This window comes from Papaver somniferum, chromosome 4 (genome assembly GCF_003573695.1).
Source record: "Papaver somniferum cultivar HN1 chromosome 4, ASM357369v1, whole genome shotgun sequence".
Taxonomy (NCBI): Eukaryota; Viridiplantae; Streptophyta; class Magnoliopsida; order Ranunculales; family Papaveraceae; genus Papaver; species Papaver somniferum.
Window position 1 is genome coordinate 154,760,514 of NC_039361.1, and position 144,179 is coordinate 154,904,692.

The 144,179-nt window shown below is 35.9% G+C and overlaps 8 protein-coding genes and 1 pseudogene across 12 annotated transcripts; 7 read left to right on the top strand and 2 right to left on the bottom strand.

The window, feature by feature from the left end:
• The first annotated feature begins 5,669 nt into the window (after positions 1-5,669).
• On the top strand, positions 5,670-7,744 carry LOC113271644 (UDP-arabinopyranose mutase 1-like). Of its 2 annotated transcripts, none has more exons than XM_026521538.1 (4): positions 5,670-6,140; positions 6,465-6,715; positions 6,807-6,984; positions 7,072-7,744. In XM_026521538.1, exons 1-4 carry the CDS (start codon positions 5,817-5,819, stop codon positions 7,444-7,446), a joined length of 1,128 nt encoding a protein of 375 aa, XP_026377323.1. In that variant the 5' UTR covers positions 5,670-5,816; the 3' UTR covers positions 7,447-7,744. The 2 variants fall into 2 exon arrangements, with proteins under 2 accessions (XP_026377323.1, XP_026377324.1); XM_026521539.1 differs by having other exon boundaries at positions 5,675-6,140; positions 6,816-6,984.
• A 2,653-nt stretch (positions 7,745-10,397) lies between these two features.
• On the bottom strand, positions 10,398-11,101 carry LOC113271645 (probable transmembrane ascorbate ferrireductase 4). Its single transcript, XM_026521540.1, has 3 exons — positions 10,896-11,101; positions 10,736-10,760; positions 10,398-10,640 (listed from the first exon to the last, which is right to left on the bottom strand). The coding sequence occupies exons 1-3, from the start codon at positions 11,067-11,069 to the stop codon at positions 10,522-10,524; spliced, it is 318 nt and encodes a 105-aa protein (XP_026377325.1). The 5' UTR covers positions 11,070-11,101; the 3' UTR covers positions 10,398-10,521.
• An 11,566-nt stretch (positions 11,102-22,667) lies between these two features.
• Positions 22,668-24,643, top strand: LOC113271646 (cytochrome P450 71B34-like). The gene is made up of 2 exons (XM_026521541.1): positions 22,668-23,714; positions 23,860-24,643. The coding sequence occupies exons 1-2, from the start codon at positions 22,803-22,805 to the stop codon at positions 24,487-24,489; spliced, it is 1,542 nt and encodes a 513-aa protein (XP_026377326.1). The 5' UTR covers positions 22,668-22,802; the 3' UTR covers positions 24,490-24,643.
• Positions 24,644-36,322: 11,679 nt separating this feature from the next.
• On the top strand, positions 36,323-37,545 carry LOC113274385 (probable WRKY transcription factor 75). The gene is made up of 2 exons (XM_026523792.1): positions 36,323-36,896; positions 37,161-37,545. The coding sequence occupies exons 1-2, from the start codon at positions 36,409-36,411 to the stop codon at positions 37,342-37,344; spliced, it is 672 nt and encodes a 223-aa protein (XP_026379577.1). The 5' UTR covers positions 36,323-36,408; the 3' UTR covers positions 37,345-37,545.
• A 32,642-nt stretch (positions 37,546-70,187) lies between these two features.
• Positions 70,188-76,615, top strand: LOC113271647 (3-oxoacyl-[acyl-carrier-protein] reductase FabG-like). 3 transcript variants are annotated; one of them, XM_026521543.1, is made up of 6 exons: positions 70,188-70,537; positions 70,639-70,847; positions 72,999-73,228; positions 73,597-74,702; positions 74,795-74,992; positions 76,333-76,615. In XM_026521543.1, the coding sequence occupies exons 1-4, from the start codon at positions 70,446-70,448 to the stop codon at positions 73,873-73,875; spliced, it is 810 nt and encodes a 269-aa protein (XP_026377328.1). In that variant the 5' UTR covers positions 70,188-70,445; the 3' UTR covers positions 73,876-74,702; positions 74,795-74,992; positions 76,333-76,615. The 3 variants fall into 3 exon arrangements, with proteins under 3 accessions (XP_026377328.1, XP_026377329.1, XP_026377327.1); XM_026521544.1 differs by lacking the exon at positions 76,333-76,615 and having other exon boundaries at positions 73,597-73,782; positions 74,007-74,702; positions 74,795-75,222; XM_026521542.1 differs by lacking the exon at positions 76,333-76,615 and having other exon boundaries at positions 74,795-75,222.
• On the top strand, positions 71,104-71,235 carry LOC113276840 (annotated as a pseudogene).
• Positions 76,616-89,717: 13,102 nt separating the features above from the next.
• On the top strand, positions 89,718-96,301 carry LOC113271649. The gene is made up of 15 exons (XM_026521545.1): positions 89,718-89,902; positions 91,068-91,132; positions 91,364-91,447; positions 92,055-92,133; positions 92,671-92,741; positions 92,858-92,959; positions 93,263-93,352; positions 93,452-93,526; positions 93,634-93,666; positions 93,757-93,834; positions 94,192-94,251; positions 94,885-94,944; positions 95,315-95,395; positions 95,583-95,642; positions 95,793-96,301. Exons 1-15 carry the CDS (start codon positions 89,860-89,862, stop codon positions 95,967-95,969), a joined length of 1,158 nt encoding a protein of 385 aa, XP_026377330.1. The 5' UTR covers positions 89,718-89,859; the 3' UTR covers positions 95,970-96,301.
• A 1,382-nt stretch (positions 96,302-97,683) lies between these two features.
• On the bottom strand, positions 97,684-101,382 carry LOC113271650 (SUMO-activating enzyme subunit 1B-1-like). The gene is made up of 11 exons (XM_026521546.1): positions 101,235-101,382; positions 101,001-101,096; positions 100,777-100,828; positions 100,467-100,662; positions 100,285-100,364; positions 100,048-100,164; positions 99,281-99,331; positions 98,631-98,697; positions 98,344-98,447; positions 98,148-98,252; positions 97,684-98,038 (listed from the first exon to the last, which is right to left on the bottom strand). Exons 2-11 carry the CDS (start codon positions 101,081-101,083, stop codon positions 97,925-97,927), a joined length of 969 nt encoding a protein of 322 aa, XP_026377331.1. The 5' UTR covers positions 101,084-101,096; positions 101,235-101,382; the 3' UTR covers positions 97,684-97,924.
• A 5,423-nt stretch (positions 101,383-106,805) lies between these two features.
• On the top strand, positions 106,806-109,163 carry LOC113271651. 2 transcript variants are annotated; one of them, XM_026521549.1, is made up of 4 exons: positions 106,808-107,125; positions 108,238-108,331; positions 108,441-108,645; positions 108,800-109,163. In XM_026521549.1, exons 1-4 carry the CDS (start codon positions 106,959-106,961, stop codon positions 108,805-108,807), a joined length of 474 nt encoding a protein of 157 aa, XP_026377334.1. In that variant the 5' UTR covers positions 106,808-106,958; the 3' UTR covers positions 108,808-109,163. The 2 variants fall into 2 exon arrangements, with proteins under 2 accessions (XP_026377332.1, XP_026377334.1); XM_026521547.1 differs by having other exon boundaries at positions 106,806-107,125; positions 108,441-109,163.
• The last annotated feature ends 35,016 nt before the right edge of the window (positions 109,164-144,179 follow it).

Here is a 144,179-nt window from a genome sequence, read left to right on the forward strand (position 1 = left end):
AATTTTGGACACCAAGGAATTTCCAAAACCGAAAATATTCTCAAGATATGTAATATATTACAAATTCGGTTTCCATAATTCCTGGAAATGCTCTGTCCAAAATATTGACCGAAAATATCTTTGAGAAATATTTAACTAGTAAATGCACATTACTAATTCTCATTTTCCTAAAATAAAATTAACAACCTTAAATAAAAGATCTTAACTTATTTATCTTTCGATCTTGGGATTTTCTTCCTTTAGCTATTAAGGAATAACTTTGAACAATAAAAGATAAAAATTACAACACATGTTCAAAGTATGTCGACATCCTTACTTTGAAAGTCCTCTTTCATACTTACAACCTTGAAACCGATTTGCCACACTTCCAAAGAAGTTTAGAATTGGTTCATCTGACTTTCAAGAACTACGTGATTGATAAAGAACATTCAATTTCAAATCATGGGTTTAGCTGTTTTACCAAAACAAGTTTCGGTTCTACCTCCATGTGAGTACTGTGCATAGTCTCACTAGCTTCCCAAAATTCGGTTGACTAGGTACTAGGATCGGTTCCCCACATATATATGGTATCTAACTTATATGTGTTGCACACGTGCATAGGGTCGGTTCCCCTTTGTCTAAAAACGTGTTGCACATGTCCATAGGATCGGTTTCCCTTTCTGCTAAAAACTTGCTGCACCTCATACAAGGATCGATTCCCCTTTGTGATGTGTTGCACCTCTTACTAGGATCAGTTACCCGTTACCCAGATTCGGTCATACACAAATCACAAACTCGATTCATACCATCTCAGGTGGTTACTTAAGATCGGTTTCACTAATAAAAGTCATACCAATACATAAGTCAGGCCTTTGTGAATAGTTTTACCAAGAACACAAACAATTCATGAGCGGTTATACTAAATCACACTTATTGTTTGTTCACAAGATATGCAATGAATAACAATACCAATAACGCCTGGCGATTTCCTTTTCGATTCATAAACAAGTTTATGAACTTACTTCCTTAAAACACATGTAAAACATTGTTTCCTAGGATGAAATTCTCACCTCATACCCATACATAATCACAATAGCATTTAAACGATTATGTCGAGGTCTTATCTACAAAGTTTAATGGTTAAGCAATAAACCTCGTATTGTATTCCTTAATACTATGTCTATCTAGAGTGTTCATGCTTCGCAGTTTTTTTTCCAATATGCACGACTTGAAAGATACGTTAGGGAATGAAACAGTTCAAGTCAAATATCACTAACCTCAAGTGGAAGGATGATGTTGTCGTTGTAGCTTCTTACTTCTTTACTTCTTCAAGTCTTCGCAATACTTGTAATGTCGCATATCCTAATACTTTCAAGCTAACCTTTAAGAAGTTGACTCTAGTACATAATCAAGCGACTCTTAAAATGAGTTTTGATTCACTAAAATATGACAACCAAACTTGACATACCAACGCTTGTTGGGTTCTACCGAGCTATGCTCTAACAGAAAAATATATTTTCAAGTACTACAGATTGGGCCTTTCCATGTTTACTTTGTGATAATAATAACAACTTGCGTTCCACAATGGAGTGGAAATACCTGTTATTTTTTTTAAATTTAAATATGAATTTGCCGCTCTAAAAGAGTATCAATACAGAAAGAGACATATTGTGTCTCCTCAACTGAAAATATCTCTCTTCTCACTTATTCAAAGATGGCATAAGCTATATGATTAGAAAATTTAAATAAGTAATACTCCAATCGTTAAAAGAAGATACAAAAAATTTAATCTCTGGTGACTTCTCTATTTTCCCAACTGAAAAATAAGTTATCCATTGTAATCGATAAAATGAGTATAATTTCTCTAGCGAAAACGAAAAACATACCGAGCCAAATATCCCGCAAATCTTCCCAACTCACACATGATGGTGGGACCTATCACCAAAAATGGTGGCGCATGTTAATCTATGTGGCCGACGGGCCCAAAATCCGTTTCACTCGGTAGGTTCTTACGGGATTTTGGTTCGTTGAGTATATCATCCGCTTTCTTTAGTGACTTTCCTATTTTCCGAACTGAAAAATAAATTATTCATTGTGTTTGACTTCACAATAGTTTCCACATCAGCTATTATATGATAGTTTAACCTAACTCAAAGCTTCCAAAATAGCCATGCACTCCCTTGTTTTTAGATCCATTACTTCAGCTGCATAAGATCATTTGACCCCTGTGAAGGCACCTGCATTGTACATAACACCATTCCAGTGTGACAATCATTAGTTAATTGATCAACGTTATGCTGATTTTGCACTCTATTCTCTTTTGTAGTAGAGGTTATTGTGTCATGCCTATCATGTATGAGAGAATTAAAACTTAACAGATGGTAGTTAATTTTAGAGACAATGTTATAAGGGTTCAGATATTTATCCTGGAAAGTACGTTCACATCTTTCTTTCCTTATTATCCAATATCCCACCATAAGAACTGACTCAATGAACCATTTCCTCCATGCATATAGTGTTAACATTAATAAACCAAGAGATAATCTAATCTTTGACATTGTGAAAGTTGTTGGTGACCTGATCTATGTTGATGTTAAGGATCCTCCAAACAACTTTTGGCATGCTTATCATTTAACATTAATGTTTTAGAAATCTACTATTAGCAAAGAAATATAGTCCATAAAAGAGTTATAATTTTTAAGAATCATTATGTGCACCAATTCAATTTGATTAATGGTGAAATCTTGATTTCCAGTTTCTCCCAATATTTTCATCACCTTTTGCATATTTGCTAGTTTAAATCAAAATTAGATCTAATATCAATCTTAATAAGTTTAAGTAAATGATACTTTATTTACCACTTTTACAATCTCATCAGCAGCCGTTGGATAACGAACGACGGACTAACTAATAGCATAACGTCGAGCGACAGTCTCTATATTGCTAGCAATCTACTGATCATCCGTCCATGTAGTAAATAGTAATCACCAAACAATGAAATCCCCATCAAGAATCTGTATCTCACCTGGCTAAGTAGGGTATATACCACTTAGTCTGTCATATTCGCCATTTTGCAATGCCCGATACAGATTCAGAAATGACAAACGCATTGTGCATAGGAACCGGCCTAACAAGACCGTAAACAAAATTTAAAATCTCTTGGTAAATGAATCAAACGGTACAAACATGACCTAGGAACAATTCATTAATGGGAATATGTGATCAAGTTTCTAGTAATTAAAACCTCAAACCGAGTACGGTACAATTGGAATTTATAATACCTGCAAGTTTTAGTTAGGTTTGAAATATTAAACTTGTACTACTACAAGAGTTAAAAGCTTACCTTTGTAATTGACTAACGTATTTAATTTGCCACCATTCCTTCTATCAATGAACATTTACTTAGGTGTTGCATTATTCACTCCTTGTTTAATTACCCTTACTCTATTCTATTGGTATGTCATTTGACTTAATCAAGCCATAATTGCTAGATCTCTCGTTAAAAGACGTTGTTTGGATCCCCATAAGTTTACTCAAACGAGTATGTTACTTGCGATATTGCTCAAACTTTACACCCTTTTCCCCATTCCCACATGATATACGATAGGTTGCATGTGGAAACAAGATATTCTTCTCCTCATTGAATTACAGTAAAAAAAATAATATCCCCTCGAACAATTTTACCATGTACTAAATTGTACGATCGCCAACAGGAGTGGCGTTAAGGGTGTAAGTTGAAAAATCTTGTCGTTGGGGTAAAACACGTGTTACTCTACAGAAACGCAAGAGACTGGCTTGGCTGGCTCATGTTAGAAATGGTAAATACCCGACAATCTTACCCGGGTTTGCGGTTCCTAAAGTTTATTACCCTAAACCGCATGGTTTTGATGTGTTTCCGTCTCGCTCTCGGTGGTCACACGAGAAAATGGAAAGCTAGCTGATTTCACTGTCAAGAAAAAAAGAAAACAGCAATATCATTTCTCGGTCTTTTTTGGTTTTCAACCGACAATTTCTTTTTGGTTGAGTCTAGTACTAACATTTATGTTGGAGTCTTGCAACAATAGAAGAAACGTCAGATGTATCAAGCAATAAATATAAAGAACCGTATCAAACAATTCTGCCACGAACAAATTGATGAGGACAGAATCACAGATTCAATAAGCTGTCCTTAACACATTAGTTCGCGGATATACTCTAAAGTAATGTTAAACCCCAAAGTGCGAAGATGTGTCCAGGATAAGACTGCCCGATATAACTTGTATTAGCACAATACAAGTTACCCACTCTTAAACTCAGCTTAGGGGATGGAAGTAAAACGCCGCACGAAAATAAAAGCAAGAAGATGAAGAAAAGTAGACCTACAGATGGTCGCTGCTTGTGTGTTTTGAAAAGAGATTTTCGAGTTGTATTTATAGAAAAAATAACTTGCAAATCAAGTTAGGTTTAGGTTTTTTCTTATAAAACGAGTTTTGTTTCTTGTAAAACAATTAAACACAAAAAAAGAATTTTTTCCATAAATAAAACTCTTAAATAAATTATTTATCAAGTTAAAAACTTGGAAAAAATAATTTCAAGTAGACACGGACTTGGTGCTTGGTACACGCACATGGGCATGGGTCGAAACATGTATTTCTCGCCCCACCCGTTCCACCCACATTGTTCTACAACATATCCATGAGAACATAGTGGAGCACCTCTTTAGTTTTTCACAATGTGGGACTAAAGGTTCCATTTCATTCACTCAAAAATGAGTGAGTATCCTTAGACCCTTAGGTCATGAGATCAAACCACACCAAGACCAAAAAATCATTTATTAAATAACTCATTTTCTCCAACAATTTATACTATATTGGCATGAAACCAACGTACCATCTGAATTCCATCCACAGAACCGACGGTTAGTCTAGTGCTAATAGAACCACCACCTTGCACCAAAAATTAGGTAGTAAAATGATCATACAACCACCGTTTTGTTCGGCGCTAGATGTTGTTCTTCACTCCAAAAAATTATTACGTGAAAACGTTATGATATTAAGTGCGAAATAATCTGAAGCCATGCTAGAAAAAAATCTTGAATATGAATTTGAAAATTCCAAAAAAAGTTATTACGTGAAAAGGTTGTGATATTAAGTACGAAATAGTCTGGAATCCAAACTGGAAAAAGTTCTTGAATATAAATATAAAAATTCTGAAATTTAATTGATCAGTAACATTGAAAAGAGGAAGTTAGTACAGTTAATATGCTACTCCCTCTGTTCCTTTTTAATAGGCTGGTTTCCATAAATAAATGTTTTAAAAAAATAGGCTGGTTTTCTAATTGGGAAAAGTCAAATGTTACTTTAATTTTCTGGGACCATTTTATTTCTTTTGCTGACAAGTGTCATGAAAACCATTCCACTTCACTTCTTTTACTGACAAGTGTCATGAGGACCACTTTCAATGATTAGTTTACGAATTATGGTTACTAGCACTGTCAAATTATTAATACATCATCAACCCCAAAAATCGTATTTAGACATATTAAATTTACACAAAATACGGTAATAATTTTCAAAATTTAAACTCATACGAAAACTTCCAAATGAAGTAAAGGTAAATACAAAAAGCAACCCATGTGAATGAACCCCATAATCACTCACCCTTCTCTCTCTCTCCATTCACTATTTCCTTGCTCCCAAAAGACGAAACTTACGCTCCCTTCCTTTTAAAACCCTTTCTTTCATTTCATTATAAAAGAGTCACAACCCTCTCATTACTTTGTCACACCAAAAACTCTCAACTCCCTTCTCATATCTTCCGTTTCATTCACAACATACATTGTTCTGATCTCATCAAGAATGGCTCACCCAATAACACCACTATCACCACCGCTGAAAGATGAACTAGACATTGTCATCCCAACAATCAGAAACCTCGATTTCTTAGAGCAGTGGAGACCCTTTTTCCAACCTTATCATTTGATCATCGTTCAAGATGGTGATCCTAACAAAACCATCAAAGTGCCTGAAGGTTTTGATTATGAGCTGTACAACAGGAATGATGTGAACAAGCTGCTTGGTCCTAAAGCTAGTTGTATCTCTTTCAAGGATTCGGCTTGCAGGTGTTTCGGTTTCCTTGTCTCCAAGAAGAAGTATATCTTCACCATTGATGATGATTGCTTTGTAAGTATTCATCTAATCAAATCTACCCTTTTTTTCTGTTTTGATTTTCATTTGTTTTACTGAGATTTTAGTACATTTTTCAGTCTGGTTTTTGGTACAAGTTGTAATTATGGCAGTTTCATGCATCCCAACCTTTTTCAACGGTTGTGGTTTTTGCTATAAATTCATGTCTGTAAGGTCTTAGGTACCGGGTACACAATGTGGGACCTACTTGTAGGACTCGTTCTGGTGTTGTGGGTCCCACAGTAAAGAGTCAAAGTACGTCTTGACTTTTGTCAGTAATTTTCTTGGGTTGATGCTGTGTGGGTGGAATTGCGTTTTCAGGTTGCAAAAGATCCCACTGGACAAGAGATCAACGCTTTGGCACAGCATATTAAGAACTTGTTAACACCATCAACACCATTGTTCTTCAACACTCTGTATGATCCGTTCAGAGAAGGTGCAGATTTCGTGCGAGGATATCCATTCAGCTTCAGAGAAGGTGTTCCGACTGCAATTTCTCATGGTTTATGGCTCAATATCCCTGATTACGACGCCCCAACTCAGCTCGTCAAGCCTCTCGAGCGTAACAATAGGTAATACTAATTCGCTTAGATCACATTGTTAAGTTCATTTAGTCTAGTTTTATTTTGCCTAAAAATTGCTTGTATTAATTTGTATTTTTAGCGCAAACAGGTATGTTGATGCAGTCATGACAATTCCCAAAGGAACATTGTTCCCAATGTGTGGAATGAACCTTGGGTTCGACAGGGAGCTCATCGGCCCTGCCATGTACTTTGGTCTCATGGGTGATGGTCAACCCATTGGTCGTTACGACGACATGTGGGCTGGATGGTGCTGCAAGGTATAATAGAAATTGCAAATGAATTCGTATGGACTTTGCACCATAACTGCAGATTCAAATTTCACTTAACTTGATATGATATAACAGGTGATCTGTGATCATTTGAACCTCGGAGTGAAAACAGGATTGCCATACCTCTGGCATAGCAAGGCAAGTAACCCATTTGTGAACCTGAAGAAAGAATACAAGGGAATCTATTGGCAAGAAGAGATCATTCCATTCTTCCAAAATCTGACTCTACCAAAGGAATGCACAACTGTTCAAAAGTGTTACATTGAATTGTCCAAGCTGGTCAAGGAAAAGCTTGGTCCTATTGACCCTTACTTCCAGACTCTTGGTGATGCAATGGTTACTTGGATCGAAGCATGGGATGAACTCAACCCACCAAAGAAAGCTGAAGGAGCAGCATCACTATCAGCTCCTGCACCAGCCAAGGCGGAGCCAACACCCAAGGCCAAGTAATAAAGAGAATAAATTCACGGACACTAGTTTCAAATAATTCTAGGAATTGGAATATGATCATATTTCTCCTAAGAATTTGCTTTCTGTTCATCTGATTATGTCGCGGTGCTTATTGCATCTATGGTTGTTATATTTTGCTGTACTTCAACTTTCTCTACAATGTATTAGGGTTTCATTTTGGTGTTTTACACATTTTATGGTCATGTGATCACTTGTTGTTTATTCATAAGTGAATCCTTAAGTTTATTAAGGATCAATCACAACTTCAATATAATTTTCATTTTCTTCTTATTGTAAACTTGGGTTGAAGATGCAGATGTTTGCCGAGCACAATATTCACCAAAGAATTCATATCGAGTTGATAAAGTCTTCGTGTACCAAGCTTATTATCAGCTGACCTTCCAAGATCTTCAGTTGTTGCAATATTCAACCCATAATCAATCGAAAGCTTGTGTGCAGCTTCATCGATCCCAGCTCTGACGAAGACAATCAGGGACTTGATTTTTATCGCAACCAAAGAACTGAAATACTAAACAACGACGTGCACAACATAATTGCAATACGTTGACTTGGATATACAATTTTAGTCGGAATGCTTTGATTCCCTGGAGAACCAGCAGTCAGTATTACAATACCACCAACTAAAGCTGATTCTAGTCCTAGACTAGTGACCACTACCGACTCCAGAGAATGTTTCAGAACCTTCTTCTTTGCTTCTAAGAATGTGAGCTTCTCAAGTAGACCTGTCTCAGCCGTCGCAATGGCTAATGCATATATAGAGAGAGAGAGCCCAAAGAACCCATGCCCTGGTAACACCCTTATCCTTGTGGTGCGCTCCTCTCCCTGATGCCAAAAGCTAAAGAACCCCATTAACCACTGCACATCACAAAAAACAGAAGAAAGAAAGATGATCAATTTTTATCATTATTCATGTAGTTCTCAGATTGGCCGTCTTACCAATCACCGGGCCTTAGTACACTAAAACTAAAAGGAACATAGGTATGAGCAGAGCTAAGCTGTGAGAAATTTATAGTAATTACCTGATTAACCTGGAACTCGGTGCGATTAAATCCAGAAACCAATATTTCGCGGAATATTCAATTCAGGTGCCTCCAATATCAATAAATTTAGCAGTGAACAACTGCTGACATCTTGTAAATGACGTACGACATAGCCTGCTAATATAATCCGGAAAAATATGACGAATATGCATTTACCACTTTCCCTCTCATTTTTGCCTTGTAGATCCAATGTCTAATTTTCTGTGGGAGTGTTCGCCTCACCAGCCACCACAAAAAAATTCATCTAAACCCCAAAATGATACCAAATGTCTTTGGGAATACATCATTCTACTATCTGACAACTGAGATCTTTCGTTACATTTCAAGGGGCTAAGAGATTTTAGAACTTGTGAATTTTCTAAGAAGGATCTAGATGATAAGGAGAACAGTCTCACATGAAAATCAACCATTGGAACAAGATGAGAGAAGGGACAAAGGAAGAAGAGATAAGGACAACGAGAGTATACTAATCAAACTAGAAAGTGTTGTTTGGTCCGGAAGCACAGACAATAGCTAGTTTTAATTTATTTAGTATAATATAACAGAAATGAAAGAATTCGATAACCTATCCTCTCGCACACAGTTAGCATATGCTATTACTGGGATGTCTAAAGATTATTCTTAAATCAAATTTCACAAATAAAGGAAAATGATGCTCAAACAACTATAGCTAGTCCTATTTGTGGAATATGGGGCACCTTGTACTATCCAAGATATTTTTGATCTACTGAACTACAAGCTACATATATATGGAGGAGTGCATAGGACAGCAACTCACATTTCCAGCATAAAAATTAAACAACAAAAAAGCAGAAGAATACTTTAACCTGTCAGCTTAAAATCGCATGAGTTACTGATCGTCAATTGAAAAGACATTACTTATCTCCAAAAAGATATGGTTGTGTCAATGTTGAACCAAACTGTTTGAAATCCACAAACCAGCTTGACCAGAACCAGAATCAAGTACCCCATGAGTAAAAAGTGAACCTCGACGTGAGTTCTTTTTTTTTTTTTTGCCTTAATTTTCTCAATGGCTATGTTTTGTTAAAGAATGACCCACATAAGTACGACCAACCCAAAAAATGGAGTTGGTTTACACCCTTCAGTCTAGTTGTTTTCTGTAACTTCAGTATCAAAAATCATACAGTTGTCTAGGATGTGCTACAGAGAACCAAACATAATTATGGAGACGAGCAGGAACCAACATTTTCTATACTTAACACAAAAAGGTGGAAAAACAAAAAGGGAGGATTACTTAAATACCCCTCCTTTTTCTTTTCTTTTCTTTGTAAAAGCGTCAAGACTACAGATTTTACCATTAGTCCAGATTGAACTTCTCAAACGAAAATGTGTTAAACCTGGCTGCAATTGTCGGTGCACATGAAGTTAACCACATAAAAACTAACACTAAATATTGTGCTCAGGCTAATCATATCATGACCAGACATTGAATGAGGTTCAAACTCAGTTAAGCAAACACATCCTATTGTCTCTATTTACTTCATGTACATGATATTTTGTAAAACCAGACAAGTGAACTAAATCCATTCGATAAGAAAAGTTAAATCCACCTCGTTTGTAATCAACCAAACTTGCAAAGTCAGAGAAAAATTAAAATGATGCTGTGACAGCCAATCCGTCGTTTGTAATTCACATCTGCTTTTGCTGTCCCATTAACATTTCTGGTTTATCTTTTCACGTCATGCTATCATTCGATCACGCCATAAAACTTGAAATGCAAGTGGGGATTGCGCCATTAGAGCAACAACACACCCACTCCGATGTAACATTTCATAATCAGGATGACTAAATTCCCCATTATACTTTCAATTAGATACCTAATAAACCAACATTTTTCGGGTGTAATTCAAGAAGAAGAAAAATGCTAAAGAAATAATCTAAAGGGGGCATGTTATGAGTTTTAAGCTGTAATACCACACAAGTGAGCATGCTTACCTGAGCAGCAAACAAGGAGATACAGATCAAACCCATCCAAGAATGTAAACTACAGAAATTAGATAAAGTTTGCCCGAATTCCGAGAGCGCCAGATGCCAAAGCAACTCCTTGCATAGTTAGATGTACCAATTTCTTCAAATTTCTCGACCCTGGACACCATTTATGCACCAATATTGCTGGAGAAAAATAACAATTTCTCATTCAATCATGCCATAAATCATATACTAGAATCAACATTTATAAGAGATATAGTGGGTTTTATATTCTGTACCTTCTCCGCTGATGATTACAAAAACCTATCACCATTACAAGATAATAATGAAGAACCTACAAATTTTTACACAAAATTGCATTATGCATAGCATGTTCGGCCCAAAATTTGAAGAGAAACTCATAATCATAAGCTTTAGAGAGAAAGAGAGAATGATTACAGAGTAGATGTGAGCATTGTGAGTTGATGAGGTGTGAGAAAGGAAGTTTGATCGACAGGAAAGGCCCCAAACAAGAACAAGCACTGCAACTAGAAGACCAGATAATCTAGCAAATACAATCAAATTTGATGATGTTGAAGACGGAGATGCAGTAGCCTTATTCGAGGTCTCCATGACCAAAACACATGAAAGAGGATGAATGAAGAAAGGTGTTGAAAAGGACTGAAATGAACACTATGTGAGAGTCAATGGTTATGTAGGTAGAGAATCGGTTTGAAAGTCGGAGGTGAAAAACGTTTTCAAGTCCGTTTTAACGGTTCTGGGACATTTTTAAGCAATTACGTACGTTTTTTATTCTTTCCACATGGCGATTTTTAATCTAAGACTGGGTCTGCTGGCTCTTCCCAACTGCCTTTCCATATCGTCTTGGGAAGAGCCTAGACCCAGCGATAATTCCCAATTTCAGCATAGAACGATCAACGGTTAACTGTTCTAGAGAAAAATAACGGTCAATCATGGACAATTTTATATCGGATATTCATCGGTTGTTTCTTAAAGAACGAACAACAAGTATTCATTTTGCCTATGTTGACTGGTCGACCACGATTGGAGCGGACAACTATTTTCCGTTTTATAATTTGTTCTCAAAATACACATAAAACTCGAGCAGGGTTTATTCTAAACTACCATTTTCATGGTTTTTGGAAGAAAAACCAAACTTCATCATAAAACTAAGTTCTTCCCACTGATTCATCCCGATTCTTCGATTAGATTTGTTCTTGAACCTTTCAATTGCTAGTTCCAACTGGTTTTAAGGAGTTTTATCAACTCAACAATCAAAGGTAATGCATTATAAACTTAAACCCTAAATTATATTTTGTTGTTCAATTGCTATGATCTTTGTCAATTTTTGTGATGAATAACTTAAATTGAATGAATGTATCTGTTTACGGGAAAAAATGACACGCTGGTTTTCTGGTGAAAAACGGTGGAGGAGGTAAGTGCTCGATGAAGCAAATCGTCTGAACCATTAAACAAATGTAATGCACTGGGGTACTTTGATTTCGAGAGACTAATTTGTAGAACCATAGCCTAAACCAAGATAATGGTAGTTCCAAGGTCAATTCGGTGACAACGAAGGATAAGGGTCAGTCTGTAAGGAGGGAAGTTGATAATGTGTGGAGATCAATGGAGATTGATCGATTGATGATGTAATGTGTTAAACTTCTTGGTTAGTTGATCCCTAGCCGAGTCTCACACTGATTAAGGTACAGTCGCTTTCCTTACGCCTCTAGAACCACGCCGGATTTTGCGCACTTAATTCCCTTAGCTTATCTCACCTACAACCAAGAGTTGCTACGACCCAAAGTCGACGACTTATAAACAAATTTGTCTCCCACAGATAAGTCTATTCTGATAGATAAATATGTCTCCCGTAGAAGTATCTACGAAGTTTTGTTCTGTCTTATGGTAAATCAAGGTGAACATGAACCAATTGATAATCCGGTCTTGTACTCCCGAAGAGCAGCCTAGAAATATCAATCACCTCACAATAACTTAACTATATGGTGGTAGAAGAAGTTACTGCGGAACCATAATGTCTTAGACGAAGAACTTTGTGATTACTTTTTATATCTTACCTATCATAGATAAATCTCGAGCAAATCTTAGAGAAGATAGTACTCAATACTATAGAACAAGTAAGATCAGAATACGCAACAACAGAGAAAATAGTTGGATCTGGCTTCACGAATCCCAAATGAAGTCTTCAAATCGTTAACCTAATATGGTTTTGGAAAAACCTAGGTTAAAGGAGAATCGACTCTAGTATGCAACTAGGACACAAGAAAGTGTCGGGATTAGGTTTTCCAGTTGCTGGAGTTCTCCCTTATATAGTCTTTCAAATCAGGGTTGCTTACAATCAAAGCTAAGATAGCTTAGTAACAAAGCATTCAATATTCACCGTTAGATGAAATCCTGATTTAAGATTCAATATTAGTCTGCTAAAAAATAAAGAAATTAATCTCCACGGTTAGACGGTCTTAGCTTGTTACAAACAAATGAAATATACCTTCATTTAGATATGGGTAACCGTACCTAAACGTGTATATTGAGTTGGCTCAACAACAGTTAACTGAAGTTAGCCATATGAACACTTTTGTCTTAACCATATTCATCTAACACTTCTAGATCAAATATGATGATCAATCAAACATGAAAGATAATCAAATGAATCTAGTTGTGTTTCACATAGAGTTGTTCAATTGTTCACAATCTCATAAAAATATATATGAACAAATTGGATTGATTCATAATCGTACAAAGTACTTATACAAGAATCAATTCATGAACATTAAGCCAAGGTTTGAAAAAATTGCATTCCTTAATTCATAAATATTTTAGTTCATGAGTATGAGAATCATACTTAATCGATTTTAGAACTTAACCACTGTGTTCGCTAACCAGGTACGCAAACAACAGCTCCGGACCTTGGCTTGTCCAGCTATTCGCATACCAGGTACGCCACCAGTCTTCCCGGAGCCAACTCAGGTAGAACCGTTCACATACTAGGTACACAAACAAGGTTTTCGGACCTTTACATTTAAAGCCGTTTTCACACTAGGTACACAAACAAAGTTCCCAGACCTGAATCACTACAAAACAGTTTGCATCCTATGTATGCATACCGTGTTGTATCCATACATGGTTAATTATTCTAAACTCCCATTTCAATCATTGAAATACCCTTAGAAGACGATAATAGCCGTCTCACACAAACTATTAGCTACAAGTAATTTTCAAGTGATCGAATGATCAATACGAAACTTTCCAAGTCGACATCAAATGATTGTCTCACACAAATCATGTAAGATGTTTCAAGGCAATTTCCACATGATCATCTTTTAACTTAATATTTAGTTTCCAACAAATAAATTATTTCCAACTAAACTCTTCAAGAATAATGATGAACATAATTAAAGAAAAAAACTTTCAACTCGCATTTCGAGAAATAGATAAGCGAGATAAACTCAGCTCGAAATATCAAATGTATATAATGTAAAAGTCTATATATCTATACGACTTAGTCTCATTAGAAGATAGAATAGAATATACTTCTGAGTTATAGATAAGTTTTAGTCTCCACATGGCCTCAGTAGATCTTCGTCTTCAGTCGATGAACACCATGAAGTTTAAAGCTCAACTACACATTTTATCCTAATCCGAGGCATAACTATAAGTAGAATAGAAATCAAGAATATAGTTTTGATCAACTAAACTTGACAAACAAGCTTGAGAAAGGAAAGCTTGCGAGTCCGACCGAACAAATGTTCTAATAGTTTCATTTGTTGTTCTACATATTTATGATCATTTGATCACTTGTTATTTTCTTATTCATAAGTGAATCCTCAAGTTTCTCAAGGATCAAATAATTTTCATTTTCCGCTTTAAATGTCTTATCATTTCATTCTTCTTACTGTGACATATCATTAGCAGGGAAAGTCTCGTAGGACTACTCGCTTCATGAAATAGTGTCTTTACAAAAAGAAAAAAGAAAAGAAAAAAAAAACTTGGTTGAACAAGCCTGTCTAGGGAAGCTTGGCACAAGAAAAGAAAAAAGATTTTTGTAAGGCCGCTTTTGGGGCCAGATCTTGCTGCTAGAAAAGGTGTTAACAGAGAGGAGAAAGCAAGCAGCCAAGCAGCATTATATGTAGCTTTAACCGAGAACTGACCAGTGTCATTAACCACTCCAAGCAGGCCAGCTTCCTCCTCATATTTGAGAATAATAAAATTCATTAGTTGAAGTAGACTAGCCATTTTTTCAAACTCAATATCGTACAATCTCCTGTGCATAATTCCCAACTCCCAGTTTAGGCCTGAAGCATGAGAGTGTAGGCCCGCTGCTCGAAATCAATTCTATCAAGAATTTCGCTTATTTTGTGACATGGTTATTATTTTCGGGCCATTATTTTCAACTCATCTTACATCTTATAATGTATGAATCTTCTTCACTAACTAGGTTATTATTTTCGCTTATTGATTATCCATTTATCCTTATATGTGCAATAAAAAAATATATACTAGTCATATTAATTAACCAATAACATTATGAAAGAACTATTTTAGTACGCATTTAATTTAATTTAACTTATTTCTTTCGTTTTTAAAGTTTAATCTGTCAGATGAAGAACAAAAACGTTTCTGTCGAAAACAAATGTATTTTCTAATTTAACTGCATATTTCAAGAATAAAATATTAAAAAATCAAAAAGAGAAAGAAAAACAAATGTACATTACATCCAAGCAGGCCCATCAGTAGAGAAGTTTTTTGTTTTGTAAATGAAGAGTTAAATATATATCATTAAGAGCAACTCTCACGCGATGGACAAACAAGTAGATTCTCTCGTTTTGCACTTACAGTGAGACCGGTAAACCATTAAAACGGATCAACAAACCTCCAAATAAAAAGTTTTGTCCATCGCGTTTCAGATTGAGTCAAACGAACCGTAGATGATCGGTGAGACGAGGTACGGCCCAATTTGAGGCGGTCGTCTCAACGTGATTCGATACCCTATTTTAAAACTAAGATTTTGTTAAATAAAAAGGTCCTTTTTAATATTATGAAAATATTTTTATATAAAAATGAGTCCCACTAGATTTAAAATATTTGTTTATATAAAAACGAAAACAACTGTGCGCACCCGCGAGTGCACATTCATTCCCTCCTCATTTGTCGTGGTAACGGAGATTTCTTCCATTTTAGAAATTCATTTACTTTCCTAATATTGTGTATCAAAAACTTTCTTTTCATAGTTAATATGCTAAAAGTGATCGATAATATTATGATTTGATTAGTGACCTCGATAATGTAGTTTTGATTTGTTTTTCTATTTTAGCCTTTACACAGGGACGAAGGAATATAGAGACAAGTGTGGTCGATAGACCCCATTTCATTTTAAACTTTGACTAGTTTTTTTTTTATCATAAAAGCAAATTCATTACTCAAAAGAAACCTAATTGCACATAGTTGTCCATCTCAAGAATTGAGAGGAGGCATCTTGGTGGGTTTTCAGACCACACTTGATTACACCTAAACTTCTTGGCATATTTGGCTAATCCATCATCCGCTTCATTACCAGTCCTAGGAAAGAAAACACATTTGATATTACTAATAGATTCTACGGTCCTACAAATATCCGAAAGAAGATTATGGTCCTTCCAGCTAGAGTTAAAAATTTTGAAGTCACAGCTTCAATAACAGTCTTACAATCTCCTTCGATGATAAAATTTTTCCAACTTCTACTCTTTATCCATTCCACAACTTCTAGAAGAGCCAAGCCTTTTCCCTGCTCAGCATCTCTAGCCTTTGTAACTTTCACCGTGGCCTCCATAAATCTCCCTGCATAATCTCTTATGATTAGACCAATACCAAAAATATTTTTGTCTTTATTAAAAGCCGCATCAAAATTTAACTTCCACCAATTTTCTGGGGGTTTCTCCCATTTTTTCTTAGTTTTACTAGTTTGGTTTCTGCAAATAGAGTTAGCCTCACAACCTAGAATATTATATTTTATGCAAAATTGTCTAACGCTCATGATGATGTTGTTAGGGTGTCAGATTTTTCCTTCAAAGACTGTCATGCATCTAAATTTCCATATTTTCCACATTATAACTGTTGCTAGAAGATACTTTTCTCTTTTTTTAAAAGAGATGATCCTCTGGTATTGATTCCAGGATTTGTTCCATTCTTGCAGAGAGTTGAAGTGCGGTTGAGAGTGCATGGCTTCTGGTAAGATGGTGAACTAAATAACTTTTTCTAGATCACAGTGTAGAAGGATGTGCATGTCTGTCTCTGGTGTTTTCTTGCATAAAGGGAAGTTATAGTCTTCCAACTGAATGTTCCTTCTTACTCTTGTTCTTGTTTGAAGAATATCTTTTAAGCATCTCCAGAGAAATAAATTGATCTTGTAAGGAAGCTTTAAATGCCATATCTTCAACCAGAATTTCTGTTCTTCTTTGTTGATGCAGTCTCCATCGGTTTCTTGGATTAAAGCTTTATAGGTAGACTGGACAGTGAAGGTACCATTTCTTGTTAAGCTCCAGTTGCAAGTATCTCTGGCATTTCCTGAGATTCTTATTTCCTGAATTTTCTTACTTTCTGTGTTGTTGAAGACTTGATCTATTCTTTGAACACTTCATTGTTTGGTTTCTTGCTGAATTAAACTCTGAACTGTATCATTATTTATTGAATACTGGGTTGCATTTGAAAGTTGTGTGTGATGTGTATTTGCAATCCAATTATGCCTCCAAATTTTTATTCTTGAGCCGTCACCAACACTCCAAACATAGTACTTCTTAACAATCTACAGACCTTTATATATGCTTTTCCATATCCATGATCCATGAGAAGTAACTTCATCACATAAAGGGTCTTTATTATGGAAGTATTTAGCTCTCAGGGTTCTAGCACAGAGAGAGTTGTGATCTGTAATCATTCTCCAAGCCAATTTTGCAAGCAGAGCATCATTGAATTTTTTGGTGTTTTTGAAGCCCATTCCTCCAAGCCTTTTTGGTTTACAAACAACACCCCAAGAAATTGGATTCACTTCTTCATTGCTGTCCTTTCTCCACCAGTATCTTATTTGAACTCTGTCAATGGAATCAGTGGCATACTTTGGCATTTTGAAACAACCCGTCTGGTAATTAGCCATAGTACTCAGCACTGATTGCACTTGAGTTGATCTTCCAGCTTCATCAATTATTTTTCCTTGCTAAGTACTTAACCTGTTCTGAACCTTTTCTTCTATTGGTTTAAAACTTTCTCTTTTATTCTTGCCCAAAAAGAGAGGCAGGCCAAGATATTTTTCATTTAATCCTATAGTCTTCACTTGAAGTAAACCTGTAATATGAGAACATCTCTGAGGCTTCATATGCTTGTTGAAGAACACACTGGATTTGTTGAAGTTTACAACTTGGCCTGAAGCAGTACTGAATTTGTTGATGATGTCCAGAAGATTCCTTATATCTTAATCTTTGCCTTTGCAGAAGAGAAGGCAGTCATCAGCAAATAGTAAGTGATTGATGCTTGGGCTATGCTGACTTGGTTTGATTCCTTGGATTTTCTTTAAACTTTATGCCTTACAAAGCATTCTTGAAAAGCCCTCTATACAAAGAATGAATAGATATGGTGATACTGGATCACCTTGCCTTAGGCCTCCTGATGGAGTGAAAGGTTGGCAAGAAGAATCATTAAGGAGCATAGAAACTGAAGTAGTTCCAATGCATTGGCTAATCATTTGACACCATTTGTTACAGAAACCAAGTTGCTTCATCATATCCAATAAGAACTTTAACTCTATCTTGTCAAATGCTTTTGACATATCAAGTTTGATTCCAACTTCACCAAATTTGTTTCTACTTTTTTTATACGATCTACAATTTCATGAGCTATTATCGTATTGTATGAGATGTTTCTGTTTAGGACATAAGCTGCTTGAAAAGGAGATATTATTTTCTGTTAGATAGGTTTGAGTCTGTTGGAAAGAATTTTTGAGATTATTTTATAATTTATGTTGCAGAGGCTTATGGGTCTGTAATCTGAGGGATTTTGTGGGCATTCAAATTTTGGGATCAGGGTTTGGAAAGTGTAATTAAGCTCCTTGAGAAGATAACCATTTCTGGAAAAAAAAATTGTATCATTAGAGTAACATCATTACTTACTATGTTCCAACATTTTTGATAGAAGCATGCCTGAAAGCCATATGGTCCTGGTGCTGCCCATGGTTTGATTTGGAAGATTGTATTTTTAATTTCTTCTATATCTGGTATTCTTGCTAAGCTAGCACTGTCTTTTGGTGTTATGCATGGGCTGATCAGACTTAGGATTTCTTCATTTTTCTGTGGATATGAAGTATTTGTAATGGATCTGAAATGGCTGTTGAGAAGTTGCTCTATCTCCTTTCTTTATAAGTGCCATAATCCCAAATCATCTTTGAGAGAGTCTATGTGATTTCTTCTTCTGTAGTTGGCTTTTGAGCGGAAGTACTTTGTGTTTCTGCTCTCTTTTTTTCCAGTAAGTTCTCTCTAGAGTTTTGATACTTCATGTCAGAGTCCATATTATACCAAAATCTCAGTTCTTGTAGCATATTATTTAGTTCATTTCCATTGTTGAGCCTCTGATTTGCTTGAGCATCTTGAATCTTCTTCTCCACCTCTTTAATGTGTTGATTCACATTGCCAAATACTTCATAGTTCCACTCTTGAATTTCTTTTTTAGTATGCTTTAATCTTGACATAATTTGGAAAGATGCAGATCCTTGTTGTGGTTGATTCCATGCTCTGGCAATTACTTCTTTGCAGGAGTCTTGCTGAATCCAATTTTCATAAAATATGAATGGTTTCTTGTAGTTCTTCTCAGTTGGGTTTGTATGGAATAAGATTGGTGTGTGATCTGAGCCAAAAGTTCTTAGAATATAAGTTGTAGCTGATTGAAACTTGTCATGCCATTTTGTGTTTGCCAATGCTCTATCCAGCTTTGCCTCCACCAGTTAGTTACTTTGTCTGTGGTTGTTCCAAGTGTATGGGTATCCTGAGAATTTGACCTCCACCAGATCAGTTTGAAGTAGCCACTCTTTTATGCACTTGTTGATGCTTGACTGAGATGATGTTGTGTTTGATATCCTCTCTTAATTGTTGATGGTGATGTTTAGATCTCCAATTATCATCCATGGAATTTGCATGTTCTGACTTATTGAAGTGATTGATTCCCATAGTTCTTTCTTTTCCTTGTAATTTGTGCTACCATATAAACATGTTAGTAACCATTGCAAATTTTTAGGACCAGCTGTGACCATGACTTCTACTTGATTTCTTTATTCATTAATTATTTGTATACTCATTCCATCCTTCCATAGAAGAGCAATCCTCCAGAGAGACCATTAGAAGACTGGGACCAGTAATTAGGATAACCAAAATATCTAATGAAAGAATTAGTTTTTATTATGTGGTTTTTTTTGGTTCCATAGATGAACACTATGTCAGGGTCTTTACTATAAATGCAGTGTTTCAAATTGTCTATAGTATCTTTTTTTCCAATGCCTTGGCAGTTCCAAGATAAAATTTTCATTTTTCCAAAATCTTTATGTAAAAGAATTAAAAGATGTAATGTAAGGACAATAAGAATAAAACTGAGATGAATAGAAATCCTTATAAAAAAGTGAACTTGCAATTTAATGGTAATGTTAAGGAGAAAAATTACCTAGTCTTCTTACCCTTCAGAATGATGGTACTGTGTCACAGCATTGCAGTGTTGGTCCCAATCCCCCCTTTACTCATGGTCAAAATCCTGTATTTCTGGAGCATTCTGGTACACATTGTTATCAGCTTGACTGTCAGCATCCATGTAGATAGGATTATCAAATTTCATTGCTCTTGACACATTTTCTCTGACTCTTTTTCCCTTTCTCTGATTTGAGCCTTCACCCACCTCAGTCTGACTTCCAACTTCTTCAGAGAAGGCAGCAGTTACATGATAGCCATCTGAAGGCCTTTGAAAAGCCACTTTGTTAGCAGTTGCGACCTTCTTCTTGGAGACTTTTTTATTGATAGTAATTGGTGATCCATCTCCATACTTTGGGTTCATTGCCATGACTTCTTGTAGGGACAAATTAGTTTAACCAAACTTGAAGAGTGCTTTGTTAGCAAGAGCTCCAACAAAACTAACTTTCCTTTCACATTCATCTTCATCATGATTCAACACAAAGCAAGTTGGGAAAAGGTTTCCTGGATGCTTTTGGTAGTAAAAAGGTATCCATTGAGTGCAACCAGCTCCATTTTCAGTTAACAGTCCCCTAATTAAGGGAGTTTTCACATTGATTTTGATGTTGCACTAATAGCATTTGAGTCCACAGGGTTTCTATCTTCAGGATCAAGAGCTTTAACTTCCCCTAGTATCTTTGCAAACTTGCACATAGTTTTTTCTTCAAACAGTTCTGGTGGTAAATCTTTGAGGTCCATCCAAAATTCTTGGGTACTGAAATCCATTTGTTGTATCTGCGCAAAAGAATTATATGGCCTGACCATGAAGAGGCAGCCATTCACAGACCAAGGAGCATTTTCAAGAACCTAATTGACTTGATCCTAATTTGCAAATCTGACAATGAAGTAATTTGGTGAAGGGTTTCTAATTTGAATTTTCTTCACTTTCTTCAACCAAAGGTTTTTGAGGTGGAATTCAAAATTGTCTGGTTTCATAGGTGCAGCAGCAAGTAGTTTCCCAACAATGCTAGTTGCCCACTTAGAAATTCCTCTATCGAGATTAACACTGGAATACACAAAAGTTTGTCGGATTTCAAGTGACTCAGAGTTGTTGAGATTTGTTGACATTAGCTGCTCTTCAAGATATTTCATGTCTCCCAAGTTTGGATCCATGGTTTCGACTTCTGAAGAAGGTTTTGGATTAATGTTCAGTAACGAGGTTATAGTGAAGATGATGAAAAATAACTTTGAACTTCTCCATTTTATAGGATGATTGCATGAATTTGATCTGAGACGTGTTGAGATTTTCATAGTTTTATTGACACTTATCTTCCAACAAGAAGAGAATGCAGAGGACTGAGCTTCAACAGGATATCGAGATACAACTTTTAGGTTAGTTTTCTCCGCCATTCACTTTAACAGAAAACTAAAAACCTTGAACACAACAACCTTTGGGGGAATAACCTTTGCAATGACAACTTTGTACCAATACAAGGCAACAAAGACCAGGTATAACCTTAACACCTGCAAGCCATAAACACAAAACCAAGAGGGTAAAAGAGAAACAGAGAGGTTGAAATTTGGTTAAAAAACTGACATGCAAAATCTCGAGAATGAAGAATAGTTAAGACATTATGAAACAAAACCCGAGATTCAGGCAAAAGTAAAGAAAATTAGTGCAAGGGAACAAAAATTGCATTAACTAATTGGATTGGTAGTTGAAGGAATCAAAGATTCATTAATGGCGATGTGAAGATTTAAGTTGACTTTCCTTGACTGATTTTGACTAATCGCCTTTGACCCATAGCATCTCGCAAGACAAGACCTAACTAACTTTTGGAGTTCTTTGTTCAACTTTAACTAGTTATAGTTTAGTATTTTTGTAATTTACATGCCTTGTGGAGGCAAGTATGTGTGATAAAATCGAAAGCGCGCTGATATCTTTTTTTTTTTGAAAGTTAAACCTATACCTAATGAGATTTAAAATTATAAGAATTGATACAAAATAAATAAAAGACATCAAATATACGAATGTAAATATGAAAAATGATATAAACTACTATTTTATAAGTTGATTTTCACTTAAATTATACTAAAAACAATTAAAAATCCAAAAAAATAAATAGAATATCCTTAAAAAAATCAATTAAAAATATAAAGAAAAAAAATATAATCGGATGGCCTCCGGCCGCTGACGCCTGGCATGTGCCGACTTTTTTAAATTTGTTTTTGAAGATTATACTAAAGTTTAAACCTCAAAGAGGTCTACTACCTACAAGCCCATATAGCTTGGAAAAAAAAAAAAGATCCCCCACCCCAATGCTAACGAGAACTCAGGTCGTTGGTATCATCACCCAACGACTTTACCATTGTACTACAGTGACATCTGCCGACTTTTGTTACACCCACTTGAGAAAAAGTCTGGCTACATCACTGTCTTTACTGGTCCTGCAGAGATAGTTGCAAGTATAAAGAAATCCTGAGCCATGACTAGTGCGTGTATATGGATAATACTGAGCAATAGAAGGAAAAAGGAAAAACAGTGTAATGACATCATGAGAAAGCTTATCCCTCCCATACGTGGCATTACCCTTAAGAGAGCATTGCAACACCATCGACAACAAAGGAAATTATAGTCTCACTTCATTTGAGCATGGAGATTCTTCCTTACAACTACTTCTTTCTACTTCTCCCTTTACTTGTCCTTCCTCTATATTTTCTCAAAACCAGAAAATTTGATGATGATCAAAACAAACCCAACCTCCCACCTGGTCCTCCTAAACTTCCAATCGTCGGTAATTTACATCAACTTGGAAAACCACCTCATCAAGCACTCTCAAAACTATCCAAAATATATGGTTCGGTCATGCTTCTACAATTTGGCAGTGTCCCAACCCTCGTAATCTCCTCGGCTGAAGCTGCCAAACAAGTCTTGAAAACACTTGATCTTGAGTTTTGTACAAAACCTCCGCTTACCGGAACAAAACGTCTTTCGTATAATTTCTTAGACATCGGATTTGGACCCTACGGAGAATATTGGAAAGAAGTTCGTAAAATATGCGTGCTTGAACTTTTGAGCGTAAAAAGGGTTCAATCTTTTAAGGCAGACAGGGCAGAGGAGATTGATGTTTTGATTGATTCCCTGACAGTTTCTTCTAACACTTGTCGATCTGTTGATGTTTTTGAAGCGTTGACAAGTTTTACGCATAAAACAATTTGTAGAGTCGCTTTTGGTAGCGCAACTGGTCAAAGCAGGAACCTGTTTAATGGAAGGCTTACGAAAATCCTTTTTGAGGCCATGTCTGTATTGAGCGGTTTCTATGCCAGCGACTTCTTTCCTAAGGTGGGATGGATTGTTGATAGGGTCACTGGAATCCATGGTAGAACTGAGAAAGTCTTTCATGATTTGGATGAATTATTTCAACAAATGATACAGGAACATCTCAACCCGGCGAGACCGAAACCGGAGCATGAAGATCTCATAGATGTTTTGCGTAAACTAGAAAACGATCAAACTAGCAGTACGGTTCGTCTTGCAAATGACAACATCAAAGCAATTCTCATGGTAACTTGTTTTTTCTGTCTCTTTATTTCCAAAATAATACTATTTCCGTTTATGATAGTAACTGTTTTTCCAGAAGGGAGTATGAGTTGCTACTTGAGCATAAACTAATTATACAAATATAATGAGATTTTATGAACCAAATCAGAATATATTTCTTGCTGGAGTAGACTCATCAGCTGTTGCAGCGAATTGGGCAATGGCAGAGCTGGCTAAAAACCCAGAAGCAATGAAGAAAGTTCAAGAAGAGATTAGAAGCCATGTGGGATCAAAAGGAAAGGTAGAAGAATCAGACCTTGATAATTTATTTTACTTAAAAATGGTAGTTAAAGAGACTTTCAGGCTACACCCAGGAAATGCCTTGTTAGTTAGGGAATGCATGAAACACAGTAGGATCGATGGATTCGACGTATACCCAAAAACAACGGTTCTAATAAATGTATGGGCAACCGGGAGAGATCCAAAGTACTGGCAGAATCCGGAAATATTCTTGCCAGAGAGGTTCAAAGATAGCTCCATTGATTTCTCCGGGAGTCAAAATTTTGAGTACTTACCCTTTGGGGGAGGTCGACGGGGTTGCCCTGGAATGAGTATGGCAACTGTGTTGATAGAGCTCGTCCTTGCCAATCTATTGTATGCTTTCGACTGGAAATTACCAAAAGGATTAAACAAGGGAGACCTGAACATGGAGGAATCCCAGGGGCTGACTATTCATAAGAAATATCCACTCGACCTTGTACCTATCAAGTATGCATATGGTTCGGATGAACTTAATTAAGAGAAAACTACATTTTGTGCATATATACATATAGTAATTATATGGGTGGTTGTGTGATACTGATACCTATCTGTATGATTTTATAATTTATGCTTGGTTAGGATTTGGGTACTCCAATTTTTATAACATGTGACAGTGAGTATAAGCTAATTAATTGATGATGTGACAAGAAATTGCCTAGTCTTTAGCTACACTATTTTGAAGTCCAATTTAGCAAATTGAAGCAAGGAAGGGTTAAGGCCGTAAAGGACACAATGGATGAGAGGATATTTGTAACCGGCCCAATATACGTTTATGGCCTGGCAGATTCATTCAACCAAAAAAGCTGTTAAATCTGGATAAAATAAAAACCAACCAGTGTGGATACGTTTTCCCGGGCTATTTAGGATGTTGTTCGGCTTATTATGAAACTTTCATATAAGTTGAACTAGTGTTTAGTAAAAGGGTTGGAATTGAAAATTCTAGGTTCGGTGCATGCAGTAAACAGATTCAGTGAGCGGAACCGTTCATCAATTGGTAGATTCGGCTCATAGATGTGAGCCGAACCATGATCCAAAAAATCATCTACATAACCTTTATAATTCTGAAAATCATCTTAGTCACTAAAAAAAATATTTAATCACTAATCAATATTACTAACACTAATACGTAAAGGGCAGATTTGTCATTAAAAAAAATTTGGATTAAGGGGTAATCTGATTTTGCTATTTCACAACTTTTTTTTGTCTTTATGCAGTATGCCTAATAAGATTTCAGTATGCCCAAAATCAGGGTTCACAAATATTACCAAAGCTAGTGAATATTTTTTCTTTTTTTTCTGGATAATTACAAATCTCAACCAAAACTAGATAAATGAAGGTCCCCAAAAATATATACATTCCCGACTCCAGCTCTTTCTCATCTGCATAGAGCTCTTTTTTCACTTGAGGTCGGAGTGACTTTAAAGGTAACCCACACCTTTTCATCTACAATCTCGCGAGGCATTTTAGCTCAAATTTAATCATCTTACACAAATGTCGAAAATTATTGAGGTAATAAATTTTGCACCGACATCTTTTGGCACCGTATAACAGTAAACAAATCCATCACCGTTGTGGCAGATGAAGATTACTTAGACCCCTTACGGCTTATGCTTGCATCATGCAAGCACTTAAAGCCTTAATTACATTGCACGTAACCATTTAAACCTTGCTCTCAACCAAGCACAACATCTCGTCTTGCTTGATATAAATCCTTGAACGAAAGCAAACATAAAATCTCGCCTCAATTGCGAGCCCAACACCCATTATTGGTCCAAAGTCTCGTACTCAATACAAGAAACAGCTAACCTAACAACAAACGTTGTACCCTTTTATAAGAATGATTTTTTGGGGACCATGGTTTTTTTTGGGAACCATGGTTCTATTTTTAGTAAGACATTTAGAAATAAAGTGAAGCCACCCCTTATCCAAATATTTATATTAATACCAAAATTACCCTTTCTAATTAAGTTTGTGTAATGATTAGTTAGTGTAATCATTGGTTACTGTAATTAAGTTAGGTTAATTAGTGATTAATGTAAGACTAAGTCAATATTATTTTTCTTAAAATTAAGTTATTTAGAGGGAAGAAGAAGGAGAATATAAGAGTTGGAAAAACTCAATTATTTTTTTATTTTTAGGATCCGAACCTTCAAACCACCCAAGCATACTTCAAATTTAGTTTTTTGTTGCTTCAATTGGCCAGAATTTTCTGAAAATAAGAAATTTTATAGCTTGATTTGGGCTAAGTCACACAAGTTCGGTTACAAGATCTGAAGAACAGGTAGCCGAACTTATCTGCTAATGTAGTTCGGCTAATATTCATGAAAGCGCAGGTAGCCGAACTTCGTTTTAATGAAGTTTTTTTCTTTCAGAGAAAAGTTCGGTTAGGAGAAAATTTTTTCGATGTAACCGAACTAAATATACGGGGAATCCGGTTAGGAGAAAAAAAATTGCGACGTTACCGAATTCAATATATAGGATTTGAGAGAAAAGTTCGGTTAGGAAATTAAAAGTTCAGTTAGGAAATTGAAAAATTGCGATGCAACGGCACTCAATATATAGGATTTCAGAGAAAAGTTTGGTTAGGAGGTGTAGATGGTGAAATTTGGATAAAGGGAAAAAGTGTCATTTTGAGACCATAGACAAAACTCAACTCTCACAGGAGATATTAAGACCTTGGTCCTCAAGGCACCAATAACCATGATTTCTTGTATACGTCCCCGCGAGACACTGCTGGTCGTGATGCCGTGATTCCAAGAGCATATATCCTCGACGAGATACTGCTGGTCACGTAGGTTCTGTAGAGCGTAAAACGTCCCCGGCAGACTTATGAACCAGAACAGCCACAATTCCAGCATGTCTTCGCGTGACGTAGCTGATTGTGATGCCATGATTCCTAGTACACATCCTCGACAAGATACTGCTGGTCATGTAGGCTCTGTAGATGCGTAAAGACGTCTCTGGCGAACTTATGACCCATAGCAGAGATACGCATATATCATATAAGCACGACTCACCCTATTTGAGATCAAGGACTGATTACTAGTACATCATCGCGAGACACACTGGTCTTGTCTGCTCTAGGCTCTGACTTGACTTACTGAGGTTTCCGAATAACTCCTAGGACATCATCGCGAGATACGCTGGTTATTCTGCCTCTGGGCCCTTTCAACAGACTCCTATAACATCCTTCCGAGAGACACTGGTCTTGTTGGCCCTTCATATGGACACACAATTGATTCCTAATACATCTCTGCAAGATACACTGGTCAAAGACAAGTGAGCTAAAGCCTCGCAGAGACATTAATTGGGCATACAAAGCCTTTTCTCTCTCTCCAGGACGAGTCTCAGCTGACCATAGAGAGATCCAGATCCATTAAGAAAATCTTTGGAGAGATTTTGATCTGTTTGCAAAATCTCGGAGAGATTCAAATCTCTCTTCAAAATCACGGAGAGATTTTGATCCGCCTGCAAAATATCGGAGAGATTCAAATCTCTCTGCAAAATCACGGAGAGATTTTGCTCCGTCTGCAAAGTTTCGGAGAGATTCAAATCTCTCTGCAAAATCTCGGAGAAATTCAAATCTCTCTGCAAAATCTCGGAGAGATTCACATGATAAGCGCACGCCTTACCTAGGGCTCAAGCCTATTTCTCAGCCTCTCAAACACACTCACAGCTAGTAAATTGAGCCTGAACTATACATGTATATCAAAAAATGTGGATAAGCTCTCTTGAGCTCCGCATGCTCAACAAAGGGACCCACAAGCAATAGTACGGTCTCCACATGACATATGTAACCGACCATGGAGAGAGGGATATCATCCTCAGCTCCTCTCACACTCTACACACGATTCCTGAGGCATTCCATGCCTTTTCACGTGACTCATCCTAGTCATTTTCAAAAATCAGGGAATATGTCTTTATCTTGGTCAACTTAGCTAAAGAGAATATTTCTCTCTCAATATATCATCACAAAGGCTGACTCAGCTTCACACAAATGGGGGGATAAGAATTAGGGTTTTGGTCTGGCGGTCTACGGCACGTGTGAGAAATACTCGGTTTATTTCTCACTGCAGAAGAGAGTAAAGGCGGTGGAATAATGACATAAAATCAACCTAGCTTATCTTTATTCCTGAAGAGACGGGAGAATTGCTCCGCACGGCACGAAAAGCAATCCTTATCTTCACCGACCTGGGATTAGAAAATTCAGCTATAAATAGGTCCTCTATTTTTCCAAGCTATGACGATCTTTCTCATAACCTCTCAGTGCAATAACTTGTTCTCTGATGTCTCTCTTCATCTGTTTCCCTCCCTAAGACCAGCCTAATTCTTCTTACCTATGACTGAAGCAGCCTTTGAAAGGCCACTGTGCGTGGTTTAGGAGAAGACTGTTCGCGCTCAACCTCCCATAACTCACTTTCAGAAACCCTAGAATCCCACTTTTAACCTCTCTCAGATTTTAGGTAACTACAAGAGGAAAAAAGTTGCGACGTAACCGAACTTTTATGAGAAAATTCGGTTAGGAATTTAAAGGTTCAGCTAGAAAATTAAAAAGATCGGTTAGGAAATTGAAAGTTCGGTTAGGAAATTGAAAAGTTCGGTTAGGAACTTTTTTTCGCGAAAGTGCCAAATTGTTCTTCATCTCCAGCAAGTTCGGCTAGTTCGACAAAAAAATTTCACAAAATTCCTAGCCGACCGAACTTCTCTCTACAACTTCAATTTTTATGATTACTACTCACTCAATTTATCAATCACAAATGTATAAATAAGACATGGTTAGTCGGAAAGTATCTCTAATATACAATTTTTTAAAATTCTGTTTTAAAACGATTATGAAAATGTAAGTGAAAACACGAGGACAAGAGAAGAGTTTAAAAATGAATTTTGATTAATAGATAAGATTGTGTTTTTGTGTTTATGAATTTGAGTTTTAATTAAGTTAGTAGGTTTAGAAGGGAGGTTATTAAATTAGTCATAATTTAAATAAGAAAAAAGGATAAGTTAGTCATTTTCTAATTTTAGGACACTCCTTATAAATATAGGGAAGGTGGTCAAAGTAAATGATGATCCCCTCAAAAACATCATGATCCCATAAAATCTTTCTTTTGTAACGAGCAAACATCCTATACACAACCTCAAGCACACTGCAGTTAACTTAAGTTTCAACTATTTAGCTCACGGGCATCAAGCCCAACACTTGGCCTAAAGTCTTTCCTAGAATCCCATTAAAATTTAGCGGGTCTCTAAATAACAGAATAATATAATCAGGGTTATCGATATCTTTGCAACCAATGAGACGGCTAGGTTGTTCTTACATTTTCTCTAAATAACATTATAATATAATCAGGATTAGGAGAACGCTTGTACTCACGTGGATATGAGGATATTTGCAACGGGACCAATAGACCTATAGACGTTTGGGACCTGACCCATTGAACTAACTTCATCTTCAAGACTAGCATTGGATTTAGATAAAGTTAAAAGAAACTGGGATAAAAAGCTGGATTTTTTTCGTCTTTACAGTTCTTTATATAAATAACTCTTCATAATTAAATAAATCCTAAACTTGACAAAAATATTAAAAACTTATTCCCAAAATATTCATAAATGAAAAGTCGTCACAATACTTATCATACGAGGATGATGACTAAAAGTACGTAGTCTGTTTGATACGAATAGATTAACTGACAATGAAAATTTTGAATTACTTATTATTGACAAATTTATCGACGTTTTCTTTTCTTCCAAACGAACAAAATGATTGAGAGTGAGAAGACACCGATGGAGGAGAGATGAATTAGCGGTCGTTACGATGGAGAGGGGATGAATTAACCGTCGTTATGTTGAGAAAGGAAAAAATGGAATGAAAGTGATAAAACCAAAAGCTAATTAACATCTGGACAAATGGATTAAGATTACTTTACGTCGTTTTGTCTCCTCCTAGCATACCCTCTTGGTACACTTAAATTTCTGTAGCCCCCTATTAGTTTAGGGTATATCCCAATTCGGCGAGTATCTTACCATCTATACCCATAGACAAAATTGAGCCCATTTGATGAAGATCTGCTCTAAACATAGGCCCAACACTCTTAAGAAGTTTGACAAGAACGGGTCAAGGGTGTATTCGTTGGTACTACCTGCCACTTTCTAGGTTATTTCCATGATCTCGTCTTTTCGTCAGCTTTCTCTCTTCTTTGATTGATAGCGAAGTATTGTCAAAATTTGACTGCTAGTTTGTATGTTCAATGATTAATTTTAGATCCCAAGAAGAAATTCATAGCAAAAAGAACACGTGATCATTTGAACCAATTTTGTGTGTTTTATTTAGAGCATCTCCAATACTGGGTGTTAAAAATTCTACGTGGAGTTTTTATTTAGATCATTATTTAAGGGGGTCATATGTATGTAGCAAAAACAACAACCTTTTGCATATAGACTATCTCCAACAGTGTGGGGTCTTATTATGAGGATTCGTTTTTTTTTTAGAATGATAAAATTGATTTATTTTTTCCTAATGGTTCAAAAAGAAGTTACATATAGACTATCTCCAACAGTGTGGGGTCTTATTACGAGGATTCGTTTTTTTTAGAATGATAAAATTGATTCATTTTTTCCTAATAGTTCAAAAAGAAGTTATTTAAAAGTAAAAATTTAAAATATGGTTGAAAAAATGACGTGGAAGACACTCTCAGGGTATAAATAAGACTTTCTCCAAGATCCTCATATTTATTTCGAAACCCTTTCTATTTAATAGGACCTACTATTAGAGATGGATTTAATATAAATGAGGATCAAAAATACTATTTATCATAAAATAAAAAATAAGACCTTCGCTCTCTATTGGAGATGCTCTTATAATCGTTGTAGTTGGACCCTCCAACAACAATCCCTTGTGACATGCGTATCAAATGGTGAGATCGGAAATGGGGTTCAATCGTTATGACACACCCACCTACTACCCCAGGGAGTCGCATATGCCTAGTGCCTAGCTACTACCTCTGGTTTCCTTCCACAGCCTCATAATTTTGGTCGGAGACGGTCCTGAAATTTCAAACGAATTTGGAATAGGAAGTCGGTTCCGAACCGAAAAATGCTTCCTGCCCCAAATAAGTTAGTGTGTTACTCTGAATATTTTTGCGGAAAATGGGTCATTTGTCCAGATATTCTTAAAAGATGGTTCAAATAGACGAGTAAAAATTAGTATGGGTGAAATGGACACTAAAAAAAATAGCAAGGATGAAACTGGATTCATCCTGACTTAAACTTAAAAAATAGTAAGGATGAAACTGGATGCATCCTGATGTAAATTAAAAATAAGAAAAAATATTTGAAAATATGTAAGATGAAACTGTTTACATCCTGTCTATTTTTACATTTTTGTCCATTTAAACAGTATCAAAATCTAAATGTTATTTTCATCCAGGAATTGTTGATTTTAACTTTTTTTAACCAATTTTGTGTTATTTTTGTTCGTTTGCGAAGGAGGATGCGTTATTCACAAAAGGAATCATGTTATTTTCATGAAAATTGAATCCAAATTTTGAACATTTATCAATATTTTTTTTTTTTTGATAATAGCAGGTCTCACACGGAAGCCCTAAAACCCGCTCGAATATAGTATGGGAGTCGGTATTGAGAGTGTATAAAATCTCGGTTTCTGGCAAGCATTTTTGAGACAAATTCAACAAAGAGGGGACAGTGATTGATTATGAAAAATGAAAAACGGGTCACTAGACTAAAGAAGTCAAGAACACATGTTTATGTGTGGCATTGACAATATCTCTCACCATCTGGGCCATGTAGTTGAACAATCTCACATACTATTCCACTTCAGGCCTTTTTGCTTAGAATTCCTTCGAGCCATTCCTCCTTACTAGAATGGATAACTAAAACGGAGCTAATTACAATCGTACAAGTTGATTTTCTGTTTTATCTTATTGACCAAAGAAATGTGTTTCAACCTCAAACGTCCACTTTCAAAGTGAATGTTTCCAAGACTAAATAATTTATTTAATATCAAGATGGAAAGGGATTTTCTTGCATATTTTTTTCATCGAAATCTTATTCAATCCCTCCCGGAAATTGATTTCCGTTCTTCATTCCAAGATTTTGAAAGACTTGTCTTTTGTTTGTGAGGTTTTGCGACAAGAATAAATGGCAAATAAATGAGTGATCTTGTTGAATATTACGTGTTGATAAAATATTGGCGTTGGTGGTCATTAGGATTTATATTTCAAGGTTTAGGGTTGTATGTTAAATCGTGAATCGGAAATTTATAGTAGACTTTATTTTTATAAATCGGTGAAATGAAATTTTATTATACTGTCGTGCTTAGTTCTAGGGTATTGATTCGGTAAAAATAGATCATCGTATCTGACAATTTTTGCCGACCGCTTTTGTCACAAAAAAAGAAGAAAAAAAAAAAGGAAAATTCTTGAATTAGACAGCGACTCGGTGCGAATCGACTGCAATTTTCCGATTCACGGAAGATTCAATTTGCCTGCACGAGCCGAAGCATTTTCAAATTGGCGGTGTTTAAAATCTGGGTCCATGTAAATTCATTACTCCCTCAGTACCTATTTTATAGGCGGAATATTGCTTTTCCGTTGTACCATTATATAAGCGGAATGGCAATTCCAAGATAGTTTTTAACTATTTTACCTTTATTTATGTTGCTTGGTTATCATTACAATTGGGTATATGTCTCTAACATGGAAAATATAACAAAGAACAAAACAGGAAAAAACATGGATATTTGTGAAATCAGAAAAGGTTTCTTAATCTAACAGAATTGGTCCTTTCATCTATATATGTGGTGCGAAGGGAGTATTTTCTTATTGAATGACCATGTAATAAGAAATTATCACAAGAATTTAACACAAATATGGAAAAGGTTTTCTAAATTTTCTGGGACATTTATTTCTTCGGAAACTGAATTTTGTTCTTTATTTGTGAATTATTTTTTTTTAAGAATAAGTGGCAAATCTACTGAGTGGTTTTTGTTGAATTTACTGAAACATGTGTCGACATAAACAACTAAATATTACGTGATGAAAAAAACTATATTTTTTTGTCGATATTGGTATTTAGATCTCTGATCAAAGGGTTCTATGCAAGATATAGAAATCATGATCTATGAAGTGACTCGTTTTCTCATTTCTTTTGGTATGGAATTATACCTTAAATTGTTCACAGTAATTTTATTTTTAATAAACAGTGAAAAATTGTTACTTATATTATAATGCGTATGGTTCAATAGCTAGATACTAGTTCGGCAAACCAGAAGTCATAGTATTACTATTTATTGGTTGACACTTTTTATTTGAAAAAAAAAAAAGGAAATGGGTTTGAATTGGACGACCTTTGAATCAAGTTTAAGTTTTAGATTTATGGCAGATTCGATTTGCATGTGCAAATTGAATGCATTTTCAGGTTAGCACGGTGACTTGCCCGAGCCAAAAGTTTGTGGAGGTATTTGTGGAGGTATTTCCAAATGCATTTTCAGGTTAGCACGGTGACTTGCCCGAGCCAAAAGTTTGTGGAGGTATTTCCAAATGCGGGTTCTCTACTTCTAAATCTTTTCTTATTGAAAGAGTGCACAACATAATGGTAAGCAAACATCCCAATATCCATCATTTATGAAGTTCATATAAATTGAAGTCCTTTTACTTTTCCTCTTCACTCTCTCATTTTTCAAAAACCAGAGAAAAATTCATCAACTTCTTCTTACTTTGCTCAGATTTAATCATTTAGGGGCTAGATCTGAGCAAAGCTTTCTTGTTTTTAGTTATTTTTGTTGTTTTCAATCATTTCTTGGCTATTAGAGCGATTTTTATCTTCGCTATTTGGACGATTTTATCTATATTTTTATAGTGTTTCTTTCTAACAATTTGTTCGTGTTTGGTTTTCTTGATAAAAGTACATCGGGGATTCGACAAGGGCGAAGATCAATTTGTTCTTCACCAGAAAAATAGATCTTGAGTTCGGGTTAGTTGCACATGAAGAATTTTTGGGCATATCACACCTCTGTCATAGGAGCATCTCTTTTCTAAGAAGAAAAACTCTATCAAAATGGTCGAATTATAGTTTCGTATTACCATTTCTTCTACAATCTCATAGTACAAGATTTGGGTACTATCGTGGTAGATCGCTCTTTCTTTTCGCGATTTATTTACGTTTTGTATCTTTCTTTGTATTTGTTTCATGTTATGATGTACTTGTTTCTCTTTAAAACCATCATGTAAATGTTTTTTGTGGAATAAAATATTTGTGGTTTGATGATCAAAAAAAAAATAAATGAAGTTCGTATAAATGCCTCTTTCTCATGGACTTGGAAACTCCGACATGTTTCTATCTTTTAGACCTTTTTTTTTTGGTAATTCAATTTTCATTAATGGAAATCAAGATTACATAGATCTCAAGTACATCAAATTGAAAAGGTAAAAAGAAACAACAAGCTTGTAGCGGTACATGATTGAAAATTCCGACAAGAAAAAGAGAAGGAATTCCAAATACTGACCTAATACAAGAATGTAAGAACCGATAGAATCGGAGAGAAGATGGTGTTCATAATATTCATGGACCATTTGATAAATCGTCTTCCTGATGAAGTAATGCTCCAATGGTATAGGAGTAATCTGCAAATTTGTTGACTGGAGAATAAAGAGTAATCTGAACCCGGCGATGCACTTGAACAAACATATAATCAAGATCAAATAACCATTAAAATAAAAGAGAATCACGATTAAGGTGAAGACAAGAATCACCATGAAGGTGAAGATAAAAATCACCATGAAGGTAAAGAAAATAAGCCAAATTAATAGGAAATAATCCTTTTATTCTAAAACTAAAACACAAAAAAACTAAGATCCTTGCTCAGATCTAGCTCCAAATGGACTAGATCTGAGTAAGAAGATGAAATTGGGTTTTTTTTTTTGTTGTTTTTTGTTTTTTTCTTGGAGAAGAGGAGAGAGGGGAGATGAAAAGACGAAGATTATTTTTTTAGACTTAACCCTTTGAATTAATAGTCGCGCTTGGCACAAAAAAAATAAAATAATTAATAGTCATGATATGGTAATTGTGGTCTCATATTTGGCCGCCTACGTATCTATTGTGTTTGTGTGTAAACTGTTTATGGTTTATAGACTCAGGGGAGCTAAGAATCAAACCATGGCAAGGCAAAAAAAAAAAGAAAAAAGAATTAGGATAAGTAAGATAAGTAAGCAAAGTTGAAGCCTATAAATTTGTCATCAGTTGGATCCGCCCCTGCATGTCACCATGGTTGTACTTGTGCTACTGAAGACGTTATCGGTAAAATATTAGTACATTACATATGCTAATGCCGCTGCATGCATGGGCAGGGAGAGTCAGATATTCTAATTACACGGACCTATTCCCTTCCCCCACCAAACATTTGGAAAGTCATACAAAGTTGAATAAATCGTACGTCGAGTATATAACTCGATGTGGCTGCGCAGAGACAACCAAATACGGAAATGAAACTCATGCTGGTTTTAAGAATTTCGTGGAAGCTCATGCTGGTCTACCACATTCAATTCATTATACCTTAAAACTTAAAAAAGTACAGTAGTTGATTAACTAAATTCCACCTTAGTTAAGATTAACTTTACTTTTCAAGTCCTAATCTTTATATGAATCTACCATGGAATTTCGTAACATTTTTCACTTTAGTGATGAATCTTAATTCTATAGGGCTATGATCATTTTGCCTTCTATTTTCAACTTACATAGTACTCCGACTCTTGGGATCTTTGGTGTTTGAACATTCAAAGAATGAGATCATATATGGTCTACCTAGACAAGTGGTATTTTCTAACTTAACTGAATCTGACTCATTACATCTGAACCTGACTTTTGACGTCTGAATATGAACTATTAATTAGTGGGGTTATAGGTAACTTTAGATATCTGAGAACGAGTCAGATACCTGACTCATATACTTTCAAGTTCTAAGTCGGATATATGAGCCGAGTCAAAATTCTAACCAGACATCTGCAAAATGAAAAAACAAACGACCTAATATCTGATTCTAACCGAGTCAGATTCAGATCCCAAATCAGATTAAACAAACAAAGTACTGGTTGTTGAACATTTGTGATGATTCGAGAAGAGTCACACTCTCAACGAAAAAGAGGTGTGCATATATTTTTTTTTCTTCCGGTCTTCTTCTTTTTTTTTCTAACCTTCGTGCGACCTGTGTTTAGATATGTAGTGCGCATTTAGACCGTTGGTGCCTACCTCTATATATAATGGATACAACTAGCAGCCTTCCTTTAACAACTTTTTGTTTATATTACAAACTTTACCGTAAGTTCAAGTGTAAACCAGCAAATTTAGTCTTCATCCCCCTAAACCCCATCTATACTCTCATTATTTCATGGATAATCAAATGATGTTCTTCCCATTCGCATCACCAACTCTAGGTGCTTTTCCTCACCATCACCACCACCAACAACAACCACAATCAAACGACATGGTTGATTTCGATTTCAGCAGTGTTTTGCTTCATCCTAATAACATTTCATCGAGTAGTACAAGTTCTGGGTTGTTATCAGATTTGTCATTAGGGAATAAAAACAGTTATTCAAATGAACATCAGATTGTAGATGGTCAGATGATTGATAACAGCGTTGTTGGTGTTCCTATTCAGTCTACGACTACAACCAGTAGTATTCGCGAGAATTCACAGGAGAATTTTGATAATACAGTTAGTAGTAATAATAACAATCAGGGAAATGATCAGAAGAAGAAGGCGAAGAAGCATAGATTTGCATTTCAAACGAGGAGTCAGGTTGACATATTAGATGACGGATATCGCTGGAGAAAGTACGGGCAAAAGGCAGTCAAAAACAACCAAAACCCAAGGTACACACATAAGTTGATTTACTCAAATTTGAACTTGTTAGCAGCAATCGTTTTTAACGATATAGTTTCTCAAATTGACATATCAAAGTAGTACTATGATCATTTAACCGTACGTAACGTAATTAAATAGCTTGCCGTGGGTATAAGTTTTCCAATGAGCAAGGTATATAAGAACGTGATTTGTATTTGCTTAACCAGTGAACTGTAATTTTTATGTAAAGTTGTGCATGCGTGTTCTAAAAGAGAATTGTTTTGGGGGTGCAGGAGCTACTACAGATGCACACATCAAGGATGCAACGTGAAGAAGCAAGTGCAGAGATTATCCAAGGATGACAGCATTGTGGTTACAACTTATGAAGGGATGCATACACATCAAATCAGTAAATCTACGGATAACTTTGAGCAAATTCTGATGAGTCAAATGCAAATGTACAACGGTTTTAACTAAGCGTTAAAATCTTTTAAAACTGCTAGCTAGTGTAGAATTTTTCATTGTTTTGGTTAATAAGAGATGCATTAAGCACATCTGTTCTTGCTTGCATATGCGAATTGCAGTACCATAATTTAGTCAAAATATATCATTACAAACACATATACGTATGTAAAATCACCCCAAATATCTACAATAATATTTGATCTTTACTTTTCATTTTTCTGTTCTTTTTTGACTCCTGGAGGCTGGAGCCTTCCACTCTATGGAGATAGTTTGGTTTGCTAGAAAAAACTTCACATTCACCCTTGTTGCTCTTTTTGCATTTGCTGCAATCACTTCACCGAAATCCATACTTGTAACTAGCTTAATGATGCTCGACATGCACATTTGTGGAGTTGGTCACTCTCTGTATCAAGAAGAGCTGTGGTAAGATATATCCATTGGTATTTGGATCATCGGAGATATTACCACACCTAGACTTGACAAGGACTTCAATCTTTGTGTTGAAAGGTTGTTCTCCTTTCTAGTTACGAGTCGGTCAAAAAAGTTGTGCTGGTGAAAAATTTATTCTGAAGATTATTATGAAAGTGATGGTAAAGGTGAAAATCTGGATGTAAGCCTGAATGATGGATACCAAACGTGCCACTTTTTAGCATATCACTTGCCGCTGAGTTTTATTTAGATCAGCAAGCTTGTTTCATTATTAGGCATAAACTTAATGGGCCTAACGAAGGAAAATGACAAGCCATGCGCTAGTTGGGCTCTCCTTGTTCGTGCATGTCCCATGAATCTCGGATCATGTCATACCAGAATTCCAAGTTAAACATCCGAAGATTGATAGCGCGTTTGGATACACATCCAGAAGTAACTTTTTGATTTCTAGAAGTCAAAAAACAAGAAGTCAGTTTGGGTGTAAAATTTCAGAACGATTTCTAGAAGCAGAAAAGTTGACTTTTTGTCAAGCAAAATATCTGGACTTCTGACTTCTGCTTCTTCTGGAGAAACAGAAGTCAGAAACAGAATTGTATCCAAACGCGCTATGAGGATTAGTGGTTGGGCACGGTTGAGCGAGTTGGTTTGGCCCCACTAGTCACCCTATCCATTTAAAATGGGTAACTGAAAATTTTACCTACCTCTACCTGTCGTTATAATCATGAAATTGTGTAAATTTTTGATCTTCTTAAATAGAATTAAAAGTTACGAAATAATGAAATTTTCACGCATTCTTCAGGAAAGTAATGCATTTCAAAATGTGACAGAGGAATTTTGTTAAGTGATTGTGTATAGTAACCAGACCGAGCTTATGTATCTGATGTTAGGATCAACCTATTTCATAAAATATAAAGCATTCGACTAGGTTGCATACACCTTTAGAGTTTATTCTTCGTGGCTTAGACGAATAGAATTTGGTAGTGGAGCGCTTGGGCATCCAGTGACACAAGAAATTTCAGGAAAAGCAGAACTTTATTATTTTACGGTTGGTGATAACCTAATTTAACAAGAGATAGACGTTATTTTTTTCGCATTAAACAACCTTGATAGTTTAACTCGAAGTATGTATCTTACAATACTTTATCACGTAACATAGATCATACAAGACTTTGTCTTGCTGAATTCGAAACTTATAGTTTTGACAGACTAGGTTGACCATGTACTCACAATCTTGGATGAGGATCTTTTGAAGACTTTTCTTGTGATTTTAAGATCTTGATGTATTGATTCTACAAGGATTGTTCATACAGGTTCACGAACAAAGTTGGTGGTGTAGTAGGTACATTAGCCTTTTCAGTCATTATCCCAACTGCGTTGGAATTCCATTTGTATATATGACCTTGTTAATTTCTAAAAGAGTCTCTTATCATGCTCCAGCTTATTCTAGTTGATCGTATTGTTTAGAGAATTTGTTAATGCTAAAACGTTTTCCATCATTACTCACAATAGGGTCTCTAAACCATATCACTTTCTGTTGAGTGGGTGAGTGATTATAAATGTTAGAGCATGCTAGGTCGAACTCACAAGTTTTATTATCTCAAGCTTGTTGTCAAATTTAGTTGTCAAAACTATATCTTGATTTCTAGTCTACAATTAGTTAAGTATCGGACTAGGATAGAAATGTAGTTGACAAACAGTGGATCACGGCAGTCACCATTGTGTTCTACTGTTTGAAGGAGAAGATCAACCGAAACTTTTGAAGAACTTCAACAACGAAAGGTAAGTGAAGACTGAACCACCCATATCTCAAGTTATATTTATTTTTCTATCATTTGAGATGATGTCTCATAACTAATTAGATTAGTATGCATAGGCAAGAATTTTGAGCCGAGAACTAATTATCAAGTTAGCGAATTTATCGAAATATAATGACTAATCTTAATATTTGTTCATGCTTTATGAATTTCGGTTAAGGACAATTTACTATTCGGAATCAAAATCATGATTCAATTTTTATCGTTCAGAAATAGCCTGGAACAGTGATATGTGTCATTGATGTTATTCGGGAATGTTTCGAATCGATTTAGAGAGCAATATATAACTACTATAAATTCGGATACAAGACACTGTTATCAGTATTACAAACAAGGAGAATTGTTATATGTTTGAACCCGTATTACATGTATTCGTACACGAAGCGGAGTAGCTATATATCGACTTATAGATTTGTGATATGCATATTCTTATGCACATCATGTGAAAATTTGTTTAACTCGTGAACCGGATTGGTATGCATACTATGCAAACCATTCTTGAATTGTGGTTACGGAACCAGGATAAGTTTCCAAACCGATATGCAACTTAAACAGTTCTGTGTTCCTGAACTCGGCAGTGTACCCAAACCGGTACACAAACCGTTTTAGTTCTGTGAACTCCGGAACTGGCGACAGTCTTAAGGTTTTCAAACCGGTACGCAAACCTAAAAATTTCCATTGACACCGGAACTTGGTTTGGTTAATAAGTTTACAAACTGGTACGCGTATTATGACTGAACCGACTCACGAATGGCAATGGTATATTACCTTGTACACCTGCTAACCGTGTCGATTATATTTTTAAGTGCGTTTAAATTATTTCTACGAGATAATTAGCATTTGATTAACTATTTAAACACACTAGATTTATTTGATCACATGTTTGTGACTCAGAGATTAATGTTTTATGTGTTCGTGAAAATAAAGATTAAGCTTTTAAGTTCAAACCGTCTAGTTTCGGCTAACCATGTTGAACATAGTCTTTGTACACGGTTCAGTTACGGTCTCACCTAACAAAAGTTTATATACTGCTTATGTAAATTAGATTCAAAGATTCATCTAACGGTGGATATGTTTTGTTTGGTTCCAAAGCTACCTTAGCTTAAACCTAAAACAACATATGATTTGAATGTCTATAAAACGAGAACTTAGAGCAACTGAGATTTTTGAATCCCTACGATACTTTTTGGTGTGTCCTAGTTTATCTAGAGTCGTCCTCTTCCTAACCCTTTTAACGTTTATCCACTATAAAGTCTTCATAGGGATTCGTGAAGCCAGGTCAAGTTATCTTTCCTTTATAACTCGTCTATCCTGATCTTGATTGTTTGTTGAGCTTGCTCCATCGATCAAGATAAATAGAAATCATCAAAGTTATCTTCATCTCAAACTTTGTTGATTCCACAAGTTTTATACTTGTGAGGTGAATAATAATCTAGGTTGCACTTCGAGTTGCATAAGTTTGGATTTTGAGGTTAGCTGGACTTTTGTTATTTCTATCGATTTCCACACCTCTGATCAAGTTATTTGATTATAAAAGGAAATCACATATATGCTTAATCTATATGAGGAAGATTTGGTTTAAAGTCTTCGATTGAGTTGAAGCAATTCTTAGTTGGTGTGACGTCATCTAAGGGAATCAATTGTGCGGAGTCCTGCTGGGATTCAAGAGCATAAGGAGCGTGAATGTTACATAATAGGTGAGATACCTTTTATGGATCAATTATATTCCAGTCCGAAGTTAATTGGTAGTAGGCTAGTGTCTGTAGCAGATTAATACAGTTTGTTGTTCAATCTGGACTAGGTCCCGGGTTTTTCTGCATTTGGGGTTTCCTCGTTAACAAAACTTCTGGTGTCTGTGTTATTTCTTTTTATGCATTATATTTTTTATCTTTATAATTGAAATATTATAGGTTGTACGTTGATCAATCTTAGTAGATACATCGGACCTAGTTTATTGGATATGACTAGATTAATTCTTGGACATTTGGTCTTTGGTGCCGTCCAAGTAATCTCTTTGTGATTAGGTTCACGGAATTGTTTCTGTAAACATTCTAACCGCAAGAGAGAGAGATATAACTCTAGATAGTATTCCTTAATTGAGTTTACCTCTCGGAGTTGTATTGAGTTTGTCCATACGAATTGCCTAAGAAAAAAGTGGTGACGTATTCTGGTACCCCCGCGTTTCAATAAATATGATCAAGAGTAGTTCTTAATATACAATGATAGGTTTTGCTTAGTTCCAGAAGACAACTGATTAGAAACATAAATATCCTCCTATATATACTTGTAATTGTTTACCTACATAACCGCCATGAAGTAGTTGGTATATACGGGAATAATCAAAAGGTTTCCTTGATTAAAGTCAAAAGGTTGGTTATGATTGTATCCTACATATGGTTGACAACTTACATATGGTTGGTAGTTGATTGAGATTGACAATTATACTTATTAGTGCTAGAGCGTTGCCTGGTTGAGCCCACCAAGCGTTGGTATGTCAAGTTTGGTTGTCATATTTTAGCTCCAAAACTCAAAGTTTATTGATTAGATTACCATATTCAACTTTGTTAGGTTAGATTATGAATAATAAAAATGTTAAAACAAGCTCGTGCTACTCTAAAGAACATAAAGACGGATTGAAATTAACGAACTCATCATCCTTCCGCTTGTTGTTAGTTATACAAACTTGACTGGTACCGTTTCTATCTACATTTCTTTCAGGTCGCTCTGATTGAAAACATAACATATTAAGTATATTCATGTATCTCTATTATTAGTGACTTGATCATTCTATTATGATAAAACTGTGAAGGAAGTATATACTAGTTGGTTCATACAAATTTGACATTTTGAGTTACGAAGTATAACGTTTATCTTTTGAACTTCGTAGATTCAACATAACACTATTTGGTAGTTCGTTACTAGTTAGTGCATTGAATTTCTGGGTTTATTTTCAGAAAGATATGTTTAACTACATGAGTTTAAGGAAGTATACTTGCGAAACTTATTTCATAGTTGAAAGAAATCAAAGGATTTATTCTGGGACTGACCCCTTAAACAAGGTTACTAGGACCGATTTCAATGATCTCTAATAGGACTGATCCCCTCATAAGGAACTCTAACTGGACCGATCCCTAATACTAACCATATAAGATGTCTTCTGATTTCAGCTATGAAATTAGCGTTTGGATAAATTTCGGAAATATGGTTCGGTTAATATGAAAAGTTCATAAGATGTCGACATAGTATTTGAACATGTGTTAAACTCTTATTACTTAGTGTTCAAGTATTTTCCTTCATACTCGAGGTGAGATCCCAAACCAAAATATTCCACAAATATTTTCTTTGATATTTAGAATTTATGTGGCGTTGGCATCACAGTGGATACACACATCTCTGGTTTCTATACTGGTAAAGTATATTATTTATGCTAGCTAATATAGAGTTGTCATCCAAGAGAGAGTTCGGTATATTAGTTGGATTACATTTGGAATAATTAGAAAACCTAAAGTAGACATTTATTTCATATCGTTTGCATTTTTGGGTTTGGTAATTCCTTATTGTCCAAATTAACTTGGTCACTATAAATAGTGATGTTTGTCATTCTTGCAAACTTATCCCGGAACATACGGAACTTCAAGTTTGTGTGAGGAAGCCCACTAGCAGTATTTGCATAATACTCACTAGAGAGAAGAGTATCATAATTAGGTGAATCTCTTACTATGCTTTGTTTAAAAAATTCTTTGGGACCATAAAGATTCTAGTAGTACAGTTGGTGTAAACTATATCATTTTGTTATTTAGTTTTTGGTTATTGATTTGATTGACTAACGGTGTGTTGAACCTTGATAATTCTAGTTTGTTTATTCTATGATTTTTCTCTTATGATATAAGGTCACTCTAATTTTTCCAAGGATCAACAATTTCAGATACGCTTTATTGCATCTAGATATGAAGATAGGACTTGTGACCATCCATTGTTAACATACTTAGCTCTTTGCATAATCGACCAGAAGTGTAATCAAGTTGTTGGTGAAGGTACTTTCAAGGCTGGAATATTTTCCTTTTTGGTAATCTGATCTTTGAGATAACTTCGTGCATATTTGATTGACTAGGATCTGACAAACTCATTTATCTTGTATTGACTTTTGTAGCTTTTTGTATAGATCGACAATCTATCACTTGGTGTCTATTTTTAGAAATTGAACTTGATATATTGTGAACTAAGATTAATCTTGATCTTAGTTTATGTAACCGCTACAAAGGATTTTATATTGATCAAACAAAAGATACTTGGTAACTCAACTTATCTCTGATTAACTTGTTGATCTGGGAGATTAAGTAGAATGGTTACTAAAATCGAGTAGTCCTTTACAGTTTCAGAATACAATCCAAAGGAGTTGAATTATATAATTATTCACAGCAGGTGAAGCAACTTAAGATAGTTTAATATATCTTAGGGCTCATGTAAGTATACCAGATTGATAGTTAGCGCAGGGATACTCAAGGAACTGAGTAACTTGGAGTTAGTTTACTTGGTCTCAACTTTACTAAGTTGGTTGGTTTTTGTATAACAGCTAAATGCTGAGAGTGTCCAAAATTGGACTAGGTCTTAGGGTTTTTCTGCATTTGCGATTTCCTCATCAACAAAATCTTATGTCGTGTGATTTACTTTACTTCCGCATTATATTGCTTGTTTTTATTATTAAAGTAAATACATTGTACATTAATAAAACACTTGGTTTGGTCCCACAGTTTAGTCGGTTTCGAACTTACACCATAAACCAAGTGTATATCTTGTGGTTGTGATCTTCTTCACAGTTCCTGTCTATATTAAATCACACTAGGTATGTCTTGACTAGTTTGATATTGAAAATATTATGGTGCACTTGGTACACTCATCATTTCAGTAAGTATTAGATCCAGCAAACATGCTACATATCTAACAACTTATGTTTGGTGCAATCTAACATACTAAGACGGAAATCAAAAACATGAGTGTGGATAAGCCTAAAGTTGATTCTATTAACGCGTGACATGATTTTAAAAATTTTATATTAAAACCTGATAAAATCCTTTCATCAAAATCAATGTAAAAATCTTCATGAAATTACCTCAACTGAATCTACTAGACAAGTTCATCTTGATAATGATGTAGAAATTGTTGATAACTGAGAAACACGCATAGAAAAAAAATTGGATGAAATTTCATATTAAGTTGACTCGGATATTGATCGAGATTTTGATGAGGATATCTCATAGTATAGTAAGCTACCGGATCCTTTAATAGAACTGACAACTTATGATTTTATTTTTCTTCTAACTCCTTTTTTGTCGAGAAAACAATAAATTGAGAAAGATCTTAGAAAGTCGTGATAATGGTTATTTCCTCACTAAATATCTTCTTATAGATTGTGAAGAAGATCTATATTCAAAGAACTTAGAAAGTGAAAATATTTATAAAGATCTCTATTTGCTGAAAAAGAAACTTATTGAATCTAAAATGATGACTAACTCTCATTAGATGAGCTTTGTAGATAAAAAAAGGTACACATTTCTCTCGAGAAAAACTCCTTAAAGTTGATCTAACTGGTGCTCTTGTATAATCAATACGTTAGAAGAGAACTTGAAAAAGTTAAATAATAAGTCAAACAAAATAACCTCAATGTTAGAAGTAAGTATAAATTATCGTGATACATGAGGATTTGAAGGGAATAGATGCTTCAAAATACTAGTAATAAGGTAAAATCCGTCAAGGCTAGAAACTCTTCTCAACCACAGGATTCCATTGATGTCAAAGTTGCAACATCGTTGAACAAAGATATGAAAGATAAAACTCTTCAAGCTCCTATGCAGGTGGATCCACAAAAAGGTAACATGAAAAATCACATTCCTTATGTTACTAAGAATTGCTTTTATTCTGGGAATAAAGAAAACTTACAAAAGGGATAAAGGCTCGTAAGATACAAGATGCACTTTCTTTTATATTAAATAAATTGGTTATGATTGCTCCCCTAAATGACTCAGGTCGTTATTGTCCAAATTTTAGGCAAAATAATAATTATAATGATAGTTCAAGAGTTTCCTATCAACGCACAAAAAAATTATCTCATAATCGCCTGAATAATAAAAAGATAAGTAGCTTTATAAATGCGAAGACAATATCTGACGTTTCAAATTCGAGAAAGGTTGTTGCACAAGTTAACCAAAAGGTAAACCTCCCTAATGGTATGAAGGAGAAAGCAGCGGTTGCTAAACTCATTTATAAATGGATTCCTAAGTCTACCATATGGGTTACCTAAGAAAAAGCAGAAGTCAGCCACAAGGATGACACTCAAATGATAAATGTTTGTAACAATGTTTATGAGAATCTCCTTCAAAGATTAAAGAAATATCTCAATATTTCCTGAAGTTCCTTGTACCAATGCTTGTTGTGATTACAAGTCAAGGAAGAAAAACAAGACCAGGAAAAAGAGAAATCAAACTAAGCAAAACTGAACTAGCTAGGCCCGAGTGTTTTTCTGCATTTGCCATTTCCTCGTTAACAAAATCTTATGTGACAACGCGGGGGCTCCAAATACACCACCAAATTTTTCGTTCGGCAACTTATATGCATAGACAAAACCTAATACAATTGCATGTAGACAAACTTAATGATGCTTGACAATATGCATATAGAGTTTATATCTATATCTCTTCCCAATCACTAATATTTACTAAGTAGTATGTGAACCTGATTGTTAAGAAGAGTACGTGTAGGATCTCAAAAATAAATATCCAAGATCAATTTCGTATCCAAATAATCTAACCGGAATTATTCCAAGTAATAAACATGTTATCTATCTTTGAAGATACAAATTCTACAAGAAACAAGTCTCGTAATCGATCACGATTAGATGGACGTATCTGTTAGAGCATTGCTCAGTTGAACCCACCAAGCGTTGGTATGTCAAGTTTGGCTGTCATATTTTAGTGAATCAAAACTCATTTTAAGAGTCGCTTGATTATGTACTAGAGTCAACTTCGTATAGGTTAGCCTGAAAGTATTAGGATATGAGACATTACAAGTATTGTGAATACTTGAAGAAGTGAAGAAGTAAGAAGCTACAACGACAACATCATCCTTCCGCTTGAGGTTAGTGATATTTGACTTGAACTGTTTCATTCCCTAACATATCTTTCAAGTTGTGCATATTGAAGACAATACTGCGAAGCATGAACGCTCTGGATAGACATAGTATTAAGGAATACAATACGAGGTTTATGCATGCTTAACCATTAAACTTTGTAGATAAGACATCGACATAATCGTTTAAATGCTATTGTGATCATGTATGGGTATGAGGTGAGGATTTCATCCTAGGAAACAATGTTTTACATGTGTTTTAAGGAAGTAGTTTATGAATCGAAAAGGAAATCGCCAGGCGTTATTAGTATTGTTATTCATTGCATATCTTGTGAACAACCAATATGTGTGATTTAGTATAACCGCTCATGACTTGTTTGTGTTCTTGGTAAAACTATTCACAAAGGCCTGACTTATGTATTGGTATGACTTTTATTAGTGAAAACGATCTTAAGTAATCACCTGAGATGGTATGATCGAGTTTGTGATTTGTGTATGACCGAATCTGGGTAAAGGGGAACCGATCCTAGTAAGAGGTGCAACACATCACAAAGGGGGAATCGATACTTGTATGAGGTGCATCAAGTTTGTAGAAGAAAGGGGAACCGATCCTACGGACATGTGCAACACGTTTTTAGGCAAAGGGGAACCGATTCTATGGACATGTGCAACACATATAAGTTAGATACCATATATATGTGGGGAACCGATCCTAGTACCTAGTCATCCGAATTTTGGAAAGCTAGTGTGACTATGCGCAGTACTCACATGGAGGTAGAACCAAAACTTGTTTTGGTAGAACCGTTAAACCCATGATTTGTAATTGAGTGTTCTTAATAAATCTCATAGTTCTTGAAAGTCGGATGAACCAATTCTAAACTTGTTTGTAAGTTTGGGAAATCGGTTTCAAGGTTGTAAGTATGAAAGAGGACTTACAAAGTAAGGAAGTCCACACACTTTGAACATAGGCAATAATGTTTATCTTTTATTGTTCAAAGTTATTCCTTAATAGATAAAGGAAGAAAATCCCAGGATCGAAACATAAATAAGTTAAGAATCTTTTAATTAAGGTTTTAATTTTATTTTAGGAAAATAAGAATTAGTAATGTGCATTTACTAGTTAAAGATTTTCCAAAGAGATTTTCGGTCATAAGAAATGCTAGTCAACAAAAAGACATTATTCTACTTTCTCAAGAAAAATATGCAAGGAATCTAGTTGAAAAATTCGAACTAAAAGGTGCAACTCTGATGCCAACTACTGGAAAACTTCAATCAAATCCAGGTGAAAAATCAGTCGATCAGAAACCATACAGATCTATGATAGGGAGCTTACTATACCTAACTGCAACAAGACCAGACATTGCTTTTAGTGTGGGATGTTGTGATATATTTCAAGCAGATCCTAGAGAATCACATCTCAAAGCTGTAAAACGAATTATTAGATACGTTAATGGTACAATAGATTATGGTCTTTCATAATCTATGGATATGAACAACAGTCTTGTTGCCTACTCAGATGTTGATTGGGAAGGATGTATAGATGAACATAAAAGCACCTATGGTGGTTGCTTCTATGTTGGTCAAAATCTTGTAACTTGGCATAGCAAGAAACAGAATTCATAGTCCTTATCAACCTGTGAAGAAGAATATATTGCTGCTGGTTTATGTTGTACCCAACTTTTGTGGATGAAACAAATGCTCATTGACTACGGAATACATATTTCAACTATGAACATACTGTGTGATATCTCAAGCGCTATTCGATTGACTAAAAACCCAGTTGAACATTCTCGTACTAAACACATAGATATCATATATCACTTTATTAGAGAGTTATATGAGAATGGTGTTATCAAATTAGAGTATGTTCCATACGAGTGTCAGCTAGCTGATATTCTTACCAAACCCTTAAATAGAGCAACTTTCGAAAATCTAAGGAAATCCATAGGGATTGTCAAGGTACATTAGTACCTTGTGGGTCCGGTTTTCAACTTTTGCTTGCAATAACTAATTGATGACTAATTCCAAGACTATTACAGTATTCATATACTTTTGTATCCTTGAATTCTGTACCACGATCGCTTCTTATCTTCTTAATCTTGCGACCTTGTTCATTTTGAATTATGTTCACAATAATTTTGAACTCCTCAAGAGTGTCTTTTTTGTGCTTCAGAAAAGCAACCCATGTGAACCGTGTATAATCATCTACCATCACTAAAGCATACTTATTCCCTCCAAGAGTTGCTTGTTGGATTGGACCAAATAGATCCATACGAATCAGATCGAGAGGAGCACGAGTGGCTATATCTCAAGAAAGTTTGTGTGGAATTTTTCCTTGCTTACCTTTTTGGCATGCACCACAAAAACCTTCTACTTTAGTGTTAATTTTTGGAACGCCTTTGACAAGTTCAGGATTAATGAGCTTTCCTAGCATTCGGTAGTTGATATGACCAAAGGGTTCATGCCACAAATGAGTTGACTCAACCTTAGTCAAGTTACAGTATAAATTGGATTGTATATCAAGGAGATAACAATCATTCATACTTCTTCGTCCTCGAAAAATTACTTTTCCGGACTTATCTTCAATATCACAACCAGGTGAAAGGAGACAGTATTCTACTTTCTCAAGAAAAATATGCAAGGAATCTAGTTGAAAAATTCGAACTAAAAGGTGCAACACCTATGGAAACTCCGATGCCAACTACTGGAAAACTTCAATCAAACCCAGGTGAAAAATCAGTTGATTAGAAACTATACAGATCTATGATGGGGAGCTTACTATACCTAACTGCAACAAGACCAGACATTGCTTTTAGTGTGGGTTGTTGTGCTAGATTTCAAGCAGATCCTAGAGAATCACATCTCAAAGCTGTAAAACGAATTATTAGATACGTTAATGGTACAATAGATTATGGTCTTTCATACTCTATGGATATGAACAACAGTCTTGTTTCCTATTCAGATGCTGATTGGGCAGGATGTATAGATGATCATAAAAGCACCTCTGGTGGTTGCTTCTGTGTTGGTCAAAATCTTGTAGCTTGGCATAGAAAGAAACAGAATTCATAGTCCTTATCAACCTGTGAAGAAGAATATATTGCTGCTGGTTTATGTTGTACCCAACTTTTGTGGATGAAACAAATGCTAATTGACTATGGAATAAATATTTCAACTATGAACATACTGTGTGATAACTCAAAGTGCTATTCGATTGACTGAAAACCCAGTTGAACATTCTCGTACTAAACACATAGATATCATATATCACTTTATTAGAGAGTTATATGAGAATGGTGTTATCAAATTAGAGTATGTTCCATCCGAGCGTCAGCTAGCTGATATTCTTACCAAACCCTTAGATAGAGCAACTTTCGAAAATCTAAGGAAATCCATAGGGATTGTCAAGGTACATTAGTACCTTGTGGGTCCGGTTTTCAACTTTTTCTTGCAATAACTAACAAGATTGTATGCCTTCACAAGAAATGCTAGTTAGACTTATCAAAGTGGAGGTTTCGGTTATTCAAGTATAATAGAATGCCTTAACAAGAAATGCTAGTTAACTAACCTAGTGCTTGTCTTGTTTAAAATTTAAAGGTCTAAGTTATATGGATAATTAGTTACTGATGATAAAAATAGAGTTATCTTTATTTTGGTCTTATCGAACAAGCGATTGTATTTGTACAATTGGTTTAGCAAAGGAACTAAATTGCTTAGTAGATTTTTGGTTTGCTAAACTATTAGGGAAAATTTCTTCAGGAAATTGTTTTCTTGGTAACATATCAAAATAAAATTACTTTGTAGTTTCGGTTTTGATATTGGTTATCAAAAATGGCGTGTGGAACCCTCGTGCTTAACTCTATAGGTTGCAAGTCTATTAAGATTTGTAAGATCCTTTCGGTTTGTCCTTTATTTTTTTCCTTTTCTTTGTCATTTAGTGACAAAAAGGGGGAGAAATATATGGAGTAAACAAGTGATACTGGTATTGATTTATATTTACTGATATCACTAAGGAAAAGGACATTGGTGCTTAAACGTTTATCTAACGAAAGAGTAAAATCATAGACTAGGGGGGTAGCATATCATATGATACTTGTAGTTATATGGACTACAAAGGAATAACAATGACGTGCGGATTGATAAAATCTACCTATCTTACCTTTAGGGGGAGTATTAGCTTTGTTATTGTAATGTCAACAACGACATTTAAGGATTGAATGTGTACAGGTTATTGTGTTGTTGAATTCTGGAATCAAGCGTATGTGTAATGAATTCTTGTAATTTGTTTATCCATATAATGTAAGAGTTCACTAAAATTGACAAAGAGGGAGATTCTTAGAGCATAGCTCGGTTGAACCGACCAGGCGTTGGTATGTCAAGTTTGGTTGTCATATTTTAGTGAGCCAAAACTCATTTTAAGAGTCGCTTGATTATTTACTAGAGTCAACTTCGTATAGGTTAGCTTGAAAGTATTAGGATATGAGACATTACAAGTATTGCGAAGACTTGAAGAAATGAAGAAGTAAGGAGCTACAACGACAACATCATCCTTCCACTTGAGGTTAGTGATATTTGACTTGAACTGTTTCATTCCCTAACGTATCTTTCAAGTCGTGCATATTGAAAAAAAACTACGAAGCATGAATGATTATACTCTAGTTAGACATAGCATTAAGGAATACAATACGATGTTTATTTCTTAACCATTAAACTTTGTAGATAAGACATCGTCATAATCGTTTGATTGCTATTGTGATTATGTATGGGTATAAGGTGAATATTTCATCCTAGGAAATAATGTTTTACATTTTTTTTAAGGAAGTAAATTCATGAACTTGTTTTGTGAATCGAAAGAGAAATCGCCAGGCATTATTGGTATTGTTATTCATTGCATATCTTTTGAACGACCAATATGTGTGATTAGTATAACCGCTCATGACTTGTTTATGTTCTTGGTAAAACTATTCACAAATGCCTGACTTTTGTATTGGTATGACTTTTATTAGTGAAGCCGATCTTAAGTAATCACCTGAGATGGTATGATCGATTTAGTGTTATTGATATGACCGACTCTGGGTAAAGGGGAATCGATCCTAGTAAGAGGTGCAACCTATCACAAAGGGGAATCGATCCTTGTATGAGGTGTAACAAGTTTTTAGCAGAAAGGGTAACCGATCTTATGGACATGTGCAACATGTTTTTAGGCAAAGGGGAACCGATCATATGGACATGTGTAGCAAGTACAAGTTAGATACCATATATATGTGGAGAACCGATCCTAGTACCTAGTCCACCGAATTTTGGTAACTAACGTGACTATGCAAAGTACTCACATGGAGGTAGAACCGAAACTTGTTTTGGTAGAACCGTGAAACTTATGTTTGGTGATTGAGTTTTCTTGATCAATAACGTAGTTCTTGAAAGTCAGATGAACCAATTTTAAACTTGTTTGGAAGTGTGGAAAATCGGTTTCAATATTGTAAGTATGAAAGAGGACTTACAAAGTAAAGATGTAGACATACTTTGAACATGTGCAGTAACGCTTATCTTTAATTGTTCAAAGTTATTCCTTAATAGCTAAAGGAAGAAAATCCCGGATCGAAGAAAATAAATTGAGAATCTTTTATTTAAGGCTTTTAATTTTATTTTTGGAAAATGAAAATTAGTAATGTTCATTTTCTAGTTAGAGATTTTCTAAGAGATTTTCGGTCATTATTTTGGACAAAGCATTTCCAGGAATTATGGAAACTGAATCTGGAATATATTGCATATATGAGAATAGTTTTGATTTTTGAAATTCCTTGGTGTCCAAACTTCCTTGGTCTATATAAATATCAAAGTTTTCATTTCGAACAAACTAATCCTCAGAGACAGCAAAACTATCTCAGTTGTGCTGCTACTGGTGAAGCCGCCTATTCGGAGAGGAGAGTAACCTAATTAGGAGAAATCTCTTACGGCTGCTCAGTTTAAAGACTTATTTGGGATTGAGAAGCTCTATTAGTACCGTTGGTGGGAAACTAGATAATTTCAGTTTATCTTTTGTTTCGAGTGATTTGATTGACTAACGGTGGTTGAACTTTGATTGTACCTAGTTTGTTTATGCTTGAGAATCTTCTCTTCTGATATAAGATTCACTCAAACTAGATCGAAGTTTCGACGGGGATCTTTAGACTGTTTGTAGATCTAAAGACGTCTTGTGATAATCCATTATTAACAGACTCCGTTCTGTGCGTGATTGATCACAGGAGATTCAAGTTGATTGTGTGCAGGTTTTTATTGAAAATCTAAGAAGATTTGAGGACAAAGAAGACTTTGAAGATTTCTGATTTGGGTTCATAATCTTTGGTGTGCACAATACTTGTTTCGTTAAAAGAGGATCCAACTATAATCGGTTTATCCTTGTGATAGATTAGATTGATTAGTTGTGTAGATCGTCATCAATACATTTCTTTGTGATTAAAAGTATTGATTGCAAAATCTTAACAATTACTTCGGTAGTTGATAATAATATAGATCTAAGAACCTGACAAAGGAGTTTATTGAGATAAACAGAAGAGCCTTTTGTCGAACTCACATCACTTAGTTGAAAAGAGTTGATACCAAACATATTTGTTGTTCCTTTACTGGAGATACTGGTCTGGAGTTTGATGAGGCGAGAATGAAGCAGAAACAGGTATAGAGGATTGGCCGAAGATGAAGATTGGCAGTGACTGGTGATGTCAGCTTGAGATCGAGTTTGGTATGTTATGTGACTCGAAAACGAGAAAAGACACTGGAGAGAATACGGATAGAATGTCCCAGCCGTAACTGAAAGAAGAGAAACCAAGGAAAAGTTCCAGGATAACTTACGGATAGAAAGTCTAGCCGTGGAAACGGAAGAAGAAATAGGTTGTCAGTTCCGTAGAACTGACAAGCCAAATATTAATGAATGGCATGGGTTTGTTTCAGTTGGGCCAGCTGACTTAGTTGCTGCGAAGAATTCTTTTCAAGGCCACTCTTTTGACAACGTGACCTGCTTATGGAAATATGGCTAGAGTTTGGCAACATACTTCAAACGGGAATCATGCACGTGCACTTCTACAACTTGGAGGCTATAAAAGAAACACTTCTTGACCTAAAATAATATCACACATCTTGTATTATACTTGTGTTCTTCATTAAAAACCTAGGGTTTACCCCTTTAGGGGGAAACCGGGTAATTTTGTAATCATGAGAAGCTAAACCTTTGTTGATTAAGGATGAATTCCATGTTCTAGCGTGAAGCTTTATTAGTTATATAAATCTATTCGGAGTTATAATCACATAATCGTTTGTTTTCACTATTTCTAGGGTTTATGATTGATTAATTAGATTGTTTGGAGTGCACGCTGGATTAATCTTTTGATCATTCTATTGCTAGTAAAGGTGTTAGGGCACTGCTCGGTCGAACTCGCATGTGCTACTATATCAAGCATGTTTGTTAATGTTAGTGATCAAAACTATAAGTCTTGATTTCTAGTCTATTATAGCTAAGTCTCGAACTAGGATAGTAAGTGTAGTTGAGCTCAAGGACTTCATGGAGATTCATCATACAAGTGGATGAACTACTCAAGGAACCTGTGGAACTTCTCGACAAAAAGGTATGCGAAGACTTGAACTTATCTGTCACTCAAAAGTCTATCTATTCTATCTCCTACTTCTTGAGACAAAAGTCGGATGTTATATATATAGACTTAGATTATACACATTTGGTATTTCGAGCCGAGTACACCTCGCCTATCTATATCTCGATATATGTGTTGGTAATCATTTCGCTTTGACCATGTTTTTCTTTACCTAGTGGCGCAAGTCATGATATGTTTCAGTCATCTTGAAAATTGCTTTGACGAGAAATAGTGTAACAACTATAACATTATCTAAGAATGTTTCAATGATTGGAATGAGAGTTTAGATTACATAACCAATGATGGACATAAGTATGTTGTGGAAACACATGTGTGCATAAGTCTTATACTGGAAGAATGACTATTAGCCAAGTCCGCGTACTCAGTCCGCCAACTGCCGAAGTTCTCAAACCTGAGAATTTCTGCTGGAGTTAACAAACTGCTTGCGTGAGCCAAGTCCGCGAACCGGCGAAGTTCTCAAACCCTAGAATTTCTGCTGGAGTTTGTAAACTCTATCCAGTACCTTAAGTCCGCGAACCTAGTCTGCGAACTTGAGAAAGGTTATATATCTGAAGATGATTTCTGAACTTAAACTTATAAAGACTAAGGAATGCTTTTGCAAACCGTGGCTATAAAGTTCATGAACCGATTCATATGGATCAAATCATCTTTGCTTCAATTGTGTCTTGTGTAGTACATGAGATTTCCTTGCAATTGAACAACTCTCTAACTAGTTCGTATGAGTCATTTGAACTAGTTATGGTGAAGAAGAAAATGGTTGGTATGAAATGCTCAAATGGCTAACCTTTTGGTTGACTATTGTTGAACCAACAATGCACATGTTTGTATATGGTTAACAAACCTAGAAGCGTGCACTTCATTTGTGTATAACAAGCTAAGATTTCGATCTAACGGTTGAGATATATTAGCTTGAATATAAATCAGGTTTTCATCTAACGGTGGATAGTGTTTGCTTTGTGAGCAAGGCGAAACCCTAATTTGAAAGACTATATAAGGAGACATCTATCCTTGTGCAAAACTAATCCACACACCTTACGTGTGATACTAGTTTGCATGCTAGAGTCGGTTCTCCTTTAACCTTTGGTTTTCTTCTTCTAAAACCAGGTTAAGGACTTAAAGACTTCATTGGGATTGTGAAGCCAGACCGATACTAACTTTATCGTAGTTGTGTGTTCTGATCTTGCATCTTTTATCGTACGAGTACAATCATATTTATTAGATTGAGATTAACCTCTCTGATAGGCAAGATATAAAAAGTAATCACAAACATCTTCGTATAATCGTTTGTGATTCCACGACATCTTGTTTCGCTACCATACGATTAAGATTGTTGTGAGGTAATTGATTAATCTAGGCTGTTCTTCGGGAATATAAGACCGGATTATCAATTGGTTTCTGTTCACCTTGATTTTATATCAACAGACGAAACAAAAACTTTAGGGTTTTTCTGTGGAAGACAGATTGGTCCTTTGATAGACTTGTCTGTGTGACACAGATTTGTTTATTGTCAAAGCCTGCGATTTTGGGTCGTAGCAACTCTTAGTTGTGGGTGAGATCAGCTGAGGGAATCAAGTGCGCAGTGTCCTGCTGGGATCATAGGCGTAGGGGTGCAACTGTACCCTTGGATCAGCGGGAGACTGATTGGGGTTCAACTACAGTCTAGTCCGAAGTTACCTTGGAATAGGCTAGTGTATGTAGCGGCTTAATACAGTGTGTATTCAATCTGGACTAGGTCCCGGAGTTTTTCTGCATTTGTGGTTTCCTCGTTAACAAAACTTCTGGTGTCTGTGTTATTTCTTTTCCGCATTATATTTGTTATATAATTGAAATAATACAGGTTGTGCGTTTATATCAATCAATTGAAGAGTCCGACCTAGCGGTTGTTGATTGATATTGATTGATCCTTGGATATTGGTCTTTCGTACCGTCCAAGTTTATCTCTCTTTAATCGAGACTTGTAGTTTGCTTGAGTAAGATTAAATCGAGAGATTGAGATATAAATTCTTTGATATATGTTTTTATTGATTGAGTCTAACTGTCTAGTTGATTCTCATAAAAAGTATATTGGAGTTTGTCCATACAGATTGCTAATCGAATTATTGGGTGTGGTTGTTAGACCCCCGCTTTTTCAAAAGAGTTAGGATATCCGTGTAATTCTTGAATAATCCTTACACAAGTAGAGAACGTGAGACCTCGCAGAGGGATCCTGTGGAGAAATCATGTGTGAAGACAACACTAGTAAGTGGACCTTGCGCTAAGAATTTAACTCCTAGGATAAACCTAAGTTCACATAACTTAAAGCTTCCGCTGGGTTACACCTTGAGTGCGTTACTACTTGGTGGTTCGGCTGGAGAGAACTTGATATGTGAGCTCTTCGGAATCCGGTTACAAGAGGAACTTTGGGGTTAGCACTGCGCCAGCTGCTTTCCTACGGTTGGTGATGAATGGTTCTAACGAAGATAGATAAGTATATTATTGAGTCAACGTTTGGTAACGGCGAAGGACTCCTTGATAATTCCTTTTATCTTATTCTCTTTTTATTATTTTTACCAATCCCCTTTTGTTTTACTTTATTTTTCTATCTAAATAACATATCAATTACACAGCTCTCTGTGGGAACAATCTCTTACTACCGTTGTATTACTAGTTAATTAGTGGGAAATATCTTATTAATTTGTTGTGGTTACGACACGCATCAGATAGCTTCAATATTTATATCTTGTACTAATGTTTTTATGAAGTTGTTACTAGTACTGCAGATTGTTGTCTGGATGGACTACCAGATTTTCAGATTGTTGGTGTATGGCCGATGATAAGAAGGTCAGGTTGAGGACGTTAAAGTAAGCGCTGCATGGGAGGCAACCCATAGGTTTTGTATTTCTATCCTTTTGTTTTAATTTTCTTCTTTTGCATATCATATTAGGATTTCCCACCTTGATTTTACTTAGGACGAGTCAATTACATTGAGGACAATGTAGAGTTTAAGTGTGGGGGAATGTTTGGATACTTTGCATATAGATTTTTTAGCCTTTTGAGTCAATTTTTAAAAATTTTGCATAAAAAACCTCCAACGTGTAGAGATTTTAGAGTCACTAGCATACTTCTAGGTATGTTTACATAGAGAATTCTAACCGACATAACTCAATTTGGAAGTGTTAGGGAACTACGTTCAGATTTCTTGCTTGTTAGAGTGTAAAATAATGGATTTAATCATGCCGGTGATGCAAATTAGGAGCAGGGAGAAATACATTATTAGAGTTGTTGATCAATCATTAATGGAGACTACCTATTTTCATATCAATCGAGGCAGCAGACCAAATTTCTTTGTAGCTGAGTAAAGTGCTTTCTTTTAAGTGTGTGTCAACGTACGTTAATTCCGGGTAGAATGGTGAGCTACCCAACCTCCCACCAATATAAGCACTACTCTTTGATCTCTTGAGTGCTAATTTTGTCAATCATGAGGGTGACGTCTATAGATGAAAGCCATCTTTTTGTAGTTTGATTTGCAGTTAGCACCATTCTCTCTCGCCAACAACAGGTCCATAGAAACACATCATCATCAACAAGTGGAGCGACATCAAAATCTACAAGGAAAGTGGAAGACGTTTGAGGTTTACAAGCAACAATACAAGGAAGAGCAAATTTCATATCTGAGTAAAGCAACATACAATGAGCATATTTTTATATACATGTTGATGACTTACATATAAGGAGCGGAATTCTATATCTAAGTATGAAGACTTAATTACAAGAGCGAAGAAATACAAAAGATGAGAGTTATTGAAGTTTATGATACGAGACAATACAAGTTGTGAAGAATCAAGCAGTATAGTACTTCACCCATGGCTATTTCGATTGTTATTTCTGTATTATTTTTCTTGTCTCACTAACCAAAAAAAAAAAATGAGACAAGAAAAATTTGTTATATTATTTTTATTTATTTAATAAAGTTGTGGGGTAGGAAGAAAAATCTATAAGGAAGTTTCAAGCAACAAGGAATTAGAGGAAAAGAGTTACAAATTGTCATAGTTATATGAAGTTCAAGAGTTTATCATCAATAGTTGAAGACCAAAGACGAAGACCAAAAATATGAAGAAGACGATCCGAAGGAATGAAGACGTTTCAATTGGATACTGTGAGAGTGGTGTTTTAGTCACTGTCGATCGGATGTGAAGGTGGTAAGTACTTTCATCCTCTATTTTTAATAATAATGGTTGATTTCCTTTCTTAGAGATCATCAGAAAAACATCTAATTTTCCACAATTTTGTGGAGTCTCCAGAAATAATTCGGAAGGTTTTCTTCACACTATTCAAACGTGTGTAGGATTCTCTCTTCATTCCTACATGCACACATGTGAGATCCGTAAAAAAACCGTCTTATTGAGTAAAATAATCATAAAATCCTTTTAAATGAGGCAGAAGTCGAGTCGAAATGCTTATTGATCGCTCCCAAACACGCGTTCTCTCATTATGGTGTGGTTATTTCTCACTCAACATTTAAGAATGAGAATATGTTCTTTTGTATTTCTAACTTCTTATTACTATCATACAGAAACTCTATGTCCTCATAGCTCTTTGGATGCTTGGGAAGCTGGAACGCTTTGAAGTTGGAGTAGGTTTTGTGGGTATATCTCTCATAAGCCCTCATGAGACTATAACTCGTCCACTAAGGACACATATGGCTTAAAGGCATGTTGCATTTGCTAAGTGCATCTGTATCCTCGACGACATGGAGTTGTTGTATTCTAGGTAGTTTGCTCGAGGACTAGCAAAACCTAAGTGTGGGGAAATTTGATAAGTGCTTAATTTACATGTTTAGAATGTCAATTTCATACTTGTTTTAGCTATAATTCTTGCATATTACTTGTTATTATGATTATTTTCTAGTTTATGTGTCATATCAGGTGAATTATCCTAAGAAGAGTGAAAATGACTGCAAAAGAGCTATAAAGTGAAGTTCTCCAAAGATCCAAGTGCTTAGAGCCAAAAGAAAAGGAAGAAGTGCGACGAAAAGAAGCAAAGAAGGTCGAAAACATAAGAAGGACAATAACACTAAGTTCAACTCATCCAAATTCAAGATTTCTTATTACCATCTTGAAGAGAATTCAATTTTTAAGAGAATGGAGAAATAATGAGGTCATTCCGAGTTCGGATGAAGACGTTACGGCCAAAACAATCGAGACGTAAAACTGCAATCTACAGCACAACTTTCGGCATTGCTTTAGCAATACCGAAAGTAGCCATATTTCAGGCATAAAAGGTGTATTTTCGACCCTAACTTTTGGCAATGCTTTGGGGTATTCGACAATGCCGACTGAGACAAACCTATGGGTCCCTTTTGACGTATTTTGACTTCCAAATCAAGGAAACTTGGTCCCGGATGGATTCTAATACCTAGATCTCATGAAAAATATATAAGATTACTTCCATAACAATTAGAGAGAAACACATCTCATATTATACTTTCGTTCTTCATTAAAAACCTAAGGTTTACCCCTTTTGGGGGAAACCGGGCAATTGTGTAATCATGAGTTGCTAAACCTTTGTTGATTAAGGATGAATTCGATGTTCTAGACGTGAAGCTTTATTATCATACAAGTTTATTCGGAGTTTTTATCATCATCGTTTGTCTTTTCTATATTTAGGGTTTACGAAGCATTCTTAGATTGATTTGGGATGCATACTAGATTAGTCTATTGATTGTTCTATTGCTAGTAGAAGTTATGAGATAAGTAATCGTCGATTGACTCTATACACAAGTAGACATCGCGAGACCTTGCAGAGGGATTCTGTGGAGCAATTGCGAGTGAAGATAACATCAGAAAGTGGATCTTGATCTAAGAGTTCAAATACTGGGATCAACCTAAATTCACAAAGCTTAAAGTGTTCGATTGGATTACACCTTGAGTGACCTACTACTTGGTGGTTTGTTGAATATAATCTGGTAGTCGAGAACTTTCGTATCCAGTGATAAAAGGAGTTTTGGGGATAATATTGATCTAACTGTTTTCCTACGGTTGGTGATGAATGGTTCTAACAAAAGATAGATAAGTATTCTAATCCAGTTATCGCTTGGTAACGGCGAAGGATTCCTTGATCATCCCTTTCTTTTCTTATTTGTTTCTTTATATTTATCTTACAACCAATCCCCCATTGTCTTTTACTTTGTTTTGCTAATTCAAATAACCTATCAATTACACAGCTCTCTGTGGGAATGATCTCTTACTATCGCTATATTACCAGTTAATTAGTGGGAAATATCTTAATTAATTTGTTGTGGTTACGACACGCATCAAATACCTACGAGTTTTTTCCATCTTTTGATAAATCAAGGTGAACATGAACCAATTGATAAACCAGACTTATATTCCCAAAGAACAGATCAGTATTATCAATCACCTCACAATAATCTTAATCGACGCGACGAAAGAAGATATTGTGGAATCACAAACGATGAGACGAAGATGTTTGTGATTACTTTTATATCTTGCCTATCGGAGATATCAATCTCAATCCAATGTTACGATTGTACTCAACATGATAGAATCAGCAAGATTAGATCACACAACTACAAGAAAGTAGTATCGGTCTGGCTACACAATCCCAATGAAGTCTTCAAGTCGTTAACCTACAGGGTCTCGAAGAAACCTAAGGTTAAAGGAGAATCGACTCCAGCTAATACAACTAGTATCAAACATGAGGTGTGCGGATTAGGTTTCCCAGTTGCTAGAGTTCTCCCTTATATAGTCTTTCAAATCAGGGTTGCTAGAGTTCTCCCTTATATAGTCTTTCAAATCAGGGTTGCAATCAATGTTAGCTAGTAACAAAGCATTCAATGTTCACCGTTAGATGAAAACCTGATTAGATTCAAGCTAATATCTTTCGAACGTTAAATCGAAAACTTAGCTTGTTACACACAAATGAAATGCACGATTTTAGGTTTGTATAACCGTACCCAAACATGTACATTCGTTGGTTCAACAATAGTTAACCAAATGGTTAGCCATATGAGCACTTCCATATCAACCATATTCTTCTTCACCATAACTAGTTCAAATGACTCAAATGAACTAGTTAGAGAGTTTTTGAATTGCTTAGATCTTATAAAAGTATATAAGACACAATCGAAGCAAAAACGATTTGATTCACTCGAATCGATTCATGAACTTTATAGCCACGGTTTGCAAACTTGCATTCCTTAGTTTATATAAGTATAAGTTCACGAATAATCGTTTTTAGAAATAACCAACTTAATTATGCGAACTCAGTCCGAGTACTTAAGTACCTGGAATAAGTTTGTAAACAATTCACAAAATCCAGCAGATTTTCTCGGGACGAGAACCTCCGACAGTTCGCGGACTGGGTTCGCAGCTTGGGTTTGCGGATTCTGTTCCGGTTTTCCTGATCAGCAAAGTACACATACTTTGGTTCAAGGAATAAGGACTTATACATATATGTGTTACCACACAATTCTTATATCCAACAATGGTTATATATTCTAAGTTCTCATTTCGATCATTGAAACATTCTTAGAGGACGTTATATAGTTGTTATTCACAAACTATTTCTCGTCAAAGACATTTTCAAGTGATTGAAACTTAACATGACTTTCGTCACTAGGTAAAGATGAACTTGGCCAAAGAGAAAGCTTACCAACACATATTTCGATAAATATATAAGCGAGATAAAGTTGGCTCGAAATAGTAAATGTGTATAATCAAAGTCTATATAGCAAAACGATTTTTATCTCAAGATAGGAGATAGAGTAGATAGAATTTTGGGTGATAGATAAGTTCAAGTCTCCACACACCTTTTAAACAATGAAGTTCCACCAGTTCCTTGAGTAGTTCTTCGTCTTGTATGTTGATCTCCATGGAGTTCTTGAGCTCAACTACACTTTCTATCCTAGTCCGAGACTTAGCTATAGTAGACTAAAAATCAAGACTTATAGTTTTGATCACTAACATTGACAAACATGCTTGAGATAGCAACGCATGTGAGTTCGACCGAGCAGTGCTCTAACAATCTCCCCCTTTGTCAATTTTAGTGACAAAACTATTAATACATATGGAATACGAAAAAAGATAAATAAAATTTTGTAGCTCCTATTCCACATGCCTAATCTTCAACATTACTCGAAATTTTCGTCACTTCCAAGTACTCCAATGATTTCAAAGGTTGTAAGTTTAGCATCATTGTTGTTGAAAATCCGTAGCTATAACAATGAGAAAACAAGAATTCTCAATCATTGTTATACAGTGTCATAGTATTATTATACAGCATCAAAGTTCAATTGTATCACAACTTCGACAACAATACTATGGTGATATGTATCACTCCCCCTTAGTCAATACTCCATTTCACATGGAAACCACTCCCCCTTACATAATGATCCGAAAACCATATGTATTTGTAGTTTGAACTACATATTAATTCTCCCCATTTTTGTCAATAAAATTGGCAAAGGTACGAAAACGGGATCCTAATGAAATTTCCAAAGAGACATTTCGTGACCAAAAGCAAGCACATATCAACTTATTTAGATGCAATCATAAAGCCAAAGCTAAATGCTTTCATCAAGGAGTTTATAAAGATACAAGATAACTCCTATAATATTTTACACCCACACTCCCCACAAAGATTTGGCAATTAAGCACAATTTCAATTAAGAACTCTCCCCCGTAATATGTCATTCCCGAAAGAACAACAAGAGCGGTCTTAATTTCAAGAGAAAAGAAGGATTTATTTGGACGTAACAAATCACATACGAATATGAATTTGAATCCAAATAATACTCAATTAAATTAACCAAAAGAAAACCCATGATTAATCTAATCGGAAGTGCTCAACATAAGAGAACTTACGGAGCCGCACATTATATATACATAAAATATGGATCCGAGAAGATCAATATTGCGGAATAGACAAGGATTCATTCTATTTTCCATCACCATTTGCACAATGACATACAATAGACATAATCCTCGCAAACAAAAGTTCATCCTATCTTTCATCAATAATGACATAATAGGCTTCAAACTTTTGTAATGTCAAAATTTCATTCATTCTTTTATCAATACATGCATATCGACATACGCAAGACTTAACTTTTGACAAGGTATGGGACAGTCATAGTTCACGGACGCAAACACACATATCCCATGACAAATTGTAATATATAAAACCATAAAGATTAATACTGCAAAAATTATCTTCCAAACAATTTTAGAATTTAAACAAATAAACTTAAAAACATGAAGATGAAAATGTTGGACATAGCTATGTGCAACCACAATAATGGCTATTCCAAACTCTAGTTATTCTTCTAAACAAAACAAGAAAATAAAATTCTCATCCGAATATTTACTAGGCAAATAAAATCAACAAGCTAAGAAACAAAAGTAGACTCCTATGTAAAAGTCGAACACGAACTTGGGTCAAATAGACGGTTCGGGATCCTCACGAGTCTTGGGGTCTTTGAGCTTGTGATTGTCAGCAACCACAACATCTTTAGTGTGGATATCCTTATTAATAAGTTCTTTAACATGAGTTTTCATGAGAACAAGGTCAGAATCAATCTTTTCCAACTCAGTTCTTACCATATCAAGACACTTCATTGTATCAACAAGTTGCTGCTTTGCATCCTCGAAGTTTTTGTGAAAATCGAGAACCACTTCAGCCGAAATCTCTTCAACCTCCTCCATATCCGAGTAGGAATCAGGAGATTGATGGAAATATCCTTCAACTTCAACAAAGGTTCCCTTCTTTTTATCGAATTCGAAATATACCGCATTATCAACAAAGTCTTCAGGTAAGTCCCAAGAGAAAGAAGAAGAAGCCATATGATAGGTTTATAAACAAATCCCATGACAAATTGCAATATATAAAACCATAAAGATTAATACTGCACAAATCATCTAGAGTGAGATGATTCAACTCAATAGGATAGGTATATAAACAAATTTTGAAAGACTTGGGGTTTACAAGTTCGGCTTGAGAGAGAACCCCGAAACTGTACGCGTGCCCGTAAGAAGACGATCCACAAAACTCCTACCAAAAAGGTTGTTTGTGAAGATATAGCACCTTGTTGTTTGAAAAAATTTCATTCATCTTAGTTTTATCAAAAACAAAGATTGAAGACATAGACCCAAGGAAAAACCAAAACACAAAGAAGGATCAAAACAAAAAATACTCATGTAAAAGTGTTACTTGATCATCCATCTAAAAGCGATAATAAATCATCTAGATAATCAAAGACACTTTGCCAATAAGTATACCTAAATGATTCTCACTTAGCTAGGATTTTTGTAAGTGAGATTTCAACCTTGTGATTAATTAACACAAGTATGAGCCATTAGCTCATTAAATGAATATTGTTTTTGGTTATCCTTCTTCTTTCGAAATGTTGAGGAAAACCATTATGATGTGAAAAGTTCTCATAAAATTTACTCTTATAAACATATGACTCATAGTATTGATTCTTACCTGAAGAATTTCGGCTATGGAAGATTGACAGCCTGTTGACGATTTCTTTTTAACCTTTAACTAAATCCTTTAGGTTATTTCTTATATCATCGTTTTTTCCCTTTTCTCCTAATACCGTGTTCATATCAAAAGTATCATTAACTCCCTTTTTAAAGATGGAAAATTTCTGACCTTCTCTTAGACAGTTAAGACATCTGTTCTTCATCATAACATTTGAGGAACTCATAGAACTAACTTTCCTAGGAGGACACACAGGATGAGTGCTGAAACCACTTGGATTTGACATACAAAAGTCAGTTACACCTTTGTCTAAGGTGTGTTGAAGTCGAACAAAGAAATTGTTACTCAACCTAGAGTTTCTCTTGACATACCCTTTTGAATCACAAAAATGACATACTTTCTGATCATTGGAAGGTACCATCTTAGCGATATTTGGAGATTTCTTCCTTCCATGAGATGTGCAACATCCTTGATTAAGAGAGGCTATAGGCACATCTTTTCCACTAGAAGGGAATTCTGATTTTACTTCTGGAACTTCCTTGGTTACAGTGGAAGTTGATGAAGATGGTTTAGAGGACTTTCTGAAACATCCTTGAATTGAGAGCTTATTCAGGCGATGCTCAATTTCCAAGATATCCCTTTCAAGACTTGCTTTAAGAAGGGTTGATGAAAACTTAGTTTCAGTGTTTTTGGAATCACAGCCTCTTACTTCATCAAGAAGGACTTTGACATGTTTTCTTAACCGATCAGCTTGGATTCTAACAAGATTTAGAATCAGTTCACTCTCTTTAGTTGTTTCCCTTTCATTAAAAGAGATAGAATTTTTCGAAGGATAATCGGAATAATACATGTCACTTTCTGTCTGTCTCGTTGGAATAGTTGAGACATAATTTTTTTTTATGGTGACGCGTTTATCAGAGATAGTACTCTTGTCCATAGAGTCAGATCGCCACAAACACAGACTTGTAAGGTCTTTAAACGTGTTTGCCTGCTCTGATACCAATTGAAAACGTGGGGGTACAACAACCTCACCCAATATTTCGCTTAGAAATCTGTATGGACTAACTCCAATTTACTTTCAAGAGAATCAATGAGACTCAATCTTAATAAAGTATATTGATGTAGTTTTTTAAGTGGTAGTAAAGTTCGTTCAACTCGGATTGTGTGGACTCGATTTTAGACTTAAATTAAAATAGAAAACTTAAAAGTAAATTGTTATCAAGATTATAAAAAGCACTGAGACTCAGGATTCCACCAATCTCCAATTTTTATGTGATTTAATCTAGTCAATAATTATGCAACTCTTTACGTTTGAAGTGATTCTAATATTCGCCTAGACAAGTAGATACTCAAAACAATAGTTGTAAATCGAAAGCATGGACCATCAAAAGACTTAACCTAAGCATGACCCATCAATTGAGAACACAACCACTTAATCAGAATCTTATATTCGATTTCAATTCAGTGCAAATAATCATAAAAGAATTACGAAAGTTAAATTAAATAGAATTTACCACATAATAATTGGAAAAATGGCTTCCTCCGTCGCCTTAGCAATGGGGTTTAGCTCCTCATATTAATAACTTGCTCAAGATACATGATTATAGCCAAAAAGTTGATTAAAAGATGAAGAAGTACTAAAACAGGAAGTTTAAGACTCACAGAAAGTGTCACAAATAAACGATACAAAGAAACTGCTTCTGTCTCCGTTTTCTAAGACCGTGAAACCACTGTCGTTGATACAGTTGAAGAACGACTGACTTTAAGTGTCTGTTCTTCGTGTTCTTGAAGGTCTTCAATGGTGGCAGCAGCAGCAGAAGAGGTTCCTGGATGTTGATTGTTTACACTTTTATGAGGCTCTAAACTTCTCCCTAGGGTTTCTAATATCTTCCTGGGCTCGAATAAATGATATTTATAGCCAACAGGTGAATCAAATCTCCCCGAATTCTTTTGGTTTATCTCTTTTTTTCTTTGGCAGCAAGTTACGGGAATTTCTCTGTGTGCGGCTTCTGTTGAGTCCGTGCTCTTCCCAAACTCCCTAAACGCGTCATACTCCAGCTAGGACTCAAACTAGACCTGATACGTACAAATACTGGCGTCAAATTCTCACGCAATCTCTGAAACGCGATATACATGTCCATCTCCTCTGTTTTGCTTTCACGGCTTATGCAGCCCAATTCGATCGACCAAATCACTTGCATATGACCTATTATCCTCTAGCAAGTCCATCCCAAGAATTTCCAGTGATTTAATCTCCATAAAACTCCTCAAAAATCCGAATCCTAAACTGCCAGGCGTGAAAGCTAGTTTTCCCGCCAATTTTCTTCTTTTGAATTTTGGAAGGAAAGTGACCTCCCCCTATCTTGTGCTATTCTCCCTTTAGCAGCTTCCTGGAAATGAGTCAACCCTTATCCAAAATCAAGGGTCCGTATAGCAGGTGTCCTCCGGGTGCCTTTATCAACTTTTCGAGCCGAATTTCTCCGCACAAGTGTATTTCTCCATAAACACCTATAAAGACATAAAAATCCATAATAAATACGAAATCGAGCACTAAGAGTATATAAAATTGGGATCATATTAGACACATAAATGCGTCTATCATATATCAAAGAGTTATATCTCTGTTTCTCGATTCAATACTTACTCAAGAAAATAGAAATCTGCGAGTCTAATTGAATACAAGAGAAATCACTTGAACGGTACCAAAGACAAATGTTCAAGTATCAATCAATGTAAATCAACAACCAAAGGTTGGATATTCTAATTGATTGATTCAAACGCACAACTTGTGATATTTCAATTATATAAATAAATATAATGCGGAAAAGAAATAACACAGACACCAGAAGTTTTGTTAACGAGGAAACCGAAAATGCAAAAAAACCCCGGGACCTAGTCCAGATTGAATACACACTGTATTAAGCCGCTACAGACACTAGCCTACTACAAATTAACTTCGGTCTGGACTATAGTTGAACCCCAATCAATCTCATACTGATCCAAGGTACAGTTATGCTCCTAAGTCTCTTATCCCAGCAGGATACTACGCACTTGATTCCCTTAGCTGATCTCACCTACAACTAAGAGTTGCTACGACCCAAAGTCGAAGACTTTAATAAAAAAATTTGTATCACACAAAAAAGTCTACGGTAATAGATAAATCTGTCTCCGACAGAAATACCTACGAGTTTTGTTCCGTCTTTTGATAAATCAAGGTGAACATGAACCAATTGATAAACCAGACTTATATTCCCGAAGCACAGCTCACTATTATCAATCACCTCACAATAATCTTAATCGATGCGGCGAAAGAAGATATTGTGGAATCACAAACGATGAGACAAAGATTTTTGTGATTACTTTTATATCTTGCCTAGCGAGATATCAATCTCAAGCCAATCGTTGCGATTATACTCAACACGATAGAATCAGCAAGATCATATCACACAACTACAAGAAAGTAGTATCGGTCTGGATTCACAATCCCAATGAAGTCTTCAAGTCGTTAACCTACAGGGTCTCGAAGAATCCTAAGGTTAAAGGAGAATCGACTCTAGCTAATACAACTAGTATCACACAGGAGGTGTGGGGATTAGGTTTCCTAGTTGCTAGAGTTCTCCCTTATATAGTCTTTCAAATCAGGGTTTGCAATCAATGTTAGCTTAGTAATAAAGCATTCAATATTCATCGTTAGATGAAAACCTGATTAGATTCAAGCTAATATCTTTCAACCGTTAGATCGAAAACTTAGCTTGTTACACACAAATGAAATGCACGATTTTAGGTTTGTGTAACCGTACCCAAACATGTACATTCGTTGGTTCAACAATAGTTAACCAAATGGTTAGCCATATGAGCACTTTCATATCAACCATATCTTCTTCACCATAACTAGTTCAAATGACTCAAATGAACTAGTTAGAGAGTTGTTCAATTGCTTAGATCTTATAGAAGTATACAAGACACAATCGAAGCAAAAAAGATTTGATTCACTCGAATCGATTCATGAACTTTATAGCCACGGTTTGCAAACTTGCATTCCTTAGTTTATATAAGTATAAGTTCACGAATAATCATTTTTAGAAATAACCAACTTAAGTACGCGGACTGAGTTCGCGGATTTAAGTACCCGGAATAAGTTTGTAAACAATTCACAAACTCCAGCAAATTTTCTCGGGACGAGAACCTCCGACAGTTTGCGGACTGGGTTTGCGGACTCTGTTCCGGTTTTCCTGATCAGCAAAGTATGCATATTTTGGTTCAAGGAATAAGGACTTATACATATATGTGTTACCACACAATGCTTATATCCAACAATGGTTATATATTCTAAGCTCTCATTTCAATCATTGAAACATTCTTAGAGGACGTTATATAGTTTTTATTCACAAACCATTTTTCGTCAAAGCCATTTTCAAGTGATTGAAACTTAACATGACTTTCGTCACTAGGTAAAGATGAACTTGGCCAAAGCGAAAGCTTACCAACACATATTTCGAGAAATAGATAGGCGAGATAAACTTGGCTCGAAATAGCAAATGTGTATAATCAAAGTCTATATAGCAACACGATTTTTGTCTCAAGATAGGAGATAGAGTAAATAGAATTTTGAGTGATAGATAAGTTCAAGTCTCCACATACCTTTTAGTCGATGAAGTTCACCAAGTTCCTTGAGTAGTTCTTCGTCTTGTATGAAGATCGCCATGGAGTTCTTGAGCTCAACTACACTTTCTATCCTAGTCCGAGACTTAGCTATAGTAGACTAGAAATCAAGACTTATAATTTTGATCACTAATATTGACAAACATGTTTGAGATAGAAACGCATGCGAGTTCGATTGAGCAGTGCTCTAACAATTATATAGTTGTTGTTCACAAACTATTTTTCGTCAAAGCGATTTTCAAATAATTGAAACTAATATGACTTTTGTCACTAGTAAATATGAACTTAGCCAAAACGAAAGCTTACCACCACGTATTTGGTATATGGGATTGTATTCATTTTGCAAAACAAAAAAATATTCATATTCCATCCGACTTTCCTACTCAAGAGAAAAACATATGTATATCACAACTCGCAAGACTTGCATGACTTCAAAGTAACTTCAAACAATGCAAAGACAAATACTAGTATTATTAATAAACCTACCCACTCTTACTCGGTTAGACTAGCATCAACTAACTTAGCTAAAGAAAGAAAGATACTACTTGATGTGGCAGGCAAAGTGCAGATACTAAACTATTAACACTCTGGCACTGTTTAGTCCCACATGATCAAGCTTTATGAGTCCCCACACGCCATGACTGACATCATCATTTAATGTAACTCTTCTTCTACACACATTCTCTGTTCCTTCTTCTCTCACTAGAATCCATTACGCATTTTTCCTTCCTTCTTTCCTTAGATTCTCTTCAGATTAACACTATAACGACAAACAAAAATATCAATACATTTTTATTTTTATTTCATTCATGTGCATATTCTCAGTTTCCACTTCCATTTCCTTACAATTTACAGATTCTCGTCGAGTATAAATAAATATTGTAACAACAATTTCTCATCTCCCAACCCATTCATTCATTCTTTCGTTCATTAACTTGTAATGGAGAATCAAGGGAAGAAAATCTTGTTAACTACAAATGGGGATGAGATTTCTGAAAACATAGCTCTTCATTTGGTGAAACGTGGTTGCAGGTTTGATGATTCTATCGATTAATTTTGGTAAAGTTTGGTTTTTTATTTGTGGGGTTTTAGGGTTAATAAGATTTGTGATGTTTTTTGATTGATTGATTTAGGTTAGTTTTGATGGGAAATGAAAAGTGTGTACAAACTATGGTAGAGAAGATAAATGGATTAATGAAGGAGGAGGGTCTGCAAACTCAGATTGGTGTTGTTGGTGTGGATATGGAACAGGGTAAAGAAGAGGATTTTGATAATGGTGTGGAAAAAGCTTATAAGATTTGGGGGAATTTGGATGCTCTTGTGAATTGTTACAGCTATGAAGGTAATTAAAGCATTATCCATATGTGATTTTTGATTGTGTTTTTACTTGATTTCAGTACTGTAGTGTTTTTTAAGGTAAGGTTAAAAATGATTAGTTTTTTTAGTGATTGGGATTAGTGCTTTATTAATGTTGTGGAATTTTGAGTATTTAGTATTTTATTGTGTTTTGGATCTTATTTGTGGACTAATGTTGTGTAGAATGTCACTAGTTGTTTGACAATTATAGTGTCAGGAAGTTGATTATCTTATAATAACTTATTCATGCGCCGCGACGACGCAGCTAGTGAGGTAATAACTGAGGCGTGTCAATTGCTGGTCGAAAACTATTTCCAAAACCCCTCTTCAGCCTTAGGTTGCCTGGGGCGGAAAAACAAATGAGTAAACAAACTATTAGGATTAGTAGAAGCTGTCTTGCTAAAGTTCATTTTGCAGCCCCGGAGTTACTATTGTGCATCTGTATGATTTGAGGTGTTTATAAACAAGCTTCCTGATCATCTGATAGAAATAGGAATCAACGGAGAGTTGTCTGTTCTACCTCGTTGTGCTCCCTCCCTCCCACTATGATCTATAGGGAATTTCAGGAAACATTTAAGAATAGAGTTCATAGAAGTGAAAATGCGTTATCATTTAATATTAGTATATGGCCGGGTGCACAATAGAATTATTCTTGTGAATAGGTACTGCGAATTACTTTTGCTTATGTTTAGTGGCTTGAAGACTAATATAACGCAAGTGTTGACGCGCTGTATGTTAGTTTTTTTATTTGTAAAATATTAGTTATATCTAGTTTAGGATTTACATGGTAAAGCCCTCAATTTGGTAGTATATGATGGTTTGTTTGACTAATAGAACTTCGACTGGAGACATAAACAACTGAACACTGAACTGTTAAAGAGAAAGAAGAAATCATGGTATATTGATGGTTTATTTTTACAGCAGAATTTCAATTGGAGAAATAAACAGCTGATTACTGATAATCATTATGTAATTCTTGTTTGTAATTTTACTTGATTTCTGTACTGTTGTATTTTCCTAGGTAATGGTAAAAAATGATTAGTTTTTTAGTAATTGGGATTAGTGCTTTATGATTGTGTAAGAAAATTGAGTATCTTATTAATCTAAATTTTAGACTAATGTTGTAGTATGTGGTAGTTGTTCAAGTGTCGATATACCCGCACAAATGTTGTGGTATGTGGTAATTTGTAGACGAATGTTCACATGGGAAGTTTTTATCATTTTATGCATTTGAGAAGAATAACTATTAAGGAGTTAAAGCTCCCTTTTGCATCCCCCTGAAGTAGTATTATGAATCTGTATGATTGAGATGCTTATAGACAAGTTTCCTGACACTGATGAGTTTGTTATTGTCCGAGAGAAAAATAGGAATGGAGGGAGAGTCTTTGTTCCACCTCATTGAGTTACCTCCCTCCCACTATAGTGCGTACGAATTTCAGGAAATGTCGAAGAACAGAATTCATAGTAGTTTTTCTTTTTAATTGGCAGCCATAGTTCTTTTGATGGGTAGACTCTGAATGACTTCTGCTTATTTTTAGTGGATCGATGACTAATATAATTTTAACGTGAGCATGCACGCACCGTATGTTAGTATTTCATTTATAGTAATACATATTAGTACTATCTAGTTTTAAAGTGGAGCATAGGTATCTTTTTAGGATTCACATGCCAAGTCCCTTAATTGCTAATATATGATGGCTTATTTTACTAATAGAACTTCAATTGGAGAAATAAGCAACTGATTACTGATCTGTTTAAGAGGAAGAAGAATTGCCTTTTAGCATCTTGCACATAAGGGAGCTAAGTGGTTATATACCAATAAAATAATAGGCAATGTAGTATAATCCAATCTTTGTCTAGTGGAATCCTTTGCAAGAGCTAAAATTGAATGCATATGCCGAATTAATGGCAGAATTTTCACTGTCCATATCTGTGATTCGTGTTGAATTGGAAATTTTATATATTTTCGTTTGAGCTGAATTGAAAAAAAGAAGAAAAAGGATCACTTGCAATACGTCTTTTTCTGTAACTAGATGAGTCCCTGTGTCCATGTCTCTTCTAATTTCTCATTTTTAACACGCAACATTATTATTTGAATGCTACAACTTATGCGGATTTTATTTGTATTTCGGAACAGGGAAGATACAAGATTGTCTAAGCTTAGGTGAAAGTGAGTTTATGAAGATCGTGAAAGTTAATTTCATGGCAGCCTGGTTTCTCTTAAAAGCTGTTGGTAAAAGGATGCGTGATGCTAAATCAGGAGGATCGGTCATCTTTCTGACCTCATTCATGGGCTCAGAGAGAGGGCTCTATCCAGGTTCTGCTGCATATGGATCATGTTTGGCTGGAGTTCAGCAGTTAGTCAGGGTATGTTATATTTCCCAGTCACATTTTTTTAACTTCTCCTGTCAAGGTTACTGTTTTCGTAATTTTACACATGTCATGCTCATGCATTATGCTTTCTAAGGATAGTAGATGAATGATGGTCAGTGGAAAGTGCGAACCCTTTTATGACATTGATTTGACCATTTTGCATTATAGTATATCTCATTGTAAGAGTTCTGTCAGTCGTGTTCCAGTATACGATTATGAACCTGATTCTGCTATTTGATAGTAACCGCTGCTTGTGAGGTTACCATTGGTTTTCATCCAGTTAATATATGTCTTAGACAAGTTATTTTGCTCTCTGCTGGAACTTAGAATCAGCACTAATTATTCAGCATTACATCCTCAAGACTTGTGCTATAGATATCGGGAAACATCGGATCAGGGTAAACGCAATTGCACGAGGACTGCACTTACAAGATGAGTACATATTATCTGTGGGTAAGGAAAAGGCAGAGAAGTCGGTGAACGAGGTTACACCACTGCACAGATGGCTCGACGTGAAGAATGACATCGCATCAACAGTCATATATTTGGTAAGCGATGATGCTCGTTACATGACTGGAACCACTATATACGTTGACGGTGCCCAGTCTCTTGTAAGGCCTCGTATGCGATCCTTTATGTGATTAATATGATAATAGGTTATACTACTTTTTGATGGCTTTTCAGTCTGTAGTCTAATTCTCTGTTAACAAAGTGAAGTGTCAGTAACAGAACTAAAAGATGCAGTTTCTGTACTAATTTACGGTCTGTTTAGTTAGGAGACGGAACTACTTTATGTGAATGAATTGATGTATTAAGATGCACACAAGCCGTCGGCGAGCGACTACAACTTGAAAAAGGGCAACACGGCCCTAACCAGAGCAGCAGCACAAAGCAGAAACTAAAGAAGAATGAGTTCTAGAAGAAACTGAAAGCAGCAAAAGAGAAAACCCCTTCACCTGTAAAATGAGTTCACATTTTGTGTAGAACGATTGCAAGAGAAAAACATAGGATGTCATAACTTGCAAGACTTATTACATACATGACTTAAAAGTCTTCAAGTTCAAAGTTCAAACAATGCAAATACAAATACAAATACAAACAAGGGCAGAGCCTGCAGACACTCCAGCGTTGTGCTTCATGAGTCCCCACGCGCCGTGACTGACATCATTTACCAAAACTCTTCTTCTACACACATTTTCTGTTACTTTTCTCTCTCGCTAGAATCCATTACACGTTTCTCCTTCTTCCCTTAGATTCTCTTCAGATTAACACTATAACGACAGACTAAAATCATTTTAAATTCCATTCATACGCATATTCTCCAGTTTCAGCTTCCAATTCAGATTCTCTTCCATTTGTTCATTCATTAACTTGTAATGGAGAATCAAGGGAAGAAAATCTTGTTTACTACAAATGGGAATGAGATTTCTGAAAACACCGCTCTTCATTTGGTGAAACGTGGTTGCAGGTCTGATGATGATTCTATCGATTAAGTTTGGTTTTTTATTTGTGGGGTTTTAGGGTTAATAAGATTTGTGCTGTTTTTTTTTATTGATTTAGGTTAGTTTTGATGGGGAATGAAAAGTGTGTACAAACTATGGTAAAGAAGATAAAATGGATTGATGAAGGAGGGTGTGGAAACTCAGATTGGTGTGGATATGGAAAAAGGTGAAGAAGAGGATTTTGATAATGGCGTGGAAAAAGCTTGTAAGATTTGGGGGAATTTGGATACTCTTGTGAATTGTCATAGCTATCAAGGTAATTACCATTATCCATTGTGATTTTTGTTTGTGTTTTACTTTTTCCAATACTGTACTGTTCTTTAAGTGAAGGTTACAAAATGATTAGTAATTTAATGATTGGGATTAGTAGAATCTCAATTGCGGAAATAAACAACCGATTACTGATGACCATTATCAATATGTAATTCTTGTTTGTAAGTTACTAGATTTCAGTACTATTAATGGTAAAAAATGATTAGTCTTTTAGTGTTTGGGATTAGTGCATTTGAGTATCTTATTGTATTTTGGATCTAATTTTTAGACTATTGTTGTGGTATGTCGTAGTTGTTTACCAGCTCGAGTGTCGAAAATTCAAACAAATATACACGCACTATCTAATCATATTTGTTCACATGGGGGAAGTTTTTATGCATTTGAGAAGAATGACTATTAAGGAGTTAAAACTCCTTTTTGCATCCTCTTGGAGTAGTATCACGGATCTGTGTGATTGAGGTGGTTATAAACAAGTTACCTGACATTGATGAGTTTGTTATTGTCCGAGAGAAATGGGATTGGAGGGAGAGTCTTCTGTTCCACCTCATTGAGCTACCTCCTTCCTGCTACAGTGCATATAGATTTCAGGAAATGTCTGAAGAACAGAATTCATAGTAGTGAAAGTGCGAAATCAATTAATGTTAGTTTATGGCCGCATACAGTAGAGTATTTCTTTTTAAGTCGCAGCCATAATTCTCTTAATGGGTAGACTCTGCATGACTTCTGCTTATCTTTAGTGTATCGATAACTAATTTAATTTCAATGTAAGTGTGCACGCTTCATAGTTTAGTACTTCACTTATAGGAATATCTAGTTTTAACGCGGAGCATCTGTGTCTTTTTAGGATTCACATGTCAAGACCCTTATTTGGCAATATATGATGGTTTATTACCCTTATCTAGTACAACTTCAATTGGAGAAACAAACAAACTGATTACTGATCTGTTTAAGAGGAACAAGAATTGCCTTTCAGCATCTTGCACATAAGAGAGCTAAGCGGTTGTATTGCCAATAAGATTATAGACAGCATAGTGGAATCCAATCTTTGTCTAGTGGAATCCTCTGCAAGAACTAAAATTAAAACATATGCCGAATTAATGACAGAATTTTGACTGCCCATGTCTGTGACTAGTATTGCATTAGACATATTAGTTGTTCTCGTTTGACATGGGTTGAAAAAAAAAAAGGAGCAATTGCAATACGTGTTGTTCTGTATCGAGATGAGTCCTTGTGTCCATGTCTCTTCTAATTTCTCATATTTAACAGGCAGCATATTATTTGAATATTACAGCTTCTACGTATTTTATTTGTATTTGGGAACAGGGGAGATACAAGATTGTCTAAGCTTAGCTGAAAGTGAGTTCATGAAGTCGGTAAAGTTAATTCCCTGGCAGCCTGGTTTCTCTTAAAAGCTGTTGGTAAAAGAATGAGAAATACTATGCTTTCTAGCATAGTAAATGAATGATGATGGTCAGTGGAGAGTTTGAAAGTTTTTATAACATGAACTTGACCATTTCGTAATATAATATTTCTCATTCCATTATACGTAATGAACCTGTTTCTGCTCTTTCATAGTAATCACTGCTTGTGGGCGGCTTTTGCTTTACTCGCTGTCGAATTAAATCTCAATGATCCAGTTAATATATGTCTTGGACAAGTTATTTTGCTCTCTGGGAACCCAAAATTCTTTGTTGCTGCCGTTCTCTGCGTCAATCCAAAACCTATTCAGGTCCTTCGTGACCTGTAAAGTGGTTGGGGAAGGAAAGTGCATTATACTTTTTAGTTTCCCCCAATGTTTCATAGTATTTCTGGAAGACTGTTTCTTGAATACTGGGATCTGAAAATTAATAAACATCAGTTCCGATGGCATATATATATAGTTTAGAGTCTCGAATGAAACTTCAGATATTTAAGTTATAAAAACACGACATACCTTATATAATCGCTTGATTGTAGCTCTATCTGATGCATCTCGCAATCTGAAGTGTTAGTGCGTGCTTACAAATCAAGTTTATCTCTATGGAAATATATAATGAATGGAGCTGAGGAGGATTGAGAAAGAAAACCAAAACACTTGCTTCCAATTTTGTGCTGCATGCGTGACTTATCTAAACTTGTGGATGCAGTTGACGAACTCATCTTGCATGATTTATACTCCATCTAAAAAGATAAAAAATGTAAATCCTAAAAAGATAAAAAATAATATCAAATTTTATTCCTTTACACCAATCTTATTAGCTAAACCAATGATTTATACAGTCATTCAAAATCTGCCAAGAAGGTGGTGGTGCTCTCTCTCAAGTCTACTACCCTAAACTTGGGTGTTCTTTTTTTAAGAACAATTTAGCTCTATTCGTCTAATGAAGCATTTCATTAACTCGCACTAAGCATACTGATTTATTCCTTGGAGAGGTGTCAAGGATATCGTAGGTTCGTAAGAGCTATTCTAAAAGTAATTTGAGAGGTGAGATTCAGTTTCATGTCGAAAACCCACTTCATTTTTCCTTTTTATGAAAGAACGAGTGTGGAACATTTACGTTTCTCAATGGAGTATGTTGCAGCTGCACTAAATTGGTAGAAAGCTGCTGCAAAAGAAGCCATAATTGGGGGTTGTGGGCGGCGACAGAAGAAGCATGATTCAAAATTCACCAAGTATTAATAAACAACGAAAAAAAACCCAGAAAAAACCGCCCGCAAATTCTCTCACAAAATACCGTCCCCTAATGTCCTTCTCGGGGCCTACCGGGACACACCAAAAAAACTGAGTCTGGGGGTTTCTACTTTCACGGTCTGTAAAGAATCATTTTTCAAAATTTAGGTTGGCAAAGAATATACTATGGGCTAACTTTCAAAATTTCTAGGGGTTATTATTTCATTTTTTCCAAGAAAACTCATTTTAACTGATTTTTAGAGATTTGGGGGTGGCTGGAACATCCCCAAGCCACCCCCATGCCGTCATTGGATGTGGGAATTAATTGTGGATATTGAATAAAAAGAAAAATAGGGCGATTTTAAAGTAGAATTAAAAACTCTTTATCCATGCATTTTTTGTAATGACTAAATTGTAGATGTATATTATTATATTTTATTTTTTTACTTTTCATATTTAATGTTTTTTGTCTTTTGTTTTATATATATATATTAGCTTTAAACTTTTTTTATGGTGTTTTCGAAGAAAAAAAAAACTCTAAAGAAAGAATTCCTTTTAAAAAGAATAAATAAATAAACATGCTCAATTTTATGGCAGTGTAACATGGTTAAACATGCTCAGGATTATCTGTTAGCTTTACCCATGGTAAAGTGGTCAAGCTTGCCTAGACTTTACTGGTGTTTCACCTTTTACAAGTGATGGTGTCAAGTCTTTTACTCCTGGACAAGCCATTTCTTATGTGATTCAGCGTAAGCGGAACAAATATCTGGATAAGTGTGTGTCTCATGTTTATGGTTTTGGTATTCTGGTTTTTTCAACCTTGGACGAGCTTTGTGAGGACACTATAATGTTTCTGAAGAGGCTGGAAAATTGTTTAGCTAATAATGATGTGAATTGTGGTTCTAGTAGATTTCTTTTTTATAGAATAGTGGCTATTCAAAAGGGTGTTGGAGCTCAGCTAGACTCCCATCCAATTTTGTATATAACTAGAAATAATCCTTGCCGTAACGGCACGGCATGAAACAAATTTTTTAGTTATAACTATAAGGCTTAATTCGACGCATACAAACTTATAAACATGAAAAAAATTTAATCTGAATAATTATAAAGTCGGTCACGTTTAAATAATAGTTTAATCATTCTCACGATTCGTTCGACTTAAAATAATATTTTTTTATAAAAATCCGTTTTATTTTGTCATTAACTAATGATTTTTTTTCTGATCCCCAAAGATTGGTACTCGGTGGTATTCATTTGTGTTGGGATAAACACCATGCTACTTCATGTGTCCCAACATATAGTGCATCGAGATACTGCTCGACTTCATCGCAGCTTTTTGGGACTGCATAGGTGCATGGCCTAAATTTTAGGAAAAATTATGATTGAATTCTTTTGTAACTTTTCTATTTTGAGATTCTTTTATTTTTGTTTGTGTTGTGGATTACCAAAAAAAAATTGACTCCATCAGAAGACATTAACGTTTCCATCAGAAGATGTGCTCCCAAAGCTAAAGAAATAACTATATTCCATATCCCATTATCAACAGAATAGTGGCATGGAAGCTCATAAGTTTCATTTTTCGTTTTCTTGGAATCAATTTATATCGAATGTGAATGGCGTGAATTTTGGTGACGGTTCGTTACACCATTTAGTTTATTTACATGTATATGTGTTATCTCTATTTTTCAATTGCTTGATATGGATTTTTTGCTCTCTTTTTTTTTTAGTTAGTTTAGCTTCTTTTTGTTTGTGTTGCAGATTTTGATTAAATTATTCATGGCATTAAAATCAGACAAAAAAATAATCGTGATCTTGATTAAGAATGCTCAAATGTTTCCAAAAATGCTAAAGTTCGTACGGATGAAAACGGGATTCATCTTTTGATTGGTTAAATGTCTCATTCAAAAATAAATTTATTATGGATGCTAGAAAATGATTTTAAAGTTCTTTGTTCTTTGGATAAATGACTCTAATGTTTTTTGCTTTTTTTTTTTGCAGGATGATGAAAATAGGCTCATTCGATTACTAAAATTAAAATCAGGACTATGGTGTAAGATTATTTAGTTTGGTGAGTCATTTTTTTTAGATATATATAACTCATTGTTGCATTTGTACAATAAGTAACTGAAAATTATAATTCCTATTTTTTCCTTTACACAATGAGTATAATAAAAAGGGTGGCTAATTTGGTTTTTAAGGAAATGGGTCAAAAAACGAAATTATTATTTATGGTTGAAACATTGTTGTAACATTTATTTTTTCGGTTTATTTTCTTAATGGCGCATTATTTCTTAAACTGATGAGGAACTAATTAAGAGGGTTAGTAATATCTCCATAAATGAAAGAGGTTACAAACACCAAAGCCGCTAAATGTCTTTGGGTGGGATGGTCGGATCACTTGTTTGTCTCTTAAAATGTTATCCGTTCGTCCAAGCTCAGAAACCCATTTTGTTTTGTATTATAGACTAGAATATGACCCGTGTCGTAACGGCCCGGGATTCGATCTTGCTATTTGTTAAGTGCCTTATTATTATGAACTAATTGCTTGTGCTAATTACAACATTGTATTTGTAATCTTCGAAAAATAAATAAAAATAATATTATAATTGTACAAATGACCGCCAGTCTTCATTTGTTCCCAGATGTTTCTGGCAGAGGATGTAATTGAGATCCTACTCACCCTCCTTTGCTTAATTTACTATACTCTGTGATGTATAGAAATTTGAAATTATTAATTTAATTATTCCAAGGCTTTTTCATGAATTTATGAATTTACTCCGAAGGGTCTATTTAATTTTCTAGACTCTAGTTATCTTCCCACAGTGTGAATCTCTGGTGTACAAAAGAATTTGACAATCTTATACTTGCGATTATATGACCGAAGCTTAGCCGGTGGAAGGATCCAAAAACTTTCCCAAAAGTTGTATTATTTATTCCACATTGGAACTCAAACGCATACTTATCATTAATCTAAACGATATATGTTAAGTCCCGTTTGGTATGAGTTGCAGTGGTACCCAAATGTAGCATGTGAGATATATGATGATGAGGATCACCATGTCACAATTCCTTCAATGTATGCCATGTGTTCATTCATGTTAGTGCCACGTGTTTATTCAGGTTGATAATTACATAGGTTTGAGCAGGCTAACATATGACGACGGGCTCATATGACTATCTACTGTCAATAATAATAGGGATATCTCAGTTCATATGCCCCAAGTTTATACTTTGGATTCAGTATATTTACTTTCCGAAATTACTGAAATCATTACAGACATCCATCCCTATTATCCACAAAAGATATAACAATGATTCTCCTTTTCGAAGTCATTCACTAACAATATGAATCCCAGTTTTACAACTCAATCACCAATGATATACTGAAAAATAATGGTGGAAATGTAGATGGATAGTTTCCAGGAAAGCTCCTTTCCATCTCTGGACTTCTATAAAGAATAAGCTATTGTTTATTTTGGGGCTAACATCTTGTTTTTGTTCCAGTCCAACTCCAATTTTTTCGTGAGGTTAGTCAATCCCACTTATAGATGAGCGGTACTTCCGTATGTGGAACTGCAAAGAATGTAATAAGTGAAGGTAAGTGTGTATGTATTTCTTCACCCAGGTGATAAAATTTGTTGTTCTTCCTACCTGCAATACGAAATCCCTTATGATGATATTGAAATCTCATATGTGCACGTTTCAAATATAGCATATTAGCTTAAATTATGTATCTTTAAGTTGTCCTACCTCTGGATAGTTTCTCTGTTGTAGTAGAATGAAATATGGATATCATTATCCGCTAGGTCCATGTCACTCGGTATTCCGTAGGCCTTCCTGTATTAATAGACAAAGGCATTACTAATCGACAATATTTTTCTACGATCTTGAGAACTGTAACATCCAGCTTTCCATAATTAATCTACATGGGCTGATTTGGAACTTGTGATTATATGTGATATTACCTTGGGCAAGCGCAACCACTGAATACTCTTCAGGAAAAAAGTAGTTCTGGTTGTCTACTTCTACGAATCAGTGAGTGGAAGAAAAAATGATTCATAATGAGAGCCATATTGCATAAGACCTTGATCAGTGCTAAAACTTATTAGGAGAAATGCTTACTTCATTATTTGTTGCATATTATGAAGATGTATATTTATATTTCTAATGCCTTAAAGATGTTATACATGGGCAGCAAAGCCTATGTAATACATTTAACGCACCAAAAAGCCAGTACAGGCAGTCCAAAGCCCTGACCTCCAAAATGCCACCACCGCTTTCACTCCTACTGGCACCAACCCCACAAAAGCAAGCATACATCCACATCTGTAGTGAGGATGACAAATTATACTTAAAATTAATGATTTACAGGGATCAATTAGCAACACAATAGTGTCATTATATCGTTGCCCTCAGTTGGACACTTAGGAGGACTAAAAAAAGTATGTAGTATATGCAATCTATTGCATATTACTTGGTGAAACTTGGTATGAATAGGCCTCATTATCACAATTTTCTACTTCCCTCACCTTCAGAGAAATTCTGTAAAAATAAAAATAAAAAAAATAAAATTATTCAACTTAAGATAGTACTGAATTAATTCATACTATCATTAAAAACCAAGTGATTTCACATCACTGAATTAATTGACATCACTAAAAACAAAGTGATTTTCACAAACCCCATCAAAATCCAAATTTTATATCAAATTCATAAACAATGAGGGCAGCGAAGTAAACCCAAAGAAGATTAAGAGCTTAAAAACATTTGATACTAAAATAAAGAAGATGATTCAAAAGAGATGTTTATTGTTAATTACCAGATTTCATGTCAATTCTATCAACATGTCCCGGCTCCCATACTTAGAGAAGAGACGTTCAAGATCTGTTCAAAACTCGCACAAAAAATAGGCCTCATTATCACAATTTTCTACTTCCCTCACTTTCAGAGAAATTCTTCAAAAATAAAATCAAATCAACAAAAATTTAAAACCCAGAAAAATTCAAGCAAGTCAAATATAAACCCTAATTCAATTTGAGGGTTGGATGAAGAAGGAGACTTAAATAGTTCTCTCTTATCTGAAGCTCTGAATTATCAAACAAAAAGAATTATAACAACACTGAAAACATGCTTGGTTAAGGTATCGACACATACATATAAGTACAAATTTATGGACAAAAACAGATAAGCACTTCCAAAGCGTGTCGTCGATCGTTAAAGAAGACCGAGTCGTCAGATTGGGGAAAGCACTTTTGTTTTCAGTGTTTTCAATATCATTGTGGCGTCAGATTGGAAAAACCATTAAAAGTGTGAAGGAAACAAAATAAAATTCAACAACCAACAATGACCAAAACAGTATTAAGATTATAGAGAAGTATTTGAATAGTCTGTATAATCTTACTAAAAATAAATACAAAGATGGATCATGATCCGGAAATGTTTCTTCAAAAAAGAATTTTAGTATGCGAGGATGAGAGACAAAGAGAAACTAGGGAAGGGTACCTAAGAAGCCCCGTGTTCATGAAAAGAAAAATCTTTTGGATAAACATTATATCAAAAGATAATCATCAATCGATTGAAAGAAATAAAAACCCTAAATATAAAATAATCCATACCTGCTGGGATGAATGCATCAACTGGAGGGATATGTCTTGAGAGAGCATGGTGAAGAAAGAAATGGAGAAACCTGGGAATATAATAACCTCTCTTGAGGTTTATGTAGGGATATTTCCAAGGGATATTGTTCTAGGTAACATATGAAATTTATTATGAATAAAGGTATAGATTGTTGCCAATGATGGCATTGTAAAAGGGTGAACAATTGAGACAAATCGTGGCTGATAATTGTTTTGTAACGGAAGAGGAGACTATGGGAAAGTATTGATCTAGGACGTTGGATGAGACCTTAAAACATGGGTTCATTTTCAGCCACGATTTGTCTTTTGCATTTCAGAGGAATTGGGGTCGTCGATTGCTGAAAAAGACCCATTCAAAGCCATCGGATGGTTAAAAAACCATTTGTTTTTGTAAGATAGATGATTCTTCTGACTAATTCACTTTTATAAATTATTGATGATTCAATAAAATAATAATTTAATAACATATGAAAATGGTAACTTGGACTTTTTATACTTTTAAGACATCCCTTAACATGATAGTTAGGATGGGAAAAGTAATTTGTATCCCCCAATTAATATGCATATCCCCTAATTATGGGTTTCTAAAAAAAGTAGTCATAATTATTGAAGTGATCTCTGGCTGATGCAGGAAGGTCAGATATTTTTCTCTTTGTAAAGACTGTTAGAATGGAAGCATATAAATAGTGTTAGAGCATTGCTCAGTCGAACTCGCATGCATTGCTATCTCAAGCATGTTTGTCGATGTTAGTGATCAAAACTATAAGTCTTGATTTCTAGTCTACTATAGCTAAGTCTCGGACTAGGATAGAAAGTGTAGTTGAGCTCAAGAACTCCATAGCGATAATCATACAAGACGAAGAACTACTCAAGGAACTGGTAGAACTTCATCGACTAAAAGGTATGTGGAGACTTGAACTTATATATCACCCAAAAGTCTATCTACTATATCTCATATCTTGAGATAAAAGTCGTTTTACTGTATAGACTTTGATTATACACATTTGCTATTTCGACCCGAGTTTATCTCGCCTATCTATTTCTCGAAATATGTGTTGGTAAGCTTTCGCTTTGGCCAAGTTCATCTTTACCTAGTGACGAAAGTCATATTATGTTTCAATTACTTGAAAATGGCTTTGACGAAAAATAGTTTGTGAATAACAACTATATAACGTCCTCTAAGAATGTTTCAATGATTGAAATGAGAGTTTAGAATATATAACCATTGTTGGATATAAGCATTGTGTGGTAACACATATATGTATAAGTCCTTATTCCTTGAACCAAAGTATGCGTACTTTGCTGCTCAGGAAAACCGGAACCCAGTCCGCGAACTGTCGGAGGTTCTCGTCCCGAGAAAATCTGTTGGAGTGAATCAAATCGTTTTTGCATCAATTGTGTCTTGTATACTTCTATAAGATCAAAGCAATTGAACAACTCTCTAACTAGTTCATTTGAGTCATTTGAACTTGTTATGGTGAAGAAGAATATGGTTGATATGAAAGTGCTCATATGGTTAACCATTTGGTTAACTATTGTTGAACCAACGAATGTACATGTTTGGGTATGGTTACACAAACCTAAAATCGTGCATTTCATTTGTGTGTAACAAGCTAAGTTTTCGATATAACGGTCGAAAGATATTAGCTTGAATCTAATCAGATTTTCATCTAACAGTGAATATTGAATGCTTTGTTACTAAGCTAATATTGATTGCAAACCCTGATTTGAAAGACTATATAAGGGAGAACTCTAGCAACTAGGAAACCTAATCCCCACACCTCCTGTGTGATACTAGTTGTATTATCTAGAGTCGATTCTCCTTTAACCTTAGGTTTCTTCGAGACCCTGTAGGTTAACGACTTGAAGACTTCATTGGGATTGTAAAGCCAGACCGATACTACTTTCTTGTAGTTGTGTGATATGATCTTGTTGATTCTATCGTGTTGAGTACAATCGTAACAATTGGCTTGAGATTGATATCTCCAATAGGTAAGATATAAAAGTAATCACAAACATCTTCGTCTCATCGTTTGTGATTCCGCAATATCTTCTTTCGCCGCGTCGATTAAGATTATTGTGAGGTGATTGATAATACTGAGCTGTTCTTCGGGAATATAAATCTGGTTTATCAATTGGTTCCTGTTCACCTTGATTTATCAAAAGACGGAACAAAACTCGTAGGTATTTCTGTCGGAGACAGATTTATCTATTACCGTAGAATTTTCTGTGTGATACAGATTTTTTTATTAAAGTCTTCGACTTTGTGTCGTAACAACTCTTAGTTGTGTGTGAGATCAGCTAAGGGAATCAAGTGCGTAGTATCCTGCTAGGATCAGAGATGTAAGGAGCGCAATTGTACCTTGGATCAGTGTGAGATTTATTGGGGTTCAACTACAGTCCAGACAAAAGTTAGTTTGTAGTAGGCTAGTGTATGTAGCGGCTTAATACAGTGTGTGATTTCCGAGTAACCAAAACATCCCAATACGAAAAGGGGTACTGCCAAGTTCCGCTAAACCATATATGAACCGTCCAACGGGTTCTGGTTGAGCTTGAGAAACTATGTCACTTGTTGCCACTAATGCAACGATGTATTGTCGTCGTCTCCGGATATGGTTGGGCCCTTGAATAAAACCATTAGTATAGCTCAAGAAACACATAATGTACCGTCCACCTCGAGTTGGCCTTCACTTTTGAGCAAATTAACGGCTTTTGTACTATACATATTAAATTTTTCCAGTCCCCCAACAAACAAGAAATACAAAATGATTTTAGATTGGGAAAATTAAGCAAATAAATTCATAGTGTAAACAAGATAGGTAGAGATATAGGAGAGCCTCTGTCGGTTGAAGAGCAAACTAAGCATATTAACTATGTTAAGAATATTGATAATGAAGATGACACCGAAATGTTCCGCCGAGCAAATGCTGAACTAAAGAGGCCTCGTAGTCGTGGAGGTAAAAGCCAAACGAGACGATGCTGCTAAACAAAGTCGGGTTGGTGGTCGTGGTCATGAATGAATTTTTACTTTGTTCCTTTATGTGTTAGACAAGTATTTTAAGGTTAATGGTTGGACAAATGTTTTTTTATGGATGTTCAAATATTTTTTTATGGTTGGTTGGACAAATGTTTTTTGTTTGTTTGGATAAATGTTTGATTCCGAGTTATTGAATGAATGCTTTGCTTAGTTATGTTATGTTATGTTATGCCTTAATACATTAGTCATCGGGGTTTTGATGCTTATAAAGTGACGACCAAACCAAGGTCGTCACCCTTTATTTTAGCAGACCGACGACCCTGGCACCATAAATAGTGTATTTACCATGGTTGGCATGTTAAGAACATTACAACCTAGACAACTATATCTTAGTCGTCATCCTTTTAAACCACTACAGTGCCGACTAAATGTTAATGGATGTGACTATTTCCTGTGTGAAAAGTTTCTAATAGTTGGCATGTTAAGAACATTACGACCCAGACAACCATGTGTTCGTCGTCATCATTTTAAACCACTACCATGCGGACTGAATTTAGATGGATTCAGCTATTTATGTGTGATAAAATGCCAATAGTCGTCAAGATAACAATATTACGACCTAGACGACCATTCGTAGTCGTCATCTTTTTAAATAACTTCCATGCCGACTAAGGGTTGTTGATTATGACCATTTCCCATGTGCAAATATGCTATCAGCCGTCGGGGAACAAAAAAACTATCCTGACGACTATAACTAATTGGTATTGTAAGGAAAAGTAAACCTTGACGAAGAGTTTAAAATTCAAAACTTTGCAAGTATAATTGCATTGATTAGTTATCCGAATGGTTAGATTTGGGCACTATCCTATAAATATGCTATTTTTCTCTACAAAATAGCGCACATCTTTTTTCATATACCCTACAAAACTCATTTCATCATCTACTCTTTCTAACCCTTTTCATGCCTCTATGTACAATTATGACATCATTTGATTCAAGTGAAGATTTGTCCATAACCAAAACATGGTACGTCGAAAGTTGAGTTGTAGATATATCCCCTGTAAGGGTACAACCAGAAACCTTTTGGGCGAAGATTTACAACCAACATAGGCAAGATTATCGGAATCCAAAGAGAAGAAGTCTTCAACAAATTCATGATAGGTACCAAGTTATCCAAAAAGGCATATGTGATTTTATATCTATCCAACAACGGATCTTCAATCTAAGCTTGTCCCCTCAACAATTTGTAAGTATTTTTAGAGTTTATTTCATATAAGCTAAAAGTCGTAAAAGTGTGCTACTTGGGGGAAAAGGAGAAAGCATTCACACTTAATGAAAGCTATCATTTCATGGTATCCAAAATTCCGGAGAATGAATCGCACGTAGTTTCCTCCAATGAAGATCGATAGTTTTTGAAGTTTTTGTGTTGATTTTGTGGGTAAATCTCTATGTAAACCTTCATGAGACTATATCTCATCCACTAGGGTCGACTAGGAGTTCAAAGGCTTGATGCGCATGCTAAGTGCATCCGCGATGACCACGAAAGTAGTTAGATTTTATGTTTCAATGAATGTACTGACCACTATGGCATGAATAAAGTAGATAACACCTACTGATATTCATTTTTTTGTTGGGTATAAATAAAAGTCGGCAAAGTTTCAACGGCCACAACCTACCGACTAATCCGGGTCGTCATTTTCTGAAATTACAACCTTGACGACTACAATTTAGCCGGCAGGTTAAGAAATTATTACCTTGCCGACTAATGAAGCATTTATAAATTTCTCTGTATATATATAAAAACTCATTTAGTTGGCATTTTTGTTTATAATAAACATGACGGCTAATGATGGTCGTTATCTTCCGGATTAGTCGACCTTGCTGATTTTTCATACTTTTAGTTCTCAAAGTGTTGATTTATTCTGTAATTTTGAGATTGAAACCATTAAACATCTTTATAATCCCCTTTTTAAAAGTATTTGACTAGTGCGGGTTCACCACATAGATAGCTCCTTGGTTGTTCTTAGTCATTCTCATATGGGTAACTACATGTTAAATTTTCCTTGGGAACCTGCTCCTACTCAGTTCTTGAAATTAAATATTTATGCTTCATATAATTTTAAATCTTTGTTAGCTGGTATTGGAATTATAACTAGAAATTTTACAGGGCATATGTCATGGGAAGGGGATCACTGAAAAGAACTATAAATGCCCAACAAGCTGAAGCCAGGGATATGTTAGAGGCTATGTAAATAGCAGCAACAAATGGTTGATATAATGTTAGTTTTGAAGCAGGCAATCTGGGTATCAGTTCCTTTCTACAACAACAAACTAATCTATGTCAGTAACAATGTTTACCTCTTCTTAGAAATTGTATAAATATATATAAAATAAATCATGTGTGATCTTCTGAGTTTGTAATTAGATCTTATAATAAGGCTGCAGATGCAATAGCAAAGTCAGCTCGTAAACATAATCTACGTAGGGAATGGTGGTTCAACCACCTGAAACGTTAATTCCTTATATAAATCATGATGTAAGAAACATGCTTATGTAATATATATGTTTGCTCTTTGGTTAGAAAAAAAATAATAAAGAATGAGTCACCATACCCTAAATAATTATAAACAACTTATCAAAGAGTCAGTGGCTAGACTGTAGAGGATGACTTGAGCCAAGGGCCAAGACCCATTTCCCCCGAGTAAAAAAATCTTTAATTAATTTCGTAGACTCAAAGAAACAACAATTTTATCGTCTGATCCACTTACCTTTGACTCTTAAAAACTAAATCAGGCGATTCATATCGAAACTAAATCAACAAGGTCTCACTAATCGGGTCCCGCAGTCTCAAGGGAGCTACATAGTGACCAGCGTTGGCGCTGGAATGACAAATGAGTGATATTATGACCATATAGCGATGGACACTCTATCGCTCGCTGAAAAATCTATCGTGTATGCCTATATGTTAAAATTAACATATAGGCATGTATGTTTGGCACTTTAACAAATATATATGATAAAATTTGACGTTTGACATGTGCATGAGAATTTGCCTTAGAAATGGGTTTTATTCATTTTCACTTTAGTAACGAGTTTTATTCACTTTCACGATAATAAGAATGAGTCCCCATATCCTAGAATAATCATAAACAACTTATCTAAGAGTCACTGGCTAGACTATAGAGGATGACTTGAGCCAAGGGCCAAGACCTATTTCCTCCCAAGTCAAAAAATCTTTATAATCTGTATTCATTTCGTAGACTTGAAGAAACAACATTTTTGCCGTCTGATCTACTTACCATTGACTCTTAAAAACTAAATCAGACGGTTAATATTAAAAAATAAATCAACAAGGTCTCATTAATCAAGCTAGTGGGTCCCGCAGTCTCAAGGGAGTACTGTAAGTCACATAAAAACGTGGTACCGAAACGGGCCACAAGACGAATCCTTGTTTTTCATCTCACTAAACAAGAGAAGAGGAATTTTAATTTAATTTTTCTAAACACAAATTTCTTTCTTCTGTAAATCGGAAATTATTTATTTATTTTTATCAAATCAATCAATGAATTAGGGTTTGGAGTATCATCATGGCAATTTCTCTTGCGAAGCTTACTATCCTCCTCGGAGCAGGTCAGTACTACTACTATCCCCTGTTAGGTTTTTTTTTTTTGTTTTTCTGATTGATTGATTGAGTGAATTGATCGAGCTTAAAGTGAGTTTTTTCCTGTGATTTCTGTTTATTTTTTTCTGTATTTGGTTAGTTAAGTAGTAGTAACTGATAGAGATGATTGTTTTCTGTATTTCTGTTTATTTTGAACATCCATACTGCTTATGAAAACAAAATGCAAAACCTAGAATTTTGGTGGTTTTTTAAACTTGGCTTAGGAGGGGGAAGAATTTTCGCTTTGTAGGAGTAAATAATAGATGGGGAAAAGGAAGGGAAAACAAGCTTGGGAGACTCTGTGAATACCCCTTGTAGCATCAATGTGAAGGGAGAAACTGGCCTGGGAGATAGCATGGGGCATAGGCCATGGGGAAGGGGTAATTGGACACCAAATAGCTTAGGTTGAAAATATGTGTGGTTGTTGAGGAATTATGCTGTGAATGAATGCTGAAACTAGGAAGCATGGATGAGAATTTATTAGGTTTTGTTTTTTCCGCGGGTTGTTCTCTAGCATATTGTCATGATTGGTTAGAGATGTACATAAGTAAGTGCTAGGTGTAAGTTCCGCTGTAAACTTGTAATGCACGGACATGCAGTTGAAGCCTCATTAGGTTTGTTTTGTCCATGGTTGCATATGGAAATTGACATTGCTTGACACTCCACATGGACCACACTGGTGAAGTTAGAGATGCATTACTACTTACTAGTAAATCATGTTGTAATGCATGGACAGATAGCAGCAGACGGATTGCAGTTTTACTAGTAGTACGTGTTTGTCGTAAGTTACATTGGCCTTGGGTTTTCTTAGTATGTTGATGGTCATTACGTTGCTCGCGACCCTCGGGTTTCTTAGTCTGTTAATGGTCATTACATGGGCTGTGGGTTTTCTCGGGAAGTTACAATTGCCTTGTTCTTTCATCAGTCTCACTTGTAAACCAGATTTCCTATAAGATAGTTTTGTTCTTTTGTTTCTTCTGTTCCAACAATTTTGAAGATTACGGCATAGATGGCCTGGGTTCAGTTGGTTATTATATTGACTATTGCTTGGATGGGAATTAAAATTTAGCTAAGCATGTCTGGTGCAGTATTTGTCTTCCCTTAACTGGATTTCTTATTGTATTTATCTATCAGGTGTAGTTGGGTCTGTCTTAACTCAGGAAGGACACACACGTGATTTCTTATCTGGAGCTTTCAAGGTATTGTTACACTGGCATTTCTATCCAGGGTAGTTGCTGATACACAAATCATACTGAAATCATGGTTTAGATAAACGTTCTGACTAAACGTTATTGCTTTGACTGGTTATTTTTTTTACTCTTATCTAAATTGTGTTAAATTTTTTCTATTAGTTGTAATTACTTTTGGTCCTATCTTTATGGTGTATATTAACCAATGTGTGTTCCTTAACGTGTTTCCTTATATTTCAGATTTTTGTGAAGCAAATTAAGAGAACGGATGATACTTCTTCGTCATCTAGATCAAAACCACAAAATGAAGCGCTGCTAGCTCAGGTTAGGATGTTGCATATGCTATGTTGTGTCATTTAGATTTAGTTGTTTCTTTATATTACGGCAACTTTTTTAATTTTCACGGTATTTTCTTGTATTATGCTCGAATTTTGGAAGTTAGGTTTCTTATGAAATGTCACAAGTTGATATTGACGTACATTTTTTAGTGTCACGTAGTACGGCCACCCAAAATATTGGAACTATTGTAAGTCGCTATGATGGTCATAAACTCTCTACGTCTACCAGTCACTGAAATATCCCTAGTCACTTCTTTAATGTAGTCCTCCTGCTAAAGGAGGGGATAGTTGCTCCATTTCTGTTGCTAGTTACAATAGGAATACCTCCAGTATATGCTGCCTATGCACCGATACCAAAAGCACTCCATGAATACTAAGGTTTATTAAGGCTTCTTGTGAATCTAGTTATGCTGTTTAGTATTTCATTTGAAAGTCAATATGGACTAGGAAATATCCTGCAAACTATTGTTAACAGTTGCTTTTTTTATGCATCTAATTCAAAGTTCATAAGGCTCATTCGCACATGTTGTGTGTGCATCATTAAGAAAATTTATCTTTTCGACTTGATGACAGACCATATGGTTATTTTGCAGGTCAACAATCTGCGTCAAGAGCTGCAACTGTTGGCATATGATAATAGCCCAACAATTATAATGACAGAGGGTAGATCAGGTCAGAATAGAATTCTTAGAATTATATCTACTATAATGAGAGAGATACTATAAGTGCTATTGTTGTTGTTATTCAGTTGTGCTGGTTTTCCTTATACTCTTGCGGTATCTAATGTGACTATGAACTATTGTAGCACCTCTTGTTTACCTTATACACGGAGCTACCGTGATTTCACTTTGCTAGAGATCTTCTATGTTTATATGGTTTTATGATATGGATTTTCAAAGTTCTTTGTTTAATTGGGTGAATTTAGGTAAATCTGGCGTGTTTTATATATTAGAATCACCTCTCTTTGATGAGAGGTGCTATGTGAGTATGCATTTTCAAAGTCAGGAAGTTATCCGCGTAAAGAGACCCTCGTAGAACGGTTTCCACTTTTTGCGTATCCCTATGTTAAGTCCCAATTTAATAAATAGACTCAGACTCACAGAGTCAGCATGCGCTTCTCAGTTATATATTTTGGAAGTTCTATAATACCATCTCTTTGTTAAGGTGCTGGTATTTAAAAAAAAAAATTAACCAGGGTTCATCATGCAGGTGGTTTAAGCACCTACGGGCCCCCACTTGTTATTGTCATTGTTTTAGGATATGGTATCATATGGTGGAAGGTAAGTCCATTTAACTGGATACTAATTTGAGTGATGGTTTCGAACCTTTGAGTTACTGGCTAACTGCATAATGAACCACATACATCCTTAGTCAACTCTAATTTATGTGTTTTCAGGGATGGAAGTTTTCTTCATTGATGTACGCCACAACACGCGATTTAAATGATTCTCGCACATCTGTAGCCAAACCACTTGATCATCTTTTTACAGCTGTCAAGGTAAGTTTAGGTTTATTAAAACATTGTCTGATTTAGATTGAAGTTCTCATGAAACTAAGACTTGATCTTACACCTCGAACATTTTTCAATGCCGATATTGACCTTCTTGTTGATTTCTCACATAAAGTGTTGAGGGACACTCTCTAGTAGTTTATGGTGTCTTACATGGCAAGCAGTTATATTCTAGTTTAAAAATGTACCACCTTTTCATGGTACATTTATGTTGATTAGCTTTATGAAATATGAAACTAAGGGAACATGATTTTGTGCTTTTCGTCGTCATTGGACTGGTTTTGATTGCAGGTTACAGAAAATAAATTATCCGCAAAAATCAATGATGCTGATGCAAAATTAGATGACTCTATGACAAACCTATCTGCAACAAAAAAAGAGGTAGCTTAAGTTTAGCATTGTGTCTCAATAGGTATGATACTTCTCTTTGGTAATGTTATTTGCAGAGGAGACTTACATAAGTTGTGTGATTAATTATAGTTCGGGACCATTACTGGAGATACAAATAATTTTTCCAAGAAGCTCCAAGTAGTTCGTGATGCAGCCTTAAATCTGGTAGCTTTTCTTGCCAGCTTCTTCGAACATGACTCTCTCCCTGTATTTTTAGTAAGTGTTTGTAGTTTGATTTAAGAAAAAATTGTTTCATTCTTATCGTGTTTCAGGGATCCAAAGTTGAAAGTTTTGAAGTGAAGCAGGTATGGTTTTATTTTTATTTTAAGAAAAGATCATAGAAGTGTATAGAATGTGTAATTATGTTTTGATGCTCTTATGCTTTGATGCTTCAGGAGATGGATTATGGAGGGATTCACTACTTATGTAATTACGTCGTCGATAATGAGGCAAAGGTTCAACCATTTATTCAGGTATGGATCTAACTTCTTCAAATGTTTGTGCCTTTTTTTTATGGATGCCGTCTTTTACTTGTATAGTTGAAAAAGCTAAAACCTAACTTGGCATCCTCAACATAAACAACTTCAGGGGATTGCTTTTTTAAGATTTTGCTTTCATAACTAATTTTATGGATCACCTTCATTCTGAAGTGCACGACCACACTGACCTTTCCGAAACGAACTTCTGATAATTAGCCCTTTACCTTGTAATTGTAATAACTTATCTTATTTGTACTTATTTTTCATGAGTTCATACGGGGAAGCATACTCTCCTTGTGTTATTATTGTTACTAATCTTATTGTCATTGGTTGGCTGTGTGATCTTTGTAGGGATCCCAGTCTACTTCCAGGCCAGCTCTAGAACTTCCTCAAACTACACCTACCCCAACAGTAAGTCTATTTCTGTCCACAGAGCTTTAGTTTGTGCTGCTTGCCGAAGGATCACAAAATTCCAGGTGATCCCACTGGGGTCTACCTTTGTGGAGTTCTTTTGAGCATATTCAGCTTTTTTATGTATTATTTTGGACATGGCTGAATTGTGTTTAGGTTGTAGGTTAACTTCTTGTTGAAAAGAAAAGAAAAAACATACATGCACTTTGTTTCTTCATTTCCAATTGTTTTCATTTGAACAAGCACATGTGTTATTGCAAACAAAAATTTAAGTTTCGCTTGATCATAACCTGTTGATTGGGCTTGTTATTGGTGTGTAGTCTTTCTACGGAATAGTTGTGGCTGGAATGGGGTTTGAAGTTTTTGGTTTGCTACCGATGGTTTTAAGGGATTACGTTTTTCAGTTTTTGGTTTCGACGAAAAGTAGTCACAGTTTTTCTCAGTCACTTCCATGCCCAAGTGCACAACCACACTGACAATTTCAAAATGAACTTCTGATAATTAATAATTATCCTTTTGACCTTGTTATCTTACTTGTACTTACCATTCATGACTTCATACTCTGGGGACTTCTTGAAGTAGCACTCACCTTGTGTTATTATTGTTACTGATCTTACTGTCTGATCTTTCTAGGCATCCCCGTCTACTTCCAAGCCAGCTCTAGAACTTCCTCAAACTACACATACCCGAAGAGTAAGTCTATTTCTGTCCACGGTGCTTTAGTTTGGGCTCCTTGGCCGAAAGATAAAAAAATTCTAAGTAATCCCACTGTGCTCTACCTTCGTGGAGTTTTTTATTTGGGCATATCTGAATTATTTTTAGGTTGACCAGGGAATAGGTTGATTTTCTATTGAAAAGAAAAAGTGTATTTGCACTTTGTTTCTTTGGTTTCAATTGTTTTAATTTGAACAAGCACATGTGTGTTATTGCAAACATAAAGTTCAGTTTTGGTTGATCATAACCTGTTAACTGGGCTTATTCTTGCCACAGAATAGTAGTGGCTGGAATCGGGTTCCAAGAATAACATCTTCTTTTTCCAACATCTAATTAATTTGTTATGCAGCTGTTGCATGCTACCTCTATGCCGGCTACCTCTATGCCGGTGGGACTTTTATCTATTGAAACACCCTCTCCATCTACTCAGGCATGAAATAACTTCTTCAAACTTTCTATGTTATTATGCTGTAATTTCTTGTTTGAAAATGTAGGGTTTGTGTTTCATGATTTCATCATATATTGTCAAATTTCGCGCATATTCTTTTTTAGAATGAGTATCCCTATTGTTTTCTTATACTAATGATGTGCACTTATGGACATGTTAAACTCTTTAGGGATCACCATCCATTTCCCCGCGGATTGTTGAACTTCCTCAAGTTACATATACCCCCAGAGTAAGTTGTCATTTTTATATTAATGATTAATAGAGAAGAATAAATTTGTGTTTATATTGTTGAAAAATACCCCTTTGTAAAAAGAAACTTTGAGTTGGTTACAAATCCTTACTAACTTCTTATTTCTCTTATATTATCTTGCTGGTGCAGATTCTCTCCTTGCCACCGCAACCACCAACTCCACCTTCATCTAATGCTAGTGCATCTACGAAGCGGACTTTCTCCTTGCCACCAGAACCACCAACTCCATCTTCATCTAATGCTAGTGCATCTACGATCAGTGGCCTGTTCGGATGGCGGCCTTTCAGCACTAGGACGTCAAGCTAATTATAGGGTCTTGTATATGAGGCACTCCACTTTCTTTCAGTGGATGCATATTGAGATTATTTTTCGTTTCTTTTGTCTTAGATGTTCTTAGCAGAGATAGCGCTCGACTATGGAAGGTTGCCCAGAGCACTAAATTTTTGTAGATTCGAATCAAAAATGCTGAAGGAAAAACTGTGTTATAAAGAATCACACATTCTGAATGTGTGATTATTATCTTCACAGCAGAGATTGTACTCTCAGTAGACAAACTGTGAAGTAAACACTTACATATTGAGAAACTGTTTCTCTAATTAAAAACATTAATATCAAGTAAGAGCAGCAATGAACAGGCACTCATCAAAAGTGTTCTGAAATTAGCCATTGTGAAATTGCATACTAAATGGAAGAACAAAAAACCTAAAGAAAAACTGAAGCCTCAAAGAAGTTCCTACTTCAAGTAGGGTAGTAGAAATCATCGTACTCGATAGATGGTGAACGACCATCAAAGCTCTTCAAAGTGATAACACCTAATGCAAATATCATGAGAAGAACTACAACCCAACCCATGAAAGCCATCCATTTCCCTCCATTGCCGTTCCATTCACCAACAACCCGGTCTTTCTTCTTTTTCTTCTTGTCTACCTTTACATTCCTCTCCACAGATGACAAAGAAGACGACGATGAAGAACAATTACAATAATCATCCTCCGAACAATTAGAATAATCATCCTCTGAACAATTACAATAATCATACTCAGAACATTCGCTGTGAACATCATCGGAATCCAAGGATGAACGTGAAGAAAACAAACGTCTTTGTACTCCGCTTTCTTGAATCAAAACAGAAGAAGAGCACCCACTTTGAATATGTTCGTCTTTTTCTTCTTGCTTGCCCATTTTACTTGCACTCTCTAATGCATCATGCAATGACCTTCCCTTAAACTTGCCACTTCTCATACAGTCTTTTCTCTCGCTAAGCATCTCCAATACTGCCAAATCATTCGTTCTCACATTCCATTCCTCTTCTTCCTCGGACTGTTTAGGGTTCTGTTGAAGAGATGGTGGAGAAGAATATTCAAAGAGTCCAAGTCCTTCATCTTCTGGTACTTTGACATCATTATCCATTGTGTGATAACAATGTTTTCGCCGCTGAGAGTTGGTTCGTTTAATAGAATCCCAGACTTGTTCCAAGTTATTGAATTTCTTGTGAAGTTTATCATTCACAGCAGAGCCATTACCACCACCGTTCTGGATATTTTTATGCATGGTCATGGCCGTAACTTCCAATCCTGATCAAGAGATGGTGAGAAAATGATGGGAAAAAAAAGAAACTACCCGCCACGTTTCAATCTGATTTTCTACTTGAAATTTTGATTCTGTTCGGACTTGTTTGACTGGCACCCGTTCAGTAACCAATTAGAGCCAACTGTTGGTTATTAGTGGCGTCTTTATAACCAAAAAGATATTTGATTTTGCTTTTATAACCGATTCTTTAGAGAATATAAAAACCGATTTCTTGGATGATGATCGGGTTCTCCAGAATCAAAGCTCTGGACTCTATTGTTCTGCTGCTCTGGCCACTCTGCATATTTATGTGTTGTGATTATTTCCTGTTTGGAAATTTACCATAAATTGATTGACCATTAAACAGAAACACCCCATCTGCAAATCAGAAGCAAAAGTGCTGAGTTTGGAATGCTAAAACACCCCATCTGCAAATCAGAAGCAAAAGTGCTGAGTTTGGAATGCTAAGATGGTTATATATATGGAAACAAGTTGTGACTAATCTCTGATGTTTGCTTTTCTTGATACATTTCAGAGCTTCCGTAAAGTCACCACATCCAAAGAGGACATGGTCACCAAAATGGTTAAACAATGAGTTCAAAGTTAAAAGAAAACCATTTGTTCCAACCAAAATAAGCCGCAGTCGCATAACATTGTTCATGTCTAGTAGCCTTAACCCTAAGCTTCTACTTTTAACTTGACTCAGGTGCTGATACGTCCTCTATTATACCCTTTCCATCCATGACATCATAGAAGAAGAAGTTCTTGATCGGGTCCCCTTTGCCAGAGACCATTTTGATAACTTCCTGATAAAAGAAAATACGAGGCGCTTTAATTATACTTGCTAACATTTAGGACGGGAAAAACAAAACAAAAAACAAAGAAACCGTGGAATTTGATTCCACAACATAGTACCTGGCCAAGAATACCACCGATGATTGCGCAGACTGGTGGGTGTTCAATATTACCAACCAATAATCTCTCTAAGAGACTATCTGGTATTTGGGATTCATTCACAGACTGCACATTTAAATATATGACAAACTTGTGTGAGATGATTAGAAGGTTTGCATACAATAAGGAGAATATTATAAATCAATAAACAAATCACCTGCTCCTCACAAAGTAGCTTCTTCAATTTCAACACATTAGGGAGATCTGCAATTGAAGTTTCACCAGGTGTACGCCCTTCATCATGTTCAAACTTTTCTATAACTGCATGTAGAATGAGCACCCACCATCAGATGATTGATTCTTTCACAAAGACTACAAATTATAAGCTAAGATCTAACTTATTTGAAAGAGAAAAGCCCTTACCGAACTGCAACTTACAGTCTATGGCATCTGGCACTCATTTTTCAACTAGGATAAAGAGAAAATAAAGCAATTATCACATACCTCTCATGGCGAAGTAAAGCTTTGACGCCCTCCTAGGAAGAGATTTCCAAGGTACTGCAACGGCTTCCTGCCATGACAAATACCACGAGTTGCATTCACATTATTAGCAGCAGAATATTAATTCCTTGAAGGTAGAAACCCAAAGTTGTCTATCTGAATGAGATACCAGGATAGTGGCCTGTGGGTTGTGTGCGTGTGTTGATGGAGCGGTGAGAGGTGGAAAGTACCAAGTTTTAGGTAGGTTAAAATCCCTTGGGTAGATGGAGCAGATTCAGTTCAGTAATATATAGAAATAACCTATTATATGCAAGGGTTTCCATTCCAGATTCCGTGCATGAGATTCTCTGACAGGTGTGTTGTAAAATCAACAGTTCCTTTCTTCGTTTCTACAAAACCTATTTTATGACCTAAACAAGATCATGGAAGGGTCCCAAGAGGATGTATCACACATTTATCTGTTTAGCAGTATGCAGCAACTGGCAGTAGTTATTGTCTTATTGACATTGTGATCTAAAATGGTAATTTTAATAATTTCCTAGAACAAAATAATCACATTGCCACTTCTCAAAAAGAACATATCACAAACCAACTAATCGACTAGTTGGATTGACATAACTTTTTGTTAATGAGAGTCGACGATAACCGCTTACCTCAAAACTTGAATACTGCAATCGGCATTCAACAGTTTCTTCAAGCTTTTTCTGCAGTAACGATATTAAACATCAGTTCTTGTACCGGGAAAACTTTTGTCACAGCGCAACATATGAGAAAAACACAAGTATCTACCATTTGTGAGAAAATCTAACAGGATTACCAAATGACAGAAAATTTAACAACTCTGCACTAAGAAGCTGTTAAGGATGTGTAATGCTGTTGACTTGTGCACTCAACTACCATCACATCAATAAACTTATTTTTACAGGATTACCATATAGCAGGTCTTGGACTCATGGTGGTAGTTAGATAGCTGAACCACCAAAAACTGATCATGAGATCGATATAAGAGTGAGCCTCAAAAGACCAGAACAGCCTTTTAAAGCTGATTACTCAATCATTATCATCTATACCTTCTGAGCTAAGCCATTTCGGGTGAATGTCTATGAAACGGCTTACTACTAATACTACAGAATGAGCTGCATCATGATGTGTATAGTAACTTTATAAGCAACAACAGTCTGTGACAAGAAAAAGTTGGTCTAGTTAAGAGTTCAAAAATAAGATCAGCAACGATATTATGCAGATGTAACCTTCTAGTTGCTGTTATAGTAATGTATTAAATGTGAACTCCTCTATTTCCCACATGTGCATTGTTGAGATGATAAAAAACGGAAGATGTGAGATTCTAGAAGAACAAAGAGGGGCGGAACAAAAAATGAAGCAAGGAAGAGTCAGATAGGTAGGGAAACACGATTGGCACCTGAGCATAGGAATAGTTGTGCAAATCGACGAATATTTCACCACACGAGTCCCTACAATCAACCGTGTAAAAAGCGATTCGATTTGGTCTCTTCCTACAAATTTCATTGATCCTTTTCTGAAACAGAAGCAAAAATTACAAAAGAAGATTAATGATGAATCACACGAGTACAAATCACTTCACTTTCTGAATTGCAGAATCATTCAGAACTACCAAAGGAAAAACATGAGACCATACTTTAGTTGCAAGAGAGCATCGACCAACAACCACAGCGCTGAACTTGTCGTAGAACTCTCCATCAAAAGTTGACAAATTACCTACACAATAGTATTAAGATCTCAGTACTTTGTCATCTAAACTTTAGCATATTCAATCTAATACCACGACAAATAAAACACTAATTTATCAAAGAAACGTGCCTTTTTCTACTGAGACATGAACCATGGGGTTAAACTCTCTTAATCCATCACAACAAACTTCAGCTACAGATTTACCATCCCACATATTCTCATCGGGAGTGATTAAGAAATTTGCCCACATTGATTCTTCAGTAACCATACAATCATCCATCAATGTGACACTCCCAACTCCTGCTAATACGATATTCTTGCAAAACTAAAACAACAACCGCAACACAAAACAAAAGTGAATCCAACATCCACCCAAACCCACGATTTTGAACAGCTAAAACTAAAATCATCAGAAATTTAAAAAGAAAAAAGTTATTACCTCAACAATTGTTCCACTTATGCCAGTAACCAATATATGCGACTTACTCAACCTAGAAAATTAAACAAAGTGCTTGTTTTCTCAGTAACTCCACTAACTCGTGCATTTGTTTTGGGGTGAATTGTACCCGAGTCAATACTGATTCAACCCCGATTCATCAAAAAATACTAATCTAATCTATTCAAGAGCAAATGATTTCAGTAGAGAATCGAAATGGGTTATACCTTCTCTGAGCATCAACACCCCAGACACGGATTTGACGATCATAGAGTGCTGTTTCCTGTTCTGTTAGTTCCTCGCCGTCCATTTTTAACCTTAAACTGCTCCAAATAATGAAATCAGAAATTTATAGAACAGATTAATGAAAATATCAAACCCTAATAGAGAATCAGTACACAAGAAGAAGAATGAGAAATTTAGAAACCCTAGTTTAGGGTTTAAACAGTGCTTTGCTTTACCGCTTCTTCTTCTTTTTCGTGGAGGAATTTCGGAGCGGTGAAGTATTTTATTTCCCGGTTTGGACTCGAAAGTTAAAAATTCCCCTTACCCCGTAAAAGTACTGTATATAGCGCAAAATTACTAAATATACCCTTGGCAGATCAAGAGCCGTCGGACCCTGAGTGCTCCGTCCTCACCTCTAATCTCAGCCTAAAAAAATTAATCTCCGCCGATCGCCACCCTCAACCCTCGGAAAAGCGGCTACTATTTGCTCTTATTCTTTTGAGTCATGGATGTAGAATTTTGATGTAATTACTAAAGGAATTTGAGGGACATGAGAATTGATACCATATGATGAGGATGCCTTGAGAACTACTCCTAAAAAAGAGTAATGGGAGAAACTTGCCTGGAGAATATGGGAATTAGCACTTGGCTGGTTGCAGAAGACTCGAGATGAAGAGCGGGTCTTCTTTGATCATCGCCTCCGTTATTGGTGTTGCTGTTGTTGCGTAGTGATGATACTTCACCGCTCTTCATTCTGGATGAACAAAATTAAGTAGGGGTACGTTATTATATATCACACTGCTTAGAGACGTTTCGCCTGCCCAAGCAATCTCGAGGGGAGCATTAGTTAGGTGCATGGATACTACCAGTTGCATGCAAAAGGGCCGTCGTTTTCTAGAATCTCCAACACAAGGTGCAGATAGTCATTTTATTTATGGGATCCTCCGGAGAAATAGTCATTTTATTTAATGGGGTCATCTGGAGAGAAGTTTTAGGACCTTATGACTAAAAAACTATTATTATTATATATAGTTTTTTTAATTTTTTTTGATGCAAACATTCAACGATTTCATTGACGGTGGAATGAAAGATTGTCAGACAAAAGCGAACTTTCGACTACAAGTTTATTACATTTTCTAAAAATAAAACGACACTTCCGGTTTAGAAATAACTTCATAATGTGAGTATCATCATGCAGAATGCCTTCGTTTTCCCAAGTATGACTGGTGATGATGTGTTGATGAAGCTTTCAATATTCTTCAAGTCTGTCTCAAACATTGCGCGTGAGATTTGTAGTCCCCTGCACCAAACCACAGCCTCATGGATAGCTAAGCATTCCGCTCTTTCCGAGTATGCTATTCTTGCATAGTGTTTTGCGCGACATCCCTTCCAGTTGCCTGCAAAATCACACCAATACCTGTTAGTCCAGTGTTATCATTATAAGAAGCGTCACAATTAACAGTTAAATATGGACTATATAAGGTTTCCATATTGCAGTTGAAGACAAGAGAACTGAAGTGGTATGACTGAAATCTCTTGTTTTGTCAGAGAGTGATGATAAGTAAAACACAAAGCTAACAACTGTCCTAACAGTGCCTTTAGGGTTAGCCTTCTAATTCTGAAAGATCACTTTACATCTTTCATTCCATATATTCCATGCAACAACCATGCCCAGATTGAGCCAATTATTTTGACTTTGCTGTTGAGTTGAATGTATAATCCAGTCTTCCAAAACTTCATCAATGTTACTAGATTTTCTTGTTAGAGCTTAACTACCTCCTGATACTTCCATCCATACTGCCCTTGAAAAAGCACAATGAAATAAGATATGCATTGTGCTTTCTTCATGTTGATTACACAAAGCGCACATCATATTTATATACCCACATTGTCTTTGTAATCTGGATCTAGTAGGAAAAATATCATTTAAACATTTCCAGAAGAAATGTTTAACTCTTGGCCAAGTGTTGATTTTCCAGAATTTCTTTCATTTTATGTTGGATCCTTGTATGAGGACTGAGAACTGCCTTGAGCCTAAACTATCTTCAAAAAGTTTCTTGTAAGCAGATTTGAAAGTAAAATTTCCATTTTTGTTTAGCTTCCAGATCAACTTATCAGTTGCATAAGCTGATAATCTCATTTTTAGAATCAATTCTGCAGTGTGTTGATCAAAAATGTGGTTTACCAGATCAGCATTCCATTCCATGCCATCTGAAAGAAAGAGCTCACTGACCCAGACAAAATTTTCATTGTCTGCAGCTTCTTGTCTTGGAGTTGGTGGTACATCCATGCCTATAATCCAGACATTTAACCAAATCTTTATATGAGAACCATCACCAACACTCCAACAACTGTGTTTTTTAATGAAATCCATGTTTTTCTGTAGTCCTTTCCAATCCCAAGAGCCGTTCTTCTTTGTTGTAGCATGTAACATACTAGTACTTGGGAAGTATTTTGCTGCCATACATTTAACCTACACTTCATCTGAATTTATACAAATTCTCCAGGAAGCTCTTATGAGAAGAGCTTTACTCAAGATATTTAAATATTTGATTCCTTGTCCTCCAACATCCTTATGCAAGTTCAGATCCTTCCATGAAGTAATATAAGTACCCCCTTTGTCTTCAAAACCCCACCAGAAGTCCCTCTGCAATGCACTATACTCATTTATGATATCTTTAGGAATCTGGAAGCATCTCATATTGTAAGAATGAATGGTATTAGTGACAGTGTTCATCATTAATGATTTACTGCATTGTGCCATAGTTTTGCTTCTTTAAATTGATAACCTATTCTTCACCTTATCAAGCAGATGTGGGAAGCAATATGTCTTACTCTTCCCAATCAATAGTGGCATACCAAGATACTTCTCTTCAGGATTCATATAGAGTACTTTCAATCTCCTAGTAAGAATTCTGCAAAATCTTGGTGGAACATTAGCACTATAGAAAAAACTATACTTTGTGAAGTTTACCATATGTCCAGAGGAAGCTCCAAATTCATCAATTATTTGAAGCAGATTGTTGACATTATGAAGATAATCACTTGCAAATATAGGTAATCATATGCAAAAAACAAGTGTGAAATAGAAGGATCAGCTGGTGCAATTTTGATGCCTTCAATCTTGTTGTTCTGTTCAGCTTAAGCAATTGCCTAGAGAATGCCTCCATAGATATAATAAAAAGATATGGAGACAAGGGATCTCCTTGTCTAATGCCTCTTGAAGGTTTATAAGCAGTTGTTTGAGGGTGGAAATGGTTTCTGCTGATTTTGGTAATTTCGGGTGTGTGGGTGAAAAACGAATAAACCCTAAACAATATACTGCAAGGGAGTACTTTAGATTCGAGAGATCAATCTGTACAAATCCATCCTAAACCAAGAAATGGTCGTTCCAGACTTGCTTAGGTCACAAAGTGAATGAGAAAGGGTTGGTTTTGGGGAGGGAAGCGAAGCAAGTGTTGAGACCAGAATAGTTGATTCTGGAAGAGTAGTTGTTTTACGACTTGTATCAGAAAGTGGGAAGCTAACAGATGGAAAGCTAGCAAATGTTTTCTGAGTGTTGTATGCTCCTGACCTGAACTTGTTGTCTGTGCATCCCATAATGTGTCCCTCAACTTCTTCAGATTAAACTTCTTGCTTAGACGACCATCCTTCATCTCAAGAACAGACTTCGTCTCAACCTGATTTCAACCGAACAATTTCTGGCTCAATTTGTAAATGTCCTTGAAAGGAAACTTATTATCGAATCCCTCAGTGACTGCTTTTCCATCAACCTGGAGGCCTAGAATTTGTTGAGCATCATCGGGAGTTATCGCCATCTCACCAAATGGGAATAACAATGTATCAGTCTCTCCGTAGAACCTCTCACAGATTGCAGATACGGTAACTTTATCATGATTAATATTCGAACTCTCCACCGCAGGCCACAACCCGAAGTTCTTGACAATCACTTTCACCTCCTCACATTCCTTGTAAAGATCCCAAGTATTAGTCATTGAACACGAAGCTTGGCGCCTCATGAGACTGATGGCATGCTTGCGATCCTAAATGCCAAAAAAATAAAATGAAAATAAATACAAACATTTGATGCAAATTTAATATAGTTACACACTTGAATAAAGAACAAAAACGAATTGAGATTACTTACGATAGTATTATGGATCGCACATGCCCATGAGTCTTTGTATCCAAAAAGAACTTTTCCACTATCTTCCGGGGTCCCCTTTGGAGGCTCACCTGGTTTCAATCTAACCATCAACAGGTGGGGAGGAATGTGAGAATCATCTAGTTTAGTGATCACCCTCTTCCTTGTTCTGGTTTCGGTTGAAGCTGAAGCTTCGGTGGGTTGAAAAATAGCTAGAGTTTGTTCTCCATCTCCATATCCATCTCCATCTTCTTCTTCTTCTTCTTCAACAATTTCATCTTGGATATTCTTACCTTTATCTCCATTACCATCATCATTACCTCCTCCAACATCAGGCATATCTTGATCACCATCATCATTATTATTGTTACCTCCTCCATCAGCCGGAGTGCTTTCATCAACATCATCACTATCACCTCTTCTACCAGATGGAATTGATTGGTCTTCATCTGAAGTCTCGTCTAAATCACTGGGTTCAGATGGCGGTTCAGAATCATTCGTTATACGGATCTTTGTCATTCACGGCACAACGTATGTCCCTCGATGTGTTAAAGTCAAGAATTTATCACCAACACGAGGAGGTCTTGAAGGAGGACTAAGGGCTTTCAGAGCTTTCTTCTTTGCCTTCTCCAACCTGAACAAGAACAATTAAGAAAAAAACATTACATGTCGGCAGGGTCAACATATATAACCTATCCGGCGGAACAACAGCCGGAAAGTTAGATATCTAAATTACATGCCGGTTAAAGAGCGGCCGGCAGGGTATCATTAAAATAGCCTGCAGGCTCATAACACATATAAGCACAGTAGAAACAAGGATTTTTCACATTACAGGTCGGCAAGGTCCATAACCTATACATCGACGGTGGCCAAACCGTCGGCATGGTTTTATATAAATACCATTCCGGTTTTAAAAATTCAAGGCATCAGGAACCAATATATTCAAACCAAGTAGCCGGCAGGGTAAAAAATAATAACATGTCGGCTTCATTAAAAAACTGACGCCGGCAAGGTCTACATTTGAATAACCTGCCAGCTCTGCTAGTAGCAGTTGTAGACACTAAACAACCGACAAGTTCTTCAACCAAAGAGCCTGTCGGCCAAACCCTAACTATGAAAAACCGGCAAGGTCGATAACATAGTACCTTGCCGGCGTCGCAACTGCCAATTCACAATTTTGATTTTTCTAACCTAATTTGACATGCAAACATGAAGTTGAAGTACTAGAGTGAGTTTAAGTATGCCTTTACTTTCTTAATCACACCATTTCTCGTGTTTCAGCGCCTGCAAATTCTTCTTTTTCAACCGTTTTTTTCTTCTCTTTTTGTTGAACTAGTTTTGCAAATTCGGGATTGTATTCATTGCACTTTCTATTTGTTTGTTTCATCGTACTAGTCCTAGGTGGTGGCAGATCCATTGATGAAGATTAATCGGAGTTTTCGAATCGACTATTTTAACGAATTGATCGACAAGTTTTTGTGGTGGTGGGAGTGATGAAGCCGGTAGGGTTGTGGAGGAGAAGAAGAAGATGAAATGAAAAAAATAAATAAATCTGATCTAGGATAATAAATTTTTAAAGGATAATGATAGTTTTATAACTTACCATTAGGACTCTCCCTAAAACCCTCAAAAAAGAGCGGCTTTAAAATCTGGGTATACCCAATCAAGCCAGGTTTATTATAACTGAAGTTGTAAGCCAAACTCGGTATAAAAAACTTCCATATTCGAACATGAAGATGACATGCTTATCTTAATGGATGTTTATCAGATTTTATCCAACTCCAGTTTTGAGCCTGGATTATCCTCGATCATTTGAATGGTGGTTGCTCAAGGTATGGAGGGAGAGAGAGAGGGTAAAACAATGGCGGCTCTGCGGCCACGTTCTAGGCAATGGACAGCTAAGGTACGGGGCGGTAGTTCTTCTAACTCAAAAAGTTTGCGTTCGACGGATGTCTCTGATCCTTCACTCGTTGTGCCTATTCGGTAATTGTATCTAATTTTTTCAACGATTATCTAATCGATCCTGGCTGGGGTTTTAAGAACCCTAATTGAGTTATAAATTGCGATTTTTTTCTTGGATTTTGAAGCCCCCCGTCTGCTATTTATTTGTTGATCCATCCCTCGTTTAGTAGATATTCCCACTTCTTTTAACTGTTATACACATTTTTCTTTTATTACGATAATGGAATCTGTGCTGGGGTTGCTGCTGTTAGTTTCTAGGTTTTATTTTGCAGCTCATATCTACGAAATGCTTGATTTAACTTACAATGCTTTTGTCTTTGCCATGTTTGATTACCTTGTTGTACACATGTCCAATCCATCTTAAACACTTCCATTTGCTTTAAAATGCTTCAGAAACTGCCCGGTTTTGATGGGTATTTCAATTTAAAGCTCCCATTCCCATGCTGGACAATGTCGATCCTGCATATGGTAATGATTTTTGTTTCCAGTTAAGGAAGGGGGTAAAAGAAATGTAGAAAAGAGCATAGTTTTCTGTACATCACATAGTAGGAATAAGATGTTAGTAAATTGGAGACCCGTAAACATTGCTCCGTGTACATCTCAATAGTTACCTGCAAAGTAAGTTTGAAATTCGCCATTGTTATCGATTCTTTCAACGTAATTTAAATCAGGTACAGTGATTTTTGTTAGGCTTTTTTTAGGAAAATCCCAACTAGGATGACCCAACTCATATTGTAAACTTGTTTGATGCAATAGGTATCTAGAAGATTAGTAAAAATACAATGGTGCTGATAAAGAATCTTTCATATAAAATAATCAAAACCTAACATAAGCAAATGGAAGCTTTGCTTGTTTGTTATCTTTCTCGTGCTCATTTACCTTTTATATATGTAGTATGTTTATGCTTTACGGCCAACTTGGGCGCTACCAATTAGTCATCTTTGTTGGATTTTGAGTGATTTCCTGTTGGAAATCTCTCAACACCCAAGTAGGGGTTGTGATTTCCGAAAAGAATCTTAAACTTGGACATGGTCGGCTGGTTATTGGCACATCTCTTTCTCACAAACTCAATAGAATGCTTTAGATTTGCTCAAACTTTTTGGTGACTTTGGTCTTGATCTTGGCTGTTTCAGGTCTAATGCTAAACCCAAGTTCACAACTAAAGACCGCCATGATTATGTGAGGCCATATGCAATGGATGCCATAAGTGTCTATAACGAACGAGCAGTCAGTTTTCTTCTGAATCTTTATTGCTTTTCTTGAATTCAATCTCCATTTTTGTGGGATTCCCTTAATCTTTCTTTTTTGTTCTGTTGCCTTGGCCTAAATTTCGTAGGGTACAAAATATGAGCTGGTGGAGCCTGGTAACATTACAACTGTGCTTCTTTCGAGACGCCGTCTTCACCATATCGACTTCACGGCTAAAAAGACTGATGTTGCTGATGCTCCAGTGGAGATGTTTTTTGCTGAACTGATAACTCTCAACAAGGTTCGCTCCGTCGAGTGCTGCAGATGCATGGGGCCAAAAAAATCAATTTCTGGTTTGTATTTTACATGTAGATGTGGACTCGTTCATCTCTTACTGCTAGTGTTAGGTGCATTGTTTTGCTTGCTAATTGATTTGTTTGTCAATCGGAGATCACTATTATGATCTATGACTGCTTGTGTTGGCAACTCTATAAATTCGTCTTGCAGGAGATTAAAACAATGGATGCTGTTATTGTATGGATTACAATGTTCAGCATCCCAGGGGTGGAGGATTCATGGATGGCAGTACTGGATTATTCACTGGTGAATGAAAACTATAATTCCTTGGCCTGATGGCAGTGAATTTTAATGAACACAACTGGGTCAGTTGTGTGTGTTTGAAACTTAATTTAGAGTAGGACTATGTTTGAGCATGCGTAGTTTGCCTTTCAATAGTTGTCTAATGAAAATCTGGCCTGTACTGGTGGTGATATCGTGACATATTTAAAAGTTTGTGAGCATCTTAAGATGACATAATACTATGGTTTGACTTTTTTTACACCCCTATGTGGGCTAATGTCTGTCTTGCATCTTTTGGTTGCTTTATTCCCTGCCCCAATGAAAGTAGTAGTTATTTTTGTTTTGCTTTTGCTTTTGAGTCCTAAAGAAATGAATAAGGAAGTAGACTATTGGTACATTTTCCTGGTTTCTCCTTATCTGTCCTGCTGTCTCATGGACTCGGACCTGTTCCCTGGCTGCTTTGGTTAGAGTGTGCAGCTCTGCATCCCCTTGTCGTCGTTCCTGGTCTTTTATATATCCCATAAGGTGCTACAGAGCCATATTACCCTTTCGTTGTTAAAACTTACATAGTGTTAGTCAATCTGATCATACTTCCTATGTATTCCTGTATTCCTAAAAGTAGATGTTTGTATTCCTGAAAGGCCCATCCTGCAAACAGGGTCTAAAACCAGATATGCACGTTTAGTCCCAAATATGTTGGGCTTTATGCTTGGTTGGTCCCTCTTAGTCCCAGTACCGGTACGAGTTAGTCCGTCTGTCCGTCTATAAACGGTTCGATCTAAACTTTTTTTTAGGGCAAAAATACTTTTGAGCGTCCTCAAAATCACATCAATTTTTGTGTTGCTCATGGAACAGAACCTTCGGCTACGCATGCTCTATCAGTCAAAGCAAACAATCATTACTTAATAAAAATCCATAAATCAAAATTTTTTTGGGGCAAAAATACTTTTGAGCGTCCTCAAAATCACATCAATTTTTTAAAGAACCTTCAGCTACGCATGCTCTATCAGTCAAAGCAAATTCTATCAGTCAAAGCAAATAATCATTGCTTAACAAAAATCCAAAAATCCTTAAGTCAACTTTTTGTTAAAATTTAGGAACGACACCAAACAATCTACTTAGTCGGCATATTCTCATTCACTACAGGAGAAAGTACCCTATTATGAATCCAATTGTTGTGGACGAGTTTGAACTCAAGCATACTAAAATTCATATATAAGTGACAAAGTTGTACTCATATTCGCACTATGAATATATCCGGCATCAAACAAATCATATGGATGGAGTAAAAAGATTAATTTAGAGATAGATGGTTGTCATGTTGATTAAGGTTAATAGTGTTTCCCATACCTGTATGAAGGTCACTACCAGAATGAATCTTATCCTAATGAGATACTGGCCTAAACTGTAATACCAACACAACTGATATATTCAAGGGGCCCCAGCGGTCGATAATCCTAATTCTAGATCAACTTGGTTGTTCGGTTTATTTATTGAATAATAATAATTTCTTTTTCTTATTTTTTTTCGATTGGTCGGATTTTTTTTATTTTTTATTTTTTTTGTGTATCTCAATCACTCTACTCATCTTAACGTCGATAACAATTCGATGTTGGTGCATCACCAATTCACTTAGAGAAACAAAAAATTTGTAAAAATAAAAACAGAAAGTAATAAGATGACTCTGAGATACGATGAAACTACCATGTTAATTGTAACACCTGTCCTTTTATGAATAGACTTTATGTTTGGGTTACTCAACTCTTACAACTAAGATGTTGCCATCCACTTAGATTGGTTATGTTATCATGAATTGGCACAAGTTTATAGGCTATGAAGTTTCAAAATACAAAAAAAAAAGTTTATTCCTTACCCCCAAACTTAAATCTGACATTGTCCTCAATGTTCTAAAGATGAAATTAAAACCATGAACAAGGAGAAACTGTTACCACTTGAAGAAAAGGAGTTAATAAAGGATATCACCGTGTCACATGAGCATGGGTTACCTCCCAAGAAATGCTAAGTTTAAAGTGTCCAGCCAGACATTGAATACCACAAAATGGCTAGTCGCCTTTCAAATCATATATCAATAGTCGAAACAATTGCGGGTCATCAAACCAAATAAAGCTGACACAATTATGAGACAACTGCACTGTATTAGCAAAATGGACAAATAGATCACAACCCGATCTAAAATTTCTTACAAGACAACATATATTTTTTTTTATTTCTTTGATTGATTGTGATAGTGTTCTTTGTCATGTACGCTGGGTATTCTAGCGGGTCAAAAAAAATTCTTAATAGAAATCAATGTTAAGTACTGTAAAGCATTAAATATAATTGTCATTCTAAATATTAACTTGCCTATAATTGTTGTAATGCCTTTTGTTTCTTGTTGGAACCTATTCCTGATTATGCATTCTTTTTGGTGTTTCAATTTCATTGGGACGATCACTATGAATCTCACAAGGTGTCTTCCATTCATATTTTTTTGTTTTGTTTTTTTTCTTACGACGTGCTCTTTGTGCCAAATATCGCGGCTGAATTAGATTAAAAGATATACATATTACTATGATTGGTAGAGATATGAGTCATGGTGGTAGAGCTCGAGTCCTGACTGTTCAATTCAGCGAAGCCGTGGAAGTGAAATAAATCAAAGAAGTTTGAGAAATCGTTCTACCCAGAATATAGTGATAGAAAATTTTATTCCAAATCTAGTATTAGATACCCAAGTACGTGTAGGTGATGAAGTCATTGACATGGATATAACTCCTAGAGGTTTGTATATCAATTTCCAATTGACATTATGACTCCTAGTGGCGGCTTGAATATTGAAGCAATTAGGCAATCTAATTTTTTTTTTACCTCAAATGCCTCAACCACATCATCATTCCACGTGTTTCAACCTCACATTTTTCAAGATTTCCATCATGTTCCCCTCTACAAGAGTGATCCCATTACTTTTCGAGGTTATGGCAATTCTGAAAAGACTCAAATACCAAGTCAGTTTCAAACCGCCTTAATTACTGACCAATTGGATTTTTAATGGTGAAGAAGGAGATGGTCAGGAAAATGAGTAGTTTATGAATGTAATTTAATTTAAATATTTATAATGTAATCTTTTTGTTTTTAATAATGAAAAATATCTTTAAATTAATCGTCAAATCGAACTAGTTTTACATTAGTTTTAAAAACGCTATTGCATTACATAACACTTAATCAAAATTAAACTCCTGCACATGAATCATGTATAGTTGATAGCATTCATCATGCTTAAACTGTCTTATGTGTCTTCAACAAATTTCATATCAGCTTTAATGTTTAGTTCGTCGATGGACAACCCAGGATGATCCCCCTTAATCATTCACAAAATTTGCGGATACTATCTCATATCGTTATTGATAAAGCAAAATCTTTGTTGAAGGCTTCCATTTGTTCTACTTGGATTTACATGACCTAACGGCATAAACCTTTGAAACACAATATCCCATGAATTAAAAGTAGTTAAATGGTAATATATATTGCTTGCAACTGATATCCAACATCGAATTAGATAAACATCTTCTTCTCGAGTAAAGCAATCACTATGCATGTTGAAATGAATTTGAAGTTGAGATGGTGTGAGTTGAAATGATTTTGAAGTTGAGATGGTGTGAGTTAAAATGATTTGAAATGATAGTTTTTCTAGGCTTAATTTGGACAAGTAAGGTCTGATATACTGCGCAAGGCGCAAAGCCCTAACTTTCGCAAACTATTCAGGGTAATTGATTGAATTCTATATGTTGACACAGGGTTCTTTTAAGTTCATTTCCAGAGAGCAACATGCTTTCTGATTGAATACCTTATGCAAAGACCTTATCCTTGATACTTGGAAATTCGTGCTATTCTGCTGCGAGTGAACACAAATTGTCATGCCGTATCAACATTAAGGGTTCAGCCGGGGAACATAGCATAGAAAGCATTCAAAGAAACTTATATTAATTGAATATATGCAAGGTGCCGAAATTTACAGAATATCTGGGACTGTTGCTACGTGCACCATTCTGGGTAAATTTCATGAGAGGATGTTGAGTTGCTCAATTAGTGTGCCAGTGAAGAGGTTAAACACTCATCACTTTTACATGGCTCTGTCTCTATATAGAGTGGCGGCCTATTAAATGCAGGGTTTTACAATTTTGGCCCTGAATTTAAAAACCACCATCCACATTAGTATTATTAGTTTTAGATTTGTGATTGACTAACGGTTGTTGAACTTTGATTGCACTTAGTTCGTTTATTCTTCAGAATCTTCTCTTTTGATATAAGATTCACTCAAACCAGATAGAAGTGTCGACGAGATCTTTAGAATTGTTTGTATATCTAAAGACGTCTTGTGATAATCCATTGTTAACAGACTCCGTTCTGTGCGTGATTGATCACAAGAGATTCAAATTGTGGTGTGCAGGTGTTTATTAAAAATTTAAGAAGATTTTAAGGTTTGAAGATTTCTTATTTGGGTTCATAATCTTTGGTGTGCACAAATCTTGATCGCTTGAGATCCAACTATAATCGGTTTATCTTTGATAGATTTAATTGGTTAGTTGCGTAGATCGGCATCATTATATAATATCTTTATAGATCCTATTTTTGATTGCAAAATCTAAACTCGGCTACTTTAGAGGTTTTTGGATAGATAGATCTAAATCCGACAAAGGAGTTTATTGGATTAAACAGAATATCCTTTGTCTAACTCATACCACTGAGATTGAATAGAGTCGTTACCGAACATATTTGTTGTTCCTTTACTGTTTGGAATATAAACCAAAGGAATTTTTCCAGTGCGTGCACTTATTGAATGCCGGAAGTGCTGGGATACTGAAGAAACTAGGTGAACTATAGGTTTAGTTGCTTGGTCTCATCCTAATGCTTGATTTTTAACTTATACTGTTACCAATTGCTTGATTTTACATTGTCGTGGTATCCATCTTAAACAATTCTTTGAGTATTGCTATTTTGGTTGGGAGCCTAATTGACACATAACATTAAAACATGGAAAAATACTAAACTTCTCCATAGCCGCCAGGATTGCTATTTTTTCCAGGTGCTCCTGTCATGTAGGTTGAGTAAAGTAGGTTATAGTTTCGTGTATTTACTTCTTCGTTATGTTTTCCAAGACATGTGCAGTTGAACTCATATGTACATAGTATTTTATAGGAGTGTTTTTTGATTTGGAATTTTGTGTTCGAATATGAATTCAATGTCTTGGTGAAAGCTTGTTTATGAACATAGAACAAGTAGGGGTTGTGATTTCCGAAGAGAATCTGGAACTTGGACACGGTTAATCTCCTTGTCACAAACTCAACTGAGCTCAAACTTGAGTGGTTTTGGTTTTAATCTTGGCTGTTTCAGGTTTAAAGCTAAGTTCGCAAATAAAGACTGTCGTGATTATGTGAGGCCATATGCAATGGATGCCATAAGTGTCTATAACGAACGAGCAGTCAGTTTTCTTCTGAATCTTTATTGCTTTTCTTGAATTCAATCTCCATTTTTGTGGGATTCCATTAATCTTTCTTTTTTGTTGTGTTGCCTTGGCCTAAATTTCATAGATAGACACATTTTTGTGTCTAAATTGTCCTCAATGTCTCCATTGTTGGTACTCGAATTCGTACTTATTGTGTTATTTTATGTTTTTGTAGATGTTTTTGGAAAAATAAGCTCTTGCGGCGAAATTGGCTCGAAAAGTGGTGTTTTACACCCCAGGGTAGAGTACTAAAGACACCCCAGAAATGCGCCGGAGGAACCCAGAAAAAATGTTGGAAACACCCTAGAAACATTACTTAAGACACCCCAAAGGACATGTGATATTCGGACTCCAGCAACGGATAAGGGACTACCACTGGATAAGGGTGACCTTCTTCTCCATGCAAATTTCATTTTTGGCGGGAAAGTCTGGTTCTTCCCTGACATATTTTTAGTTCATCATTTGGGCAGGATAGAAGGATATTCAATGGATGATATCCATGGGGATGACTTTACGGAGCGTAACAGGCCTGGTATGGGCTTTGGAATCAGCTAAAATTGGTTGTATAGTCGACGGGAAGAATCAGGGGAATACATGGCTGGAAAAAGAAAACCACGGGATTACAGGAATTTCAGACGTGTACTCACGTGTTTATATAGAGTTGGGATACTGAAGATGCGTGGAGAAGTTAAACAAGGTGATTTTTCAGCTGTAAAACGCGCGAGGAGCTAAAACAGGAAAGAAAATATCCGAAAATATTTTCGTTCACTGTCGAGAATTTGTGAAGTTATGGAGGAGATTCGATGTTGTTTCGGGTATAAATGGAGTCCTTGGAGGTCAGAGAAGAAAGTAGAGAGTTTTGGGAGAAGTTTAGAGCAACACAGAATCGAGAATTAATTTCCAGAAAAAATATATTTCTGCTGCTGTTGTAGAGGAAGAACACGAAGAATAGACTCTTTAAGACAGTCATTCACGCTACAGTGAAAACGACACATAGCCGAGGGTCGCAGAAGCAACAGCGACAGAACACCTTGTATCGTTCTTTCCTGTTTGTAACGCTTATAAACGTTACAAATCCGGTTTTATTGTATTTCTCATATTCTCATCATTTGTAAACCATTTTTGAGCATCAATGAAATTCTTTAAGAGGTTTTCCAACATGATGAGCGGCTAATTCTCTCACAACCAAGGAAATGAGGAAGCTATTTACGCATGAATGATTGGTAATTATTTATTTTCTCTAATTTATAATTTATAATTCACTCAATCACTGTTTTTGCGGAGTTTTTAATTGCTTGCAAAAATTTTCTTCATTAGTTGTGATTCAATTAAATAGGTTATGCTTTGTTTAGATAATCTATGCTTAGGGGATACAATTAATTTTTGAGAATTTTCCAGATTATTTGTGAATTAAGAAATAAGAGTCTTAAAAGATAATCAGAGTTTTGGATTGTTTACCATAATTTATTCATGTGTAATAGTGAAATCAGTGTCTTGGTTATTTTCTAATATCTTGAAATAAATTTTGCAATAAGTTTTGCTTGTTTTTAAATTTTTATTAAATCTAAAATTCATTGCCTTCACAAGTCTTAAACAACCTTTTTATCACTTTCTACAACAACTTTGAAATACCATCAAATTTTTGGCGCCGCCGACGCGGACTTGTTTTTAGGCTAGAGTTTTTAGAATTTTTTTAGAATTTTTTTTTATTTGTTGTTATTTATTATTTGTTCTTCTTTACCTTTTTGGGTGTTTGTCTTTTCCTTTCAGATTTTGGAGTTTGGAGCGAAAAAAATTGCCAAAGCTTTTGGTGAATACTAAAGATTTGGAGTAAAAGCAAAGAGAAAGGAGCGAAAGAAAAGAAGAAGAAAAATTAATTAAAAAAAAGAGAGAGAGATATTCTATTTAGTTTTTAATTTTTTTAGATTTCTTTTTTCTTTTGCACTTTTTTTTTTGGACTTTGGACTGGACATTTGGACTTTAATTTTTTAAACCCTACGGAAGGGTAATTAAATATACACTATTTGCAGGGAAGGAAGACGATTACGATATCGTCTCGGCCCCTCGGGTTCGTACATGACATAGGAGTCGTGGCCCGAGTCGACTACATCGGTTCTTCCCCCTTCTGGTACGGGAGGTAGGTTTTTCGAAACACCCGTAAATCCCCTGTCAGCGGGTTTACTGTCTTCGTTAAGGTGCATATATGTTGAGATTTGAATACAGACTTTAATTGCATAGTAAAGGGAAAGGCATGGCCATATAAGATAAGGGTTCGGATTTCATCACCGTTCTCTTCTTGCCCGCTTTAGGAAAACGAAACCAAACGCGAAACTAAGCCTAAAATTTTGACTAGAAAGAGACATATAGGGTAACGAGCTTAATAGGAAAGTCGTTCGAAAAATATTGGTTACTCTTTTGAGCATACTTTGAAGTTCATGATGGTTTCTGCGAGTTGAATGCGTGACTGCGCCGCCTTATAATACCGGTGAGACCTTGGGTATCAAAGCTCCTCGTAGCTTCCCTCGTCTCAATTCAACTTACTTAAACTCAGATTGATTCCAGAGAGGTTTGATCAGATTGTAACGAATTCCTTTTCGAAAGATTAGAAGCTGGTCTAGAAACAATCTTAGTGGAGCCATCATGCTTTTTGTTTGCTAGAAATCTTTAGGTTTGTTTTGGTGGAGTCAGCCTGTTGTGTGTTTGCTTAGAACCCCCTTCCTTTAGTGTATGCCTGAAAGGGCTTGGAAAAGAAATACTTTTGGCCGTTTGAATAGTGACGAACCTAGTAGTTCTTCTTGTGGAAGCAGGGAGCTCGAAGACTCTTCTTTTGAGAGCCCTGTTTTTGGAAACTTCAGTTTTGAGAATCTATCTCTTCGTGAGGAAAGTACCCCTAGTACTTCTTTTGTGCCAACAATGGCAACTTTGAAAGATTACATGTTCCCAACTAGGTCCACCCGAGCCTCGTGTATTAAATTGCCAACCACTACGGCTAATTTCGAGATAAAACCTAGTATTCGTCAGATGATCCCTATATTCTAAGGAAAAGATGATGAGAACCCTTATTTTCATATTAGGCACTTTGAGGAAATCTGTGGGATAATTAGAATAAAAGACCTTACTGATGAAGTATTGAAACTTAAGATATTTCCCTTTTCTTTGAGGGATAAAGCCAAGACCTGGCTGAACAACCTACCATCTGAATCCATAGAAACATGGCAGGAACTTATTGCTGCTTTCTATATGAAGTTCTACCCTAAGCATAAAACTGCAGCTGTTAGGAAGAAAATTAGTGCTAGTGTGCAACAAGAGGGAGAGTCTCTTTATAGGTTTTTAGAGAGATTCAATGGTCTCCTATCCCAGTGTCCTCACCATGGATTTGATAAGATGAAACTTGTAGAGATTATTTATGATGGTTTAGACTATTCGACCAAAGCCGTGGTCGAGTCTATGTGCGCTGGTGAATTCACTAGAAAAAGTGTTGATGATGCTTTTACATTCTTAGGAGCTATCGCTGAAAAATCCCAACAGTGGGAGTCTTGTGTTAAACCCCTTAAAAGACTCTTGGTCAATAGAAGTAGCACCAATATGGTAGATACAAGCTCCGGGTCAGATGCTAAGTTTGTTGTTCTGTGTAGAAGGTTAGAAACTTTGGAAATGGGTCAGCCTAAAAATAGATCCCTTGTTGAACCTAATAGAGCCTCTCAAGTCTCTAGTTGTGGAATAGATCCCGATAACTCATTTTGGGAAGGTCAGGTTAGTGAAGAGCAAGTCCATGATGTCTATAACAATGCTAGGTTTGAGAACCGTCAGAAGTTTGACCCATACTCAGAGACCTACAATCCTGGTTGGAGAAACCATCCTAATTTTTCTTGGTCTAAGGGCCAGAATCAAGGTCAGTCTAGTAATTCTCAGCCTCCCCCAGGTTTTGGTTATGCTAAGAACTCTTCAGGACAAGCCAATTTCCAGAACCCTTCTGAGAATAGAATGACTAGCTTAGAGGAATCTCTTAGTATATTAAAAAAGAGCCAGGATATGCTATCACAAAGCCAACAAATGATAATAAAGATCCAGGTTAATTTTCAAGAGGAAACCAATCAGAATTTTAAGAATAATTCTCGGTCTCTTGCTAAATTAGAACTTCAAGTCGGTCAAATAACTAAGTTTCTTAGTGAGAGAGAAGATGGAAGGTTCCCTAGTCATACTGATCCTAATCCCAAAGGAGAGAAATCGTACAATCATGTGAATTCTGTTACAACCCTTAGGAGTGGAAAGAAAGTTGACAATAAGGTTGCCATGCCTGACAGTGAACATGCTATAGTTCACCCTTCTGAGCCTGAAAATGAGGAGACTGATAGAGTCTCTAAAGAGACCAATGAGGGTCCTATTGAGCCCGAATTTGTTCCCAGAGCCCCGTTCCCCCATCTGCTAGTTCCAACTAAGAGGGAGTCCAACTTTAATGATATATTGGAGGTTTTTAAGCAAGTTACTATCAACCTCCCATTGTTAGATGCTATTAAGCAAATTATCGCTTATGCCAAGTTTCTGAAGGATATGTGTACGCGAAAGCGAAAACTTAATGTCCATAAGAAAGCCTTTCTAGCCAGCCATGTGAGTTCCATTATTCAGAATACCACTACTCCTAAGTACAAAGACCCAGGGTTCCCTACCATTTCTTGCACAATAGGTAAATATCGTGTTGGTAAAGTTTTGCTTGACTTAGGAGCCAATGTGAATTTACTTTCATACCATGTATACCTTAAGCTAGGACTTGGTGAGATGAAACCTACCCAGATGACACTTCAGTTAGCTGATAGGTCCGTTAAAATTACTCACGGTGTGATCGAGGATGTTCTTATTGAGGTCGACAAGTTTATTTGTCCAGTGGATTTTGTTATCCTAGATACCCAACCTGTCCCTGACCCAGAAAACCAAATACCAGTGATTTTAGGTCGCCCGTTTCTATCTACATCCAATGCGATCATTAATTGTCGAAATGGTATTATGAATTTGTCTTTTGGTAATATGACTATTGACCTGAACATCTTTAATATTAGTAAGCTACCCTCTGAACTAGATGACTCGAGCACAGAAGAAGTGAACATGATAGGAACATTAGTCAAGGAGTCATTACCAGACACTTTGTTAGAAGATCCATTAGAGAAATGCCTAGATCACTTTGGGATTGATTTTGATGATGATGATGTGATTAATGAGGTGAATACGTTGTTAGATTCAACCCCTTTGATAGACACTAGTAATGGCTGAAAACCTAAGTTCGAACCTCTAACCGTTTCTAAGTCTACCCTAGTTCCTTTGTTAGAAGAGCCTCCTAAGTTGGACCTAAAACCATTGCCAGATACCCTGAAGTATGTGTTTTTAGGCCCGTCTGAGACTTTACCTGTAATTGTTGCTTCCGACTTGGATAGTGATCAGGAAAGTAGGCTAGTAACCGTCCTTCAAAACAACAAGGAAGCTTTAGGGTGGACCATAGCAGACATTAAGGGTATAAGTCCTACAGTTTGTATGCATCAGATTTATTTAGAGGAAGATACCAAACCTTCTAGGGAGATGCAAGGTAGACTGAACCCTAATATGAAAGAAGTAGTTCGAACCGAGGTTCTTAAGTTATTAGATACTGGCATCATCTACCCCATTTCAGACAGTAAGTGGGTCAGCCCCGTTCAGGTTGTTCCCAAGAAATCTGGTATTACTGTAGTCCAGAATGAGAACAATGAGTTAATACCAACCTGAGTGACCACGGGTTTGCGTGTTTGTATTGACTATAGGAAATTGAACAAGGTCACTAGGAAGGACCACTTTCTCCTTACCTTCATCGTTTAGATGCTAGAGAGATTAGCTGGACATAGTCATTACTGCTTTTTAGATGGCTACTCGGGCTATAATCAGATCGTTATTGCCCCAAAAGACCAAGAAAAAACTATTTTTACCTGTCCCTTTGGTACCTTTGTGTATAGACGCATTCCTTTCGGGCTATGTAACGCCCCTGCGACTTTTCAGCGTTGCATGGTGAGCATATTTTCAGATATGGTAGAAAAGTTTTTAGAGGTCTCTATGGATGATTTTTCAGTGTTTGGTTCGTCTTTCGATGAGTGCTTGCATCATTTGTCATTAGTGTTGACTAGATGTAAGGAAAAGAATCTAGTGCTTAATTGGGAGAAATGTCATTTCATGATTCGTTCAGGATTTGTTTTAGGGCATATCGTATCTTCTAAGGGTATAGAGGTAGACAAAGCCAAAGTTGACCTTATTAAGACTTTACAGGTCCAAAAAACCGTAAGAGATATTAGGTCATTCTTAGGGAATGCAAGTTTTTATCGTCGATTCATTAAGGATTTTAGCTTAATTTCTAGACCTCTTTGCAATTTGCTTGCAAAAGATGTTAAGTTTGTCTTTGATGATGCTTGTTTAGAAACTTTTGAGAAGCTTAAGACTTTGCTCTCTACCACTCCCATAGTCCAGGCACCCAACTGGAACCTACCCTTTGAGATCATGTGTGATGCTTCAGATTATGCTATTGGTGTTGTGCTAGGTCAGCGAGAAAACAAATTACTTCATGTGATATACTATGCTAGCAAAACTCTGAATGATGCCCCGTTGAGCTATACCACTACGGAGAAGGAGCTGTTAGCCATTGTGTTTTCCTTAGACAAGTTTAGACCCTATCTCTTAGGTTCTAAGGTCATAGTCTTCACAAATCATGCTGCTTTGAAGTATCTTCTTTCCAAGAAGGATACTAAACCTAGATTGATTAGACAGATACTCTTGTTACAGGAATTTTCCCTAGACATTGGAGACAAAAAGGGTGCAGAAAATGTAGTAGCAGACACTTGTCTAGGATTGTAATGGATATCCCTGATGATTCTCCTCTTATTAGGGATAGTTTTCCTGATGAACAATTGTTCTTTGTTACCCAATTACCTTGGTATGCAAATATAGTGAACTATCTTGTTACTGGTCGAATGCCCCAACATTGGGGTAAACAAGATCGTTCTAGGTTTTTAGCCGAGGTTAAGCACTTCTTTTGGGATGATCCTTATTTGTTTAAGTATTGTCCAGACCAGATTATTAGGAGATGTATACCTGAGAGTGACCAGTCCAGTGTTATTTCCTTTTGTCATGATCATGCTTGTGGGGGTCACTTTAGTGCAAAGAAGACTGCTGCTAAGATATTGCAGTATGGATTCTATTGGCCTTTGTTGTTTAAAGACTCCCATAGTTATTGTGTTACTTGTGAGCGTTGCCAGAAATTAGGAACCATTTCACGTAGGAACATGATGCCCTTGAACCCTATTTTAATTGTTGGGGTCTTTGATGTGTGGGGTATTGACTTTATGGGTCTGTTTCCTAATTCTTTTGGTAACTTATACATCCTTGTCGCTGTAGACTATGTCTCTAAGTGGATTGAGGCAGTTGCGTGTAAAACCAATGACCATAGGGTTGTGATTGAGTTCTTGAAGAATAATGTACTTACACGTTTTGGTACACCGCGTGCTATAATTAGTGATGGAGGGTCGCACTTTTGTAATGGACCATTTAGGCTTTTGATGAAGAAATATGGTATTACACATAAGGTAGCTACCCCGTATCATCCGCAGACTAGTGGTCAAGTAGAGGTTTCTAATAGGGAGATAAAACGTATATTAGAGAAAACAGTGAATCCTAATCGGAAAGACTGGTCGTCTAGGCTTACTGATGCCTTATGGGCTTACCGTACTGCGTTTAAGACCCTCATTGGAATGTCGCCTTATCGGCTCGTGTATGGAAAGGCATGTCATTTACCTGTTGAGTTATAACATAGAGCTTATTGGGATGTTAAGCAGCTAAAATTTTCACTTGACAAGGCAGAAGCCCATAGGAAATTCCATCTCAATGAGTTGGAAGAGATTCGTAGAGATGCTTACGATAGTGCGAAGGAGTATAAGAACAAAATGAAACTTGTGCATGATAGAAATATTTTAAGGAAGTCATTTTCTCCAGGTCAAAAAGTTCTTCTGTATGATACCCGCTTACATCTTTTCCCTGGGAAGTTACGTTCTCGGTGGACGGGTCCTTTTATTGTTCGCACTGTCTTTCCTCATGGAGCTGTTGAGATCGAGACACCATATGGTAATAGTTCTTCGAAGGTTAACGGTCATATATTGAAACCCTTTTTAGAGCCCTTTCCTACAGGTGATGTTGAGGAGGTCCCTCTGGAGGACTCTGTTTACCCTTGATTGACCATCGAGGCGATTGGTTGTTGTATATTAGTTTTTGATTTCTCTCTTCACCCAGGTACTATCTTTCCGACTTTTCTCTTTACTGATTCCTCATGTTACTTTACTTTTTGGTATTGTTTTTTCATTAGAAACATTGAGGACAATGTTAGATTTAAGTTTGGGGGTGGGGAAGAAACTTTTTGTTAGATTTTAGTTGCAATAAATAAGCTCCAGAGACTAGAAATTTATGCTTATTAAGGTTGGCACTAACCAATCTAAGTGGATGGGAACATCTTGGTTATAGGAGTTGAGGAACCAATCTGATTAGATGGAAACATCGAAAGAGTCTATTCATAAAAGCACAGAGCTCAGGTGTTAGTAATAACATGATAGTTTCACCATATCTCGTTGAGTCCTTTTCACTTCTATTCTTATTTTGTTTTGTTTTTAAACTATGTTTCTCTAAGAGAGTAGGTGGGGCCCACGATTCAAGTTGTTACCACTGCTAGGGTGAAATAGAGTGATTGAGATACAAAAAAAAAAAGACCAGACCAGACCAATCGGAATAATCGTTAACACTTGGATAGCAATATGTGTGTGTTCTCCCTGTCTCCGTCGCCTAAGAAAGCGTGGAATGCAGGACCCGTGGGACTATCATGTAATCTGCTGACAAGAAGCATGCGCTTGGATCCAAAAGATCTATTCATGCCATTAATCAAAAAAAAAAAATTGTTCTTTGTAGTCAATCACTGGTACCCTTGTATATGCCAGTTGTGTTGACCTAGAGTTAAGATTATCGACCACTGGTTCCCTTGTATATGCCAGTGTGTTGATATTATTTAGACCGGTATCTCAGTCCATTAGGATAGGTTCATCCTAGTAGTGGCCTTCAGACAGATATGGGAAACACCGTTCACCTAGTAAACATCAAAACCATCTATGTTTTTCTATATCCATCTCATTATATATCCATGTGATTAGTTTTGACTCCGGTTATGATGTCCATAGTGAAACTATCTGAGTAGAGCTCTGTCACTTATATATGAATTTTGGAATTTCGCATCTAGGTACTTCCTCCTGTAGTCAATGTTTGTATGCCAACCAAGGAGATTCTTTAGTGCCTTCCAAGGTTCTGCCTAGATAGGTAGGGTCTGGAGTAAAGGTTTTGTGGGTACACCTCTGGTAAACCCTCCGGAGACAACACTCCGCCGCTAGGGCCACCTAGCGGTTTAACGACCTGCTGCACGTGCTAAGTGTAGTCATTTTATTTCCTAGATTAATTTTGCTCGAGGGCTAGCAAATAATAAGTTTGGGGGTATTTGATAGACACATTTTTGTGTCTAAATTGTCCTCAATGTCTCTATTGTTGGTACTCGAATTCGTACTTATTGTGTTTTTGTAGATGTTTTTGGAAAAATAAGCTCTTGCGGCGAAATTGGCTAGAAAAGTGGTGTTTTATACCCCAGGATAGAGTACTAAAGACACCCCAGAAATGCGCCGGAGGAACCCAGAAAAAATGTTGGAAACACCCCAGAAAAATTACTTAAGACACCCCAAAGGATATTTGATATTCGAACTCCAGCAGCGGATAAGGGGCGACCACTGGATAAGGGGTGACCTTCTTCTCCATTCAAATTTTATTTTTGGCGGGAAAGTCTGGTTCTTCCCTGGCAGATTTTTAGTTCATCATTTGGGCAGGATAAAAGGAGATTCAATGGCTGATATCCATGGGGATGACTTTACGGAGCGTAACAGGCCTGGTTTGGGCTTTGGAATCAGCTAAAATTGGTTGTATAGTCGACGAGAAGAATCAGGGGAATACATGGCTGGAAAAATAAAACTACGGGATTACAACAATCTCAGACGCATACTCACGTGTTTGGATAGAGTTGGGATACTGAAGATGCGTGGAGAAGTTAAACAAGGTGATTTTTCAGCTGTAAAACGCGTGAGGAGCTAAAACAGGAAAGAAAATATCCAAAAATATTTTCTTTCACTACCGAGAATTTGTGAAGTTATGGAGGAGATTCGATGCATGTTTCGGGTATAAATAGAGTCCTTGGAGGTCAGAGAAAAAAGTAGAGAGTTTTGGGAGAAGTTTAGAGCAACACAGAATCGAGAATTAATTTCCAGAAAAAGAATATTTTTGCTGCTGCTGTAGAGGAAGAACACGAAGAACAAAATCTTTCAGACAGTCGTTCATGCTACAGTGGAAACAACACACATCCGAGGGTCGCAGAAGCAACAGAAACAACGACAGAACACCTTGTATCGTTCTTTCCTCTTTGTAACGCTTATAAACGTTACAAACCCGGTTTTATCGTATTTCTCATATTCTCATCAATTGTAAACCATTTTTGAGCATCAATGAAATTCTTTGAGAGGTTTTCCAACATGATGAGCGGCTAATTTTCTCACAACCAAGACAATGAGGAATCTATTTACGCATGAATGATTGGTAATTATTTATTTTCTCTAATTTATAATTCACTTAATCACTGCTTTTGCAGAGTTTTTAATTGTTTGCAAAAAATTTCTTCATTAGTTGTGATTAAATTAGATAGGTTATACTTTGTTTAGATAATCTATGTTTAGGGGATACAATTAATTTTTGAGAATTTTCCAGATTATTTGTGAACTAAGAAATAAGAGTCTTAAAAGATAATTAGAGTTTTGGATTGTTTACCATAATTTATTCATGTGTAATAGTGAAATCAGTGTCTTGGTTATTTTCTAATATCTTGAAATCAATTTTTCAATAAGTTTTGTTTGTTTTTAAATTTTTATTAAATCTAAAATGCATTGCCTTCACAAGTCTTAAACAATCCTTTTATCACTTTCTACAACAACTTTGAAATACCATCAGTAGGATACAAAATATGAGCTGGTGGAGCCTGGTAACATTACAACTGTGCTTACTTTGAAATACCATCAGTAGGATACAAAGTATGAGCTGGTGGAGCCTGGTAACATTACAACTGTGCTTCTTTCGAGACGCCGTCTTCACCATATCGACTTCACGGCTAAAAAGACCGATGTTGCTGATACTCCAGTGGAGATGTCTTTTGCTAAACTAATAACTCTCAACAAGGTTCGCTCCGACGAGTGCTACAGATGCATGGGACCAAAAAAATCAATTTCTGGTTTGTATTTTACATGTAGATGTGGACTCGTTCATCTCTTACTGCTAGTGTTAGGTGCATTGTTTTGCTTGCTAATTGATTTGTTTGTCAATCGGAGATCACTATTATGATCTATGAATGCTTGTGTTGGCAAGTCTATAAATTCGTCTTGCAGGAGATTAACACAATGGATGCTGTTATTGTATGGATTACAATGTTCAGCATCCCGGGAGTGGAGGATTCATGGATGGCAGTACTGGATTACTCACTGTTGAATGAAAACTATAATTCCTTGGCCTGATGGCAGTGAATTTTAATGAACACAACTGGGTCAGTTGTGTGTGTTTGAAACTTAATTTAGAGTATGACTATGTTTGAGCATGCGTAGTTTGCCTTCCAATAGTTATCTAATGAAAATATGGCCCGTACTGGTGGTGATATCGTGACATATTTAAAATTTTGTGAGCATCTTAAGGGTTCGACTTATATTACACCCTTATGTCGTCTAATGTCTGTCTTGCATCATGCATCTTTTGGTTGCTTTATTCCCTGCCCCAATGAAAGTGGTAGTTAGTTTTACTTTGCTTTTGCTTTTGAGTCCTAAAGAAATGAATTAGGAGTAGACTATTGGTACATTTTCCTGGTTTCTCCTTGTCTGTCCTGCTGTCTCATGTGCTTGTTGGACTTGGACCTGCTCCCTTGCCGCTTTGGTTAGAGTGTGCAGCTCTGCATCCCCTTGTCGTTCCTGTCCTTTTATATATCCCATAAGGTGTTGCATAACCATATTACCCTTTTGTTGTAAAAACTTATGTAGTGCCACATTAACTGTGTTAGTCAGTCAATATGATCATACTTCTATGTATTCCTAAAAGTACCATCCTCCAGGTGTTTGTATTCCTGAAAGTCCCATCCTCCGTATGTTTGCGAACTGACAGTCTAAAGGCAGATATGCACGTTTAGTCCCAAATATGTGTGTCTTTATGCTTGGTTAGTCCCTCTTAGTCCCATACTGGTACGAGTTAGTTTGTTTATAAACGGTTCGGTCTAAACTTTTTTTTCTCAGAGCAAAAATAATTTTGAGCGTCCTAAAATCACTTCAATTTTTGTGTTGCTCATGGAACGTCAAGAACCTTCGGCTAAGCATGCTCTATCAGTCTAAGAAAATAATCATTGCTTAATGGAAATAATCACTTCAACTAATATGGTCGCACACGGAACCATTATATTTCCAAAGAGAGCGCTTTGTAATAGAAAAATGGTCAACCTATCAGGATGTTATAACATATTTGAAGAACGAGTTATTGGATCCCCACAAAGAAAAGTTTGTTAGTGCATGGCTAAACCGTTATAGACATTATGACAATCAAGCTACAATCACGGTGGAGTCGGCTCACTATCGGTTCAAGACTAAGTTAAATGGTTGTGATGGTGGATTCTTTGTTGTTTTTGAAGCTATGGTTGAGTATTTCAAGCTTGATCTCGATAGAATTAAAGGTAATTTTGAAAAGAGCCGATCTAGACTCGTTACCGACTACCGGGATAGCCCCTGGCTCCGGGGAATAAGTTTATATGTTTCTTAATGGGCAATCCTAAAAATGATAACGGAAGTGGAGGCTTGGGAGGAACATAATTTTCCACCGGGAATGAGATGTAATTGTCTCATTAAGTCGGCTATGGGGCTCCCATATAGGCATGCGGTAGTAAATTTTCCCACAAGGATGATTCCGATTGAAGATATAGATCCATTTTGGAAACAACTAACATTTAAAGATCCATCACCAAATCAAGGTCTTGGAGAAGTGTTTTGCGACACAGAGGTACACAAGGAACTTCTTGATAAGTATGCTTCTTTACTACCGGCGCAAAGACAACTTTGGTTGTATGAATTGCGGAGATTTAACCGTCCAGAGAATAGAGTAGATATTTTAGAACCTAAGAAGGGGCAGGGCAAGGGTAGGCCTCAGACCAAAACAACAAAGAAACAAGAAAGGGCAGAAGCTAAGAGAAAGTTTCAAGAAGGTCCACAAATGACTCCTTCACTGCGAAGAGATCCTTGTGCTTATGAGAAGTTGAACGAATTGTACAAACTTAGAAGAAAGGAAATGGAAAAAGGCGGACCAAGCGGAGCTAATGAAATGAAGGGAAAACGCCCCAAGAAGAATGTGGTTGTTGCATCCCTAGAAATATCAAAAAGAAAAGTTGATAGTGGAGTCAAAATTAAAGAGTCGGTTGTTTCATCCCAACAAAGTTCAACAACAAAAGAAGCTAGTAGCGTCCAAAGAAAAGTTGGTGGTGCGGTTGGTATTAAGCAATTAGCAAGAAGCCGAGGTAGAAAAGAGGATGCCAAAGGAAAAGCACCGATGGTCGAACCATCGCAAATCACCCCACAAAGAGTTGTTAGTGGTGCGAAAGAGACGGTTATCTTGGATGTAGGTCCGATGAAATCACCCCTTATAGATGAGGAAGGTAACTATATCCGACCTACTTACACGATATACGAAAATTACATGCACTATTTACCACATTTTATTCATAAATACGTCAAGTCCACCGACGATGTTGAGGGAGACAGAAATTGTGGTTACCATGTTCGTAGATCAACTTGGACCTTTTGAGCAGGCAAAAGAATGGGGTGACGACCAAATTACTTATGTAAGGCAAAAGTGTTTGCTTGAACTACGTGGTTTCCCTGATTTTTACAAGCCAATGATGAGATTTGAAAGAGATGACACGGAGGCGGTGCTAAATGAGGAGTTCAAAGCATTTAAACGGTGTTTAATGGGCAACAAGTGTTTGACAAGTGAATATTGGATGAAAATTCCAATATGTGGCTATCTACTCTCCAACGCATTCCATTACTTTATTCATTCCATCTCTTATGCAAATAGTGTTACATACGCACCAACAAGACGTGTTTTTACCGAAGAAGAATCTCCGAAGATAGTCATCATGGGTTTCGTGAACATGAACCATTATATCGGCCTCCAATTGAAATATGGATTCCCATTACGCCCATTAAGGAAGGTAGACGGATGTGACGGCAAAATACCAATGACCTGGTGTCATAGGTTCGAGGAAAGAATTCAATTGTGGGTTACATTACAATTATCGAGGGATGGCCCGTTGTGTGTACTAATGAGTTCCGATGAGGATGACTATAAGTAAATGTGGTGTGAAGGTTAGTGATAACAATCTTTTTTGTAGGGTGGTGCTTAAAATGATAATATGATAACAATGTGGTGTGAACCTATGTATTTTGAATCACTCACTATATATGAAGAATCTAGTTTTACTCTTTTTATGTGTTTGCAATAATGATATTATGAAAATGTGATTATTTAGACGGATTACGGCCAGGTAATACGCTGACACGACCCATCCATAATGACCCAAGTGAGCAATTCGCACACTTACGGCTGAGAAACCTAACCGAAAATACAGTAACGGCTAGGAGTCCTACCCGTATATCTGGAGACTGTCAGATTTACGGCTTATAATCCTATCAGTTTCAGATTTTACTCAGTTACGGCTTAGACATCTATCCGTAAATCCAATTTCGGCTAGGATTCCTTCCCGTTATTCTTAGTACTGTCAGTTTAACGGCTGGTAATCCTATCCGTTAATCCAATTTACGGCTGGTAATCCTGGCCGTAAATTTTCCTGAAATGTCAGTTTCAGATTTTACTCTGTTACGGCTGATACACCTATCCGTAAATCCAATTTCGACTAGGATTTCTGCCCGTTATTCTTAGTACTATCATTTTAACGGCTGGTAGTCCTAGCCGTTAATACAATTCACGGCTAGTAATGTTGGCCGTAAATTGACCTGCAATATTAGTCTCATATTATACTTAAACAAGAATTTGATAAATTAAGAATCAAAACACTAGTATCCATTCGTTCATGGTTAAGTCTGCATAATGAAAAGTAAGTCCGGAAAGTAATCACCCAAATCCATAACCTAAAATATGCTAAAAGTCTGCATAAACATAATATGGTATGACTTAAACAAGTACATAACCTACAATCATCCACTACGACCAACAATCGAAGCAACATCGTCAGAAGATGTTGAAGAAGAACTTTGGGGAGTGTGGGAAAGACTAATCCAATCATCAGTTTCGTCGTCAGTATATAAATCATCCCTCATTGGATTATGTAACTCCATAAGCCTGAGAATCAATGTTCTTTGTTCCTCTCAATTCAAATATAAAACATCCTCAATACTACGTTTCAGTCCCCTGGCAATCCACTTAGCTCTCTCGACTTATTTTCACTTCATTCAATTAATAGTGGTACATAATTTGAGAAATGTATACAAAAAAAAGGAATCATATACTTAGCCCACGTACCATCATCGTAGAAATATCACACATTGGTAGTTCCTGGGGTTCTTTCTCCCTTTCAGGCTTCCTAAAAATGATGAAAAAATATCAGAAGATAGGATTACGAATTGGAAAAACAAAGATAACCCATCTGTTATTAACATTATCGTCTGGGAAAAGTAAGACCACCTAACCGTAAACAAAGTCTTGGCTTAGAAATATGCGGACGACCTAACCGTAAACATAATATCGGCTAGAAAATATAAATAACTGTTAGGAAAATTTACTTACGGTCAGGAAACTCCCAGCCGAAATACTCATCACACAATTTTACTTAGCAAACACATGACAACTTACGGCTGAGATAGTCGCAGCCGTAAACGTATTACACGGTTGGGTTCTAAAATTCTCCCAACCGCGTGAGACAATAACGACTGGGAGTTCTTTATGTCCCAACCGTTAAGTGTACATTACGTCACCACCATCGACAACTACCATCGCACCGCCACCATCGCCACCAACCACCACAGTGCCACCACCACCACCGTCGCGCCACTACCGCTGCGATCGACCACCACCACAGTCCACCAACGACGACCACTACCGTCGCTGAACAACGCCGCCATTATCGTCGACCACCACCACCAACCAGCCGCCACCGCCACAAAAAATGAATTTAGTTGATTAAATATTCAACAAAATGAGAAAAAAAATGATGAAACCAAACAGAAAAAATAATGAAACCAAAATTGGTTTCACCAAAACTAGATGAAACCGAAATTGGTTTCATCATTTTTCCACATATTGACATTTCACCAATACAAACTTCAATTATGAAATCACACACGCCGACTTCCAAGTCAGCCGAATAAACTAGGAAAAAAATCAAGTGAACCAAAATTTGATTTCATCATAAAAGAAACAAAAATAAGATGAAACCTACCACCACCATGAACTGCACCACCCCCATCTCCGCCCACCACCACCAAGTAGAAGCAATGAAATTCAAAATTTGAAGCAACCAAAACTCGTTTCAACATAAATTACAGTATCACCAACAAGATTGGTTTCAGCGACATAAAAGTACATATTAGATGAAACCAAAACTGGTTTCAACAAAAAAATATTATTAATATCACTAACGAATTGGTTTCGTCGAAAAAAATCATCAAAAATTAGATGAAGCCAAATCATAAACACGATGAAACCGATTTTGGTTTGATCATAAATAAGACGAAATCATAATTGGTTTCCGCCAGATAATTCAACATACATATTCTGCAACTTATCATCATTTTAAAGTAATCACAAAAGAAGATATAAAAATGGAGAATATTTTACTGTTGTTATATATGTAAAGTGTCCCGCACCGTGTTACTTTCTACGTTTGGATGACAAACGACAAATATAATGAGGGGTTAGATAAAAATGTCATCTGCCATGCACTCTCTGTTGTATTTTATTTTCCTCTTAAATTTCTCCATCTTTTCTCACCATATTTTCTCTGTTCATTTTCCAAACTAGATAAATAAATTCCTGATCCATTATGTATATGTATTCCATTGTCGATACACACACAATTCATAAACTCAAAAATCGCAAAAACTAGGTGATCAAATAACCATCTTTATTGAGATAGGAGGAGGAGTTCCAACTGAGAGTGAATCTTTAGAATCAACATTTTGCAAGATCATTGAATATCAAACACAAAATCAAACATTCCCATCTCGTCTAATATCATAAGGGCATAGAATAAGACATTACCAATGAGGTTTTACATCCTTTGTTAGCACCGCAACCACCACCACCACCACCAGCATCCCCATTGCCTCCGCCAACCGACATCCTCAACGTCGCCACCACTACCGATGCCAACGCGACTATCACAATGACAACAGTTTTGTTGACAAAAAAAAAATAAAAATTAGATGAAATCAAAATTGGTTTCAACAAAAAAAAAAATCATATCACCAAAAAGATTGGTTTCGTCCACAAAAACTAACAAAATTAGATGAAACAAGAATTGGTTTCAACAAAATGGAACACTAATATAAATAGTTGGGAGATTATTTTAACAATAACAACATAAGCTTACTATTTACACAGTATAAAAATATTTACTTCCCTCACAGCTTTTTCACATTTTAATAGGAAGCCAACCCTTATTGTTGCCTTTACTGCTTTTAGTATTTACACGACAACATCCTTCTTGTTGCCTTAGTTTACTTCCTTACAATTCACACATAAATGATCCCTAAGTTAACTCTCGGTATCTATTCACAGCATATCCAACAAGATTGGTTTCATCGACATAAGTATGTATCTCCCGAATATTGCAATTGCAAAACCAGCAAATTGTACATTTTTTAAAAATTCTTATTTTTGGGCCAACATATATTCAGAGGTTTATGCATATATTTAACTTATGAGTGTTACTTGTTCAAAACAAAACATGCCATGGCTTTATGTGTTTCCAAAGGCCTTTATCGAAGGTCAGCCAACACACATTCAGATATTAAGTATGTAAGTTATCTCCCGAATGTTGCAATTGCAAAATCAGCAAATTGTACATTTTTTGAAAATTCTGATTTTTGGGCCAACATACACTCGGAGGTTTATGCATATCTTTAACTTCCGAATGTTACTTGTTCAAAACCAACCATGCCATGGCTCTAGGTGGTTCCAAAGACTGTTATCGAAGGTCAGCCAACACACATTCGGAGATTAAGTATGTAAGTTATCTCCCGAATGTTGCAATTGCAAAACTAGCAAATTGTATTGTTTTTGAAAATTCTGATTTTTGGGCCAACATACATTCAGAGGTTTATGCATATCTTTAACTTCCGAATGTTACTTGTTCAAAAAAAACCATGCCATAGCTCTAGGTGGTTCCAAAGGCCGTTATCGAAGGTCAGCCAACACACATTCGGAGATTAAGTATGTAAGTTATATCCCGAGTGTTGCAATTGCAAAACCAGCAAATTGTACATTTTTTGAAAATTCTGATTTTTGGGCCAACATACGTTCGGAGGTTTGTGCATATCTTTAAATTTCAAATGTTACTTGTTCAAAACTAACGGCCATATTTTCAAAAAAAAAAAAAAGAGTCGTTGGGACTCTAATCTATATAAGGGAGGGTATCCCCCTTCTCATACACCATACTAATATTGATTAAGGTGAAAATCAAAGTGAAAAACCTTTTCAATGGCTAGTCCATCGTCATTCGACCACATACTTCGAAGATGCAAGCGAACAACTTCATCAATTGCATCAATGGAAGAAGAGATACAAAAAAGAAAGAAACGACCAACAAAAATTAGATCATTGTTAGAGCCAACGAAGGAGGAAGAAGAGGAAATCGAGGAAAAGAAATGAGGTCAAGAACAATTCCAACTAAGAGAAAGATTGAAACAAGTTGAGGAAGAGACCGAATGGATAAGAAATTATTACATTGTGAAAGATCTACCTGAAAAAGATCGTGATGATAATATATTTTGGATCAATGTTTCACTGGGTCCTTCTGTTGGTAACTACAAGAAGCCACGCCATAATTATCAACCATCCCATGTTTCTTCAAGGGTGCATCATGTTATGAAATTGTGCACCGAGTACAACCGTATACCAAGTGGAGAGGAGAGTCGTTTCTACATTTCGAAGCGGCATTGATTGTTGCATCTCGGACTGGGAAAAAATAATAACATGTGATGTTTGAATGTTTTAATTATTTTAATGAGATCAGAGGTTTAGTTAAATATGTAGTTCCCGAATGTGCTTAATCGGAAGTAAGTTTACAATATATTTATTCCGATTACATAATATTTTAAAAAAAAATAGCCATGCCTCGTAATACCCACCCATTCGGTAGATATTCATTAAGGTTGCCTCCCGAATTACAATAATCGGAAGGAAACATTTACTTTTCTCTCCGAATGTATCGAATTCGAGAATTGGTTTTAAAAATTTTCCTCCGAGTATAAAGGGTGAACTAATCAGACTCTCCTGTGTCTAAATGTTGTTCATTCAGAAGATTTAGTTTTTCTTAGACCTCCGAATATTTCACATTCGGTAACAATTTTTGTTTTATATCTTCTGATTGTACTGCATTATTGATACGAAAACGTACGTTGTAACCGTACAGAAGTGTGACACCTCATCTAAACGGCCATATTTTCAACAACAAAAAATAGCCGTTGGGACTCTAATATATATAAAAGGAGGGTAACCCTTCTAATTTATGTACCAAACAACACATATCTACAATAACATTTTCCATCCTCCAATATTTTTAAATTATTATATATCTCATATTACAATCATGGAAACCTATGACGTAGCTGAAGATTTGGGAATTGTAAAAACATGGTACCATGAAACAAGAGGTGAAGATGTCATAGACGGAAGGTTAACACAAGAAATCTTTTGGGGGAGAGTGTATAACAAGTATGTGCGAGAATATGGAAATCCAAAGCAAAGATCCCTCTAACAAGTTCATGATCGTTTCCGAGTTATCCAAAAAGGGGTAAATGATTACATAACGATACAAAAGAGGATATTTAACAATAGCCACTTAATCTTGTCGGTCCAACAATTTGTAAGTACTTGCATACTAGTTTTACAAAATACCGGTTCGATATATATATCATCTTATTACTAAACTATACGAACTTAGCATTCTTTTGTATTTGTTGGTTTATGTAGGAGACACTTGCAAAAATGCACTACTTAGAGGAACAAGGAGAAGAATTCATGTACGAAGGAAGTTATGAATTCTTCAAGGGAGTGGAAACAGTTTAGTTTGGCTCAATTTAGACACATTCGGAAGTCTAGTTACTATCTTAGCCACCGATTATGTGAAATTTGTTACAATCGGAAGATAGTATGTTATTTAATCTACCAAATCAGAGAATATTTCAAAGTTTGTTAATGTAAGGTTATATTCGGATGTCATTGAATTATTTAATCTACCGATTATGGGAGTGTTCTTGTTTCTCCAGGGTTCTGAATTTAAAATACATATATTCGGAAACTAAATAAAGTGAAATACTTCCGATTATAATATTCGGTGGGCAATATTGTATAACTTTCAGCCGATTCTGGGAGTGTTCCAATTTCTCAAATGTACTGAATTCAAAATGCATATATTCAGACATTAAATAAATCAGTAAAATATCGATTATAATATTCGGAAGTTGAGGTTGCATAATTTCCTGCCGATTCCGAGAGTGTTCCAATTTCTGTAAGGTTCTGAACTCAAAATGCATACATTCGGACAATAAGTAAAACACAAGACTCCCTATTGTAACAATCGGAAGGTAACATTGTATAATTTACGACCGATTACATCATATATCTTCACAAAAAATTTTAAAAAACTTGTACAAAAATGCCGGTTCAAATTACATCTTCTAAACTTAATGACCAAACTAATCATCATCATCTTCGATCAATTCGATTAACCCATGGGAAAGTTGTTGTCCATGGCGCGGTCCCAATCAAGCATGTTGGACTCATATTGTTTCAACCATTCCTTGCAATGGTTCGTTGGGAAGTAATCCGTCCAATTATTCAACGGAGGTAATGGACAATCTTTCTTTACCCTTAAACCGATAAAATGCATTTCATTCACAAATTCCATAACAATTCTTCTATCTTTAGATGATTCATCGGAAACCTTCCTTGTTGGTGCAAACGTGAAACTATGTCCATACCTTGGAGGAACAACCAAATGTACCACGCAATTCAAAACTTCCGCTAGGAGAATTCCACATTTAGGTATTGTCGTACAATACTTGGCTCCTGTTGATTTCAATCCCTTTCGACACTTTACACGCGCACATAATTCTTTGAACTCTTGTTCTTTATCGTGTCTATCTCCGGCCATCATCATAGAGATATAAAAATCCTTGTCCTTTACTAGTTGCACCGCCATCATATTTCTTAAATTTTGGCATTCGATAACCGCCTCATCAAAGTGACCAATTTATTCTGTAGCGGCGTGAAACCCACAATTTCCATCCCCATCAAACTCGTCAGTCGATAAAATAAATGGAACAATGAGTGGAGGGAGTTGTTCCAAATACTCTTCTATAATCGTATACATTGATCGAGTTGGCCTTCCATGGAGATCCCTAGGACAAATAAGAGTACCATACTTCTCTTTTATAGTCACCATTTCTAATGATGAGGTTTGTTGCGAGGCTCCCATTTTCCCAACAACTTCTTCCACCGCCTCGTCTTGAGTTACTTGATAAGGCTCCGTAGATACCGTTGGCCTGACTTGTCGGGCGGTTGGTCCACTTTGATCTTTTCTTTGACGACTTCTTTTCTTTGGTATCGGCTCATCTTCAAATTCAGCTTCCAAACGCTCGTGCCTAGACAATATTCTTTTATTGGACAAATACTCTTTTAATTATTTCCTTTCGATGGTCCTTGACACTTCGGTGTTCGGCCTACCCGCCCCTTTTTGCTTAATAGGTTCATCAATCTCCCTTAAACTAGGGTGAAGAGTTTCCTCCAAATGGTGCATCAATATTTGCTTCTTGGCGCCATTTGTTGTAGCATAACGCTCCGCTGTTCAAGCACACAATTTCGACTCCAAGAACGATGGACCATCAACTACCGGGGTGCTTGGAGTGAAATTTAATTGCTTCCAAAATGGATGAATATCATTGATTTCAATCACTTCGACATACCTACCCAACTTATGACGACATGGGAGTCAAATACCTATCATATCCTTGCAAACACAAACCATATTCTCGTCATCGTAAGTTCTATAAAACTTCAATTGTTCCATCATGTGATTTATTTCCTATCTCGAAACTTTATGAACAATTCCCCTTAAAAGCAATCTTTCTCTCTCATATTCGTTAGGGAATTGGTGTACACTAAATTGCATACAACCCTTAATCTTTGTGAGATCGCAATTGGTGTATTCATGGATTGCTTCTTGGATCGACACAACTCCATTTTGAATACCAAGTAGTATTTTATTTAACCGTCCATGAGACCCCTCCGCAATGCTTGTCGCCTCGTTCTTGAAGTTTCGATACTCATATGTCCATGCAAACACAAACTTCTCTTTTAGCCTTTTTGTATTTCGAGCCATATTCATCCTCAAATTTCTTCAACTTATGTTCATAAATTTCCTCCGTCTTCGAACAAACGATCTTGTCCCATGCTTTCATGAATAATTTCCAAATCATTCCATCTTCCTTCCGTTTTTCGTCAAGTAACCTTTTCTCTTCCTCTCGTTCTTCCACGGTTAATTTACTAATGCGCTCATCCTCTTCCTTCAACCTCTTGGTACCCTTCCTTGGCTTCTTAGCTTGGAAATGACGATAGCAATTGAGTTTGAGGTTGCTTTGAATGTGCCACTTACATTGCAAGTTTTGGGATTCCGGAAACACTACCGCTATTGCATGCATTAGGGCTTTATCGTTATCCGCTACGATAACCCGTGGATAATTATCACCGTTATAAATTGACCTCAACATCTCCAACATCCAAATAAAACTCACATTGTTTTCATGATCCATTAAACCTCATGCAACCGTAAACGTATTTTTTTCCGAAGTGTGGCAAGCAATGTTCAACAATGGCATGTTATACTTGTTTGTCTTATAAGTAGCATCTATCAACAAAATTTGATGAAAGCATTGAGCCAATTGGATTTCGGGATGTGCCAAGAAAATACGAACCACTTTACCATCCTTTTCTTCCCTTCTCAAGGTGTAGTCGTGTAACTCCGCTAAGCACTCCGATTGTTGCATGACCGTTCTACCATCTCATTCCATCCTTTTGATCGTAGCTAAGGCCGACTTAATTGTATATAAAGAAGACAAGTTGTAGGGGTCGTCCGCCTTTATTTTACTTAAGATCGCACTCGCTTTTTGAATCCGAATAGACCTCACCCTCTCCAATTGATGTGGTTTTAACTTGGCAACCATTGGATGTCCAATTTGAGTGTCCGGATCATCATGGTTGTGACAACCATTATCAACTTTATACATTTTATACTCTTTACCTTCAATACCATCGGACTTATAGAAGACAATCTTAAATGTGCATCCTATCTTCTTTGTATTGCTTCGGTATTTCCTATTCGTCTTCCGCATGTACTTTCTATTCTTTCCCTCGTGACTCTTTCGCGTCCCGCCCCGCTCACAAATCATTTCAAATCGAGTGTCACTCACATGATTGTTTTGTACTACCACGCACATGTTATCTTTTTCCTTGTTGAAAATCCATTCATTTGCCTCCTTCTTACTTCCAAATGCCTAAACGTGCATAAAACAAAACAATTTCTAATAAGCATAAGGATTTAAAATATAAAAAAGGAAAAAAAAGAGTAGTAATGAGTATACCAAATTGTTTGCGTAGTATAGGGAAATATCGGGCCTCAAATAGAAATCATCCACAATCTCTACGACGGCCTGCAAATGAAAGCAACAATTATTTTTCAATAATCGGAGGCTATTGACTAAACTTAACTTCCGAATGCCCAAAATTCGGGTGACTGTTGTTTCCATTAAATAACCGATTTGTATAATGAATTTACACAGTTGACTGGGTACAAAATATAACATAATCGGAAGGCAAATTATATAAAGCGCTTCCGAATATTAAGATTCAGATGTTTACATAATGCACATACCTCCGATTATCAAAGATGAGGAAATTCTATTTTGGGGCCAAAGTTATGTTCGGTAGATATGTTAATATACTATACTACCGAATGTGAAAGGAGAAAATACTGAGTTTTGTAATTTTTGAGAAATTCGTTTTCGGGGCCATTCGGAAGTAATAAACTCTACATAACTACCGAATGGCTCCAAATGTTGGAAAATCAATTTGGGGGTTTTCTAACATTCGGAAGTTAATGTACTCTACTTAACTACCGAATGTGCATAAATTTTACACATGAACCTATTTTCAGCTACATTCGGTATTTATTTATAAACATTATCTCCCGAATCTGGGTAATTCAGGGCATTCAATGCATGCAAAAATCGTTCTTTTTTGTTTCGAAACACATAAAAACGCATACAAAGTGGGTATTTGAGTTTCTTAACACATTACCTGTGAGTTAGATGCATCGTTGGCTTCAATATCGGGTGATTCTCCATTATCTTCCATGAAAGCGTCGTCTAGGTTTTCCTCTCCACAAAAGTTTGGATCGTTCAACATATACCCCAAATCGTCTTTTCTAAACAGACGTGAACCTTCAACATTATGTTCTTCCCCATGATTCTCACCTTCTTCGTATCCATTCATCTTTAAAATGAAAAAATAATTTTTCCCTTTTTTCCCTCACCTTTTTCTCTATCACTCTTATAACTCAAAAATGAAAAAAATGAGACAAAAATCACTCTAATACTGCACCGACAATAATCGGAAGTTAGTTCTTTTTCTTGCCTATCGTCCGAATATATAGGATAATTTCGCCCTTACGATTTACGCGAGATAAGGGTTAGTTACATTTTCATTTGGATGACATTTTTTTTTCCTATTATTGGCCCCTAAATCTTTTTCAGTGGCCCCTAAAAATACGTCGTATATGAGATCGGAAGAACACGACGGAAACTGGCTTAAAACTGTACACTATCAATAGTTTTAATATCATATTACTCCTATAATGGCTAGTCACCACACATAATTTATAGTGAGACTATAATGGTATCTTTGGAAATACATTACCATGATGAAAGCATTATGCTGTCACGTGATTTGAAAAATAACAATCAGATTTTAAGCAAAAGAAAAGTATAGCAGTCTCTAAACAACTGAAGTTCATAGGTACCAATTGCGTGTCCATTAGTAGTACCCTTGATGATTTTGTAGATCAATCAATGTGTTTTTCTTTGGTGCAACGAGGACTATCAACAACACAAAATTGGTTAAAAAGACCAAAAATTAATAATTCCTGGGTGAAAAAGACACTTAGATTTTGATACTGTTTAAATGGCCAAAAATTTAAAAATAGTCAGGATGTAACCAGTTTCATCATGCCAATTTTCAAATACTTTTTCTTATTTTTAATTCACACAGGATGCACCCAGTTTCATCCTTGCTATTTTTTAAGTTTAAGCCAGGATGAATCCAGTTACATCCTTGCTAAAATTCTTTTGTCCATTTCACCCAAACTATTTTTTACTCGTCCATTTGAACCGTGTTTTAAAAATATTTGGACAAATGACCCATTTTCCGTATTAACAAATTCATAACCAATTCACAATACAAAATTAAACTTTACCGAGAGTTCTTTTACCGGTTTTAGGACTCTGACTGTGTGAAAAGATGCACTGCACTAGACTAATGGAAGCAGAGACGCACTGCATTGAAGTGAAAATCTGTCCTCCTCGCTGAACTACAGTGAGTCAGTAACATCACATGTAAATAAGGTCTCCATTTTACAATGCTATGGGTTTGATACTAGGATCAGCATGCCGCCAGCAAATTCAAGAATAGCTAGAACATTTCATGCGCTCAAGCGGAAAAGACTAACAATTCCAAATGACTGAATTAAGTAAGAATTCTACTGCACAACATGATATAGCTACTCAAAAGGGAATTCATCATAAACCAACATAACTATAATGCCAAAATTACATTTAATGGTAAAACAGAAAATCGCCTAAACAACTATAATTTTCGTTGTATTGTCGCTTGGGATTCAGTCTAAGCTTATGGCAACACCAGGTCAATGAGAACACAGCCAATACATCAAGCTAGATTTTCAAATGAAAATAAAGAACTGAACTCATTATGACCACCGAACATAGATTAAATAATTAAGTCAAAGCTACGTAACCATTTAACGTGAATTAGATATTGTAACCAGATTTACATCTTGTTTGTTTGCAGCTGACTCGACGTTTGGATCTGAGTCAACCTCTGATTCGGGCCGAGTCAGCAGTCAGACCGTTTGTTTTGCATTTTGAGTCAGATCTGACTCGACCTATGACTCAGACATAACCCCTGACTCGGAACCGTTTGAGTCAGGCAACAAAATACCCCTGATTCACGGGACCAAACCACTGACTCACGCTTTTTAAGTCAGATGAGTCAGATCTGACTCAAAACAAACATATTGAGTCAGATCCAGATGAGTCAGGTGATTTCACTCAGATCCAGATGACTCAGATCCAGACGACTCAGATGAGTCAGGAGTAAACAAACATAGTGTTAGTAAAAATCCCCCATTTTAACATGAAGAACCCTAGAGATTCAATTAAAACCCTAACACAGTTTTGGGAAAATCAAATGATTAAGCAAGATTTTTCTAATGAATAAATCAAACCCATACTTCGAATTGATTAAAGAGCAGCCACTAAAAATAACTTATACCTTCTAAGTCTTCAAAAAAATAGAAATTTTCGAAAGTAACATAAAACCCTAAAATCAGTTCAATGTTTCGAAACTTATACCTTGCAAGTCTTCAAAATTCTTCAATCTTCAAGTCTTCAAAATTCATCAAACCCTAACAGGAAATTTGAAAAAAAATATATTATTTTTTGGTCCTAGGATGGACAATACCCACGCGGGATGATGTCATCAATGATGTGACAAAAATACCATTTTTTCTCTCTCTAAATAAAAATAAATAAAAACTTAAATATCTTTTGAACCATATGTCCAAAAATGATAAATTTTATATATTCGGAAAGCCCTCGAGGATAGCTATCCAACGAATACCATTGTCGCTATGTTTCGAAGCTTTTAATTTTTACCTTATTTTTTAGCTATTAAATGAACTATTATACGAGTTCATTCTACAAAATGAACTGCTTTAATGAACTATTATACGAGTTCATTCTACAAAATCAACTACTTTAATAAACTATCATGCTAGTTAGTTCATTCCAAAAAGTGAACTCTTTAGATTAAATAACATACGAGTTCATTCTACAAAATGAACTACCATACGACTTCATTCTACAAAATGAACTGGTATAATGAACTATATTACGAGTTCAAATGAACACCTATCACGGGTTCATTCTATAATATGAACTACCGTTTACGATTTCATTTTATAAAATGAACTACCATAATAAATAACTATTACGAGTTCATTCTACAATATGAACTAACATTCTTAATTACTATTACGAGTTCCTTTTACAACATGAATTATCAATCCTACGATATGAACAACTATTATGAGTTCATTCGAAATTAAGAACATCTATCACGATTTCATTCTTCAATATGAACTGTAATAATGAACTACCATTACGACTTCATTCTTCAAATTGAACAATTACTAAGAGTTTATTCTACAAAATAAATTGCTAGTGTATACGAGTTCATTCTACGAAATGAACTGCTATAACTAGAATGAACTACCATGTTATAAAATAATGTTCATTCTTGGATATGAACTACTATTATACCGAAAAAAATTAAAAGTTCTGAAACATAACGACAATGGTACTCGTTGGAAATCTATCGTCGAGGCTTTCCGAATATATAAAATTTATTAATTTTTTACTTATATTTTGAGAGATATTTAATTTTTAAACTTTTATCTATAAAGGTTAAGAGGAGAGAAAATAAAGGAAAGAGATAAAACCGAAAAAATGATTCACGGGGAGGAAATACAATAAGAGAGAGAAAGAGTACTTCAGATATTTTAATATTTTGAAATAATTATGGACCAAATGGAAAAATGATTTCTGAAATGACCAAATAGATATGGGACCACCTAAAAAAGGACCAAACCATATTTTTCCTTTATGAAATATCTTATATTCGGGCGGACCAGGCATTTAATAAATATCCTGAAAACTAAATGCATAATAATCTTTACTTATGTTTGACATTATCTTTATTGCACGTGCACAAGTTCACATTCATTTTTTCTCTTCATGTATACGTTTACCCGGGTGTCATGTACGTACACTCTATAATATTCCAATAACTAGAGATTAAAGCTTTAAATCTTAGATGTGAGTTATTTTTTGTCTTAAATAATTCTCGGATGCATCTTTCTTTCTTTCTTCTATTTTTTTTTTATTTGTTCCTTCCTTTTTGTTAACGGTAAATATTTTTCCGATTCATGTGTTTGAAATGTGGGTTTTGTTTTATACTATGAAATTTTAATTGTTAATTTGTTTTTGGTTGGATAGTGTGTGTATGGTGGTGGATGGGGGATGGATGATTTTAGGACGGAGTTTTGGTGGTGGTGGTTTGTTGCTGGTGTTGTAGAAATCCATTAAAACAACACAAAATTGGTTAAAAAGACCAAAATCAACAATTCTTGGGTGAAAACGATACTTTAGATTTTGATACTGTTTAAATGGACAAAAATGTAAAAATAGCCAGGATGTAAACAGTTTCATCCTACCCATTTTCAAATACTTTTTCTTATTTTTAATTTATATCAGGATGCATCCAGTTTCATCCTTGTTATTTTTAGGTAAAAATCAGGATGAATCCAGTTTCATCCTTGATATTTTTTTGGTGTCTAGTTCACCCATATTATTTTTTACTCGTCCATTTGAACCATATTTTAAAAATATTTGGACAAATGACCCATTTTCCGTTAAAACAACCAACTTTCAATATTGGCCGGTGTTGCAATTCTTTCTGAAGATTAGCTAGTTGCGATTTTGAAGACTTAGATCAATATTTTGTCACTTATGTTTGGTAGCGGTGGTGGTGGAGCATCAGTAATTTTATGAATACCTTGATGCGATATAAATCTTATAGTAAGGGCTAATAGATTAAGCAATTTGGTGGCAAAATGATCGGAGGTTTTGGGGATCAATGGTAGTTGGAGCCTTGGAGAGTGAAATTGGTCGTGGTGCAGGTGATCACTTGTCGCCGGCGTTGCTTATGAAAACAGAAATCGGAAAAAGAATATGTAATGGCTAAGCATTGGATACTTCTCCACCACACACGTGTCTGACAAAAAGTGTAATGGCTAAGTTAGTAAATAAGTTGAAATTTTATAATGAGTTGGTCATTTTGGCACTTAACCAAATTTTCTAACAGTCAACTCAAGTCGTAGGGCCCAAACTCTAATATGAAACTTTCTGGGACTCGGATGCTACTCTGATCATAAAGTTAAGACCCAAAATCAAAATATCCCTGTTTTTTACATGCTCAACAAGTGTACAAGTTTCTAATTCCTCTAGA

What these genes read in the sequence shown, in the direction of transcription:
- LOC113271651 (XM_026521547.1), top strand. Translation starts at nt 106,959, where the DNA reads ATGGTGGTTGCTCAAGGTATGGAGGGAGAGAGAGAGGGTAAAACAATG. An exon ending in TCACTCGTTGTGCCTATTCG is followed by an intron (nt 107,126 to 108,237) that starts GTAATTGTATCT and finishes TGGCTGTTTCAG; the next exon opens with GTCTAATGCTAAACCCAAGT. An exon ending in GTGTCTATAACGAACGAGCA is followed by an intron (nt 108,332 to 108,440) that starts GTCAGTTTTCTT and finishes TAAATTTCGTAG; the next exon opens with GGTACAAAATATGAGCTGGT.
- LOC113271644 (XM_026521538.1), top strand. Translation starts at nt 5,817, where the DNA reads ATGGCTCACCCAATAACACCACTATCACCACCGCTGAAAGATGAACTA. An exon ending in CCTCTCGAGCGTAACAATAG is followed by an intron (nt 6,716 to 6,806) that starts GTAATACTAATT and finishes TTGTATTTTTAG; the next exon opens with CGCAAACAGGTATGTTGATG. An exon ending in GGGCTGGATGGTGCTGCAAG is followed by an intron (nt 6,985 to 7,071) that starts GTATAATAGAAA and finishes ATGATATAACAG; the next exon opens with GTGATCTGTGATCATTTGAA.
- LOC113271649 (XM_026521545.1), top strand. Translation starts at nt 89,860, where the DNA reads ATGGCAATTTCTCTTGCGAAGCTTACTATCCTCCTCGGAGCAG. An exon ending in ATGGTATCATATGGTGGAAG is followed by an intron (nt 92,742 to 92,857) that starts GTAAGTCCATTT and finishes ATGTGTTTTCAG; the next exon opens with GGATGGAAGTTTTCTTCATT. An exon ending in TATCTGCAACAAAAAAAGAG is followed by an intron (nt 93,353 to 93,451) that starts GTAGCTTAAGTT and finishes GATTAATTATAG; the next exon opens with TTCGGGACCATTACTGGAGA.
- LOC113271646 (XM_026521541.1), top strand. Translation starts at nt 22,803, where the DNA reads ATGGAGATTCTTCCTTACAACTACTTCTTTCTACTTCTCCCTTTACTT. An exon ending in ACATCAAAGCAATTCTCATG is followed by an intron (nt 23,715 to 23,859) that starts GTAACTTGTTTT and finishes GAACCAAATCAG; the next exon opens with AATATATTTCTTGCTGGAGT.
- LOC113271650 (XM_026521546.1), bottom strand. Translation starts at nt 101,083, where the DNA reads ATGGACGGCGAGGAACTAACAGAACAGGAAACAGCACTCTATGATCGT. An exon ending in ACAACTATTCCTATGCTCAG is followed by an intron (nt 99,332 to 100,047) that starts GTGCCAATCGTG and finishes TCGTTACTGCAG; the next exon opens with AAAAAGCTTGAAGAAACTGT. An exon ending in AGCTACTTTGTGAGGAGCAG is followed by an intron (nt 98,253 to 98,343) that starts GTGATTTGTTTA and finishes TTAAATGTGCAG; the next exon opens with TCTGTGAATGAATCCCAAAT.
- LOC113271645 (XM_026521540.1), bottom strand. Translation starts at nt 11,069, where the DNA reads ATGGAGACCTCGAATAAGGCTACTGCATCTCCGTCTTCAACATCATCA. An exon ending in ACAATGCTCACATCTACTCT is followed by an intron (nt 10,761 to 10,895) that starts GTAATCATTCTC and finishes TAATGGTGATAG; the next exon opens with GTTTTTGTAATCATCAGCGG. An exon ending in TGTAATCATCAGCGGAGAAG is followed by an intron (nt 10,641 to 10,735) that starts GTACAGAATATA and finishes ATTTTTCTCCAG; the next exon opens with CAATATTGGTGCATAAATGG.
- LOC113271647 (XM_026521543.1), top strand. Translation starts at nt 70,446, where the DNA reads ATGGAGAATCAAGGGAAGAAAATCTTGTTAACTACAAATGGGGATGAG. An exon ending in GAATTGTTACAGCTATGAAG is followed by an intron (nt 70,848 to 72,998) that starts GTAATTAAAGCA and finishes ATTTCGGAACAG; the next exon opens with GGAAGATACAAGATTGTCTA. An exon ending in GAGTTCAGCAGTTAGTCAGG is followed by an intron (nt 73,229 to 73,596) that starts GTATGTTATATT and finishes TACATCCTCAAG; the next exon opens with ACTTGTGCTATAGATATCGG.
- LOC113274385 (XM_026523792.1), top strand. Translation starts at nt 36,409, where the DNA reads ATGGATAATCAAATGATGTTCTTCCCATTCGCATCACCAACTCTAGGT. An exon ending in AAAAACAACCAAAACCCAAG is followed by an intron (nt 36,897 to 37,160) that starts GTACACACATAA and finishes TTGGGGGTGCAG; the next exon opens with GAGCTACTACAGATGCACAC.